Source organism: Chiloscyllium punctatum, chromosome 11 (genome assembly GCF_047496795.1).
Source record: "Chiloscyllium punctatum isolate Juve2018m chromosome 11, sChiPun1.3, whole genome shotgun sequence".
Lineage (NCBI taxonomy): Eukaryota > Metazoa > Chordata > Chondrichthyes > Orectolobiformes > Hemiscylliidae > Chiloscyllium > Chiloscyllium punctatum.
In genome coordinates, this window is record NC_092749.1 from 114,468,421 (window position 1) to 114,597,509 (window position 129,089).

General features: G+C 45.4%; 1 protein-coding gene across 5 annotated transcripts; it reads left to right on the forward strand.

Moving 5' to 3' along the window:
• The first annotated feature begins 56,224 nt into the window (after positions 1–56,224).
• Positions 56,225–120,415, forward strand: sertad2b (SERTA domain containing 2b). 5 transcript variants are annotated; one of them, XM_072581559.1, is made up of 2 exons: positions 56,225–56,891; positions 117,834–120,415. In XM_072581559.1, the coding sequence occupies exon 2, from the start codon at positions 117,838–117,840 to the stop codon at positions 118,732–118,734; it is 897 nt and encodes a 298-aa protein (XP_072437660.1). In that variant the 5' UTR covers positions 56,225–56,891; positions 117,834–117,837; the 3' UTR covers positions 118,735–120,415. The 5 variants fall into 5 exon arrangements, with proteins under 5 accessions (XP_072437660.1, XP_072437662.1, XP_072437663.1 ...); XM_072581561.1 differs by lacking the exon at positions 56,225–56,891 and adding an exon at positions 74,179–74,493; XM_072581562.1 differs by lacking the exon at positions 56,225–56,891 and adding an exon at positions 76,422–76,522.
• Positions 120,416–129,089: the final 8,674 nt, after the last annotated feature.

The window sequence follows — 129,089 nt, forward strand, 5'->3', positions numbered from 1 at the left end:
TGGGTGGGTGGGTGCCAGTTGAATGTTACATTAGGCCGGAATGAGTTTGGGGTGGAGGGTCTCATTGGGACAGCTTTCTCCACCTGACTATGAGTATGGTATACATTACAAAAGAGGAAATGCTAAAAAAAAGTTGAAAGATCTAAAAATTGATAAATCTCCTGGCCCTGATGGGTTACATCCTAGAGTTCTGAGGGAGGTGGCTGAGGAAATAGTGGAGGCGTTGATTGTGATCTTTCAAAAATCACTGGAGTCAGGGGAAGTCCCGGATGATTGGAAGATCACTGTTGTAACCCCCTTGGTTCAAGAAAGGATCAAGACAAAAGATGGAAAATTATAGGCCGATTAGCCTAACCTCGGTTGTAGGTAAAATTCTAGAATCCATTGTGAAGGATGAGGTTTCTAAATTCTTGGAAGTGCAGGGTCAGATTAGAACAAGTCAACATGGATTTAGTAAGGGGAGGTCATACCTGACAAACCTGTTAGAATTCTTTGAAGAGGTGACAAGTAGGTTAGACCAGGGAAACCCAGTGGATGTGGTCTGTTTAGACTTCCAAAGGCCTTTGATAAGGTGCCTCATGGGAGGCTACTGAGTCAGGTGAGATCCCATGGTGTTCGAGGTGAGTTACTGGGATGGATTGAGGATTGGCTGTCTGACAGAAGGCAGAGAGTTGGGATAAAAGGTTCTTTTTCGGAATGGCAGCCGGTGACAAGTGGGGTCCTGCAGGGTTCGGTGTTGGGGCTGCAGCTGTTCACGTTATATATTAATGATCTGGATGAAGGGACTAGGGGCATTCTGGTGAAGTTCGCCAATGATACGAAGTTAGGTGGGCAGGCAGGTAGTACTGAGGAGGTGGGGAGGATGCAGACAGATTTAGGAGAGTGGTCCAGGAAATGGCTGATGAAATTCAACGTGAGCAAATGTGAGGTCTTGCACTTTGGAAAAAAGAATACAGGCAAGGACTATTTTCTAAACGGTGAGAAAATTCATAAAGCCGAAGAGGGATCTGGGAGTGCTAGGTCCAGGATTCCCTAAAGGTTGATTTGCAGGTTGAGTCCGTGATTAAGAAAGCGAATGTAATGTTGTTGTTTATCTCGAGCGTTGGAATATAAAAGCAGTGATGTGCTACTGAGATTTTATAAAGCTCTAGTTAGGCCCCATTTAGAATACTGTATCCAGTTTAGGACTCCACACCTCAGGAAGGACATACTGGCACTGAAGCGGGTCCAGCGGAGATTCACATGGATGATCCCTGGAATGGTAGGCATAACATAGGATGATCGGCTGAGGATCCTGGAAATTTATTCATTAGAGATTAAAAGGTTATGGGGAGATCTAATAGAAACTTACAAGATAATGCATGGCTTAGAAAGGGTAGACGCTGGGAAGTTGTTTCTGTTAAGACGGGGAGATTAGGATCCGTGGGCACAGCCTTAAAATTAGAGGGGGTCAATTTAGAATGGAAATGAGGAGACATTTCTTCAGCCAGAGAGTGGTGGGCCTGTGGAATTCATTGCAACGGAGTGCATTGGAGGCCGGGATGTTAAATGTCTTCAAGGCAGAGATTGATAAATCCTTGATCTCGCAAGGAATTAAAGGACATGGGGAGAGTGTGAGTAAGTGGAGATGAAATGCCCATCAGCCATGATCAGATGGCAGAGTGGACTCGATGGGCCGAATGGCCTTCCACTCCTATGCCTTATGGTCTTATGATCAGCCGGCTGACCTATTATCCCAATTGGGATAAGGTCCATATCTCTGCGTTTTTCACCAAAGGCTTACCTGGGACCAGCACACAGCTACAAACAGTGGCCCTTTGAGTTGAACTCCATGTGCCTGCTCAGTCAGGTTCACTGGTATCAGCCAGTGTGTGGCTCCTTCACTTGAACAGGCTTGTTGGCTCAGGAGGGCTTCACCCCAAACACTGGAAACACTGAACAACAACAAGCCAGACCGAAAGTGGCTGAGACAACCCATGAGCTGATCAACATGGTGAGGCTTCACCCAGAACACTGGAAATGTTGAACAACGAACCACCATGTTTCTGAAGAAGTCAAGTAGCTGAAGCCGTTTGGAGGAAACAGCAGCTGCCCCCTCCAGCTACACGCCTGATTGGTCAGGTTGGGTTTGCGAATAGGGATGGCTCCCCTATTTGACCGTGAGGGTTATTCCAGGAAGGGCTGGGTTTAATTATGAGTCTTTTTTTTCCCTATCCAGAGTGCTCTTAGACACAGCTCTCACCATCACCAAATCACCCTGCCATTTCCTGTTCCTTTATCTATTAACTGCCCCCAACAAATCACCCGAGTAACCAATGGGATACTTACTGATGACCCCTAGCACACTGACCAGTGTAAACCAGGTGCTGAGCATGGAGTTAGGAAATGCAACACATCTGAAAAATGCCCAGGCGTTATTAATAGAACATTGGCACCACGATCAGGAAGCAGAATATTTGATACCCCTCCATACGCTCCGTAAAAAGGTTTGGGGGAAAACCCCAGGAAAATTCCAACCTGTTTCCCTCCACAGGTCCAGCCTGAGGTGGTGGCTCGTCCCTGGATTTCCTGGTTTTGCCTTTCTATTTAGAGTCATAGAGATGTACAGCATGGAAACAGACCCTTCGTTCCAACGTGTCCATGCCGACCAGATATCCCAACCCAATCTAGTCCCACCTGCCAGTACCCAACCCATATCCCTCCAAACCCTTCCTATTCATATACCCATCCAAATGCCTCTTAAATGTTGTAATTGTACCAGCCTCCACCACTTCCTCTGGCAGCTCATTCCATACACACACCACTCTCTGTGTGAAAAAGTTGCCCCTTAGGTCTCTTTTATATCTTTCCCCTCTCACCCTAAACCTATGCCCTCTAGTTCTGGACTCCCCGACCCCAGGGAAAAGACTTTGCCTATTTACCCTATCCATGCCCCTCATAATTTTGTAGACCTCTATAAGGTCACCCCTCAGCCTCCGATGCTCCAGGGAAAACAGCCCCAGCCTGTTCAGCCTCTCCCTATAGCTCAAGTCCTCCAACCCTGGCAACATCCTTGTAAATCTTTTCTGAACCCTTTCAAATTTCACAACATCTTTCCAATAGGAAGGAGACCAGAATTGCACGCAATATTCCAACAGTGGCCTAACCAATGTCCTGTACAGCCGCAACATGACCTCCCAATTTCTGTACTCAATATTCTGACCAAGAAAGGAAAGCATACCAAACGCCTTCTTCACTATCCTATCTACCTGTGATTCCACTTTCAAGGAGTTATGAACCTGTACTTCAAGGTCTCTTTGTTCAACAACACTCCCTAGGACCTTACCATTAAGTGTATAAGTCCTGCTAAGATTTGCTTTCCCAAAATGCATCACTTCACATTTATCTGAATTAAACTCCATCTGCCACTTCTCAGCCCATTGGCCCATCTGGACCAGATCCTGTTGTAATCTGAGGTAACCCTCTTAGTCTATTGTTTGGGTCTCCCTGAAAACAGAACATGGTTTCCTTGCCTGTCAAAGTCCTTGATAAATATAAAAAATGAAAGTACTGCGGATGCTGCAAATCAGAAACAAAAACAGCAATTACAGGACTGGAAAAGCTCAGCAGGACTGGCAGCGTCTATGGTGAGAAAGCAGAGTTAACATGTTGAGTCCAATTTCTGACAAAGGGTCACTGGATCCAAAACTTTAACTCTGCTTTCTCTCCATTGAAGCTGCCAGACCTGCTGAGCTTTTCCAGCAATTGCTGTTTGTGTCTTTGGTCAATATCCCCGTCAGAATCCCCACCCCCAATCTGTCAGGTTGTCCCTGATTGGTATAAACTCCTTGTTCTGACATCCTGCAACAATCTGCTCTAGCCTCTCTGAGCCTAGCCTGGATTCCAGGCACTGTGTTCCATGTCTAATCTCAATGTATTTGCTTTTTCATCCTGTCCCCTGAATTATACGTCCTAGCAGTTTGTCTATTTGCTTCCCCACGCTCAACAAATGAGGCATTGAGAAAGTAGATCGGAATCAAGAGCGTGGTGCTGGAAAAGCACAGCAGGTCAGGCAGCATCCGAGCAGCAGGAGATTGGACATTTCGGGTATAAGCCCCTTCCTCAGGACTCATTGATCTAGAATGCTGCTGCCTTATCCCCACACTGGAGCTGGGTGCATTCCCAATGAGCTGACCCCGAGCAGCAGCAGCTGGTTTGTATTGGAGCTGCTGTTCTCAGCCAGTGCTGCCCTCGGCTGGGTTTGCTGCTCATGTGACTCCAGGCTGACTCTGTGGTTTCGGTTGCCTGCTTGTGGTCATGAGTGCACCAACAGCAACAAAGACAAAAGTCTGCTACAGGCGCCACTTGTAATCGGGTCTGCAATTTCATTCTGACTCCCAGCCTGTCGGTACAAGCAAGACAGACAGATCTGACACTGGCAGCAGCTCAAGGCCAGAAATGTTTAGGCTAGAATGGATTTTGTTTTTAAGGAACATACATACAGATCCTGGTGTTCCAGCAGTCTCTCTCTCTCTAAGAGAAGTTTCATAACCGGAAAAAGCAATTGGACAAGTGGCTAGGGGCTGGGTTATGGAAGCTGTGGGTTTGCCTGTAGAGGGTAACCTGGCTCTGAGCCTATCAGAGTGACTGTATCAGCTCACAATGCCAGGTCCTCTCACTTCACCGAAACTCCAAGTTCAAACACAGCTTCACTTCACGTTCCTGTAACAACTTGCCCGGACAGTGACAGCACACACAAGCATCAGCTGTACTCTGGAGCAGGTGTACTCTTTACACGTTACAACTTACAGGGTCTGCAGCAACAGAGAGAGTTGGGGGTGCCTCTACACAAAAAGGTGCAGAACTAATTCAGGCAAAAACAGAAAGAGCTGTGGATACTGTAAATCAGAAACAAAAACAGAAAGAGCTGGAAAAACTCAGCAGGTCGGGCAGCATCTGTGAAGACAAATCAGAGTTAACTTTTCAGGTCGAGTGACCCTTCCTCAGAACTGATGGTACCTGGCTAGGAAGGGTCACTACCCCTTTTGGGCAGCATGGTGGCTCAGTGGTTAGCACTGCTTCCTCACAGCACCAGGGACCCAGGTTCAATTCACAGCCTCGGCTTCAGGCGACTCTCTGTGTGGAGTTTGCACATTCTCCCAGTGTCTGTGTGGGTTTGCTCTGAGATTCCTCCCACAGTCCAAAGATGTGCAGGTTGGGTGGAATGGCCATGCTAAATTACCCGTAGTGTGCAGGGACGTGCAGGTTAGGTGCATTAGTTAGCTGGGTGGGTTACTCTTCAGAGGGCCAGTGTGGACTTGTTGGGCCGAAGGGTCTGTTTCCACACTGTAGGGAATTCTCTGATTCTAATGTGCTGTAGGTAGACCCACAATGCCCTTAGGGAGGGAATTCCAGGATTTTGACCCAGCGACAGTGATATATTTCAAAGTGAGGATGTTGAGTGGCTTGGAGGGAAACTTACAGGGGGAGGTGTTCCCATGTATCTGCTGCCCTTGTCCTTCTGGATGGAAGGGTTCGTGGGTTTGGAAGGTGCTGTCTGAGGATCTTTGGTGAATTTCTGCAGTGCATCTTGTAGATGGTACACACTGCTGCTACTGGGCGTCGGTGGGGGAGGGAGTGGGTCCCAGGTACCCTGGCTGATATTTATCATCCACAGAATCATACAGCACGCAACCAAATCCTTTGGTCCAACCAGTCTGTGCTGAACATAATTCCAGACTAAATTGGTCCCAGCGTATGCTCCTGGCTCATCTCGCTCCAAACCTTTCCTATTATCTCCTTGTGGGGTAGCTGATTTGGGAGCTTGCTATGCACAACATTGCTGCTGGAGTTCCTGCACGATCACACTCCAAAAGGCTCTGGGCTGTCAGGAGGTAGCGATAGGCGCTGCAGAAATGCAAGCCCTTTATTTGAAGCTAATGCTGAAATGTGACAACAAATGTGTTCCAGTAATCAAACCACGTTCTGATCGAAGATTTGGTTTTATTTTGCTGTTGTTGTGTGCTTGACTAACCAGATGCCCTTTTCTGAATTCCGGGTTCCCCCGTTGGTCGGGTGTTAATGGAGGACACAGAGATACCGATATTTCAAGGGGGGGATTCCCCAGTAATTGTCAAACGGAGACTGCTGCACACTGCAGCTCATGAGAGACTTTGATGCTGCTGCTGCCGCCAGTGGAGAGTGTTAGTGTCTGTCTCTGAGGCTGGACCCAGACGAGAGCCGACTGAAGGCACAGTTTGGGTGGCGCAGGGCGAGGCATTCTGCTTTTAATTGTAACTGTCCCCACACCAAATAGAGATCAAAGAAGGAAAGGAAGACGATAAATGAATCTTACAATTACTCGAACAAGCACTGATGTCGGTGGAGTTCAAAGGCGCAGGGTAACTGGAACTCTCTCCCACTTGGACCACTGGCCAGAGACAGGCACAAGATGTACTCTCATCAGCAGCTAATACTGCCTTTGGACATCACATTGTTACAGTCCAGAAGGTGACCATTCGGCCCATTGTGTCTGCACTAGTCCTCCTAATGAACAGCTCACTGTGTGCCATTCTCCCACTTTCTCTGCATCAACCTGCACACCCTGCCTTTTCTGGGAACAGACTAATTCCCTCTGGATAGTGTCACTTGACCCTGTGCCTACCACAGTCTAAGGCAGTGCGTTACAGATGCCAAACATTCACTGCAGGAAAAAAAACCTTGCATTTCCAATTGCGTTAAACCTGCACTCTCTTGTTCTTGAATCCCTCAGCAGTGTTAAACTTGTGTTGAGAAAGTAAGATTGTAACCTGGAAGTAGAAATACAATGAATCAAAGCCTAAATATGAACTCTATCTCCTGCTGGTTCTTACCCTGGAGTCAGGTATGCCCCCAGCTCTCTGCCACTCATTGAACAAACATTGGCACTGCACGTTGGCACAATATTTCACTAAAGACTATGTCAATCTCTGCAGTGATGCCAATGTCCTGTACTCTGACACCACTCTACATTCTGTCCCTCATTATCCATGTCAGACTTGTTCAGAAACACTGAGAGAACCTGCAATTCAGGAGCTTCATTGCAATAGCTGACATATGCTGGGAATCCACAAACACAAGGAAAAACTTTGGCACAAGCGGAATACGTGGTTGGTTGTGCTGTGGTAGGGTAGAGGTGGGTAGATTGTTGGAGATGGCAGTGTGTTGGTGGGGGCTGTTGTTATTAGTCGTATTGTTGTTAGCAGTGTTGAGGGATTGGCAATGACAGTCACAGCTGGGCACCATTCCCGTAGTTTTGGGGGTTTTCAGGAGGTCATGGGATGAATTTGAGAGGAATAGGGCATAATCAGGGTTTGGCTGTGCACTAAACTGCCTGACACTGCAGCACTCCCTCAGCTGCTCAAGTCAGACTAGAATTTACCGTCTGCTTTAAAACCACAGCTGAGGGCAGCACGTGCAGTTATACAGTCAGGAACGGTCTGTTGCAGGAGGTCAGCAGGTCTCAGCTACATGTGCCCTGACACCACTGACAATCTGCATGACAGTTATCAATGAGATGTGAGCATCAATGGCTACCCATCCCTAATTACCTGAGTGGAGGCTAGGCCAGATAAGAACAACAGGTTTCCCTCCCGAAAGGATATTGGTGAGCCAGTTAGGTTTTACTGATAAAGAAACACAGTCACCATCAGACTAGCTTCTAACTTCTGACTGAATTAAACACAGATAATACCACCGGCCTGAGGAGGGGGTGATTTGGACCCATAACCCCGCACTAGTGCTCCTGGATTACCAGCCCTGTGACAGGGCCACTACACCACAGCCTCCCTCTGCTTGTGGCGTAAGCTACTGGCACAGAGATGGTGGATGGTGCAGACTGCTCACGGGTTCTGTGGGAAGTTAAGAGTTAATCTGCAAAGTTTCAAATCACTTTCCAAGAAATGCACCCAATCTGTGGGCAATTATAAATAAACCCAAACTGAGGGAATGATTATAACATGTGTTTGAATGTACAGGAATTTTAGCCTCACCCTCAAATACAAATTGAAAAGTGGAATTTGTATTTCCTCAAATGGTTTGATAGCATGGCCACTGACTCTGGAATTCACTCCCTAAAATTCTCCCCTTTTCTCTGTTTGAGTTTTCCTCTCTTTCCCCCTTTTGCCCCTCCCTCTCACCCCCCTGCTTCTCTCTCCTCTCATTCTGCCTCTGTACCACCCTCCTCCCTTCTCACCTTACCCTGTCTCTGCAATAACCCCTCCATCTCTGTCTCCCCCTCCTCTCCATCTCCATCTTTGAAGGTGCTCCTCAATAGGTGTCTCTTTGAGCAGGTTCTGGGTCATCTGTCCCTGGGGCATCACCTCGTCTGCCTCATGGTTCAATGTTGTTTGAAACATGTTTGGATGTTTACTGTGTTAAAGGTGCTATTTAAATGCACCTTGCTGGTGGAAATACCCCACATAGGAGACTGTTTGGTTCAGTCCTGGCCCTGAGTTACTTGCAGCCTGCAGTAGTTGAGATGCTGTGATTGATCTCACTGACCCCGGCTGGTACCTGGTAAACCTCACTTGCTGTGTGATGACTGAGGCCCATCAGGTTCAGAACTAAGGTTCTGCTGTTAAACTGCTCGCTGGTACAGGGAGGGGCAATCAATCCTGAAGCAGACGGCCAACACCCATGACCTGGGAATGAATTTTAAAAAGAAACCTCAGGCTAACTGCATTTGTGAAAGTAACAGGGAGGGCAGTCAATGCAAAAATAACTGATCATTGACACTCTGGGATTTCAAAGAGCTCCGTGTTGTTACAACTTGTAGGTGAAGGGTGGATGAATGTAAGAACAGCAGAGAGCTGCTGTGCAAATGAGGCACAGGAACAGTGGGAGGCCATTCGGCCCAATGAGACTGATCTGTTGATGGCTGATCTAAGCCCCCTGTACCTGCCTTGATTCCATCCCTGTTGATAATAAAAGCTGATATTTCAAAGTTGCCGTCTGTCAGCAGAGTGAAGAGAAGGTGCCCAGTGCTGGAGTGAGTCTGCTGAAGGACCCCTGCAATGTTGGGATCAGAATGATAAATATCTCCGACTGTTCGCACAATCTGTGTCACAGGCAAGAATCCTCAGTCTGGGGAGATTGAGGGAAAGAGATTAGGAAATCATTCCTGTATAATGTGATTTTTCATGTTCCTTTGCAGCTCTGCCAATGCTGTTGCACTAACAGCTGTGTTTCACCACCATATTGAGCTATAAGACGTGCAATATCTTCCAGATTCCTAGTCGATTACCCCATTAGGGTTAAGGTTAAGGTACAATATTGAATAACTGTCACCTTCCTCCACATCTGTCTAAATCCTACATGTTTAAAAATCACAAATCCATGCAGTTTTACTTGGAGTTAATTAATTACATTTCAAGCAAACATTTTTCCTTTTTTGAAAAAATAAATCCAGGATTGTAAATCTCATTGCTTTTCTTTTGTAGAATTTCTGAAAACTGGTTACAGGGTCAATGAACTGTAGTTTGTTAATGAAATGTTAAAGATAACAGCTTCAAAGATTTATGGTATTAACAGCTTTTAATGAAGTGTGTTCATTCACCTGATGGAGGTGACATGTTCACCACTTCAGGTAAAACATCAGTCAGAAGGAGGCAGCTGCCTGACCAGAGTGTCAGTGTGTACTGCACTTACAGTAATAACATCAACCATTGAGAAATCCTTCCCATTGGGCTCATTCCTTGCACAGTGAAAGAAGACGGGTCACTGACAGCAGACCTGAATGTGGAGGGCGTGTGCCTGAGTTCAGGGTACGTGTCATTTAAACACCAGTTCCTAATCGTTCTTAACAGATGTGACATAACAACAGTGCAGCGAAAGTTTAAAGATGAGCTCTCCCATCTCCCAGGGAGCACACTGCTCTTCCTGACATACAGGGTGGAATTATCAACAGCTTTGAGACTGCATATGGAAGAATTACATTTTTACAGCAGGCGATAGTTGGGGGGCAGACTAGAAACAAGACAGCTCTCGCTCACAATGTCCAAGTGCCACTCTATCCCCTGCCATAGGTGAACCTCTAATACCAACGCTAGGTCTCCTTCTGCTTCAAAGAACAAAGAAAATTTACAGCCCAGGAACAGGCCCTTCAGCCCTCCAAGCCTGTGCCAATCCAAATCCACTGTCTAAACCTGTTGGTCAATTCCTAATGATTTATATCCCTCTGTTCCCCACCTCCTCATGTATCTGTTCAGACGCATCTTAAATGAATCTACCATGCCTTCCTCTACCACCTCTGCTGGCAACGCGTTCCAGACACCCACCACCCTCTGTGTAAAGTACTCTCCACATGTATCCCCTTTAAACTTTTCACCTCTCACCTTGAACGCATGCCCTCTCTTTACTGAATCTCTAACTCTGCAAAAAAGCTGATCTCTATTCACCCATTCATGATTTTGTAGACCTCATTCAGGTCCCCCCTCAATCTCCTTTTTTCTAATGAAAACAAACCTATCCTACTCAACCTCTCTTCATAGCTAGCATCTTCCATACCAGGCAACATCCTCTTAAACCTTCTCTGCACCCTCTCCAAAATGTCCACATCCTTTTGGTAATGTGGCGACCAGAACTGTACACAGTATTCTAAATGTGGCCAAACCAATGTCTTGTAAATTTTAACATGACTTGCCAGCTCTTATACTCAATACCCCGTCCGATGAAGGCAAGCATACCATATGCCTTCTTGACCACTCTCCCCACCTTTGCAGCCACCTTCAGGGTACAATAGACTGAACTCCCAGATCTTTCTGCTCATCAACTTTTCCCAAGGCTCTACCGTTTACAGTATAGTTCCCTCTAGAATTAGACTTCCCAAAATGCATCACCTCCATCTACTACTTCTCCACCCAGCTCTCTAGTCTATCTATCTTCTCCTGTAATCTCGGACAGTCCCCTGTGCTTTCTGCTACTCCACCAATCTCCATGTCATCTGCAAACTTACTGATCAGAGACTGCACCCAGTTTTAAACAAGCATTACCAGGCCTGAGGTTCTGTTTCCCAGTCGGATATCCTCCACAGCTATTTTTGTACAGCATAGTGCAAACAGAAACAAAAATTGCTGGAGAAACTCAGCAGCTTTGGCAGCATATGTGGAGGGAGAAACAGAGTTAACGTTTTCAGTACAATGACTCTTCTTCGGAACTACACTGCAACTGATCTTGATTTTTATTGAGAGAGGGTTTCCTCTTTGAAAAGCCTGCACCAAGTGAACACCAACAGAATGCGCAGACAGCAACAGTTCAGAATGCACTGTAGGATTCCCCAGCATCAGGTGACATGGACAGATATAGCACAAAGGATGGCCATTCATGCAACCATTCCATGCCAGAGCAATTTATTTCTATTTATATATTTTTTAATTTATTTGCCCCCCCCCCCCAACTACTGCCAGATAGTGGTAGTGCTTATCTTTTCCCCCGCACCCATGGTGTGTGTGTGCAGGTGTGAGACACAGTGAAAGACACAAGGTGTACAAATCTTTATTAATTTCCCACCACCAGGAAGCAAGGAAACAGCCAAGTGGCGATGACAGGCCATGCCCTTCTCAAAGGGCAATGCTGCGTGATCAAAAACAAGTGAAGGGGAGGGCAGGGATTAAATCAAAATAGAGTTGGAGGGGGAAATTAAAACACTCCACTCCCTGCGGCACCCACCTCTCCCTGAACAACTCCAGGGTGTTGGTGGACACCGCGTGCTCCTTCTCCAGGGACACCCAGGTTGGGACGTCACCACAGAAGAGGGGCAGGCAGTCAGCCATAATGACCCCCTCCAGGGCCCACCAGAGCAGTTTATAATAACAGCATTCATTCCGATCAGAATGGAGATGATTGGTTGATTTCCCTTGTCAATCATGCCGAGAGCCCCTCAGGGATTGGTTTGACATTTGTATTGTGTGATGATCCTCCAACATTGGCACCATCCGGAAGAAATTGTCCTGTTTTCATTGGGCAGCAATGCTGCAGCTTTAGCCATGAGTTCTGTTTGCTGTTGCTCTAGGAGGGTCTTTTTAAACAGACACTGTGGACTGTTTGCTGTGCAGTTTGAACAGACTGTCAAGTTAGTGGGCCTTGTGTAGAGTGAGATAGATTTACTGTGAGTCCAGCCCCCACCTCCAAACCATTGGTTGAGAGATTGGTGATAATAGTCAGTGACTATTATCCGTGGACATTCAGATCAACTGATTCCAAAATGATCTAAGTTCCAATTTTCTAAGATGTGTAGCTTCTTCCAGGACTTACCACTGTCCTCTGGTTAACAGCCCGACTCAGTCACAAACACAGGGACGGTGTGAAACAGATTGACTAGAATTGTCCCAGATTGTTTTCACTATCAGGAAAAACTAAAGAGGTTTTGAACCTCGTCTTTAGAATGTAGAAGACAAGTACAGGATCTGGTCAAGGTTAATTAAATTATCAAAGGAATTTCATTGAACAGATTCAGGAACAATGTTTCCACTTGTGAGGAACCCAAATCTCAGGTCAATCCTTTAAAAGAATCAGAAATAAATCCAATCAGATATTCAGGAGAAGTGTCTCTGTCCGAACAGTGGGGAGAATGTGGAACCCACTCCCACAGGAAGCAGTTGGAATGATTAGTGTCAATGTGATTAAGGGGAGACAGGAGCAGTGGGACATGCTGTTGGAGTGAGATGACGAGGGGATTAGGAGGATGCTTGTGTGGAGCATTATTACCAGCATAAACCAGTTGGGCTGAATGGCCTGTTTCTGTGTTGTAAATAGTATTTAATTGATGGAAAATAAGTTCAGCTCCACTGGAGTTAACAAGGCACTTACCATGACCTTGTCCAACCATGGACATTCAGATCAACTGATTCCAAAATGATCTGAGCTCCAATTTTCCAAATTTTATAATCGCCAAAATTTCTCCGTTTGTGAGGAGCCCTGAGTCACTGACTGTAGGGCACAGGCTGCTGCTTATAACACAATCACACTCCTACTCTCCACAAGCTGCAAGTACAGCATTCAGGCAGTATTAACCATCTCCACTGGCCAGAGAACCATTTCTGATATTGATCTCAGTCAATCTGTGACGTCTTAGTGATTCCTGTTCCTCATCCCAAATAGCCCTGTCTTAGATACTGACAGAAATCCCCTCAGTGGGAGCTGTCCTCTTGTAGAAGGAAAACATTGCTTTTACCAACAAGAAATGAAGAAAGAGAAGCTGCTTGTTGTTGTTGGAGGGTCAGTTATCTCAGCTCCAGACCATCTCTGCAGGAGTCCCTCAGGGTAGTGTCCTCAGCCCAACCATCTTCAGCTGCTTCATCACTGCCCTTCCCTCCATCAGAAGGTCTGAAGTGAGGATGTTCACCGATGATTGCACAATGTTCAGCACCATTCACAAATCCTCAGATACTGAAGCAGTCCGTTTGGTGTTTTGAAGCATCCAAGAGAGCATTGGATGATTATTTAAATACAAACAGATGCAAAGAGATGGGAAAAGGCAGATGATTAGCCGAATGGCCACCTTATGTGCTGTGACATTGTGCTGACTGGGTATCCATGTGCAGTGACTCCTGGGCAGCATTCAGGCTTGGGCTGATTTATACAAATAACACTGCGTCATCTAAGTGCCACATCATGACCACATCTAACCAGACAGAATCCAACCATTGTCCGTTAACATTCACTGGTGTTACCGGCACTGAATCCCCCACTATCAGCATCCTGGGGATTGCCATTGACCAGAAACTCAGCTGGACTCACCACATAAACACAGTGGCTACAAGAACAGGTCAGAGGCTGGGCATACTGCAGTGAGTAACTCACCTCCTGACTCCCCAAGGCCTGTCCACTATCTACAAGACACAACTCAGGAGTGTGCAGGAATACTCCCCACTTGCCCTGGATGGGTGCTGCTCCAACAACACTCAAGAAGACATCCAGGATGAAGCAGCCCACTTGATTGGCACCGCCTCCACAAACATCCCCTCCCTCCCCCACCAACTCTCAGTAACAGCAGTGTGTACCATCTACAAGATGCACTGCAGAAATTCACCAAAGATCCTCAGTCAGCACCTTCCAAACCCACGACCCCTTCCATCTAGAAGGACAAGGGCAGTAGATACGTAGGAACCTGCAAGTTTCTCTCCGAGCCACTCCCCATCCAGACTTGGAAATATATCGCCGTTCCTTCACTGTCACTGGGTCAAAATCCTGGAACCCCCCCCCCCCCAACGGCATTGTGGGTCAACCCACAGCACACGGACTGCAGTAGTTCAAGAAAGCAGCTCACCCCCACCTTCTCAAGAGGCAACTAGGGACGGATAATAAACGCTGACCCTGTCAGTGACATTCATGTCCCATGGAAGAATAAATGAATATAAAATGAAGATTTCAGGGGAAAAATTTGGAAACAGAGGCACTGGAGCCACAGACTGGAGTTCAATGCACCCATTACGTTTATGATGAAATGGTATAAAAACAGAGTCCTGGAGGTATTCCATACCACTTGGCTTTAATGCAATGTCTGGAATTAGATTGCTACATTATTTCAGGGTTATAGTGCCAGTCTTGTGTTTCTGAGCATCCAAACCAGAAAGAATAAGTGCAGCCTTGTATTCATCTTCCAGGTCCACTGCCCACTCCCCTCACTCTTACTCATTGCTATTAAACCTGATTTGTTTCTGATGTGTTGATTTTGGCTCTGTATTCTCAGTGGTTCATTTTCTAACTTGTCTTTTCTTGTTCCTTTACATTGACATCAGGAGAGAAACTGGCAAAAAGAGAAACTGATTGTTGGGGAATGGGAGGGGCCTGAGTAGAGCAGGAATTGGTATATTACCCCAAGGCTGCAGAGTATCAGTATGGAACTCTGCAGAATGCACAAATGGGCTCTGTTACAAATCTTCACAACTCTCTGAAAGAGGTTGCTTGTCTAAACTCTGATGATGCTGTGGATTATACACTGTGAACAAGCCACACTGACCGTGCTCCATGTGTTTGACCACATGAGCTTCCTGGTCCTATCCTCTACTCCCCGATATCCCTCTTTCTGTAGCAATCATTTAATCTGATTCTTTAAGTTAGTCCCGTTATCTGCATTTCTAGACACTGTCATTAGTACCGGTGGTTGTAGGTGTCTATACACGTTCCTGATGCTGTCCTGCCCAGATTCTTTTATTACTCAGTCTTGGGACATGGATGTCGTTGATTGGGCCCAGTATTTATTGCCCATCCCTAATTGCCCCTTGAGAAGGTGGGGGTGAGCTGCCTTCTTAAACCGCTGCAGCCCATGTGCTGTGGGTTGACCCACAATGCCCTTAAGGGAGGCAATTCCAGGATTTTGATCCAGCAACAGTGAAAGAACGACAATATATTTCCAAGTTAGGATGGTGAGTGGCTTAGAGGGGAACTTGCAGGGGGTGGTGTTCCCATGGATCTGCTGCCCTTATCCCTCTGATGGAAATGGTCGTGGGTTTGGAAGGTGATGTCTGAGCATCTTCAGGGAATTTCTGCAGGGCATCTTGTAGGTAGTACACACTGATGCTACTGAGAGTCAGTGGTGAAGGGAGGGGATGTTTGTGCATGAGGTGCTGATCAAACTTTTCCACTCACGATGCACTGGAACACTCCATTATTGACACCTGTACATTACAGGTTATAAAATATAGCTCAGAAATTGCTGGAGAAACTCAGCAGATCTGACAGCATCTGTGGAAGAAAAATGTTAACATTTCGTGTCCAGTGGCTCTTCTTCATAATTAGAGTCATAGAGATGTACAGCATGGAAACAGACCCTTCGGTCCAACCCGTCCATGCTGACCAGATATCCCAACGCAATCTAAACCCACCTGCCATCACCCGGCCCATATCCCTCCAAACCCTTCCTATTCATATACCCATCCAAATGCCTTTTAAATGTTGCAATGGTACCAGCCTCCACCACATCCTCTGGCAGCTCATTCTATACACGTACCACCCTCTGAGTGAAAAACGTAGCTCCTTAAGTCTCTTTTATATCTTTCCCTTCAAACTCTAAACCTATGCCCTCAAGTTCTGGACTCCCCCATCCCAGGGAAAAGACTTTGCCTATTTACCCTATCCATGCCCCTCATGATTTTATAAACCTCTATTAGGTCATCTCTCAGCCTCCGACGCTCCAGGGAAAACAGCCCCAGCCTGTTCAGCCTCTCCCTGTAGCTCAAATCCTCCAACCCTGGCAACATCCTTGTAAATCTCTTCTGAACCCTTTCAGGTTTCACAACATCCTTCCGATAGGAAAGAGACCAGAATTGCACACAATATTCCAAAAGTGGCCTAACTAATGTCCTGTACTCAATACTCTGACCAATAAAGGAAAGCATACCAAACGCCTTCTTCACTATCCTATCTACCTGCTACTCCATTTTCAAGGAGCTATGAACCTGCACTCCAAGGTCTCTTTGTTCAGCAACACTCCCTAGGACCTTACCATTAAGTGTATAAGTCCTGCTAAGATTTGCTTTCCCAAAATGCAGCACCTCGCATTTATCTGAATTAAACCCCATCCGCCACTTCTCAGCCCATTGGCCCATCTGATCAAGATCCTGATGTAATCTGAGGTAACCCTCTTTGCTGTCCACTACACCTCCAACTTTGGTGTCATCTGCAAACTTACTAACTGTACCTCTTATGCTCCCATCCAAATCATTTATATGAATGACAAAAAGTAGAGGACCCAGCACCAATCCTTGTGGCACTCCACTGGTCACAGGCCTCCAGTCTGAAAAACAACCCTCCACCACCACCCTCTGTCTTCTACCTTTGAGGTGGACTGGAAGGGGAGCAGAGGCCAGTGAGTCACCTCCCTTGACAGGCCCCAGCTGCTGAACTGCTTCTGACTCGATACCAGCATCATGGACTTGTTCTGCTTCCCATTTATGCCTGTGACCCTCCAGGATGGCAGTCCCAAGTTAAGTATTTGGCTTACGTTTCATTGCTTATTCTTTTTAGGATTTCAATATTTGGATAATGAGCATCTATCAAAAATAAGTTTGTCTCTGCAAGCCTGTATCTGTAGGTTAGATCCATAAATCGCAGAATCAGCACCCTTCTCCTTTTCAAATCACTATTCTCATCATTGTGCCTGTAAAGGGCAAAATCTCTCCCAGTTCACCCCCTTGACCTGTGCCTTCAATTTACAAAGGTTATTTCTTCTGGCTCAGCGACCCTTCTCCAGAACTGTGTTTGGAATTAATTTCAGTTCCAAAGAAGGGTCACTGGACCCAAAACTTTAACTGTGCTTCTCTCTCTGCAGATGCTGCCAGACCTGCTGAGTTTTGCCAACAATTTCCACTTTTGTTTCTGATTTCCAGCATCTGCAGGTCTTTGGATTTTTGTTTATTTCTTCAGGTATTTGACTAACATTGAAAACGGATTCACTTTAACCTGATACAGTCAGCCCAAAAACAGGTATAATCCGAGCAATTCCAGTTTGTACTGGGAATGGTGATAATCTTGGCTAGTCTGGTAGGTGGTCACAGAGCAGAGTAGTTTCCTTTGGTGCTCTGGAATTTCAATGACTCCCGACCCTTTTTTCCCAAGTGTATTCATTCCCAGGATGGCTGGGCTCATCCTTAATTACCCTTGAGCTGAGTGACTTGTTGGGGGGGGGGGGGGGGGGGGGGGAGTGCAGGGGGGAATAAATAAGGTAGAAACAGGGAGATTGTTTCCACTGACAGGTGGAAACTGGGGAGCATTGCCTCAAAATAAGGAGAGGAACTGAGGAGGAACGTCTTCACCCAGAGGGTTGGGAATCTGTGGAATTCCCTGTCCTGGGAAGCAGTTGAGGTGACCTCGTTGAATGTTTTTAAGGCAAAGATAGATAGATTTTTGAACAGTAAAGGAATGAAGCGTTATGGTGAGAGGGCGGGTAAGTGGAGCTGAAACCATGAAAGGATCAGCCATGATCTTGGGAGCTTAGGCTGTCAGGGAAGGATGTGGTGGAAATGTGGAACTATTTCAAGGAACAGATACGACGTGTCCTTGATATGTATGTACCTATCAGGCAGGAAAGAGATGGTCGTGTGAGGGAACCTTGGGTGACGAGGGAGGTTGAATATCTAGTAAAGAGGAAGAAGGAGGCTTACATAAGGCTGAGGAAACAAGGTTCAGACAGAGCAGTGGAGGGATACAGGATAGCCAGGAGGGAGCTGAAGAAAGGGAATAGGAGAGCTAAGAGAGGGCATGAAAAATCTTTGTCGGGTAGGATCAAGGATAACCCCAAGGCATTTTATGCGTATGTGAGAAACATGAGAATGACGAGAACGAGGGTAGGTCCGATCAAGGAAAGTAGTGGGAGACTGTGTATTGAGTCGGAAGAGATAGGAGAGGTCTTGAACAAGTACTTCTCTTCAGTATTTACGAACGAGAGAGACCGTATTGTTGAAGAGGAGAGTGTGAACGGACTGGTAAGCTAGAGGAGATACTTGTTAGGAAGGAAGATGTGTTGGGCATTTTGAAAAACTTGAGGATAGACAAGTCCCCGGGCCTGACGGGATATATCCTAGGATTATGTGGGAAGCAAGAGAGGAAATTGCAGAGCCGTTGGCAGTGATCTTTTCGTCTTCACTGTCAACGGGGGTGGTACCAGGGGACTGGAGAGTGGCGAATGTTGTGCCCCTGTTCAAAAAAGGGAATAGGGATAACCCCGGGAATTACAGGCCAGTTAGTCTTACTTCGGTGGTAGGCAAAGTAATGGAAAGGGTCCTGAGGGATAGGATTTATGAGTATCTGGAAAGACACTGCTTGATGAGGGACAGCCAGCATGGATTTGTGAAGGGTAGGTCTTGCCTTACAAGTCTTATTGAATTCTTTGAGGAGGTGACCAAGCATGTGGATGAGGGTAGAGCAGTGGATGAAGTGTACATGGATTTTAGTAAGGCATTTGATAAGGTTCCCCATGGTAGGCTTATGCGGAAAGTCAGGAGGCATGGGATAGTGGGAAATTTGGCCAGTTGGATAGAGAACTGGCTAACCGGTCGAAGTCAGAGAGTGGTGGTAGATGGTAAATATTCAGCCTGGAGCCCAGTTTCAAGTGAAGTTCCGCAGGGATCCGTTCTGGGTCCTCTGCTGTTTGTAATTTTTATTAATGACTTGGAAGAGGGAGTCGAAGGGTGGGTCAGTAAATTTGCAGACGATACGAAGATTGGTGGAGTTGTGGATAGTGAGGAGGGCTGTTGTCAGCTGCAAAGGGACTTAGATATGATGCAGAGCTGGGCTGAGGAGTGGCAGATGGAGTTCAACCCTGTCGAGTGTGAGGTTGTCCATTTTGGAAGAACAAATAAGAATGCGGAATACAGGGTTAATGGTAGGGTTCTTAGTCAGGTGGAGGAACAGAGGGATCTTGGGGTCTATGTTCATAGATCTCTGAAAGTTGCCACTCAGGTAGATAGAGCTTGTAAGAAGGCATATAGTGTATTAGCGTTCATTAGCAGAGGGATTGAATTCAAGAGTCGTGATGTGATGTTGCAGTTGTACAGGACCTTGGTAAGGCCACATTTGGAGTATTTTGTGCAGTTCTGGTCACCTCACTTTAGGAAAGATGTGGAAGCTTTGGAGAGGGTGCAGAGGAGATTTACCAGGATGTTGCCTGGAATGGACAATAGGTCGTACAAGGATACGTTGAGAATGCTAGGCCTTTTCTCATTGGAACGGCGAAGGATGAGGGGTGACTTGATAGAGGTTTATAAGATGATCAGGGGAATAGATAGACAGTCAGAGACTTTATCCCCGGGTAGAACAGAGTGTTACAAGGGGACATAAATTTAAGGTGAAGGGTGGAAGGTATAGGGGGGATGTCAGGGGTAGGTTCTTTACCCAGAGAGTGGTGGGGGCATGGAATGCGCTGCCTGTGGGAGTGGGAGAGTCAGAATCATTGGTGACCTTTAAGCGGCATTTGGATAGGTATATGGATGGGTGCTTAAGCTAGGACAAATGTTCAGCACAACATTGTGGGCCGAAGGGCCTGTTCTGTGCTGTATTGTTCTATGTTCCAATTTATTTCATAGTGGAGCAGTCTCGATGGGACAGATGGCCTACTCCTGCTCCTAGTTCTTGTGTTCTTATTTCAGAGGAGAGTTTTGAGACAAGCCCATTGCTGTGGGTCTGGAGTCACATGTAGGCCAGACTGGGTAACAAAGGCTGATTTCCTTTCTGGGGTCCTCACAGCATTCAACTGTAATCACGTGGTCACCATCACAGAGATCAGCTTTAGATTCCAGATTTATTAAAGTGATTCCAATTGAATTTGAAACCATGTACCTAGAAGAATAGGGTCTCTGGATTACTAAACCAGCAACACTACAGTCACACCACCTTCATCCCTGAGATGACAGCAGAGGGTCTGTCTGTGAGATGGGAAGGTGGGGCGGTGGAAAATATGGAAAAGCAGCAAAGCAGAGGCAGAGGTGAATAAGACTGAAACAGGTGAGAGACCCATGCAATGCAAATTAACCAAGTGAGGAACCAGTCTACAATAAATAAAGTTAAAAATCACACAACACCAGGTTATAGTCCAACAGGTTTAATTGGAAGCACTAGCTTTCGGAGCGACGTTCCTTCATCAGGTGATTGTCAGGAGCGTCACTCCGAAAGCTAGTGTGCTTCCAATTAAACCTGTTGGACTATAAGCTGGTGTTGTGTGATTTTTAACTTTGTACACCCCAGTCCAATACCGGCATCTCCAAATCATAATTACAAAAAATAACATCAAGTTAGAGGGGAGACCTGGAGAGTTCCCTCATTGTAATGCACACAGATTGGTAAATTAGGAATCAGATCTGATCCCAGGCCCTAATGTAAAACTGAAACGTATAATGATGCAAGAGGAAAGAAAAAATAAACAGAGAGAAGTGATTTGCAAAGAAAATAAGTCCTCACCCTACCTGTGGCCCTGGAGAATTGTTTAAATTGCACTGAGCTCTGAAAGTGTTTCGTATTGCTGCACAGTCTGTGTCGCCTTGTTGACAATGGCACCATCTTAGAATGGAAACAACATGGTTCCCGCGCCCTCTCATTCACAAAATCTACCAGCTTTTCAAAATCATCACTTTGGACTTCTCTCTGGCAGCTGCAGTCTACTTTGATGGTCAGGGGTTGTTTGGTGACAGAACATGGAAGGATGGATGCAGGGAGGCAGGGGAGTACATGGGAAGCAGAGGAGGAAGATTTTTGATAAGGTAAAGAGATGTGGAAACTGTTTGGGGGTAGAGTGGGGTGGGATAGTGAAGGGGGAAGGTGTGCATGAGACTTATGTTGGAGAAGAAGGGGTGGGGGAAAGGGAGGGGCAATGGAAAGAAGAAATAGACCCATTGGCAAAGCTCAGCTCATTTTAACTGACTAAGATAGTCTCGGTTTGTACCTCTCCAACCGGTCTATTAATGATTGTAGCTTTGAACTGCTGCCTAATGCTGGAGGTTGGAAATGAAGATGTTTTCAAACTGAAGACGGTAATTAGAGTTACTTTCGAGATGAATGATCAAAGCTTTTCACTGTACTTAGGTACACATAATAATAAATCAAATCAAAGTGTCAGGATATCATTTCCCAATACTGCTCTGTGAAGTTTAATCTCCTGATCAAATGAAGTCAATATGTTGGAATGAGAGCTATGAGACTGAACAGGGCACTAAACTCTCTCCATGAAGAAAGAAATATGGGTTTTGGTTTGAACCTCAGCTGCTGGCTTGATGTCTGTTCAGAATCACAAGGAAGAGTAGCAGAGGTTTATTCACTCACATTGCATTTTCCTGCGGCTGTACATACTCCATCATGTTGCAGTAATACATTGCCAAAAATTCAGATCCAATCCCAGGTTCAGTCAGAATTTCAGCCAAAGCAACAGAAGGGCTGTGACCATTGGTTTCAACGTTGGAATGGGATGGACAAGGAATGGCTGGAATCTAGCTCCTGGTTACTGACAGGGGCAGGAACGGGTGTTTGGGGCATGGACAGGATACAACCAAGCTGTACTCCATAGCCAGCCCCTCCCCCAGCCACATCTCTTGAGACTGCTGACACATTACGAGTATACGGGCTCACTCATGACAAGCAGCCATTTAGACAGGGTGCTGGAGGGGAGCCAGCAAGCAGACTCCAGAGTGAGTCACTGTTTTCAGAAAAGAGAAAGTGAGAAAAAAAGCAATTCTCAAATCACCTACACATGGCATAAATCAAACAGGACATATCGTAATGCAGAACAGAGGGCCAGTGTAGGATTTAAACCTCAAGCCTTGTGAATGCCCATTTTCCCAGCAATGTCTTGCTCATGAATCTGTCATCCTGATCCAGTAGATAGTAGCTATCGAAGCCAAAAGGTGAGATTATGTTTCAGTTTAACAGCAAGCATTTTTCACCAAAAAAAAGTAACTCTCCAGTGGAAAAAGTAAAATGCTCCACTTCCTGTTATGTTACAGAGTTGTAGAGTTTCAGCCAATGATTCTGTGGAGCACCATATGGGCACATTGCCAAGAGCAATAGGATGCTATTCAGGTGTCGCTGTGCAACAAGCAACTCCAGACCACACTTTTCAAAGTTAGTAACTGCACTGCTACAGATAAATGCTAAAAAAAAGGAATTAATAGTGTATTTGATTTGAGTTTTAAAGAAGAAAATGTTTCCTGACTTTCTGAACCATGAAATCTAAATGTCTTCATCGTTGTTCCAAAGCTTGTCTTTGGGATTTGGCTGCGTTGGTCTATTTTTCTTCAGGAACATTTTTGCTCAAACAGTTTCCTTCCTTCTTGAGCTGATATGATTTATGTTGGGATGAAAGAATGTTGGAAGATACCAACAGACCTAGAGAAATGATGGGGTCAGAACACATGAGGTTTGTGCTCCGGGAAAGACTCGGGTTAATTCTCCCGTCATTGACAGCTCTTGACTGCCACTCTCCCTTCACTGATCAATATTCCATAAGGTGCAACAGTAGGCCATTCAGCCCATCGAGTCCATTCTGCTATTCAATGTGATCATGGCTGATCAGGTAATCCTCAACTCTACTTTCCTGCCTGTTTCCCATAACCAGTGATTCCCTTACTGATTAAAAATACCTCAGCCTTGAATATACTTCATGGCCTTGCCTTGACATCCCTCTGTAGTAAAGATTCACGCCCCTCATCTCAACTTGTGACCCCTTATTCTGAGATAGCCTCTGGTGCTGGAATCTCCCACAATGGGAAACAACTTCTCCAAGTTGTCAAGTCCAAAAAGAATCTTGACTGTTTCAATACAGTTGCCTCTCATTATCCTAAACTGAGAATAGGCCCAACCCACTCAACCTCTCCTCATAAGAAAATCCTCCATAACTGGTATCAGCCAAAGGAACCTTCTCTGGTCTGCTTCCAACACCAGATAAGGGACCCAAAATGTTCATAATATTCTAGGTATGGTCAACTAGTGCTTTGTATAACTTTAGCACTTTTATATCCATTCCCTTTAAAATAAAAATTTGTCAGGTAATTAGTAAATTTGTCAGGTATGACTTCTAGTTCATGAAGCTCTGCTGCCTTTGCTTGATCATATTATGTATTTTAAAAGCTCTGCCATTACATCCTTCATGATACACCCGAACATTTTATAGATATAACAGGTATTAAGCTAACTGGCCTATAGTTACCTGCTTCTGTCTCCCTCCCTTGTTAATTAAAGGAGATTTATTGGCAGCTTTTGAGTCTTCTGTGACTTCTCTGGAATCCAAAGAATCTTGGAAGATTACTGCCAATGGAGGAGAAAGTGAGGACTGCAGATGCTGGAGATCAGAGCTGAAAATGTGTTGCTGGAAAAGCGCATCAGGTCAGGCAGCATCCAAGGAGCCAGATTACTGCCAATGCCTCCCATAATCTTGGGAACATAGAAACATTGAAAATTGGAACAGGAGGAAGCTATTCGGCCCTTCGAGTCTGCCCCACCATTCAATACAATCATGGCTGATTGTCCAACACATCCCCTGTTCACACTTTCTCCCCATACCCTTTGATCCCCTTATTCCCCTAAACTACATTTAACTCCTTGTTGAAAACATTCAGTGCTTTGGCCTCAACCACTTCCTGTGGTAATGGATTCCACAGCCTCACCATTCTCTGGGTGAAAACATTTCTCCCCAGCTTAATCCTAAATGATCTACCCTTTATCCTTAGACTGTAACCTCTGCCCTGGACTCCCTGGTCACTGGGAATATCCTTCCTGCATTGACCCTGTCCAGTTCATTATGGGATTCTCTGGGTTTCTATGAGATCGCCTTCATTCTCCAAACTCCAGTGAATATAGTCCGAACCAATCCAGTCTCTCTTCATACATCAGTCCTGCCATCCCAGGAATCAGCCAGGTAAACCTCTACTGTACTCCCTCCATACACAGGATATCATTCCTCAGATAAGGAGACCAAATCTGTACTCAATACTCCAGGTGTGGTCTCACCAAAACGCCTGTACAATTGCAGCAAGGTATCCCTGCTCCTGTACTCTAATCCTCTCGCTATGAAGACCCACAAATCACTGACTTCCTTCACTATCTGCTGCAGCTCTATGCCTACTTTCAGCAACTGGTGTATGGGGACATCAGGTCTCGTTGCACCTCTCCCTTTCCCAATCTCATGTTATTCAGATAACAATCTGCCTTCCTGTTATGACCAAAGTGGATAACGCAGCAGGTCAGGCAGCTTCCAAGGAGCAGGAGAATCGACGTTTTGGGCATAAGCCCTGATTCCTGAAGAAGGGCTTATGCCCGAAACGTCGATTCTCCTGTTCCTTGGATGCTGCCTGACCTGCTGCGCTTTTCCAGCAACACATTTTTTAGCTCTGATCTCCAGCATCTGCAGTCCTCACTTTCTCTAAAGTGGATAACCTCATATTTATCCACATTACATAGCATTTGCCATGCATTGCTCACTCACTCAACTTGTCCAAATGACAGTCAAATATCTCTGCATCCTCCTCACAGCTCACCCTCTCACCCACATCTGCAAATGTGAGGATATTACATTTAGTTCCCTCATTAAAATCAGTAATATAGGATTTAAAACTTTAAGATCCTCAGATGCCTCCCATCAGGTCCAGGGCCTGTAGCTCTAATAGCTTCCCTAGAAATGTTTCTCCAGTGACCATTATCATTTTAATTTCCTCCCTATCATTGGTGTCTTCATTCAAGATTTTTGGAATGCTATTTACATCTCCTACCCTGAAGATGGATACAAAGCTTTATTCAACTCCTCTGCAATTTCCTGGCTCCTATTATTATATCTTCAACCTCATTCTCCAATTGGTCGACGCACACTTTTTATATATTCCTTTTTTATATATTCAAAGAAGCTCCATTTTTATATTACTTGCAAGTTTATTTCCTTTTTCTTTTCTTTTGGCATCTTTTGTTGGCTTTTAAAACTTCCTCAATCCTCTGATTTACCATGACACTTTGTAACATTGTTTGTTAGTTACCTAGCTAACCTGGTTAGCTCCTTCCTATCCTACGATCCTTCTGCCTCACTGGGGTATGTCTTTTGCTGTGAATTATTAACTATTTTCTTATTTGTCATTGTCCGGTCCAACCAGTCCATGCCAACCATAATCTAAATTAAAATAAACACACCTACCTGTACTTGGCCCTTACCCCTCCAAACCGTCATCTTGACTCAAAACACTAGTTTGCTGTCTCTCCATGGATGCTGTCTGACCCGCTGTGATCTCCAACACTTGTTGCTTCCAGGACAGATTCCAGCAGCTCCAATAATTTGTTCCTACTTTCCTATTCATGTACTTATCCAAATGTCTTTTACATGTTGTAACTGTACCTGCATCTACCACTTCCACAGAACGTTCATTCCAAACACAAACCACCCTCTGTGTAGAAAAGTCGCCCCTCATTCCTTTTTTAAAAATTCCTTCTCTCGTCTTAAAAATATACCCCTAGGCTTGAAATCTCTCACTCTAGGGAAAAGACAGCTGCCATTCACCCTATCCAGGCCCCTCATGATTTTATAAACCTCCAAAATGTCACCTCTTGACCTCCTACGCTCCAGTGATAAAAGGTCCCAGCCTATTCAGCCTCTCCCTAGAACTCAAACCTTTATTCCCAGCAACGTCCCGGTAAATTGTTTCTGAACCCCCTTCAGCTCGATAGTATCCTTCCTGTAACAGGGCAACCAAAAGGAGGGCACAGTATTGCAGAACAGGCCTCACCAATGTCCTGTACAACCTCAACATGACGTCCCAGCCCCTACACTCAAAGGTCTGAGCAATGAAGGCAAGTGACCTAAATGCCATCTTAACCACCCTGTCTCTATGTGAAGCAAACTTCAAAGAATTATGTCCCTGAATCCCTTGGTCTCTCTGTTCTACAAAACTCCCCAAGGTTCGACTTTTAATTGTATAAATCCTGCCTTTGTTTCTTTTACCAAAATACAATCCCTCACGTTTATCCAAATTAAACTCCATCTGCCATTCCTCAGCCCATTGACCCAATCAATCAAAAGAATCTTAAGATAAGATTCTTCAATAAAAAAGTTATTCTTCAAATGAATCAGATATTTCTATTAGAAGTGTTTATAAGTTCCAAGTACTCTATTTTTAAACTTCTACAAAACATTTTGTTGCACAGCTTGCTATAAGATCATTCACACACTGAAAGTCCAGCACTGAAACAGGCCATTCGGCCCATCTGCTTTGTTGCTGGGATTTCAGCTTCAAATGAGTCTCCTTCCAGCCTCCTCTTTATCTCACCCCTTTGCTCATCTCCTTCTTTCTCTTGTGTTTATCCAACTTCCACTCAATCATTGACTCTATGCAGTTCAGAGGAAATGAATGTTCCCAGATCTTTAAAGGTGCAGAATAATACAGCCATTTCAACAAAGGAAAGGATGTTTGGCTTTGTCAGTCAGGGTGTTAAACGGAAAAACAAGACAGTTCTTTTAAAACTCCATAAATCTCTGTTTGGCCTCAAATGGTCAACTGTGTCCAATGGGTCCCACATTTTTTGAAGGAGATCAATTTGCTGAAGGGACTGGGGAAGTGATTTTTCAGGGCTTTCCCAGAGGGACGTGGTGGGGGAGGATGAGGGAGGTGGTGGGGGAGGGAGGTGGGAAGTATGAGGGAGTTGGGGGAGGGAGGGAGGGGGAGGGAGGTGGTGAGGTTGAGGGAGGTGGCGGGGTGAGGGAGATAGTGGGTGAGGGAGTTGGTGGGGGTGAGGGAATTGGGGAGGGTGAGGGAGATAGTGGGTGCGAGAGATAGTGGGGCTGAGGGAGTTGGGGAGGGGGAGGGAGATAGTGGTTGAGGAAGGTGGTGGGGGTGAGGGAGTTGGGGAGGGTGAGGGAGATGGTGGGAGTGAGGGAGGTGGTGGGGTGAGAGAGGTGGTGGGGATGGATGAGGGAGGTGGACGTTTATGGCAGTGGGTGGATGTTTCTTGCTGTGGACTTTATTCTCAGAGCTCGGACTCAGAGCTGACCCCTGAGGCTGACCTTTCCCCCAGGGAGCTCCCCCCCCCCCCCCCCCCCCTTAGAATATACAATATGGGACCATGGGCAGGCCACTCTGCCTTTCAGCCTGCCCCACCATTCAATCAGATTGTAACGTAAACTTTACATACCCCTGGTAACCTGCCCACACACCTCCCCCCCCCACCCCCCCCAAGTGGGCAGTGCTGGTTAATAGTTTATTGGGTGTTTGGTTAATTTGTTGGTGGGTTTGTGAAATAAACAGTTGGCTCCTTTCCAAATGGTGATGTTGACTTCTGGACAGGGAGAGGGTCCGGGGAAAAGGTGGAAACTGGTGTTTGTGCGAAACTATAGATTTACAGTAAAGCTCCTGCGAACCTCTGAAAATCCTTTGCTGCTTTTGTCAACATCTGGACATTGGCTTGTGAAACAGGGGGAGCTGAGTGTTGGATAGCAACTCCATGCAGAAAGAGAATCAGGTAAAGAATTGTAAAGCTGTCAAAGTGTGGAGGTTTAATAGAAGGGCAATGGGAATTCTGCAGTGAACTGTTACCCACATTGATCTGTTCCTGAAAATGCAAAGCCACACAGCTGGATCCTTCCTTGCCACATCAGTAGTCACTTTTATTGTCTGAAGCTTCTAAAAGTGTTGGAACCACATGTGTGAAGCAGGGTTAATCTGGGCCATGGTAATAATATGTTGCTACCGGCAAGACATGTCTAGGAGCTAGTGTTAAAGCTGATTTTGATAGTTCAAACATAAAGATCATTTGATATGGAACACTTTAAAGGATGATTTATTTTCCTGTGTATTTCTCTTCACTTGTCAGGATGGGTGATATTGGAATCCCTACAGTGTGGAAGCAGACCATTCTACCCATCGAGTCTACAGTGACCCTCAGAAGAGCATCCCACCCAGAACCCCCCCACCCCCAACCCCATCCTATCTCTGAAACCCTACCTACCATAGTGAATCCGTCTAATCTGCACATCCCAGGACACTATGGAGAATTTCCCATGGCCAACCCCCCAAATCTATATATCTTTGGATTGTGGGAGGAAACTGGAGCACTCAGAGGAAACCTACACAGACACAGGGAGAATGTGCAAACCCCTCACAGACAGTCATAGACTCATAGACTCACAGAATCCTCCAGCACAGAGACAGGCCCTTTGGCCCAAACTGGTCCATGCTGACCAAAATGTCCATCCTCGCTAACCCCATTTCCCTGCACTTGGCCCATATCCTGCTAAACCTTTCCTATCTATGTATTTGTCCAAATGCCTTTTAAATGTTGCTAATGTACCCGCCTCAACCAATTCCCATGGCAGCTCATTCCATATGCATACCACCCTCTGTAAAAAAGTTGTCCCCCAGGTTCCCTTTTATTCTTTCCCCTCTAACCTTAAACTGATGCCCTTTAGTCCTCGATTCCCCAACCCTGGGAAAAAGACTGACTGCCTTCACCCTATCCATGCCTCTCATAGTCGTATACACTTCTATAAGGTCCCCATCAGTCTCCTACGCTCTAAAGGAAAAGGGTCCTTGCTTGTCCAACCTCTCCCTATAACTCAGACCATTGAGTTCAGGCAACATCCTTATAAATTTCTTTTGCACTCTTTCCAGTTTAATAACATCCTTCCTATAACGAGGTGATTGAAACTAAACACAATACCCCAAGTACGGCCTCATCAACGTCCTGCAGCATAACTTCCCAACTTCTATACTCAGTGCCCTGACTGAGGAAGGCCAGTGTGCCAAAAGCCTTCTTCACTGCCCAGTCTACCCGTGAGTCCACTTTCAAAGAACCGTGCACCTAAACTGTTCCACTACACTCCTTAAGGCTGTACCATTCACCACAGAACTCCTACCTTGATTTGACTTGCCAAAATACAAGCCCTCACACTTATCTATATTTAACTCCATTTGTCCATTTCTCAGCCCACTTCTCCAGCTGACCAAGGTCCTGCTGCAATTTCTGAGAACTTTTCTAACTGTCCACGATATCTCCTATTTTAGAGTCATCTACAAACTTACTAACCATACCTTGTACATTCTCATCCAAATCATTGATATAGATAACAAACAGTAATGGGCCCATTACCAACCCATGAGGCACTCCACTAATCAGACCTCCAGTCCGATAAGCATCCTTCCACTATTACCCAATTGTGTGTCCAATTTGCCAGCTCCCTCTGGATTCCATGCGATCTAACCTTCCAGAGCAGCCTACCATGTGGAACCTTATCAAAGGCCTTACTGTAACCCACATAGACCCTGTCTCCCACCCTGCCCTCATCAATCTTCCTGGTCACTTCATCAAAGAACTCTTAACATATTTGTGAGACATGATCTCCTACTCTCAAAGCCATGCTGAGTACTCCTAATTAACCCCTCTTTTTCCATATGCATGAATATCTTAACCCTCAGAATTTTCTCAAGTAATATACCCAACACAAATTTTAAGTTTCCTGGTCTATAGTTTCCAGGCTTTCTTCTGGAGCCCTTCTTGAATAATGGCACACCATTCACTACCCTCCAGTCTTCCAGGACCTCCCAGTGGCTAACAATGATGCGAAAATATCAGCCAGGGCCCCTACTGTTTTTGGCTATATCTGATCAGGACCAGGAGATTTAATCACCTTCATATATTCTAATACATCCAACTCCACCTCTACAGTGATATGAACTGTCCCCAAGACATTCCTGATGAAGGGCTTATGCCCGAAACATCGACTCTCCTGCTCCTCGGATGCTGCCTGACCTGCTGTGCTTTTCCAGTGCCATACTTTTCAACTTTGATCTCCAGCATCTGCAATCCTCACTTTCTCCTGTACCCAGTATATCACCACTAACTTCCCCAAGTTCCCAAGCTTTCATATTTTTCTCCACAGTAAACACAGAGGAGAAATATTCATTGAGAACCCTCGTCCATCCCCTGCAGTTCTACACATACATGTCCACTTTGGTCTTTGAGGGGACATATTCTCTCTCCAATTAATCTTTGTCCTTTAATACACTTAAAGAACTCCTTAGATTCACCCTAACCCTCTCAGCCAAGGCTATCTCATGCCCCCTTTCGGCCTCCTGATTTCCTTTTTCTGTAAACTCCTGTATTCCCTATACACCTCCAGGGATTCCCTTGATTCCAGCTGCCTGTACCTCAGCCACACCTCCTTCTTTTTTCTGGTCAAAGCCTCATTATCTGTTGTCATCCAGGGTTCCCTATTCCTGCCAATCTCACCCTTCACCCTCACAGGTACATACAGACCATGAACTTTAGCTATCTCACTTTTAAAGGCCTCTCACTTGCTGGAGGTCCCTTCATCTGCAAACAACCTACTCCAGTCTCCTGTCTAATTCCAGTGTGTGTGTATGTATGTGGAGGTGTGTGTGAGTGTGTGTGTGCATGTGTGTATGCATGTAGATGTGTGTGTGCATGTGTGTGACAGTGTGTGTGTATATGAGTGTGTAGGTGTGTGTGCGTATATGTGTGTGTGTAGGTGTGTGAGTGTGTGCATGTGTAGGTGTGTGTGCGTATGTGTGCATGTGTGTGTGAATGTGTGAGCGTGTGTAGGTGCGTGTGAGAGTGTGTGTGTGTAGATGTGTGTGTGTGAGAGGGTGCGTGTGTGTGAGTGTGCGTGTATGTGTGCATGTGCGTGTGTGTAGGTGTGTGAGTGTGTGTGCATGTGTGTGTGAATGTATGCACATGTGTAGGTGCGTGTGAGAGTGTGTGTGTGTAGACGTGTGTGTGAGAGGGTGTGTGTATGTGTGTGTGTGTGTAGGTGTGTGAGTGTGTGTGCATGTATAGGTGTGTGCGTATGTGTGCATGTGTGTGTGAATGTGTGCACATGTATAGGTGTGTGTGAGAATGTGTGTGTGTAGATGTGTGTGGGTGTGACAGTGTGTGTGTATGTGTGCTTGTGTGTGTAGGTGTGAATGTGTGTGAGAGTGTGTGTGTATGTGTGTGTGAGAGGGTGTGTGTGAGAGAGTTTGTGGTGTAGATGTGGGTGTGTGAGAGGGTGTGTGTGTGTGTGTGTGTGTGTGTGTGTGTGTGCACATGCGTAGGTGCATATGAGAGGGTGTGTATGTGTGCGTGTGTGAGTGTATGTATGTGTGCGTGTGTGAGAGTGTGTGTATGTGTGCGTGTGTGTATGTGTGTAGTTGTGTGCATGTGTGTGTGTGTAGGTGTGAGCGTGTGGAGGAGTTCAACACAGAGGAAGCAGCCCCCTCTCAAAACCTTTTTCAAACATCCATTAATGGACTGAATGTTTTCTTTTGGCCATTTGTTAATCTTGGGTTCCCCTGAGGGTTTCTCTCCGCAATGCCAAGCAAGTTCTCTCACCCCTTCTTACCAGAATCACTTTATTAAAGACCTAGTCTACCACCTAAGATGCCCCTCTCACCCAATTCCAGACACATGATGCACCTCTGCCAGGAGAAACCCAAACTCACCAGCATCCCGAGCAGTTGCATCATCTGTAATGAATCAGACACCCTCTGTCAGTTCAGAGCTGCCCTGAATGGTCCAGCCAGTGGTCAGGTACGGGAGGACGTGGCTGTGAGTGAGGGATCCAGGAGGTAGAGTTTCAGGACCCTCAGCCCCTGTTCCTGTCCAACTGGTTCATGAGTATTGCTCCCTGTACAGATGGGAATGGGGACTGCAGGGAGGATGAACCGACTGACCGCAGCACTGTGGGACAGGGACCCATTCAAGTGGGGGGAAGAGAAGAGAAATGTTGCCATAATTGGGAATAGTATAGTTCGAGGCATGGACACTGATCTCTGTGACCAGGATTGAGTCCCAAAGGTTGTGTTGCCTGCCTTGTGCTCGGGTTCAGGATATCTCATCTGGGCTGCAGAGGAACTTGGAATGGGAGAGTAAAGATCCAGTGGTCATGGTCCATGTGCGTATCAATGAAATTGATAAAACTAGGGCAGAGGCTCTGCTAAGGAAGCATGAACAGCTAGGAGCTAAATTTAAAAACAGAATCAAACAGGTAATAATCTCTGGAGTACTTTCTGAGCCATGAACTAATTGACACAGGGTCAATAAGATTAAGCAGGTAAATGCATGGCTCAAAGATTGGTGTGGGAGAAATGGGTTAGAATTCATGGGACATTGGCACTAGGACTGGGGAAGAAGGGACCTATTCTGATCGGACAGGATTCATCTGAACCGTGATTGGACCTAGTGAAGAGTCCTAGTGAATCGCATAACCAGGGCTGTAGACAGGGCTTTAAATTAATGGGGGATGTGGGTGGTGGGGGGGGGGAGCGGGGAGTGGAGTTCAATTATAGGGGAAATCACAAAATCCAAATTAAAGAAGGAGGTAAGAGTGCAGAACTAGGGTAAGGTTATTAAAATCTCCAGCACTGACACAAATAGGACATAGTGTATGGAAAGGGTTAGCAATCAAACTTCAAACACACTGGACAAACGAATGACAATGAGATGAGGGGCAGTTAATATAGGACTGAAGATGTTATATCTGAATGCATGCAGTATAAGGAATAAGGTAAATGAGCTTGTGAAATTGCCAGGTATGACATAGTGGGCATCATGGAGACATGGCTGCAGGGATCAGGATTGGGAGCTGAATATTTAAGGATATATTGAAAAGACAGGTATGTGAGCAGAGGAAGTGGGGCTGTCTTATTAGTAAGAAATGAAATTAAATCAATGATAAGAAATGAAGTAGGATCGGATTATGTAGAATCTGTGTGGGTAGAATTGAGGAACCACAAAGGTTAAAAAAAAGCCATGCGTGGAGTTATGTACAGGCCTCCAAACTGTAGTCAAGAGCTAGGGCACAAGATACACCATACATCCTATCGAAAAGATAGGCATGTGGGCAGAGGGGTGAGGTTGTTGGAATACAGGGAGAACTCACCATTTGGATACAGAACTGGCTCAAAGTTAGAAGATAGAGGGTAATGGTGGAGGGTTGTTTTTCAGACTGGAGGCCTGTGACCAGTGGAGTACCACAAGGATCGGTGCTGGGTCCTCTACTTTTCATCATTTATATAAATGATTTGGATGTGAGCATAAGAGGTATAGTTAGTAAGTTTGCAGATGACACCAAAATTGGAGGTGTAGTGGTCAGCGAAGAAGGTTACCTCAGATTACAACAGGATCTTGATCAGATGGGCCAATGGGCTGAGAAGTGACAAATGGAGTTTAATTCAGATAAACGTGAAGTGCTGCATTTTGGGAAAACAAATCTTAGCAGGACTTATACACTTAATGGTAAGGTCCTAGGGAACCTTGGTGAACAAAGAGACCTTGGAGTGCAGGTTCATAGCTCCTTAAACGTGGAGTCGCAGGTAGATAGGATAGTGAAGAAGGCGTTAGGTATGCTTTTGTTTATTGGTCAGAGTATTGAGTACAGGAGTTAGGAGTAATGTTGTGGCTGTACAGGACATTAGTTAGGCCACTTTTGGAATATTGTGTGCAATTCTGGTCTCTTTCCTATCGGAAGGATGTTGTGAAACCTGTAAGGGTTCAGAAGAGATTTACAAGGATGTTGCCAGGGTTGGAGGATTTGAGCTACAGGGAGAGGCTGAACAGGCTGGGGCTGTTTTCCCTGGAGCGTCGGAGGCTGAGGGGTGACCTTATAGAGGTTTACAAAATTATGAGGGGCATGGATAGGGTAAATAGACAAAGTCTTTTCCTTGGGATGGGGGAGTCCAGAATTAGAGGGCATAAGTTGAGGGTTAGAGAGGAAAGATATAAAAGAGACCTAAGGGGCAACATTTTCACACAGAGGATAGTACGTGTATGGAATGAGCTGCCAGAGGAAGTGGTGGAGGCTGGTACAATGACAACATTTAAAAGGCATCTGGATGGGTATATGAATAGGAAGGGTTTGGAGGGATATGGGCTGGGTGCTGGCAGGTGGGACTAGGTTGAGTTGGGATATCTGGTCGGCATGGACAGGTTAGACTGAAGGGTCTGTTTCCATGCTGTACTTCTCTATGACTCTATGTGTAGGAAAGGCAAAGTTACAGTGATCATGGGGGATTTCAATATGATGGTTGTCTGGGAAAATCAGGCTGGTAATGGATTACAAGAAAAGGAATTTGTGAAATGTCTATGAGATGACCTTTTAGAGCAGCTGTGGTGGAGCCCACTAGGGAACAGACAATACTGGATTTAGTGTTGTGCAATGAGGCAGACATACTCAGGGAGCTTAAAGTGAAGGAACCCTTAGGAGGCAGTGATCATAATATGATTGAATTTACATTCCAATTTGAGAGGGAGAAGATAGAATCAAAGGTAATGGTATTACAGGTGAATAAAGTCAACCACAAAGGTATGAGGGAGGAGCTGGGTAGAATTGACTAAGAGAGGATCCTAGAAGGAAAGACAGTGGAACAGCAATGGCAGGGGTTTCTGGGAGTAATTCAGGAGACACAGCAGAGATTCATCCCGAGGAAAAAGAAATTTGGTACAGGGAGGATGAGGAAACCATGGTTGACTAGGGAAGTCAGAGATAACATAAAAGCAAAAGAGAAAGCATATAATGTGGTGAAGGGCAGTGGGAAACCAGAGGATTGGGAAGCTCACAAAGACCTAATAGAGGGCAACAAAAAAGAAATAAGGAGGGAGAAGGTTAAATATGAAGGTGAGCTCGCCAGTAATATAAAGGAAGACTGTAAGAGTTTCTTTAGATATATAAATGGCAAAACAGAGGTACAAGTGGATATTGAGCTACTGAAAAATGATGCAGGAGAGATAGTAGAGAGGAACAAGGAAATGGCTGAGGAACTGAATAATATCAATCTTCACGGTGGAAGACATGAGTAGTGTCCCAAACATTTAAGAGTGAGGGGGCAGAGCTGGGTATGGTGGCCATCACCAAGGAGACGCTGCTCGAAAAACTGAATGGCCTGAAGGTGGATAAATCACCTGGACCAGATGGACTACACCTGAGTTATAAGGGAGATAGCTAAAGAGATAGTGGAGGCATTAGTCATGATCTTTCAGGAATTGCTAAAAGCAGAGAGGGTCCCAGAGGACTGGAAAATTACGAATGTGACACCCCTGTTAAAAAAGGAGTAAGGTACAAGATAGAAAATTATAGACCGATTAGCCTAACCTCAGTTGTGTACAAAACCCTGGAATCCATGGTGAAGGATGAGATTTCTGAATACGTGGGAGTGTATGGTAAAATAGGGCAAAGTCAGCATGGTTTCATCAAGGGGAGATCATGCCTGACAAATCTGTTAGAATTCTTTGAGGAAGTAACAAACAGTTAGACCAAGGAGACCCAATGGATGTTGTCTTCCTGGCCTTCAAGAAGGTCTTTGACATGGCGCCGCACAGGAGGTTGCTGAGTAAGATAAGGGCCCATGATATTAGAGACAAGGTGCGAGCATGGATAGAGGCTTGGCTGTCTGGCAGAAAGCAGAGAGTGGGCATAAAAGGGTCCTTTCTCAGGATGGCAGCTGGTGACAAGTGGTGTTCCACAAGGCTCAGTGTTGGGACCACAACATTCCACTTTACACATTAACGATCTGAATAAATGAACTGGGGACATTCTGGCTACGTTTGCAGACAAAACAAAGATAGTTAGAGAGACAGGTAACATTGAGGCAGCAGGGAGGCTGCAGAAGGATTTGGACAGGTTGGGAGAATGGGCAAACAGCATTACAGCGCAGTACAGGCCCTTTGGCCCTCAGTGGCAGATGGAGTACAAAGTGGGGAAGTGTGAGGTCATGCACTTTGGGAGGTGTGAATATGCTGTTCTTTTAACAAGGTTATGTTGTCCTTGTTTTCTTTTTAGGAGTTTGTGAAAACACAGGTTGTGAAAAGTCTGTGCTTGGACGAGTTTTAGGGCCAGTTTGTTTATAGTCTCAGGAAAAAGGCTTTCAAGTTAAAAAGGAACACTTGTGCAATGAAAGGGGAGTGGCCAGTTCTTCCAGGTCAGTTTTTCCCTGGTTTGGTTTGGTTTTTAGCAGGCAGGTAGTTTGGAGGCTGCTGGTCCAAGAAACAGCTCCATGAAAGAAACAGGTCCATTCTTATCCTCTCTCTGACATCTCTCTGGTCAGACCCTGTGTTTGATTTTACCTTTTACACCAAGGGGTGTTTTGGGGGATGGTTGCAAATATCTGGAACAGCGTCATTAAGTTGGGATAATCTATTGGGTTTTCAGATAGGATAGGTTATTCAGTATTCTGTTTTCTTTTGTTTGTGTTTCATTCATTAATCTTGTAAATAAATTCTGTTTCATTTAAAACTAAGTGGTTTGATCAGCTGCATCACTCCTGGAATATCCACTACACACCTGCTTCAAACAACGAGCAAAGTTAGGGTCTGGGCCACGTTCTTGAAATATTTCCTGAGGGTCTGGCATGGTCCATAACGGTAGGAAGTATAGAGGCATGGACTATTTTCTAAATGAGGAGGAAATTCAGAAATCTGAAGTGCAAAGAGATTTGAGAGTTCTAGTCCAGGATTCTCTCAAGGTAAACTTGAAGTTTGGGTCATTAGTTAGAAAGACAAATGCAATGATGGCATTTATTTTGAGAGGACTTGAATATAAAAGCAGGGATGTACTCCTAAGGCTCTATAACGCTCTGGTCAGACTACCTTTGGAGTATTGTGTGCCGATTTGGTGCCTATATCTCAGGAAAGATATACTGGTGCTGCAGTGGGTTCAGAGGAGGTTCATCAGAATGGTCTCAGGAATGAAAAGTTTATCATATGAGGAACATTTGAGGACCCTAGATTTATACTCAATTGAGTTTAGATAGATGAGGGGACCTAATTGAAACATAAAGAATACTGGACAGAGTAGAAGTTGGGAAAATGTTTCCATTGGTAGGAGAGACTAGGACCCGAGGGCACAGCCTCAGAGTAAAGGGACGACCTTTAAGAACAGAGATAAGGAGAAACTTCTTCATCCAGAGAGCGGGGAATCTGTGGAATTCATTGCCACAGAAGGCTGTGGGGGCCAGGCCACTGAGTATATTTAAGACTGAGATTAATAGGTTCTTGAGTATCAAGGATTAGGGACAGAAAGCAGGAGAATGGGGTTGAGAAATTTATCAGCCATGATTGAATGGAGGAGCAGACTCAATGGGCTGAATGGCCTAATTTCTGCTCCTATGTCTTATGGTCTCACGGTGTTATGGTTCCTATGATCCAATGTCCTGGACAGGACAGAGGAGGGAGAATTGTGTGTGAGCAGGAACCTGGAGTTCCTGGGGTTGGCTGGGGGGAAGGCATGCAGACATTGGACATGGGTCATCCTCCTCTCCCAGGCCAGACAGGGGAGGCCATGACACCAGGCCGTACCCAGGCAAGTTTCGAGCGGTGTCAGTGACCTGGATAAATGCACAGAGCCTCTCACTGAAGGCCAGCTCCTTTGACTTAACCGAAGCCTGCTCACAATCAGGACAAGGTTCCTGACTTTGTGTCAGTGCTAACCAACACAGTGAGACAGCAACACTGTGGGCCAGGTACCACTCACTGAGGGGACAAAAGGCACATGGAATACCAGGAGCATCCAGGTCGGCTCAGAATAAGTGGGCGGCCCAGAGGTCCAGCCTGGCACAGTCCCTGAGTGGGGGAGGGGGGGGGTGGTAGGGGGGGTGTGTCCTTGCTGCAGTGTTATAATGAGATTTACTGTGGCAGCCCAAGGGACAGCATTGAAGGGCAGGGTGTCCTGTGAGTGGATCAGAGATGTGCCAAGAGGGTTCCTAGAGTCCTGCACAGGTTGCCACCCTCAGTGGATATGGGGTGTGTTTGGCTGATGTCCATGGAGCACGAGATGCTGGTGCCCAGTGTCTAACAGAGAGATCCTCTGGAGCAAGCAGGGAGCTGAATTCACCAAACAGCCACTGTCACTTCCATGTTGAAAATTCTCAACGTGTAGTTTGTTTATGGCAGCTGGGAGGAACAGAAGGGAGACAAGCAGGAGGCTGGAGGAACACAGCAACCTGGGCTGCATCAGGAGGTGGAGAAATCAATGTTTCAGGTGTAACCCTTCTTCAGGGCAGAAAGCTGCATATTAATGAGATAAAATACATAAGTCATTAATGAGCAATAATTCCACTCAATAGATAACTCACTGCTGCCCAGTGAGAATCTCACCTTAATGACAGGAACTTGGTTAAAAGCCATGGGGGAGTGGGGTGGGGAGGTTTGATCCTGCTGTCAAAATAGTCTCATTGGACTGCCCATGTGATTCTGTCCCATTTCTCTCTGTAATCATCTCATTCAGGCCCCGATAAGATTCTGTCCAATGTCATTTTCTTGAATCTTTGCAGAGAGTCTTTGATCGATGTAACCCTAACCTAACCCCAGCAAACTCTTCCCACCTTGCCATACACATGAGCCCAGGTGAATGAGAATAAGTAGCAGCAGCTTGGAGTGGGAGACAGAAGGTTGAAATACCCTCAGGTCAAACAGATTCTTCCGTCCCAGCAGGGCAGTCATGTTGCTAATCAGTTTTCCCATTTCCGCAGATTAGCAAACACCTGCTCATGCTGGTGCACCCATAGATTTTGATACTTCACTCACATATCGTATAACCCGACTCCCACAACAAGGTGACCATGCTCAACAAGTGTCTGCAAGATTAACCGCTATTTAACACTTCAAAGAGGAAGTTTCTGATTAACTTGATCAACAGGGTTTACCAGTGGAATTCCAGCCGGGCATAGATAGTTCTTTTTGGAAATGTTGATGTGCCGGTGTTGGATTGGGGTGGACAAAGTCAAAAATCACATGACACTGGGTTATAGTCCAACAGGTTTATTTGAAACTGTAAGCTTTCAGAACCCCTGCTCCTTCCTCAGGTACCTACTGAGAGAGATTACATCAGACACAGAATTTATAGTAAAAGATCAAATGGTCATATAACTGATGTGAATATGTTGAACCAACCTAGATGGCTATTAAGTCTTTAATCAGTTAGAATGAAGGTGCAGGTTTCGATTGATTAATATGGAACTCCCTGCTCCAAGATAACTTCAGGTTTTACCAGAATAAAGGTGACACCTCAGGTCAGACAGTGCATTTTAGGGATAAGGCCATGTTTCAGTCTGATTGTGTCTCATCCTGGAACCAGACTGGTTTTATTTCCAAAGTGGGAGTTTATTAAATGCCACATTGACTGACTGTCTACAAACTGTGCGCTTTTTGACCAAAATAGAATGTATCTGCAAATGCAATTTCACCCCATAGATTTATATATGTGTGTGTGTGACAGAGAGGGAGAGTGCGTGTGTGACAGAGAGGGAGAGAGAGTGTGTGTGTGTGAGACAGAGAGGGAGAGAGAGAGTGCGTGTGTGTGAGACAGAGAGAGAGAGTGCATGTGTGTGTGAGACAGAGAGGGAGAGAGAGTGTGTGTTTGTGTGAGACAGAGAGGGAGAGAGAGAGTACATTTTGGTGAGACAGAGAGGAAGAGAGAGAGATTGCGTGTGTGTGAGACAGAGAGGAGAGAGAGAGTGCGTGTGTATGAGACAGAGAGGGAGAGAGAGCGCGTGTGTGTGTGTGACAGAGAGGGAGAGAGAGTGCATGTGTGTGAAACAGAGAGGGAGAGAGAGTGCGTGTGTGTGTGAGAGAGAGAGGGAGAGAGAGAGTGCGTGTGTGTGTGACAGAGAGGGAGAGAGAGAGTGTGTGTGTGTGTGTGTGTGTGTGTGACAGAGAGGGAGAGAGAGAGTGTGTGTGTCTATGTGTGTGTGAGACAGAGAGGAAGAGAGTGTTTGTGTGTGTGACAGAGAGGGAGAGAGAGTATGTGTGTGAGAAGAGAGGGAGAGAGAGTGCGTGTGTGTCAGACAGAGAGGGAGAGAGAGTGCGTGTGTGTGTGAGAGAGAGAGGGAGAGAGAGAGTGCGTGTGTGTGAGACAGAGAGGGAGAGAGAGTGTGTGTGTGAGACAGAGTGTGTGTGTGTATGACAGAGAGGGAGAGAGAGAGTGTGTGTGTAAGACAGAGAGGGAGAGAGAGTGTGTGTGTGTGTGAGAGAGAGAGGGAGAGAGAGAGTGCGTGTGTGTGAGACAGAGAGGGAGAGAGAGTGTGTGTGTGTGACAGAGAGGGAGAGAGTGTGTGTGTATGTGTGTGACAGAGAGGGAGAGTGTGTGTGTGTGTGTGTGACAGAGAGGGAGAGAGAGAGTGTGTGTGTCTATGTGTGTGTGAGACAGAGAGGAAGAGAGTGTTTGTGTGTGTGACAGAGAGGGAGAGAGAGTATGTGTGTGAGAAGAGAGGGAGAGAGAGTGCGTGTGTGTCAGACAGAGAGGGAGAGAGTGTGTGTGTGAGACAGAGTGTGTGTGTGTATGACAGAGAGGGAGAGAGAGAGTGTGTGGGTAAGACAGAGAGGGAGAGAGAGTGCGTATGTGTGTGACAGAGAGGGAGAGAGTGTGTGTGACAGAGAGGGAGAGAGAGAGTGTGTGTGTGAGACAGAGAGAGAGAGTGCTTGTGTGTGACAGAGAGGGAGAGAGAGAGTGCGTGTGTGAGAGACACAGAGGGAGAGAGTGTGTGTGTGTGTGAGACAGAAAGAGAGAGAGTGCGTGTGTGTGAGACAAAGGGAGAGAGAGTGTGTGTGTGTGACAGAGAGGGAGAGAAAGTGCATGTGCGTGAGAGAGAGGGAGAGAGAGTGTGTGTGTGTGACAGAGAGGGAGAGAGAATGCGTGTGTGTGAGACAGAGGGAGAGAGAGTGTGTGTGTGTGAGGGAGAGAGGGAGAGAGAGTGTGTGTGTGAGACAGAGAGAGAGAGTGCGTGTGTGTGAGACAGAGAGGGAGAGAGAGAATGTGTGTGACAGAGAGGGAGAGAGAGTGCATGTGTGTAAGGAAGAGGGATAGAGTGCGAGTGTGTGAGAGAGTGTGTGGATGTAGGTGTGGATGTGTGTGTTCTTGCAGAGAGAGAGTGTGTGTATGTGTGCTTGAGAGAGAGTGCATGAGAATATATGCATATGAGAGAGTGTGAGTGTGTGTGTAAGAAAGAAAAAGCATGTGTGTATATGAGAGAGAGTCTGTGTGAGTGTGTTTGTGTAAGAGATGTGTATAGATGTGTCTGTGTGTGTGAATGTGTGTGTGTGAGAGTGTATAGTGTGGTGGGGTCACCTGTAGTGTGAGATGAACCCAAGAACCTGGTTAATATGTTTCGGGTGGAAGCTTGAGAAGTGTAGCATCATGTGGTCCTCCATGGATTTGCGATAGAGTGAGGTACTGAGGTGTCTGTCCTTGATGGAGTCATGTGTGTCCAAGAATGAGACTGATTCTTGGACACACAAGGAGGATATAAAGGTATAATATAAAGGAGGATAGTAAAAGTTTTTTTAGGTATGTGAAAGGCTAAAAAATGGTTAACACTAAACTTGGGCCCTTGAAGACAGAAACAGGGGAATATATTACGGGGAACAAAGAAATGGCAGAAGAATTGAATTGGTACTTCAGATCTGTGTTCACTGGGGAAGACGCAAGTAATCTCCCAGAGGTAATAGTGGCTGAAGGACCTGAGCTGAAGGGAATTTATATTTGCCAGGAATTGGTGTTGGAGAGACTGTTAGGTCTGAAGGTTGATAAGTCCCCGGGGCCTGATGGTCTACATCCCAGGGTACTGAAGGAGGTGGCTCGAGGAATCGTGGATGTATTGGTGATTATTTTCCAGAGTTCAATAGATTTGGGATCAGTTCCTGCAGATTGGAGGGTGGCTAATGTTGTACCACTTTTTAAGAAAGGTGGGAGAAAGAAAGCAGGAAATTATAGACCAGTTAGTCTGACCTCAGTGGTGGGAAAGATGCTGGAGTCTATTATAAAGGATGAGATTACAACACATCTGGATAGTAGTAACAGGATAGGTCAGAGTCAGCATGGATTTATGAAGGGGAAATCATGCTTGACTAATCTTCTGGAATGTTTTGAGGATGTAACTCTGAAGATGAACGAGGGAGATCCAGTAGATGTAGTGTACCTGGACTTTCAGAAAGCTTTTGATAAAGTCCCACATAGGAGGTTAGTGAGCAAAATTAGGGCGCATGGTATTGGGGGCAAAGTACTAACTTGGATTGAAAGTTGGTTGGCTGATAGGAAACAAAGAGTAGTGATAAACGGCTCCATTTCGGAATGGCAGGCAGTGACCAGTGGGGTACCGCAGGGATCAGTGCTGGGACCGCAGCTTTTTACAATATATATTAATGATATAGAAGATGGTATTAGTAATAACATTAGCAAATTTGCTGATGATACTAAGCTGGGTGTCAGGGTGAAATGTGAGGAGGATATTAGGAGATTACAGGGTGACCTGGACAAGTTAGGTGAGTGGTCAGATGCATGGCAGATGCAGTTTAATGTGGATAAATGAATGGTTATCCACTTTGGTGGCAAGAACAGGAAGGCAGATTACTACCTAAATGGAATCAATTTTGGTTAAGGGGCAGTGCAAAGAGATCTGGGTGTTCTTGTACACCAGTCAATGAAGGTAAGCATGCAGGTACAGCAGGTAGTGAAGAAGGCTAATAGCATGCTGGCCTTCATAACAAGAGGGATTGAGTATAGAAGCAAAGAGGTTCTTCTGCAGCTGTACAGGGCCCTGGTGAGACCACACCTGGAGTACTGTGTGCAGTTCTGGTCTCCAAATTTGAGGAAAGACATTCTGGCTATTGAGGGAGTGCAGCGTAGGTTCACGAGGTCAATTCCTGGAATGACGGGATTACCTTACACTGAAAGACTGAAGCGACTGGGCTTGTATACCCTTGAGTTTAGAAGGCTGAGAGGGGATCTGATTGAGACATGTAAGATTATTAAAGGATTGGACACTCCAGAGGCAGGAAACATGTTTCCGCTGATGGGTGAGTGCCGAACCAGAGGACACAGCTTAAAAATACGGGATAGACCATTTAGGACAGAGATGAGGAGAAATTTCTTCACCCAGAGAGTGGTAGCTGTGTGGAATGCTCTGCCCCAGAAGGCACTGGAGGCCCAGTCTCTGGATTCATTTAAGAAAGAGTTGGATAGAGCTCTCAAGGATTGTGGAATCAAGGGTTATGGAGATAAGGCAGGAACAGGATACTGATTAGGAATGATCAGCCATGATCATATTGAATGGTGGTGCAGGCTCAAAGGGCAGAATGGCCTACTCCTGCACCTATTGTCTATTGTCTATTGTCTATTGTCTATTGTCTATTGTCTATTGATTCTAAACAGTAGTCCAATGGTAAGTCTGATAGAACTGAAAATGTGTTGCTGGAAAAGCGCAGCAGGTCAGGCAGCATCCAAGGAGCAGGAGAATCGACGTTTCGGGCATGAGCCCTTCTTCAGGAATTCCTGAAGAAGGGCTCATGCCCGAAACGTCGATTCTCCTGCTCCTTGGATGCTGCCTGACCTGCTGCGCTTTTCCAGCAACACATTTTCAGCTCAGATCTCCAGCATCTGCAGTCCTCACTTTCTCCTAAGTCTGATGGAGGGATGGATCTTGTTGATATCACTATGTAGTTGTTTCAGTGATTCCTCACCATGAGTCCAAAAGGGGAAACTGTTGCCAGTGTATCTGGTGTAAAGTGTTGGTTAGAGGTCTGTGCAGCAAAGAAGTCTTGTTTGAATCCTCAGCTTCTGTCGCAACACCACAGATTTCTTACAGAAACTCAGCACCCACGGACCAGTCGAACCAGGAACATTCCTCGTCACAATGGACATTTCAACACTCTACACCAGCATCCCCCATGACAACAGCATCACTGCAACAACCTCAGTACTCAACACCAACAAACACACAGGCACTCTCTCTCCCTCTCTGTCTCTCACACACGCACTCTCTCTCTCCCTCTCTGCCTCTCACACACGCACTCTCTCTCTCCCTCTCTGTCTCATACACACGCACTCTCTCTCCCTCTCTCTCTCACACACACGCACTCTCTCTCTCCCTCTCGGTCACACACACACGCACTCTCTCTCCCTCTCGGTCACACACACACGCACTCTCTCTCTCCCTCTCTCACTCACACACACGCACTCTCTCTCCCTCTCGGTCACACACACACGCACTCTCTCTCTCTCTCTCTCACTCACACACACGCACTCTCTCTCCCTCTCTGTCTCACACACATGCACTCTCTCTCTCCCTCTCTGTCTCACACACATGCACTCCCTCTCCTTCTCTCCCTCACACACACACTCTCTCTTTCCTTCTCTGTCTCACACACACGCACTCTCTCTCTCCCTCTCTGTCTCACACACACGCACTCCCTCTCTATCACACACACATACTCTCTCTCTCCCTCTCTCTCACACACACGCACTCTCTCTCCCTCTCTGTCTCTCACACACACACACTCTCTCTCCCTCTCTGTCTCATACACACGCATTCTCTCCCTCTCTCCCTCACACATACACACTCTCTCTCTCCCTCTCTGTCTCACACACACGCACTCTCCCTCCCTCTCTCCCTCACACACACACACACTCTCTCTCTCCCTCTCTGTCTCACACACACATACTCTCTCTCCCCCCCTCTGTCTACACACACGCACTCTCTCTCTCCCTCTCTGTCTCATACACACGCACTCTCTCTCCCTCTCAGTCTCACACACGCAGTCCCTCCCCCTCTCCGTCTCACACACACACACTCTCTCTCCCTCTCTGTCTCACACACACGCACTCTCTCCCCCTCTCTGTCTCACACACACACACTCTCTCTCCCCCTCTGTCTACACACACGCACTCTCTCTCTCCCTCTCTGTCTCATACACACGCACTCTCTCCCCCTCTCTGTCTCACACACACACACTCTCTCTCCCCCTCTGTTTACAAACACGCACTCTCTCTCTCCCTCTCTGTCTTACACACACACACTCTCTCTCCATCACACACACACATACTCTCTCTCTCCCTCTCTCTCACACAGACGCACTCTCTCTCCCTCTCTGTCACACACACACACACTCTCTCTCTCCCTCTCTCACTCACACACACGCATTCTCTCTCCCTCTCTCCCTCACACATGCACTCTCTCTCTCCCTCTCTGTCTCACACACATGCACTCTCTCTCCCTCACTGTCTCTCACACACGTACTCTCTCTCTCCCTCTATGTCTCACATACACGCACTCTCTCTCCCTCTCTGTCTCACACACACGCACTCTCGCTCTCCCTCTCTGTCTCACACACACGCACTCTCGCTCTCCCTCTCCCTCACACACATGCACTCACTCTCCCTCTCTGTCTCACACACATGCTCTCTCTCACTCTCTGTCTCACACACACGCATTCTCTCTCTCACTCTCCCTCACACACATGCACTCTCTCTCTCCCTCTCTGTCTCACACACACACAATCTCTCTCTCCCTCTCTGTCTCATACACACGCACTCTCTCTCCCCCTCTGTCTACACACACTCACTCTCTCTCTCACTCTCTGTCTCACACACACGCACTCTCTCTCTCCCTCTCTGTCTCACACACATGCACTCTCCCTCCCTCTCTCCCTCACACACACACAATCTCTCTCTCCCTCTCTGTCTCACACACACGCACTCTCTCTCTCCCTCTCTGTCTCATACACACGCACTCTCTCTCCCTCTCTGTCTCACACACATGCACTCTCCCTCCCTCTCTCCCTCACACACACACTCTCTCTCTGTCTCTGTCTCACACACACGCACCCACTCCCCCTCTCTGTCTCACACACACACACTCTCTCTCCCCCTCTGTCTACACACACTCACTCTCTCTCTCACTCTCTGTCTCACACACACGCACTCTCTCTCTCCCTCTCTGTCTCACACACATGCACTCTCCCTCCCTCTCTCCCTCACACACACACAATCTCTCTCTCCCTCTCTGTCTCACACACACGCACTCTCTCTCTCCCTCTCTGTCTCATACACACGCACTCTCTCTCCCTCTCTGTCTCACACACATGCACTCTCCCTCCCTCTCTCACTCACACACTCTCTCTCCCCCTCTTTGTCTCACACACACACACACACTCTCTCTCCCTCTCTGTCTCACACACACTCACTCTCTCTCTCACTCTCTGTCTCACACACACGCACTCTCTCTCTCCCTCTCTGTCTCACACACATGCACTCTCCCTCCCTCTCTCCCTCACACACACACAATCTCTCTCTCCCTCTCTGTCTCACACACACGCACTCTCTCTCTCCCTCTCTGTCTCACACACACGCACTCTTTCCCCCTCTTTGTCTCACACACACACACGCACTCTCTCTCCCCCTCTGTCTACACACACGCACTCTCTCTCCCTCTCTGTCTCACACACACGCACTCTCTCTCTCCCTCTCTCACTCACACACACACTCTCTCTCCATTTCTGTGTCACACACACGCACTCTCTCTCCCTCTCTGTCTCACACACACGCACTCTCTCTCTCCCTCTCTCACTCTCTGTCTCTCACACACGCACTCTCTCTCTCCCTCTCTGTCTCATACACACGCACTCTCTCTCCCTCTCTGTCTCACACACATGCACTCTCCCTCCCTCTCTCCCTCACACACACATATTCTCTCTCCCCCTCTGTTTACACACATGCTCTCTCTCTCCATCACACACACACACATACTCTCTCTCTCCCTCTCTCTCACACACACGGACTATCTCTCCCTCTATGTCTCACATACACACACTCTCTCTCCCTCTCTGTCTCACACACACGCACTCTCTCTATCACACACACACATACCCTCTCTCTCCCTCTCTCTCACACACACGCACTCTTTCTCCCTCTCTGTCTCTCACACACACACTCTCCCTCCCTCTCTGTCTCACACACGCACTCTCGCTCTCCCTCTCTGTCTCACACACACGCATTCTCTCCTGCTCTCCCTCACACATACACACTCTCTCTCTCCCTCTCTGTCTCACACACACGCATTCTCTCTCTCCCTCTCTCTCACACACATGCACTCACTCTCCCTCTCTGTCTCACACACATGCTCTCTCTCACTCTCTGTCTCACACACACGCACTCTCCCCCCCTCTCTCCCTCACACACACACAATCGCTCTCTCCCCCTCTGTCTACACACACGCACTCTCTCTCTCCCTCTCTGTCTCACACACATGCACTCTCCCTCCCTCTCTCCCTCACACACACAATCTCTCTCTGTCTCTGTCTCACACACACGCACTCTCTCTCTCCCTCTCTGTCTCACACACATGCACTCTCTCTCCCTCTCTGTCTCTCACACACACACTCTCTCTCTTCCTCTCTGTCTCATACACACGCACTCTCTCTCCCTCTCTGTCTCACACTCACGCACTCTCTCTCCCTCTCTCCCTCACACACACACTCACACTCTCTCTCTTCCTCTCTGTATCACACACACGCATTCTCTCTCCCTCTCAGTCTCACACACGCACTCTCTCTCCCTCTCTGTCTCACACACACGCACTCTCTCTCCCTCTCAGTCTCACACACGCACTCTCTCTCCCTCTCTGTCTCACACGCACGCACTCTCCCTCCCTCTCTCCCTCACACACGCACTCTCTCTCCCTCTCTGTCTCATACACACGCACTCTCTCTCCCTCTCTGTCTCACACACACGCACTCACTCTCTCCCTCTCAGTCTCACACACATGCACTTTCTCTCTCTGTCTCACATACACGCACTCTCTCTCCCTCTCTGTCTCACACACACACACTCTCTCTCTCCCTCTCTGTCTCACACACACATATTCTCTCTCTCCCTCTCTGTCTCACACACACATATTCTCTCTCCCTCTCTGTCTCACACACACGCACTCTCTCTGTCTCTGTCTCACACACACGCACTCTCTCTCCCTCTCTGTCTCACACACATGCACCCTCTCTCTCTCTGTCTCACACACACGCACTCTCTCTCCCTCTCTGTCTCACACACACTCTCTCTCTCCCTCTCTGTCTCACACACACATATTCTCTCTCTCCCTCTCTGTCTCACACACACATATTCTCTCTCCCTCTCTGTCTCACACACACGCACTCTCTCTGTCTCTGTCTCACACACACGCACTCTCTCTCCCTCTCTGTCTCACACACATGCACCCTCTCTCTCTCTGTCTCACACACACGCACTCTCTCTCCCTCTCTGTCTCACACACACTCTCTCTCTCCCTCTCTGTCTCATACGCATGCACTCTCTCTCCCTCTCTGTCTCACACACACTCTCTCTCTCCCTCTCTGTCTCACACGCACGCACTCTCTCTCCCTCTCTGTCTCACACACACACACTCTCTCTCCCTCTCCCTCTCTCTCTCACACACGCACTCTCTCTCTCCCTCTCTGTCTCACACCCACACACTCTCTCTCCCTCTCCCTCTCTCTCTCACACACGCACTCTCTCTCTCCTGCTCTGCCTCACACACATGCACTCTCTCTTCCTCTCTGTTTCACACACACGCGCTCTCTCTCTCTCCCTCTCCCTCACACACACACGCACTCTCTCTCCCTCTGTCTCACACACGCACACACTCTCTCCCTCTCTGTCTGATTAGATTAGATTACTTACAGTGTGGAAACAGGCCCTTCGGCCCAACAAGTCCACAGCGACCCGCTGAAGCACAACCCACCCATTCCCCTACATTTACCCCTTTACCTAACACTGCAGGCAATTTAGCGTGGCCAATTCACCTGACCTGCACATTTTTGGACTGTGGGAGGAAACTGGAGCACCCGGAGGAAACCCACGCAGACACGGGGAGTATGTGCAAACTCCATACAGGCAGTCGCCTGAGTCGGGAATTGAACTCGGGTCCCTGGCGCTGTGAGTCAGCAGTACTAACCCACCGTCTCACACACACCCACTCTCTCTCCCTCTCTGTCTCACACACATGCATCTCTCTCCCTCTCTGTCACACACACACACACACACACACTCTCTCTCTCTCCCTCTCTGTCTCACACACACGCACTCTCTCTCTCCCTCTCTGTCTCACACACATGCATCTCTCTCCCTCTCTGTCACACACACACACACTCTCTCTCTCCCTCTCTGTCTCACACACATGCACTCTATCCCTCTCTGTCTCACACACACACACTCTCTCTCTCCCTCTCTGACACACACACACATATATAAATCTATGGGGTGAAATTGCATTTGCAGATACGTTCTATTTTGGTCAAAAAGTGCACAGTTTGTAGACAGTCAGTCAATGTGGAATTTAATAATCTCCCACTTTGGAAAGAAAACCAGTCTGGTTCCAGGATTTGGAGATGCCGGTGTTGGATGGGGTGTACAAAGTTAAAAATCACACAACACCAGGTTATAGTCCAACAGGTTTAATTGGAAGCACTAGCTTTCGGAGCACTGCTCCTTCATCAGGTGGTTGTGGAGGACACAGTTGTAAAGCACAGAATTTATAGCAAAAGTTTACAGTGTGATGTAACTGAAATTATACATTGAAAAATACCTTGATTGTCTGTTTAGTCTTTCATCTGTTCGAATACCATGATAGTTTCACTTCTTTCATGTGTAAATCATAAAACGTTTTTTTTAAAGTTACATTCTCAGTTTAACTGTAACAATTGGTGTTAACCAGATAATGTTGAAGGTGTTGGCCCCCTGTGTTCTCTGTCTGAGCCATAATGTTTAGACTGATTCTAATCTAAGAAGTGAATTAACAGAGTCTTACATGGAATCATGCAGTTTTTGAGCAAAGTACAATGTAACTCTGCAAGTACAAATTCACCCCACAAATGTATGTGTGTATGTGTGCAGGTGGGTTTGTGTGTGTGTGTCTGTCTGTCCGGGGTGGGGGTTGTGAGTGTGAGAGAGAGTGTATATGTGTGTGTATGTGAGTGTAGAGTGTCTTAAGTCTGTGAGGGGCTGCATGTGTGAGTGTGGGAGGGTGTGTGTGTCTGGGGTGGGGGGTTGTGAGTGTCTGTGAGAGAGAGTGTATATGTGTGTGTGTGTGTGTCAGTGTAGAGTGGTTTAAGTCTCTAGAGGATGCATTGTGAGAGTGTGGGAGTGTGTGTCTTGAAGGGGTGCGTGTGAGTATCTGTGTACGTGTCTGTGTATCTGAGTGTCTGTGTGTATGTGTATAGGAGTGTCTTTGTGTATAGTGCAATGGTGGTCACCTGTAGTGTGACATGAACCCAAGGTCCCGGTTGAGGCCCTCCCTATGGGTATGGGACTTAGTTATCAGCGTCTGCTCGGCCACGTTTTGCTGCTGCCTGTGCCGAAGTCCGCCTTGGAGGATGGTCGCCCGAAGGTCTGAGGCTGAATGTCCTGGACCACTGAAGTGTTCCCTAACTGGGAGGGAACAGTCCTGTCTGTTGATTGTTGTGCGGTGCCCATTCATCTGTTGTCGTAGCCTTTGCTCGGTTTCCCCAATGTACCATGCCTCAGGGCATCCTTGCCTGCAACGTATAAGATAGACAATGTTGGCTGAGTCACATGAGTACCTGCCATGTACAAGGTGGGAGGTGTCCCCACATGTAATGGTGGTATCCATGTCCACACTCTGACACGTCTTGCACGCCTACCTTGACAGGGTTGTATGGAGTTGTCCTGAAAGCCGGGCAGTTTGCTACGAACAATGATATGTTTGAGGTTTGGTGGTTGTTTAAAGGCGAGCAGTGGAGGTGTGGGGAAGGTCTTGGCGAGGTGCTCATCCTCATTGATAATGTGTTGCAGGTCACGAAGAATATGGCGTAATTTTTCAGCCCCTGGGAAGTACTGAACAACGAAGGGTCCCCTGTCAGTTGCAGCCCATGTCTGTCTCCTGAGGAGATCATTACGGTTCCTTGCTGTGGCACCTCGGAACTGGCGGTCGATGAGTTGAGCATCGTACCCCGTTCTTGTGAGGGCATCCCTGAGTACGTCCAGGTGTCTGTCACGTTCCTCCTCATCTGAGCAGATTCAGTGTATGTGTAGGGCTTGTCCATAGGGAATGGCTGTTTTAATATGTTTTGGGTGGAAGCTGGAGAAGTGTAGCATTGTGAGGTTGTCTGTGGGTTTGCGGTAGAGTGTGGTGCTGAGGTGTCCATCCTTGATGGAGATGCATGTGTCCAAGAATGAGACAGATAGTCGCGAGTAGTCCATGGTGAGTTTGATGGTGGGATGAAACTTGTTGATGTCACTGTGTAGTTTTATCAGTGAGTCCTCGCCATGGGTCCAGAGGAAGAAAATGTCATCAATGTACCTGGTGTACAATGTTGGTTGGAGATCCTGTGTAGAGAAGAAGTCTTGTTCAAATCTGTGAATGAAGATGTTGGCATATTGGGGTGCAAATTTGGTCCCCATGGCTGTTCCATGTGTCTGGATGAAGAATTGGTTGTCAAAGGTGAAGACGTTGTGATCGAGGATAAAGCAGATGAGTTGTAGGATGGTGTTTGGAGATTGGCAGTTGTTGGTGTTGAGGACTGAGGCTGTTGCCGTGATGCCATCCTTGTGGGAGATGCTGGTGTAGAGTGCGGAAACGTCTATTGTGACGAGGAATGTTCCCAGTTCGACTGGTCCGTGGGTGCTGAGTTTCTGTAAGAAATCCGTAGTGTCGCGACAGAAGCTGGGGATCCCCTGTACAATAGGTTTCAAGATGCCTTCCACATAGCCGGAGAGATTCTCACACAGGGTCCCATTGCCTGATATTATGGGATGTCCTGGTGTATTGGCTTTGTGTGCCTTTGGAAGGCAGTAGGAGTCACCTACACAAGAAGTCTGGTTCCAGGATGAGATACAATCAGACTGAAACATGGCCTTATCCCCAAAATGCACTGTCTGACCTGAGATGTCACCTTTATTCTGGTAAAACCTGAAGTTATCTTGGAGCAGGGAGTTCCATATTAATAATTTGAAACCTGCACCTCCATTCTAACTGATTAAAGACTTAATAGCCATCTAGGTTTGTTCAACATATTCACATCAGTTATATGACCATTTGATCTTTTACTATAAATTCTGTATCTAATGTAATCTCTCTCAGTAGGTACCTGAGGAAGGAGCAGGGGTTCTGAAAGCTTAGTTTCAAATAAACCTGTTGGACTATAACCCAGCGTCATGTGATTTTTCACTTTCTGGAAAATTCTTCTAGAAAGTTCTCTTTGTTCACCTTCACCAACCCCCCCCCAAGAAACTTAAAATCTTTCAACACCAACTAATTATTTTACTCTCGTTTTGGGAGTAGTAATTCAATCAGCTTCCATGTTAAGTTCAGGCAAATCCTGGTAAATGGCGTTTTCTTTAGCAACTACTTTGGTTTAGAAAGTCCTGGTGAGTTTCTAAATCTGCCGAAATGCAGCCTGCAGCCACCAGGTTGGCTTCCCACTGAGCCCATTCCCAGATGCTGTGAATGAAGATTGTGTCATGTGTGATATCGCCCTGGTGTCACAGGGAGTGGCAGGCCAGTGAGCTGCAGTGACATTGTGGCACTAGATCAGGGCAGAAGGCACAGGGTTCAGGTCAAAGACAAGTGTTTGTGTCCTGAACTTGGAAACACAGATGTTTCCACACCTGCTGAGCATCTCCAGCATTACCTGTTTTTATTATTGAAGTCACTGTCGTGTAAATGAATATTATGAAAGTCAGGGAAAAGTCCCATGAACAGATATTAAACAAAATGCTAACTTTTAATAATGCTAAAAATCACAAAACACCAGGTAAGAGTCCAACAGGTTTATTTGGAAGTACTAGCTTTTGGTTTTAAAAACGTATCTTGGGATATGAGCATCATCATCTGGGTGAGACTATATGGGCCATTCCTAATAATCCTGGAGACGGTGACGATGAAGGGATAGTTAGACCTAACATGACGTTAGGGAGGAAGTTCCAAGATGTTGTTGACCCAGTGCCAGTGAAGGAATGGTGATACACTTCCAAGTCAGGATGGGGGTTGGCTTGGATGGGAGCTTGTAGATGGTGGTGGCTCCATGTATCTGCTCCCTCTGTTCTTCCAGGTGATAGAGGTTACAGGTTTGGACAGTGCCATTGACGGAAACTAGCTGAGTTACTGCATCTTGTGGAAGGTAGATACATTCCTTTGTTGTTTGATTGAGGAATATGGGACAGTTCACCCAGAGAACTCTAGGGCCAGTACCATGGCATCATTAAAACATCCTGAATTCAGTGAGAGCAAGTTGTTTTCCACATGGGGCGGAGTGAGACCACAACTGGTGACATCGTTTAAAAAGAATGACGCTCCCACTGAAGTTGGAGAGGAGTCTTTTTGTTCTCGGAGGATGATGTGTCTGTGGAACTCACTTTCCCAGACAGAGTTGGGGGGTGAGGGGGGTTATCACCGAATACTTTTAACGGAGAAATTCTTAAATTGACTTACAAGAGGGTCAGATGTTATTGGGACGCAGAAAGGTGCTGTTGAGGCCACAGTTCTAGTGAGTGAATTGTGAAGCCAGGGCTGAGTAACCGAATGACCGACCCTACTGTTAATTTCCGCGTGTTACCCATTCAGATTTCTGCCTCAGTCCTCATCCGTGTCCACCCCCAATTTTAATCGCTCCACCATTGGCGGCCGTCCCTTCGATTAGCTCAGCCTCAAGCGGTAAAGTCCCTCTTTTAAGCTGTCTCCCCTTCCTCTTGTGAGACCCACCTTTGGTCACCTGTCCTCAGTACTTCACGTGTCGTTTTGAGGATTCCTGTGAAATGCCTGGGGATGTGCCAGACAGGCGCTGTTTAAAGGAACCTTGTTGTTGCCCCTGGAAAGGGTGACGGGTTAGGGTGGGGTGATTGTCTGGAGCAATGCTGTGCTCTCAGCTCCCCCCCCCCTCCCTCCCTCCCTCCTGTCTCAGGCTGGTCTGATTTCCCGGCTCCATGAGGAAATCCGCCTCTCCCAGACTCCAAGCCATGACATGACGCACCTCACTGGCATCTCCCTGTTGCTATTTATAAACAAAACTCTCCGAGTGACACAAACTGGGCAAGACCAGTTCTGGGTGTCCTGTTGGAAGCTACTGCAGACAATTCACTTCCATCACAACTAATCCCCAACTTGTAAGCACCCACCCTCCATCTTTGGACAGAATGTGGGGCAGCGTGACCCTTAAACCAAGGCTTTTTGTTTGGAATCCGAGCCCCATGGTGTTTAAGAGAATTCAGACTTTCCCCATTACACATCCCTGTGAATGGGTGTTGGGATAAAACCATAGATGTGTGTGAATTGTGGAACGAGGTGGGAACAGTGATTGAACAGGCAGGAGTCCGGCTCTCGGCGCCGATAACACTGGCTGCCTGCTCCACTTCCAGCCCGTTAGAACTTTGTTTCCGCTAATTGGAGAGACAGACCCTTCAGATTTCCCCCGTACAATAAAACAGTCTGGGTCAGACACAAACATTACCGACCCAAACTCCAGCAGTCCCTGACAGACACCCCAGCCAAAACCCCACTGGGACAGACAGAGACACCAGCTCAACTTCCCAGCACAGCCCCACCCAGCCCTCCCCCTCACTGCGACCGTAACAGACAGGCGGAAACAACTGAACACCCCCACCTCCCGGGACAGGGACCGAGTGAGGGCTGCAGATCCGAGTTGAGAGTGTGGTGCTGGAAAAGCACAGGGGGGTCAGGCAGTGTCCGAGGGGCAGGAGAGTCGATGTGTCAGGAATAATTTCCTGATGAAGGGCTATCGCATGAAACTTCTACTCTCCTGCTCCTCGGATGCTGCCTGACCCCCTGCGCTTTTCCAGCAACACCCTCCCCGCCCCCATCCCCCCCAGGACGGACAGACAGGCACCCCCCCCCTCCCCCAGGGACAGACAGGCACACACTCCCCTCCCACCCACCCCCACCAAAACAGACAGGCACACACTCCCCAGGGCAGACAGACACACTCTCTCCTCCCCTCCCCCCAACCCCGGGACAGACAGGCACACACTCCACTCCCACCCACCCCCCCCCCCACCAGAACAGACAGGCACACACACCCCCCTCACCCCCCCAGGACAGACAGACACACACACCCCCCTCACCCCCCCGGGACAGACACACACTCTTCCCACCCCCCACCACCCCCCCGGGACAGACAGACACACTCTCTCCCCCCACCCCCCGGGACAGACAGACACACTCTCTCCCCCCACCCCCCGGGACAGACAGACAGACACACTCTTTCCCCCCCCCACCCCCCGGGACAGACAGACAGACACACTCTTTCCCCCCCCCACCCCCCGGGACAGACAGACAGACACACTCTTTCCCCCCCCCACCCCCCGGGACGGACAGACACACTCTTCCCACCGGGACAGACAGACACACTCTCTCCCCCCCCCCCCGGGACAGACAGACAGACAGACAGACAGACACACTCTCCCCCCCCAACCCCCGGGACAGACAGACACACTCTTCTCCCCCACCCCCCAGGACGGACACACAGACACACTCTTCTCCCCCCCCACCCCAGGACGGACAGACAGACACACTCTCCCCCCCCCCCCCCCCCGGGACGGACAGACAGACACACTCTCCCCCCCCCCCCCCCCCCCGGGACGGACAGACAGACACACTCTCCCCCCCCCCCCCGGGACGGACAGACAGACACACTCTTTGCCCCCTCCCCCCGGGACGGACAGATACACTCTTCGCCCCACCCCCCGGGACAGACAGACACACTCTTCCCCCCACCCCCCGGGACAGACAGGCGCGCGCACACTCCCCCCACCCACAGGTTAAACCCCTGCAGTCGTTTCCGGGCGGATTCTGTGAGAAATCCCCGCACCCGGGGATACGGTCAGCGGCAGAGGGCGGGAGGTATTTGCAAAGTCCCCCTCTCATTGGCTCTCAGTGCCACATGTCGCTGGGCTCCTGGATGCTGATTGGTCTTTATGCCAGGAAGGAGGCGGGGCCAGGAGCAGGGCGGAGCCAATGGGCTGTTGCGCAGTCTCTGGCTGGCTCCGGGCGGCCGCTGCGCCGCTTTTCCGCCAGTTACCATCGGAGTGAAGGGAGGTGCGGATACAGTGTTTCTGAGGGGAGACTGTGCGGATACAGTGTTTCTGAGGGGAGACTGTGCGGATACAGCGTCTTCTGAGGGGAGACTGTGCGGATACAGCGTCTTCTGAGGGGAGACTGTGCGGATACAGTGTTTCTGAGGGGAGACTGTGCGGATACAGCGTCTTCTGAGGGGAGACTGTGCGGATACAGCGTCTTCTGAGGGGAGACTGTGCGGATACAGCGTCTTCTGAGGGGAGACTGTGCGGATACAGCGTCTTCTGAGGGGAGACTGTGCGGATACAGCGTCTTCTGAGGGGAGACTGTGCGGATACAGCGTCTTCTGAGGGGAGACTGTGCGGATACAGCGTCTTCTGAGGGGAGACTGTGCGGATACAGCGTCTTCTGAGGGGAGACTGTGCGGTTACAGCGTCTTCTGAGGGGAGACTGTGCGGATACAGTGTTTCTGAGGGAGACTGTGCGGATACAGTGTTTCTGAGTATTGTAGCTTTGGAAAGCGGAACGATATTTTGTTGGAGACACTGGTGAAGATTGAAGCAGTGGGCGCACCGGCCTTCCATCCCTGCTCGGGGCTGGACAGCGCATTTCCAGCGGGCGGTAAGTTGGGGCTTGTCACCGGGACCAAGGGCTTGGGGAGTGGGAACAAGTGATGCAGAGGCTGTGGGATCACCCATAATCACCAATCCCCGCACCCCAACCCAACCCCAAACCTTGCCCCACTTCTGCCACCACCAAAACCTCCCTGCTACACAAACTTTGCCCCTAATACACCCCCACCCTCCATCTACATTTCCACCCACAGCCTGCACATGCTATCCCCATACCCACCCTTCACACCCCACCCTCTCACCCACTCTCCACTCACCCTCTACACACACACCCTCAACACGTTCTACACCCCCACTCTTTCTACACACACCCTCCACACCTACACAGTTCAGACTCGCTATAAACATTCCCCCCCCCACTACACACACATGCCTTTTCCACAGTCTCTTCCACCCCCAACCCCATCCTCCCTCTGCACATAGCCGTGTAAGCTCCCTCCCTGGCAAATGATCATGTCGAGCTTGGTTGAGTCACTAATCTGAAAGAGTGAGTTGGTGTTGGCTGATGCTGAGTGGGTAACTCGGTGATAATACAGCTGGACTTTGGTTCAGCTACAGTTCAGAGGGACCGGCTGAGAGCTCAGCAAGTACTGAGGAGGGGTCCTAGTGAAACGTCCATTCCTGAATTCATTGTCAGTTATTAAACAGAGTCTGTCCTCAACAGGTTTCTTTGTAAACCCATCCCGAAGCTTCAAACAGTCAGCCTGAGTATACATCCCTTTAAATTGCTGATTTGGGTATGGGGTTCAATTACCTTTTGTAAGAGTTGGTGATTTAGTTACTTTAAAACATGACTTTCACATTTATGTAAAAAATAAGTTTGTTTGTAAGTCTTTGGTGAAAGTTCAACTGCACTTTTGACTGTTTTGAAAAGGGAGCCACTTGTGTAATGATGAATAGTTGGATGTGAATATTTCATATTTGTGTTTAGTCAGAGACCGTGCCAGTGGCACAGTGACTGGGGGATGATCAATCAGAGAAAGTGTAGATGCTTCAGAGATATAATGTTTCCAAACTGCAACCTCAAAGAGTGATCATAAGAGTTTCAGGTAACTTAATTAGTTATTCAGAGTGGCTGGGACAGTGCAAACTAATATAGTAATATTATAATCAAGTGATTCACTCACTGAATGTCTGTAAGAGTTTCCTGTATGCCAGTTATTAGTATCTTGTACTTGGGATGGCACGGTGGATCAGTGGTTAGCACTGCTGCATCACAGCACCAGAGACCCGGGTTCAATTCCCGCTCAGGCGACTGTCTGTGTGAAGTTTGCACATTCTCCCAGTGTCTGTGTGGGTTTCCTCCCACAGTCCAAAGATGTGCAGGTTAGGTGAATTGGTCATGCTAAAATGTCCATAGTGTGCAGGGATGTGTGGGTTAGGCAAGCGAGTCACAGGTAAATGTAAGCGAATGGGTTTGGATGGGATACTCTTCGGAGAGTCAGTGTGGACTTGTTGGGCCGAAGGGCCTGTTTCCACGCTATAGGGATTCTAGTTCAAAAAAGTTGCCAAATTGTAAAAGTAAAATTGTTGTAACTTGTAGTAAAGCCAATGATTCTCTTTATAAAGAAGTTTCTGAATAGTGGTGAACAATTCTGTTTTTAAATATTGAGAGATGTCTTGACAATATTAATCTTTTTTTTAATCAATTAATCTCAGTGATAGTACAGCCACTGTACCCTTAAATGAATGGAGTTGTTTTGAGATCAATCTACTGCTGGTTGTAGATAGTTTTATGTTAAGTGCCCATTGAAGATCTGGGGAGTGTAGAGATTGGGGCTTACAGTTTCACAGATGCCACCCACAAAGCCAGAGGTGGTAAGGATATTAATCCATTCAAAATGCAAACCTCCTGATCCTGGAATTCTCTCTTTGACCTTCAGTCGATTGTCTGATCAACTGAGCTGTAGATATAACATTTACTCAACTGCTTGCAATAGATCACTTGGCTCAAGTTAATAGTTGTTAATGGAATCAAATCCAGAATCCCTACTGTGTGGAAATAGGCCATTCAGCCCATTGAGTCCATACTGACCCTCTGAACAACATCCCTCCCTCAACCTATCTCTGTCACCTTGCATTTCCCATGGCCAATCCACCCTACACATCTTTGTGACTGTGGAAAGAAACTGGAGCACCCAGAGAAATCTGCACAGACACTGGGAGAGCATGCAAACTCCACACAGGCAGTCACCTGGGGCTGGAATTGAACCCATGTCCCTGCCGCTGTAAGGCAGCAGTGCAAACCACTGAGCCACTGTGTTACCCCTTGGAAGGTAGGATTTTTAAAAAATTCACTCCAGTGATCGATATCCAACAACTCAGTGATCTAATTGCTTCAGTATTATTTCTGATTTAGATGCTAGCCCTCTGTTTTCAGATGATATTACTTGGTGTCAGTTTTTACACATGCTGATGACACCCAGATCTACCTTGTCATCCATGCTCTCAACTCATCCCATCCTGCCTGTTTTATAGGCAGTGCCAGCTCCCTGCACTGTATCTAATTAGAAAAGTGCTAGAGTGAACAAGATATATTTTATTGCATGTTTGCAGCTGGTTACAGGTTACAATGATGCAATAAACATTGTTCCAGAGACTTTGAGGAGGATCTCCTTCCTTCATGATCCATATGACACCATCATAGTGAGTGGTGCTTATGACACTCTTTAGTGTTAACCTTTTCACAATACTGTCACGGAGCTGCCAAATATCTGTCTAAAATCTTTACTGCTTCAGCAGAGTATTTCTCTGACTTGGATATTGGGAAGACAGGAACCGTTGTCTGTGCTCCCTGCTGTAATTTTAACTCATTAGGTCCCCACTGTCTCCTAACAAACTGTTTATAACCATGGTGTTGTGTTTAATCTCCATATGAAATTCTGACCACGTGTTAGCATCATCAGTAGAATCTTTAATTTTCACCTTTGTAATTTCATTCAACTCTGCCCCAGCTCCTGTCTCCAATCACCTGCTGATGAAATTGTCATCTCTACTTTGTTAACTCCAGACTTGATCATTCCAGTGCACGTCACTTGGATTTTCTACCTTCCACTCTCTGTCAACTTGAGGTCATCCAAACTCTGCTAAACAACCACCCAATTTTAGAATTCTCATCATTGTTTTAAAATCTTTCACATCTCAGTCATGTCAACCCAGCCCTTAACCCCCAGCCACCAGTCTTCAGTCACCCAGTTCCTGACATTGAAACAGTAACAACAGCAGCTTATGGATCTCGTCATCCTTGTATCAGACATAAACATGGAGCTCTTGAGAATCCCATTTTAATTACTTCATTTGCCTGAGCTCAGATTTCTGGAATTCCCACCTTGACCTCTCTGTAACACCTTGACCTCTCTGTAACACCTTGCCCATCCCTAATTGCCCCTTGAACTGAGTGACTTGCTTGGCAGTTCAGAGTTAACTGCATTGATGTGGGTATGGAGTCACATATAGGCCAGACCAGGTATGGATGGCAGATTTCCCTCCCAAAAGGGCATTAGTGAACCATATGACTGTTCCAACTATCAGTTATCACACTAAGATACATCAGTGAAGTGCCGTTTCAGGTATCCCGATGTCTAAATGTGCTACATGAATACAGCTTGGTGAATTCTTGATGGATTGACTGTTGTGTGCGTGACTCTCAATTAACAAGCTATTACATCTGAATTCAGCCAACCAGCTTCAGTCCTATCGTATGTGAATTGATGTGAGCTCTTGCTATCTGTAATGCTCACCTCTCTCAGTAAAGAAATGCAAATGTTTTGAAGCAGTGATTTCAACTCTGCATATTGGTGCGATAATAGGTGCAGAGAAGTAGATGGAAAACAGCAATCACTTCAGGTAGTTTTCAAAGATGATTTTCCATTCTCATCCTGCTTAATAGTTTTGGTTTTTGATCTGGGCTGATATCCTCAATGGGTTTGCTAGCTATTTAGTCATTGCTGGATGCCATTACACACACTGTCTCCCAATTGCACTGTGCTTGTACTTTTCCTGCTTAAAAGGAGATTGGAAAATGCTTTTCTGTAAATATTATGCTTTTTTAAAATCTATGATAAACTTCAGGTAAGCAGACAGGGTAGTGAAGAAGGTGTTTGATATGTTTGCCTTTTTTTGGTCACTGGATTGAGTACAGGAGTTGGGAGTCATGTTGTGGCTGTACAGGATATTAGTTAGGCCTCTTTTGGAATACTGCATTTAGTTCTGGTCTCCCTGCTGTATAAAGAGGTTGTGAAACTTGAAAGGATTCAGAAAAGATTTACACTGGTGTTGCCAGGGTTGGAGAGTTTGAGTTAAGGGAGAGACTGAAATGGCTGAGGCTGTTTTCCCTGAAGCATTGGAGGCTAAGGGGTGACCTTATAGAGGTTTATAAAATCATAAAGGGCATGGATAGGGTAAATAGACAAGGTCATTTCCCCAGAGTAAGGGAGTCCAGAACAAGACAGCATAGGTTTAGGGTGAGAGGGGAAATATATAAAAGGGATCTAAGAGCTAACATTTTCATGCAGAGGCTAATGGTGTATGGACCAAGCTGCCAGAGGAAGTGGTGGAGGCTGGTACAATTGCAACATTTAAAATGCATCTGGATGGGTATATGAATAGGAAGGGTTTAGAAGGATATGGACCAAATGTTGGCAAATGGAACTAGATTTAACTAGGATATCTGGTTGGTATGGGCGAGTTGGACCGAAGGGTCTGTTTCCAAACTGTGCAGCTCTGTGAGTCTAAGTTTAAAGCCCAGAGCTCTCTGTTGAAACTTGCAGCTGTTTGAGCCCATTGTTTCAAAATAATTAGAATTAAACTTTTTTTGAGTGTTGACGATTGTTTATATATCATTGGTTCTTACTGTATTTATATAGCTGCCCAGGCAGGTCAATATAGCAGCTCCTGATTCTTTGCAGCCAATGGTGGTGGGGTATTTGTACTTTGATATGTAGCTGACTCTGAGTTCTGCCACTGAACACAGTTTTTCAATGTTTGTGTCTGATATAAGGGCTAACAGCTTCATAAACTACCATTGTTGTCTTTTGATGAATGGAATTAACTTGTTTGTTATAAATTAAACTTCAAAATTGGACTTTACACCATCTGATGTTTTTGTTTTTGAAATCCCATAAAGAGTCGGTGAGTTTGTCCATTAACAGATGAAGACCTGATCTATAGTCACATTTATTCCCACGCAATCTGGAAGTTTGTGCTTTGTTCACCCTTACTGATCCAAAGTAATTTAAGAATTGGTGTATGTCAATAAAATCCATTATTTTTGTGTTGCTTGACTTATCATTGTTCCTTTTGTTCAGTATCCTGGTTTTTCACCCTCTCTACACTTGCCTCGTGCGCGCGTGCTCTCTCTCTCTTCTCTCTCTGTCTCTCCTCTCTCTCCCCCCAACTCCACTCCTCAGCCTGAGAGAAAGAGGCTGACAGGTATTTATTGCTGATGAAGAAGCAATGTATTGAACTTCAGTTCTACTCCTCTGCATTGGCATGGCGTGCCTGAATTCCAAATGCTCTAGACGTCTCTGTCTGTTCAAATCATGCCACGTGCATAATTTTTGTCTTTTTTGGCAAACATGAGATTAAACATTTATTTAGCCATTTCCATTTTGGAATACTTTTACAGAATGGGATTTCACAGTAAATCCATCAGTTTGTAAACTAACCATCTGTGGAACAGTTGATTTAGCTCCTGCCACCGCTAATGGCAGACTCGGGAAGTACTGACTTTGAGTTGGGAATTGCCAGATTTCATTGTAATATTTTGAGTGTCTTTGGTGCATATTGAACAAAATGAATTGTGTTAGTGGGAGGGAGGGTGAGGGGCACACAAATTTAAGTCGATGTTTTAAAAATGTGTGGCACCTTTATTGTAATAAACCACCCAAATAGGGCTTTACAAGAACATTATAAAACAGTGTAGCATCAAGTTTTCTTTCTGAAACTACTGATGTGAATAATCCTAGTTAAGTCTAGAAAATCTTTCTAAAGAGCTGCTTGATCACAATTTTGGCTGTCTCTCATTTTGTCCAGTGTTGGACATTGGTGTAATAATGAGATTGTGACTGGTTAGCAAGGTTGAATCTCATGGAAAACAAGGACAACTAACCATTTGGATACAGAACTGGCTCAAAGGTAGAAGACAGAGGGTGGTGGTGGAGGGTTGTTTTTCAGACTGGAGGCCTGTGACCAGTGGCGTGCCATAAGGATCGGTGCTGGGTCCTCTACTTTTTGTCATTTACATAAATGATTTGGATGTGAGCATAAGAGGTACAGTTAGTAAGTTTGCAGATGACACCAAAATTGGAGGTGTAGTGGTCAGCGAAGAAGGTTACCTCAGATTACAACAGGGTCTGGACCAGATGGGCCAATGGGCTGAGAAGTGGCAGATGGAGTTTAATTCAGATAAATGTGAAGTGCTGCATTTTGGGAAAGCAAATCTTAGCAGGACTTATACACTTAATGGTAAGATCCTAGGGAGTGTTGCTGAACAAAGAGACCTTGGAGTGCAGGTTCATAGCTCCCTGAAAGTGGAATCGCAGGTAGATAGGATAGTGAAGAAGGTGTTTGGTATGCTTTCCTTTATTGGTCAGAGTATTGAGTACAGGAGTTGTGAGGTCATGTTGCGGCTGTACAGGACATTGGTTAGGCCACTGTTGGAATATTGCGTGCAATTCTGGTCTCCTTCCTATCGGAAAGGTGTTGTGAAACTTGCAAGGGTTCAGATAAGATTTACAAGGATGTTGCCAGGGTTGGAGGATTTGAGCTACGGGGAGAGGCTGAACAGGCTGGTGCTGTTTTCCCTGGAATGTTGGAGGCTAAGGGGTGACCTTATAGAGGTTTATAAAATCACGAGGGGCATGGATAGGATAAGTAGACAAAGTCTTTTCCCTGGGGTGGGGGAGTCCAGAACTAGAGGGCATAGGTTTAGGGTGAGAGGGGAAAGATATAAAAGAGACCTAAAGGGCAACTTTTTCACACAGAGGGTGGTATGTGTATGGAATAAGCTGCCAGAGGAAGTGGTGGAGGCTGGTACAATTGCAACATTTAAGAGGCATTTGGATGGGCATATGAATAGGAAGGGTTTGGAGGGATATGGGCCGGGTGCTGGTAGGTGGGACTAGATTGGGTTGGGATATCTGGTCGGCATGGACGGGTTGGACTGAAGGGTCTGTTTCCGTGCTGTACATCTCTGTGACTCTATTAGGATAAAGGTCGTCCTTGCAATGGTTTTTTTTAAACTTTTAAAAACTATGATCATTAACAGTGTTGCTATTATGTACCTGCTAAACTATTCACCATCTCTGGAATAGAATGGTGCTGGAAAAGCACAGCAGTTCAGGCTGCACTCAAGGAGCAGGAAAACCGACATTTCGGGCAAAAGCCGAACTGCTGTGCTTTTCCAGCACCACTCTACTCCAGAATCTGGTTTCCAGCATCTGCAGTCATTGTTTTTACCTATTCACAATCTCTGCCCTGAGTTGTCTAGTGTAGTGAAGACAACTGGTTATTGGGAACTTGAGATATAAGGCTAGTAGCATTTTGAAAATAAAATAACTGCAGTTTTTTGAACAATGCGTGTCACCTGGTTATGGATATCTGATCATTTCAACTTGTCTTGTGTCATTAAGTGCCTCTGAGATAGTGATTGTAACATAATAAATAACAAAATAGTTGCTTGAGTAAATGAATACAAAGTCTTGTCCCTAGCATTTATTCATTTAAATACATGTCGAGCAGTCTAGTGTTTAGAACTTGAGGCTAGAAATGCAAGAGCAAAGATGGTGCATGAAGACATTTGTATTTTTAAACAAACTTTTTAATCAATTGGCTAGTAATATATAAGGCTGAATGGAATTACAGTCATACCTAAATCAAAATTAAGAAATTGTCGAGGTTGTAGATTAATAAAATTGTCAAAAATTATAAAATACCAAAGTAGATTGACTGACTTTTTAAAATCTGTAGCTATTGGCAATGGAGGAAAGTAAGGCTGAGGCCACAATCGGATCAACCATGATCTTACTGAAAGGCAGAACAGGCTCGATGGGCTGAATGGCCTACTCCTGTCCCTAATTCATATGCTCATTTGTGAAAAAGAAAAACAATTTATACGTGTAGTTCTGTCCTTAAGATATTGGCAGGAGGTTACCTTGACTCAGCTCTGTACTTCCAAACAGTAATTTTGGAAATGGCCAGGAGCAGACTGCAGAAGGTCACTCCTGGGTGTCACCAGCTATTGTGCCATTTCATCAACCTGGGGTTTGAAAGACTGAAAAAGAGGAGTCTGGGTACTAAGGATGTTGATTCTGAGAAAGGGGATAAGAATCCTGTCGACCATGCAGCTTATTTTCTCTCTCTGGAAGATCGCAGATTAGAGAACAATTTTGTTTTAGGGGCCTATACCCATTCAGAACTGAACAATCAAGGCCACATGGGTTATTACCCTTGCAGCCGTGAGATTGAGATGTGACTGTCACAGGATCAGTCTCAGTATGACAGGAACCTAGATTTTAGAAGTGAAAGGGTGTTGACTAATCCGTCCAAGACTAATGAGATCCTAAAGTTCTATAAAATGTAAAGGCAAAGCTGCTCTGTGCTCAAGCACACATTTAGGGGTGAATGTGTGGGAGCCGTTGCTTTACTAAGTGACTTGAGTGATTCCTGGGACTTTTAATTTTGGAAAGTAAATTTACTTAAATGTTTCTATAACAACTGAAAGTAACCAGAATTTGCAGAGCTTGTGTTTTACTGGGAGGCACATCTCTGAAATGTATTGTAAGGATAACTAGCTGGTAATTGAAGGGAAGTTCCTATAAGGTCAGCTCTCGGAAATATTGCTCAATCAGAATCCTAGCTACAAAGTAGTTTAATAGGGAGCTATATTATTGTTGTTGTGTAATTCTGGATCACAACATCTCATCCTGTTTACCACAGTGATACTACTGCAGTGGAGCCTGTCAGTGGGAGTGGGAGATGACTGGACTGGGAGAGGTTTTAATATGCAACTATATATTGATACTTAAACAAATCAGTTAAACTTTACCACCAGGAAATGTTTAAACTTAAAGAAACAAGAATGAACTGCAGCAAGTGCTGCAAGTGTGCAATTGTGCGCTCCTGTGAAAACTTGGAGAAACTATTTTCAAAAGAGCGTGGCCTTACTGAAAGAATTATGTTGGCCATGATAGGGGAGACTGTGTCTCTTGGGCTAGAAATAAGCAGGAAGAATACAGAACCTTTCAGAGTCAGAATAAAACCTGTGTGTTTAGAGAGAAAAGAATCTTTTATGCATTTAATAAACCAGCTCAGGATATCTTAAAGACCCTATTCACTTTGGGGCTGATGGCCAGCTGAATTGTCCAGCTGAATATTTTTGTCACATGTTAATCAGCGTTAACCATCCAGAATGAATGAAAGAGGTGCCTTTATATCGAACTGTTACCATCTTCAGTTTGTCCCACAGTGAATGAAGTTTGAAATGCAGTCACAGTTATGATGTAGGTATCTTGTAGTATCTGAATATTAAATATACTTCTGGGTGGCAGCCCCTTGTTTGAGCCAGTGACCAGTGCTTGCTTTTTGGATGTAACTTTGCTGAGCCATGGTTTAGAGAGGATCGGGAAAATATAGCCTCTGATACTTGACAAAACCACCACCATTGTTGATGTTAATTACTTCAGAGTGGAATGTGGATCAACATGTACCCAATGTTGCTCTGTTAAAGTGATTTTCAGACTGGGTTCTGGGTGATTTCCTTATGTGAATAGACCATAGATCCGAATAAGTAGGTTTTTATTCATTTAGAGCTTTTGGTTGGTCAAATGTAATACCCCAGATTATCCTGTCTGATATTTTATGATGATTCTACTTTTCTCAAACTCTCCTCCAAAAAGTTTCACCAATTTACTAAAAAAACTTTAAAAAAAAATAAGCCCAAAGCGACCATTTACTGTTATTAGTTGTTGTGAGAACCTGAAAATGTGTTGTTGGAAAAGCGCAGCAGGTCAGGCAGCATCCAAGGAGCAGGAGCTGCGCTTTTCCAGCAACACATTTTCAGCTCTGATCTCCAGCATCTGCAGTCCTCACTTTCTCCCTGTTGTAAGAACCTATCTGGTTCACTGATGTCTTTAAAATGGTAATCTGCTGGCCTTACTTGTTCAGGCCTAGATGTGACTCCAGTCCACAGCAGTATGGTTGGCTGTTGGTTACCCTCTGAAATGGCCTGGAGAGAGACTTGGGTTAAGGGCAATTTGGGGTGGACAGCAAATACTGGCCTTGTCAGCAACACTTAGCTCCCATGAAAGAAGAAAAGACCCAGCTACCGTTAATTAAGGAATTCTCAGGCTTTCCTCACCAGGTCGTTTAATATAATTATTGTCTTGTCACAGAGGGTGTGCAGCAGAGATTCACCAGCCAGATTTCAGGGATAGTGGGATTGGCTTGGGTGAGATTGGGGGCGCTGGATCTGCGTTCTCTGGAATGTTGAAGAACGAGTGATGACCTCAATGAAACTTGTTACAAACCTTTGAAAGGCATGACAGTGTGGCTGTAGGTCAGTTCCCACCCCCCTCCCCTGGGCTGGTGAGTCTTGAACCGGGGGCAAAATCTCCGAATAAGTGGCAGAAAATGAGGGCCAGCTTTGTACTTCATGTGGTGAATCTTTAGAATCTTCTCTCGCAGAGGGCTTTGGAGGCATCCATCATTCAACAGGTTCAAAACAGAGATTGCTAGATTCCTGAAGAATGACATCAGAAGCACTGAGAATAGTGGGGGAGGGGTGGGGGAATGGTGTAGAACAGCCATGATCAATTGGAATAGTTAAACAGGCTCAAGGGACTGCAGAGCCCTGTCCTGTTATAAAAGCAAAATACTGCAGATGGTGGAAATCTGAAATGGGACAAGTGTTGGAAATACACAGTTACAAATCCCCCAACACCAGGTTAGAGTCCAACAGGTTTATTTGGAAGCACTAGCTTTCAAAGCGCTGCTCCTTCATCAGCTGGTTGTAACAAGAGTGTTATAACCTAGTGTTGTGTGGTCTTTAACTTTGTACACTCCAGTCCAACACTGGCACCTCCAAATCATGGAAATACTCAGCAAGCCCTGAATTTATTGTCATGTGTACCAGAGCAAAGCTTTTCACTGTGCCTCAGCACACGTGGCAATAAATTCAGTTCAATTATCTGTTTCAATGTTTCAGATCCAGTATGACTTCTTTAGAACTTTGACCTCCTACATCACTGCACCAGTCACCATTGCCTTTATCAATGTTACCCTGAATCTAAAATATTGTCAGATGTATGTTTTCAAAGAGCATTACTTTAAGACTACAGGAGGCTATTTTGTGTGAGTTAGTGCACAATGAACATGAACAGTGGGTGCTGTCCTCTAGGGAGCACCTCATCAAACAAATGACGACATCTTTCATGGAGAAGTATCTGAGTAATGCTTTTGGTATTGTTAAGTGGAAAATTTTAATTTCTTCAGCTGTTTCTGGTTTCAATCTGCCATCTTCCTCTTGTAGTTATCAACTTGGGATGGAGTTTTATATTTAGGGATTGGTTCTAAAGCAATGACAAAAACAAATATTTGATTTGACTTCAGAAATTAACTGGTTGGAGATGTTTTTACCTTGATGGGTTGTTAATTTATGCTGCGTTTTTTAAAGTAAACTACCTTTGAAAGCATACATCTTGTGATGGATGCTGTGTCTTTCTTAAGCAATAAACAACGAAAAGTAGTTCTTCAAGTATATCATCTTGTAACGGCCCTCATCAAATATTTTCTTGATTGCTGTTTGCAACAATGTAAAAGAACACTTGTAGATTTATTGTAGGTTGAATCTAAGCCGGCTTTGTCCTTTTGAAAACATGTAACAGATCTGTGACCTTTTAAATATGTCCCTGTTAATTGTGGAAAGCATCAATTGTTGGATTGACAGCTTTCTGAGCTTAACATTCTTGATGTTTGGAAGTGTGTTTAGGATGGTGATAGGGGAGGGAGCAATTTAAGGTGACAACTTTCAGCTAATGTATTGGCAGGACATTAAAAGAGTTTTTTCCTACAGTGCATTATTAATATGGTAAATGAGCTGAGAGACACATACAAAGTCTGCCAACACTCCCTGTCTATTGAGCCTCATGAAAAATGGATATTTGGGAGTTGGGCCAGGGGTGAGGTGAGGGGTGGGTGCTGTAGGATTATATTGCATATTGGTCCTGGAGGATCGACCATCAACAGCCTGTTGTACAGTTTATATTGAAGCTGGCAGAAATGGAATTGGTTGGGAGTAAAGTTTGGGGGGTGGGGTGCTGTTTGGGTTCAGCTCATCACCTCCAGAGACCCAACCCTCCCTCTACACTGAGTCATCAGATTCGATTTTTGGCTGGCCTTTTGGGTGTTACAGATTGGGTGTCCTTTACCGAAACCGTATGATTTTAATTTCCACTAAAGACACAGATATGTTTTAAAGTATACATTCTTTGAAGCTGCCCTTGTTCCTGGGAATTAGGCTTCATACCATGGCTAGTTTGATTTACAATTATTTGTTATCCACTGCAGTGTCTGAAAATTGTTTCTATAGTAACATGTTATTTACAATTGCATGTCTTTTGGTTTGATTTTCTTGTGTAATATTTCACTATTTCCCCTCCCTTTCTCACAGTCAGATTCCATCCATCATGAACATTGTGGTTGGCTTTTGGTTCAACTCCTTCCACACTTCACTTTTGATGCTTTGCTATAAAACATAATCTAATGGTAGTAATTTGCTTGTTTCTGTGACAATTTTTTTTAAAAGATCTTAAGAATTCTCATATAAGTTGACATTTTAAATTTTACTTCATTGATTGATTGGTTCTGTTGATCCCTAATTGCCCTTAAGGTGGTCATTAGTTGCTTTCTTGGGCTTCTCGAGGTCATTCAGTATAGGTTTCCCCACAATACTATTAGAGACAGAGTTCTGGGATTTTAACTTTGCAGCATTAAAGAAACAAACAATATCTTTCCAAATCAGGATGGTGAACGGCTTGGAGGGATCTTGCAGGGGGTGGTGTTTCCAAGTATCTGCTTTCCTTGGCTTTCTAGGTGGAAGTGGTCATGGGTTTGGAAGGTGCTGTCTAAGGAATCTTGGTAAGGTATTGCATTGTGTTTTGTAGCTGGTACACATTCTGTTACTGAGTGTCAGCATTGGAGAGAGAGGATGTGGTGCCAATCAAATAAACTGCTTTGACTTAGATGGTGTCAAGTTGTTGGAGCTGCACTCATCCAGGGCAAGTGGGGAGTATTCCATCTCACTCCTGACTTGTGCCTGGTAGATGGAGGACTGACTTTGGGGAGTCAAGAAGTGACCTACATGCGGGAGTATTCCTAGTCTCTAACCTGCTTTTATAGCCACTATGTTTATGTGGCTAATAAGAAATAGAAATTGCTGGAGAAACTCAGCAGGTCTGGCAGCATCGGTGGGGAGAAAGCAGAGTTAATGTTTTAATTCCAGTGACTCTTCATCCAGCTCTGAAGAGTCACTGGATATTAGATATTAACTCTACTTTCTCTCCACAGCTGCTGTCTGACCTGCTGAGTTTCACCAGTAATTTCTGTTTTCAGATCTACAGCATTTGGAGTTCTTGGCATTATTTAAATGGCCAATCCAGTTTAGTTTCTGGTCATTAGTAACCCACAGGATTTTGATAGTGGGGATTTAGTGATCATGCAATTGAATGTCAAAAGGACGTAGTTAGATTCTCTCTCATTTCCTGGAATATGGCTCTTGCTGTAGTTGGATATAGACTCTCCAGTCTCTGAAGATTTGTGAATGATGCTGAACCTGGTGCAATCATCAGTGAACATCCCCACTTCTGACCTTCTGATGGAGGGAAGGTCATTGATGAAGCAGCTGAAGATGGTTGGGCCGAGGACACGACCCTGAGGAACTCCTGCAGAGATGTCCTGGAGCTGAGATGACTGACCCTCCAACAACAACAACAATTATCTTCCTATGTGCTGGGTATGACTCCAATCTGTAGAGAGTTTTCATTGGTACCATTTTCATTGCCTTTAAATTTGTTGTTTGTCACCCAAATGAGTCCTCCTTATTGTGAAGATATGATGGATGTGATTCTGGTGGAATCTTCTCTGCAGGTTTTAAATGGCCCTGTTGCTAATGTAGAAATGAGGGTGATGGTGTTGGTTGGCCTTCTGTTTCCTTTGTTCCTCTCTATATTGTCCAGCAGCTGTTGGGATGACTGGAGCTGGAATGCTCCAAGCACGTGACAGGCCCTCTTTTTTTGGAGCTATTTTCAATAGTACACAACGTTGTTTGGGTAGATTTGTTGGGTTTAGAATTTGCAGTCTGCGGGGTCTGCCACACTCAGCTTGTCCGAGCAAATGGTGTTTGATCTCAGTTTCCTAACAATTTCTTAAAGGTTCAACTTGATTTACTGACCAAGAGGTTGCCAGTTAAGCTACCAAGAATGGTGGACAATTCAGTCAGTATCTCTTTGCCAAATTGTCTGATTTATTTGCGCACTTTGTCTTCACATTGTCTTTAGTTTTGTGGAGATTTCAGACTGATCCAGCCTGAAATAGTGATCTGCTTTGCCACTGCTGGGTGTGTGAATGACACCCTGAGGGATGTCAGTCCTTCCCCAGCTCTGGCCCCTTGTACTCAATCTTCATCCTGAGTGACTGTTGTACCAGACGGTTGGCCTGAAAGGGTTAACTTAGAAACTTTGGAATAGCTCTGCCTGCTGAAAGATAAATGTCTGTCTCTGGGAAAGACTAGTTATTGGGAGGAGTGAGTTAGTTCTAAGAAGTTGTTCTAAGTTAGTCAGCTCTAGAATGTACAGCTATCTAAATTAGATTAGATTCCCTACAGTGTGGAAACAGGCCCTTCGGCCCAACAAGTCCACACTGACCCTCCAAAGAGTAACCCACTCAGACCCATTTCCCTCTGACACCTAACACTATGGGCAATTTAGCATGGCCAATTCACCTGCCCTGCACATCTTTAGACTGTGGGAGGAAATCAGAGCACCTGGAGGAAACCCACACAGACACGGGGAGAATGTACAAACTGCACACAGGCAGTCGCCTGAGGCTGGAATCGAACCTGGGACCATGGTGGTATGGGGCAGCGGTGCTAACAACTGAGCCACTGTGCTGCCCCGTAGCGTAGGCATAGCTACTGTCACTCAGGAGATAAGTGTCTTTTGCCTAATGTTATTGTGGTTGTGGGAAGCCAGCATTCCAGAAACTCCAGTTAAGCTTTTAGGAATATGAGTTTGAATCCCCACATAGCAGATGGTGAAATTTGAATATAATAGTCTGGAATATGGAGTAATGTAACATTCATGTAACCAAAATCGATTATAGTAAAAACTAACCTGGTTCTTTAATGCCCTTTTTAGGAAGGAAGTCTGCCATCCTTGCCCAGTCTGGCCTACATGTAACTCCAGACACACAGCAATTTGGTTAAGTCTTAACTGCCTTCTGGGCAATTAGGGATGGACAATAATTGCTGACCTAACCAGTGATGCCCAAATCCCATAAACGAGTTATAAAGAAATCCCAAGTGAATTTACTTTGTTCAACGCACAATAGTAAATTAGTGCTGTTTCTGCCAAAGAGTTGTTGACCTTAAACGGTGAAGGATTAACCATTAATAAGCCCCATGGACTAACATTATAAGAGTGGTTGGGTGGCAGAAAAATCTATCCAAAGATGATCAGATCCTAGCTGCGGGAAACTATTGCAACAAGGAGCCTTACTTTTAGCTGCCCAGGTCGTAATTTCCTAATATTGTCTCCCTAAACCTTGCCTCATTTTTCATGATACTCTATTAAACTTCTCCAAGCTTTTGGTCATCTGTATTAACATGTCCTGCTGTGGGGAGATGTCAGTCACATAAAATTTCGTGACATTTCTGGAGTTGTATAAATGCAATGAAATATAGCGCATTGTCTGTTTTTGAACATGGCACAGTATTTCTCCACAGGGTGGAGAAGAGAGAGAGAGCAAGCAGCTCATTCCATACACGCACCACTCTCTGTGTGAAAAGGTTGCCCGTTAGGTCTCTTTTATATCTTTCCCCTCTCACCCTATACCTATGCCCTCTAGTTCAGGACTCCCCGACCCCAGGGAAAAGACTTTGTCTATTTATCCTATCCATGCCCTCTTGATTTTATAAATCTCTATAAGGTCACCCCTCAGCTTCCAACACTCCAGGGAATACAGCCCCGGCCTGTTCAACCTCTCCCCATAGCTCAAATCCTCCAAAAGATTGCAAATCTTTTCTGAACCCTTTCAGGTTTCACAATGTCTGATAGGAGGGACACCAGAATTGCACGCAATATTCTAACAGTGGCCTAACCAATGTTCTGTACAACTGCAACATGACCTCCCAACTCCTGCACTCAATACTCTGACCAATAAAGGAAAGCATACCCAACACCGCCTTCACTATCCTATCTAGTTCCGACTCTACTTTCAAAGAGTTATGAACCTGCACTCCAAGGTCTCTTTGTTCAGCAGCACTCCCTTGGATCTTACCATTAAGTGTATAAGTCCAGCTAAGATTTGCTTTCTCAAAATGCAGCACCTCGCATTTATCCGAATTAAACTCCATCAACCACTTCTCAGCCCATTGGCCCATCTGGTCCAGATCCTGTTGTAATCTGAGGTAACTCTCTTTGCTGTCCACTGCACCTCCAATTTTGGTTAAGAGTGTGGTGCTGGAAAAGCACAGCAGGTCAGGCAGCATCTGAGGAGCAGGAGAATCGACGTTTCGGGCATAAGCCCTTCATCAGGAACTTCCTGAAATGTCAATTCTCCTGCTCCTCGGATGCTGCCTGACCTGCTGTGCTTTCCCAGCAACACATTCCCGATTCTGACCTCTAGCATCTGCAGCCCTCACTTTCTCCTACATCCAAATTTGGTGTCATCTGCAAACTTACTAACTATACCTCTTATGCTCACATCCAAATCATTGATATAAATGACTCAGGCCTGCCTATGGGCTGGTTAATCAATAAAGCTGTCTTGATAGTATCTCCAATTGCTTCCATTCTCCCTCTAGTGCTGTTTACTGGTGTGTGTGAGAGAGAGTGAGGGGGGTGGTGTTGGGGGCAGAGGGCAGTGTTAGGGAATGAGTCTAATGTCAGAAGGTAGCATACAAGAGTGTCTTTTTAAAAAAAAAGTTTTACTTATTTTTAAAGGAAATGGCACCAGCCCTGGGAATGAATAGAATGCAGCTTTTTTTCCTCTGTCGGTAACTAACGGGTGTGTGACGAAATGGCACAGACTGAGCTGTTGGAGTTGTTCGGTGGGGGAGGGGTGAAAAGGAAGCTGTTTCTAGAGAATGCATTACTCTAGCAGTCAGCACAGGAACTGTGCTCGAGTCACGTAACTGAGGCTAATGGGTGAGTGGCACCTTCCAGCTCCATTCTGATCAGTCCTGTGGACCTGCTGTTAATTACGCCAAGGTGACGGGCTGCTTTGAAGATCCCTTTGGCATCAGAGTGGGAAAGGCCGCTCTGTAAGGATCTTCTACTGATCGATTACTGCTGCATTAATGAATGCTGTAAATACAGGTAATTTATGGGATGTGCCGTCCATGTTTCTAAGTGTTTGTAAATCCAGTGGGTCAGTTTTCCTGTGTACTTCAGCTGATTATAAACTAGTGATCTCACTTTATGCTCACAATTACATTCTGAATGCAACATTCTACATGCAGAGCAGGGCAGGTTGCTTTTTTTAAAAATTCTGAATTAGTGGTGCTGGAAGAGCACAACATCCAAGGAGCAGTAAAATCAATGTTTCGGGCAAAAGCCCTTCTTCAGGATTCCTGAAGTCTGCTCCTTGGATGCTGCCTGAACTGCTGTGCTCTTCCAGCACCACTAATCCAGAATCTGGTTTTCAGCATCTGCAGTCATTGTTTTTACCTGCTTTTTTTAAAAAAAAAACATAGATTTCAAATCTCTTTAATTATCAGAATTGATCTCATCACCATGTCAGGATAAAGAGAATTATTAGTCACGAAGAACACAAGAGTACTCCATTTCTGATTTGGGTTTTTATAACAGTGTTATTTGCTAACAGTGTCACTTGCCTGTTAAACCAGGATGAGTGTTATACCCGAGGACAAGTGGAGATCAGTCTCACTGGATCTCAGCAGCATTCCAAATGCTCCTGGGTGTAAGGAGTTCGGCCGTGTAACAGCTTGGGCAAGGTGTGAGCAGTGCCCTCAGAGTGTGGGGGACCTGAATCAGAGGAACCCATCCACGTGAACTCTTACATTTACTTCTGCAAGAAACCTACTGGTCTTGGGCGCTGCTGATGTGTTTAAAATCTGAAGCTTCTGTGTGACACCTGCACACAGTCATGTATGAAATAAGAGTCTCGACCAGTTTAATTATCCTTCAGTAAGATATTGTAAAACTGTTAAATTGCAAATGAGCAGTTTGAGCTGGCTGGGTCAGTAACCTAATCCACATATTCCAAATGACAAGGGTTCCTGTGACACAGAGCTAGAAAATTGGAGCAAAGGTTGGAGGGAGATATCGAATGGAAACAGTCCTTTTCACAGCTGTGTGACTTGTCAGGATACTCCATGTTCTGTGCAATGTTTTGGTTATACTTGGAGTAATATTCTCTATTGAACCATGAGTTGTACAACATTCAAGTTATTCGCAGATACTTTGCTTACTTTAAAACAGAGAGGGTGTTAATGGAGAGATGGTGAGTTGCCACATTAATCTTCTGAAGAACAGAAAAGATTCGTGACACGGTACAGTGTTAGCAGTTTGACACTTGCTCAGCAATGTAAATACAGTTGAGTTAGCCTTTCAGAAGAAGCAGCTCTTTGCTTTTTGTTTAAGCTGTTTGTGGTGCTGCTCACTTTGTACTCTCTGGCTCTCAGTCGCAGCTGACCTGAGACTTTCACTTCCCTTTTTTAGCTGATCGGGCCCCTCCAAAGCAGTAGAAACAGCAGCCTCCCCCTGGGGAATAGAAACCAACCTCTCTGTGTTGCTGCTTGTTGTGTAAGACTTTGAGCACCAGCGTCCATGTTGTGTAGGGCCTGGGGTGGGGACATGGTGCACGGTGGCCATGGGGGGGTTATAGGAAGTTGGTATATGTCGGGTCGTAATGGAGCAGGGGACAAGCGATGGGTTCAGAAGTAATTGAGTTTAAGGTTTTTGGAACATCAAACATCATTAATGACTAAATAAATACAAGCTAATTCTCCTCTTCCTCTATTTCACTTACTTTCCCTACTGTAACTCAAGCTCCCTCCCTCTCTCTGTCCATCTGTCTCACTTTTTTCCCACCGTCTGTCTCGTTTCCTCCCTCCCCTCTGTCTGTCCGTCTCCCTCCCTCCGTCCATCTCGCTTCTTCCCTGCGTCCGTCCTGTTCCCACCCGCTCTCGCATGCGCGCTCTCTTCCCCCCCCTCTCTCCCCTCCCCTCTCTCCCCGCTCCCCTGTGCAGAGGTCACTGAGTAGTTGTTAGATCTGGGTCAGTGTTGCTTTATAACAGGTCAGCCGTCACGATGTACTCAGACTCTCAGTTATTCCTGGTCCTGTCTTCATACCTCTCCTCAGCTGCCTGGTTGAGATCGCAAGGTAACAGAGACTTGTTTTTGTTTGAAGAGGCACAGCAATGTTGGGGTGTAACATCAGGAGAACTGTCCAACGTGGTTCAAAAATGAACAATAAAGAAAATTGAATTTAGGATTTTGTTGAAAATGGCTGGAGGGTACCAGGGAGTGTCGGTATTGAAGTATTCGCCATGAATCTCTGTGAGAGAGTTTAGTCTGTGAGTGGTGATGGTCCCAGTTACTGGCACAGTGCCCCTACGATAGACTGACAGTAGAGTGACTGGATAATAACTACATTTTTCTTTGATTATTCAACTCAAATTTATTTTTAGGCAGACTGAACCCATTTATTTGAAACGCATCAAAGTTTTTAATGCATGTTCAAAGCATTCCAGGAAAATGAACCATGTGCAAAGTATTTGAAGGAAGGGAGGGGGGAGGCCAAATGTAGAGAATTGAACAGGACAAGGTATAACTTTACACGATAGAACTGCTTATGCAAACAACAAGTAGACAAATATTCAAAATAACTTGATTCTTTGGACATTGCTGGCTGGGCCCGATTTATTTCCCATTCCAAACTATCCTGGGGAAAGGGGGAGTGAGCCACTGTCTTGAATTGCTGCATTATTGGGGTGTCCGTACAGTGCTGTTAGACAGAGAATTCCATGATTTTGACCCAGTGACACTGAAAGAACAGTGATATATTTCCAAGCCAGGCTGGTGAGTGGCTCGGAGCGGAACTTGGCAGGGAGTGGTGTTCCCAGGTATCTGCTGCCATTGTCCTTCTAGGAACATTGAAACATCAGAAGTAGGAGGAGGCCATTTGGCCTATCTGAGCCTACTCCATCATGGTTAATCATCCAACTCAATAACTTGTCCTTGCTTTCTCCCAGATCCTTTTATCCCTTTATTCCCAAGCACTATATCTAATTCCTTCTTGAAACCATACCATGGTTTGGCCACAGGCTTACTACACAGTGAAGGAGTGTGTCCTTAGCTCAGTTCCAAATGGTTCACTCTACATCCCTTGACCACTGGTTCTGGATTCTGCACCAACACTAGGAACATCCTGTATCTACCCTGCCTGGTCCTGTTAGAATTTCATAGGTTTCTGTAGCTCCCTCCTCTTGTTCTATTCTCCATTGAATATAATCCTAACCAATCCAACCTGGGTTCTTATGTCAGTCCTGCCATCCCAGGAATCAGTCTGGTAGACCTTTGTTGCACTCTGTCTATAGCAAGAACATCCTTCCTTGGATAAAGAGACCAAAACTGCCCACGATATTCCAGGCACCATCTCATTATATTTTAGTCAGTAGAGGTTGCTTTAATAATGTGCCTGGGTGAACTCCTGCAGTGCATCTGGTAGCTGGTACACGCTGCTATTCCTGAATGTTGGTGCAGGGAGTGAATGGGTTACCACTGAAGTAGGCAGCTTTGTCCTGGATGGAGTGGAGCTGCTTGATGTTGTTGGAGCTGCATCCATCCAGGCAAGTGAGGAGTATTCCATCACACTCCTGAGTTGTGCCTTGTAGATGGTGCACAGGCTTTGGGGAGTCATCAATGAACATTGCTTCTGAATGGTTTGTTACTTGGTGAAAGGTGTGAACTAGGGCTGAAATTCTAGAATGTGGTTGAAGAAGGGGCAAAAGATTGAAGGAATTCAATCTCCTCTCAATCTCCTATTCACCCTCCTCTCAGTATGAGTTTCATTTAGTGTTTGAGAAGCCAGTGCAGATCAGGAAAGGGCCGCATGAATGTGTTTAAATCAGGTTCTGTTTGCAGGCAGGAAAGTGAAGGTACTTTCACAGCCAATGGTGAAGTTGTTTTACCGAAAACTAATCTGCTGTCTGTATCCTTCCATTTACATGGAACCCCAAGAAAATTCGTTTGGGTCACTGCTGCTCACGGTAGTGCTGGTGAAGAGCAGAGATACATTGAAGGGGCAAGTTGGATAAACACGATTGAGAAAGAAATGGATAGGGCTGAGAGGAGGACGGTGTGGTGCCGAAATGCTAACCTGTGGCCTGTTTATTGCAGTCGATAGTTTGTAAGACAATTCTCAACATTAGCGAGTCATCTTGTCACTTTGTTCTCTATACCATTGCATTGCGATTGTAAAAATAAGAAAGGGGAAGCATCATATAATGTTGAACTGGGAAGGTGATGTTAGTTGCCAGTTATAAATCCTTAACTAGCACTGAAATAATACTGGAAAAACTCAGCAGGTTTGCAGCATCTGTGGAGAGAGTGAGGAAAACAGAGTTAACATTTTGAGTCCAGCATGGCTCATGTTGTTCAAAATTAAAGATTTCCAGCCTCTGTAGTATTTTGCTTTTATTTGAGAAGTTAGAATTCCATATTCCTTCAAAGAAAGTTTGTGGCCTTGATTAACTAAAGGTCACTTTCACAAGCTGACTGATATTTAGGGATCTGAATGTTTTCATTGGCCAGTATCTCTTCTCTGTATCGTTTGATTGAGTTACGCTGACCTGTTTGGGGTTGTTAATTAAAGCCATGATGCAATTGCCTTTGTGACAGATAAGGGTCAACTTTCAGATTTCAGTGTTCTCGACCAGCTCCATTCAATGGAGTCACTGTTTAGAAATGCTGTTTCACACAAGCATGATCAACATCATTGTCCTATTTCAAATATATTCTTTAAATTACTTTATCGCCACTTAATGGGTGATCATCTGGCAGGGTTTCAGGTGATTGATGAAACTGTTTTGACAGTTTCTCTCTGGAGTCCAGAGCAAAGCAGAAGAACTTGCAATCTGAGTGGGGCCACTGGGGGGGATGTCACAAAGCACATCCCCACACAAAGTGGGTTGGAAATTAGCAACACTGTACCCCAAATGGTACCCCAAACAAGGCTGGAACAGTTCAGTTGAATATTTCAACTAATATAGATGGGTTATTATTTAATAAAGGGGGAATAAGGGTTATGGAATCAAGGAGGGTAGGTGAAGGGAAACTAGAGATCAGCCATGATCACATAGAAAGCTGGGTCAATGGGCTGAATGGCCTCTTCCAGTTCCTGTATTTAAACTGAAAACAAAATAATATTTGAAAACTTTACAAGTGTAACATATATGTATATATGATCTATGATCTTTCACTGTATACTCATCTTGCAGGACATTTTTTTTTGTTTCTTAAACATATAGTTTTTCCAATTGCCCATGCTTTTGTTAGCTGCTTTATCAGTTGCACTGATATAGTTTGCAAGTGCCATTGTTTGTGAGGTGTAATATGTCATGTGCAGTATTGCATAACCTGGCAAGTGAATTCCCAGACACTGTCCAGCTCCCTGTCTGACAGGGTGTATTAGAGCACTGGCCCTCGTGGCTAATTCCTCAGCAATGGGAGCAGATGGAGACTCCTGCTAAAGAATGACCCCCTTCTGGATGTGAGAAAGCCCAGTAAAATACAGAGACAAGATGATGATGTTAGCAGTTGTCTTCTGTATTAATATAAAATAGATCCAGTATTACTTTACCACTTCCCCAGCACTTTTCCCCCCAGCTATTACAAGAACTCTGTGTATCTAATGCCGAATCCTGGAGATGTTTTAACTGATTACCTGACATTGATTTTGAGGAAAAGGGGCAGGGTGTAGGAGAGCTTTTCTTTTTCACACTTTCCCTCTTCTCTCCCATAATGCTACAGCTGTATGACATTGGGCAAATTGTAAAATAAATTGTTCCAGATCTCTCTGCAGGCTTGATTAGACAAAGGCTGGTGTGTTTCAGTGGTTGATGGGAGCTTTGTGCCTGCTTTAGTATGTTTTGAGGTAAATGTAGATGGCTGAAACATAGATGAGGGCCAGATGCAGTTTGGCACATGGTCAAACAGCTGCTGTTGTTGCTGGGTTTCATTAGCTCGGAGTTAACTGTTGACCAGCAGTGAAATCTGCCATGGAGCTTCCAACTGTGTTGTATGAAAGCATGAACTCTAACAATGTACAATTGAATCTTTCTGCAAAGAGACATTTTACATTCTTAAAGAGCTGTGTCTGAGTAAATCTCTCATTTTCTTTTGTTTTGTTTTCTCTCATTTATCCTCCCCTCCATCTCCGAGGATGGTTCATTGCTGTAAAGCAATTGAGACCTGGATTGCGCTCTGACACAATCCAAATTCTAGTCTTGATGGGCTGGAGTATATTTTTCAGGTTTATATTTGCTATCTCTTAGAAGTGAGAGGGAAATAGGCCAGGACAGAGTGAGGGCTAGAATAACCTGATGAGTGCAAAATTATTTTGAGTAATTCACTGGACATGAATCGGTGCCTGGGCCAGTACTTAGTATCCACACCCTAATTACCCTTCAGGTGTTGGTCGTGAGCTGTCTTCATGAACTAATGTAATCTGTGAGGAATAGCCCACAATGCTTTTAGGGAGAGAATTCTACGATTTCCACCCAGCGGCAGTGAAGGAACAGAAATATATTTCCAAGTCAGGATGGTGAGTGGCTTAGAGGGAACTTGCAGGGGGTGTTGTTCCCATGTATCTTCTCCATGCCCCCCTCCTTCTCGATTGGAAGTGGTTATGGATGAGGAAGATGCAGTCAGAGGATCTTTGGTGAATTTCTGCAGTGCAGCTTGTAGATAGCAGCAGCAGCAGTGCGTACTGAGTGTCGGTGGTGGAGGGAGTGGATGTGGATGGGGTATTAAAGTGGGCTGCTTTGACCTTGTTTTGACAATGATGAAATCTCTTGCATCTTTCTGTGCAGTGGTCTTTTGTGTGTCTCCAAAATTAATTGATCCACCATTGCTGATGGGATGGAGCCTGGGCTTTGGAATTATCTCTCTGAACCTTAAATTTCCTTTAACAATACCGCTGTGAAACGACCTGGGAACCCATTACAATGTCAAAGTAACAAAGTAACTCCAACACGTTACAGATACATCTCTGCTGTCACCTGTACGGTTCAGACATGCTGTGCCAGTTCGGACTGCCATTGTCTGTTTCTGTCCCCACCTCCTCCGATAAATGACTGAATTTGGATTTGAAATGCTTGTGAAGGATCTGGATTTTTTTTTTGCAGTTCAATGTTTTGGTTGAGATTCTGTTTGCATTATCTGTCCAGATACTTTCAGTACATTTTCATCTGGGATTTACTTTTATCTTGATGGCAATCTATTGAAATACAAAATAAAAAAATACAAAATAACTGATGGTGCAGTGAGTGAGGATATGGGTTGGTGAGGTCTTCAGCCATGAAGAATTAAATGATCTCGGGTCTCATCAACCAAGGGAATTGTATTTGTTTCCATGAACTAAGATTTCCTAGTGTTCACCTCTGAATCTATACCGTTGACCTAGACTTCAGTTTACACAAAGGAAATTAGAAGAGCAATTGTAATAAGGATTATGCAGTAGGTGTTCTATCTACATATATACTGGGTAAACCGTGGTGGTAAAATACTGTGGAGGATACATTCCAGATACAAAACTGTATTCCAGAGCAGTAGGTTAGAGAATCAACCAGAGAATAGACTATTTTAGATCAGTATTATGTAAGGAAAAAGAACCAATCAGTAACCCTTTTGTGAAGGCACATCTGGAGAAGAGTAATCATATGATATAATTTTACATTAACTTTGAATGTCATGTAATACAAAACTTGGGTCTTAAATATGAATCAAGAAAATTATAAAGACCCAAAGGGAAAATTGCCTGTGCCGTATTAGGAAGCCGAATTGAAAGGTATGATGGGAGTTGGGTAATGGGCAGCTTTTAAGACTGAATACATAATGTACAACAAACATCCATTCCTTCAAGACCTAATACCACAAGAGGATAAGTGAGTCGACTCCTAGAAAAGGAACATAAAGATTGTGCTCTATCCCAAGAGGAGGTTTATAAAGTTAGCAAAAACCAAGGAAACCTGAGCATTGGGTGCATTTTAACATTTATAAATTCATGCAGTGTGCACAAGGCCCTTCAGCCCATCAGATCTATACCAACATAACTCCCACATAAAATGCACTAATCCCAATTTCCTGCACTTGTCATAACGTTCAAGGATATAGGACATTTGAAGTACTCATCCAAATATTTTTTAAAGATTGTAAGGTTTCCAGTCTCTGAAAATGTGTTGCTGGAAAAGCGCAGCAGGTCAGGCAGCATCCAAGGAACAGGAGAATCGACGTTTCGGGCATCAGCCCTTCTTCAGGTTTCCAGTCTCCACTACCTTCTGGAAAGAGGCCCAAGAAACTGATGAAGAGAGAATAGAATATGAAAGCAAATTAACAAGAAACCTAAAAACTTCTATAAGTCTGGGGGGAATAAGGAACTGAAAGAAAGTAGGATGAGTAAAAACAAAGTGTTGGAGAAATTAATGGGACTGAAGTTGACAGGTCGGGGAGGAAGTGAGCACTGCAGATGCTAGAGATCAGAGCCAAAGGGTGTGGTGCTGGAAAAGCACAGCAGGTCAGGCAGCATCCAAGGAGCAGGAGAGCTGATGTTTTGAGCAAAAGACCCTCAGGAATGGTGATGGTGGGGGTGGGGGGAACAAGAGGGCTGGAAGATAAATGGGAAGGGGGTGGGGCTGCGGGGGAAGGCGGCTAGAAATGCCACAGGTAGATGAAGGTGGGAGGTTATGGTGATAGGTCAGAGAGGAAGGTGGAGGGATAGGTGGGAGGGAAGATGGACAGGTAGGTCAGTTCAAGAAGGCGGTGCTGAGTTAGAGGGTTGGATCTTGGATGAGGTTGCGGGGAAGGGAAAATGAGGAAACTGGTGAAATCCACATTAATGCCGTGTGGTTAGAGGGTCCCAAGGTGGAAGATGAGGCATCAGGTGAAGGAGGCCCAGGACTTGCATGTCCTTGGCAAAGTGGGAAGGTGAGTTGAAGTGTTCGGCCACTAGGCGGTGGAGTTGTTTAGTGCGTATCCCAGAGATGTTCTCTGAAACGTTCCACAAATGTGTACCCCCCAGAGATGGCCTGGTCCCCAGCCCCAACACTGGACAGTCCAGGCTGTTGAAGGAGGTGGCTGCAGAGAGTGTGCATGTGCTCATATACATCTTCTAAAATTCAAAAGACTTTGGAATATTTTCTGCAGATTGGAATGTAGTAAATGAGGCCCCACTGTTTAAGAAAGAAAGGAGAGAGAAAGCTAGGAACGACAGACCTGTTAGCATGACATCAGCACCAGAGAATCTATTACAAAGACATTTAGTAAATAGTAATTGGGCAGCTTTGCCATGGATTTGTGGAAAGGTTTGACAAACCGGTTTGAGATTTTTTGAGGTTGTAACTAGCAGAATATATGAGGGGAACAAGCAGAAGTTATATCTGGGTCTTCTGAAGGCTTTCATTAAGATGTCCACACATCAGGTAAGTAAACCAAATCAGAGTCGGTGAGATTGTGAGTTATATTCTCACCTGGGAGGTTGGTTAACAGCAAGAAGTTCAGTCATTCAGGGTTGGCAGGTTGTGACTCTTGGGGGCATCTCAAGAATCTGTGCTTCAGCCCCAGCTCTTCCAGTTGATAGTACTGATTTGAACGTGGAGGCCAAATGTGATATTTCCATGTTTGCAGATGATGCCAAACTGGGAATGGGAATTATGAGCAGGATGGGAAGAGATGGTGACATTATTGGGCTAGTAATGCCGAATGTTAGGTTAATGATCTAGGGACATGGGTTCACATTCCACCATAGGATTGATAAAGAGAAACTGTTTGTTTCTGTGCTGGGGATGGAGCGTCCAGAACATGGGGACCTTGAACTTTGAAATGGTCAGTTTGGGGATAGTATCAGGAAGCTCCCGATGCACAGGGAGAGTGGAATTCTGGAACTTTGAGTGGATGTTAAAATCAGTTCAGCTATGGCCTTAGCAAATGGCACAGCACACTCGATGGACTGGATGGCCTAGTCTTGTTCCTCACTCATATTTTCATATGATGCCCTTTTCTAAATTTGAAGTCAAAAACCACATGACACCAAGTGTGATTTTTGACCTTCTCTACCCCAGTCCAACACTGGAGCCTCCACATCATTTTTAAGTTTGAACAATGTTTCCTAGTTAATCATTTGGATTTTTGAAAGTCGTTTCCTTTCTTTCCAGTTCATATTTTTTGAGAGTTTCTGTATGTACACTTTGCTCTGCAGGTCAGGTTAGCTTAGTTGATTGGACAGCTAGATTGTGAAGTAGTGTGATGCCAACAGCATGGGTTCAATTCCCACACCATATGGGACCACCCCCTTCTCAACCTCTCCCCTCGCATGAGGTGTGGTGCCCCTCAGATTAACCCACCAGCCATTGTCTCTCTCTCTGTAATGAGAGAGTAGCCCCATGCTCTGATAAGGCCATGGTGACTTAACTCGACACTCATCACAACCAAGGGTTTATTTTTATCCTGATGTCTGTCCAATACCTAAATCAGTGACTGGATGGCTTACAGAATCAAGAAGTGGTTTTAACAGGAGGCTGTGCAGCCCTTCACTGCTTCCACAGTCCTTCCACATTTTGTGTCATCTGCAAATTTTGAAGTTGTTCCCTGTGCCCCAAAAAATTAAAATGTTTCTGAAACGCCTCTGTTCCTTTGAACCCTTCCTTCTAACTTTCTTTCATGTCTCTCTTATAACTTTAATGATATCTTCCATTAGCTTTTTAAATAATTCCTAAAAGAAAAACAAATTGTCTCTATCACTGTAGCTGAGACTCTAATATTCTTGTATCCAATGCTGAAGCTGCAGTATTTTAGGAATGTTCAGAAGGACTGTGCTGACCACTTAAACTCTTCAAGATTCACACTATATCGGAATATGTTTAAAATTCTAGTTCAGTCACGTGATGGGACCCATAAGTGACCGTAATTATAGTTTACCAAATAGTCAGACTCCTACGAAAATGGCAGTATGCCATTTTTGTCTGGCATGTATAATGCACTGTCAATGTATAAGGTCTTTAACCCCTTGAAAAATTTACAGGCTGTCTGAAAAATATTGTCAGCTTTAATTTCAACTTGCTTATTATAGTACAGTGCAGCAACTCTTCGAAGTGGCTTTGTTGAGACGTGTTTGAAATGCCTCCATATTGTGCCAGTGGTTAGGATCTGATTGGTAAATAATCAATAGTAGCTCAACTGGGAAGAGAAATCAAATCCCAGTGCAGAGACTTGAGCTCACCCAGAGGCTGACTCTCTAGTGTAGTGCTAAGGGAGTGCTGCACTGTCAGAGGTGCTGTCATTTTGATGTGACATTGAACTGCAGCCCAATCTGTCCTCGTGGGCACAATCTCAAGAAGAGTGGGGGAGTTCTCCCAGTATTCTGATCAACCTTTATCCCTTCAACATTGCAGTAAAACTGATCATCTGGTCATTTATTACATTGCTGTTTGTGAGAGCTTGCTAGCTGCCAGGCTACTGACATAACAGCAGCAACAATATTTAGGAGAAACTATGTCTACAGTATAAAAGGAGGCCATTTGGCCATTATTTCAGTGGTATAAAGGACTTAACTCCATATAAAGCAACTTGGAATGTCATGAGTTCATGAAAGATGCTGTTGAAAAGCAAATCTGTCTTCCATTGCTCTCACATCACCAGCTAATTGAGCTCAAGACAAATTTATTTATAGGGAAGTGTATCTGAGGATCTACTCAAAGTAACAACAAAACAAACTTTCCAAAGCTGGAGCTGCATCATGGTTGGGTCCATTCTCCTCTGTTGGTCATGTCCTTCTGGATGAAGATACTGGAGTAGTTCTTACAATTTGGTGTAAAATACACTATTTGCATTGAATGCAATCATGAAATTGGGAAACCAATGCAAAGGGGGTGGGTAACTTGCTATCTGAACCCCTGCTTCATGATTTGCACAACATACAAAGTAAAAAAAATCTACCCATTCAGAGCAAAGCACTACTCGCCTACGTACATACTGAAACTTCGACCAATTTTTTTGTGCAGTGATCTAGCTTGCATTTTTCCAAGTTCTGAGGAAGGGTCACTTGGCCAGAAATGTTAACTGTGATTTCTCTCCACAGATGCAGCCAGACTTGCTGAGTTTTTTCAGCACTTTCTGTTTTTGTTGATTGCTTATTTAGGAAATAGTGTATTTGATTGAAGCTTGAATACATGAAAACAGTATATCGAACTGAGAGTGACACCTTCTCTCTCAGTTGTGTAAATATGTTGTTTCAATTTAAAACTAAGCAGCAAGTTTCGTTTTGACCTGAGGAAGGGTTTTTGTTGGAATTAGTTCAGGTTTTGTTAGTTTGCAAGTTGTACTTTTTCTAAGCAGCTTTAAATATGTTTTCAAAAGAGGAACCTGTAGGATAGCCAGTGAACCGGATATCAGCCTGGAGCTGGATTGTTTGTCAGATTGGTGAGTTTGCGTGTAGGTTTTTTTATTGGTGTGGGAGTAATTTCCTGTTGTTGAGTAGAATTTTTATATTTAGAGCTACCTAGCAATTGGGGTCTGTAAGGTTTTGGTTGGTTTTGGAATCTCCCTGCTCCTGTCTTCTCCACCTAAACCCCCCCCACCCCTCACAAATTTGCTTTCCCAAAGGAAAGCTCGAGAGTAGAACAAGACTCCTCTTCCTCCAAATCTTCCCCCCGGCCCTAACCCTCTTTTCTGCACCCCCCCACCAAACTTCCTTTCTGCTTTTCACTCCCCTCCACCTTCTCTATCCCCTCACCAACCCCACTCTTCCAAATCCCAATGGGTGTACCTCTTGGTCAAAACTCTCGTTCACAAAGTTTCCCAGCTAACAACAATCTGCATTTATATTGCAGCTTCAACAGAATTAAATGATGAAAAGTGCTCCAGGGGAGTGATTATGAAGAAAAAATTGTTACCAAGCCACAGAAGGAGATATTGAGGCAGGTGACTAAGATCAAAGAGAAGTGGAGGGGTTTAGCAAAGAAACACCAAAGTTTAACACTGAGGTGTTGAAGGTATGGCTACCCATGGTGGTGATATTTTTTCCCTTTTTAGTTCTTTTTTGGGAGATGGGTGTCACTGACTGGGTCAGCATTTATTGTCCACTCCAAGTTCCTTTTGAGAAACTGGTGGTGAGCTGCCATCTTGAGCCACTGCTGTAGGTAGAACTTCAATGTCGTCATGGAGGGAATTCCAGGATTTTGACCCAGCAACAGTGAGTGCTCAGAAAGCTAGCGCTTCCAAATAAACCTGTTGGACTATAACCTGGTGTTGTGTGATTTTTAACTTTGTACATCCCAGTCCAACTTTCGGAGCACTGTTCCTTCATCTGATGCAGGAGCGTCGCTCCGAAAGCTAGTGCTTCCAAATAAACCTGTAGGACTATAACCTGGTGTTGCGTGATTTTTAACTTTGAGGAAGCAGGAAACTTGGAAAGTTTTGGGGCTGGAGAAGATTACAAAGAATGGGAGGGCAATTACTGCGGAGCATTTTGAAAGCAATGGTTTTAAAGTTTTGAGGTGTTGCTTAACTGGGAGAGAGTGGTCTTGGGGGAACAGGACTTGGTACAAGTTAGAATGTGAGTATTAGAATCTGGAGGATAGAGTGCGGTGGGGAGGGGGTGGAACCAATGGGGAGAGTTGGAGTGGCTGAATCTGAAATTAAGAGCACGAATTAGAAACTTTCTACTGTGGTGGTATAAAACTTACTGCAGAATACTCAAAATTTTAGGAATGTATGGAGTTATAAATTTGCAATAAAGATCAATACCATAACCATGTGCTAAGCTGGCAAAAATAAAACAGGGCAGGTGAGACCTTCCTTGATGAGTTGGGGATAAGGCAGTTCTCAGAGAAAAGGTTAAAACTAGACTTTGAGGGTGGGGGAACAATCCAGTTCAGACAAGAGAAAGCTACTGAACGTGAGCCTTCCCACGGGTCAATTAAGAGGTGGTGGGACTAAGACCACATCAGTCTTTGGCTAAAGAGACCAACATCGCTCTGTTCAGGAAAAAAAACCCAAAGAACTGCAGGACAGATTCAGAAAATGTTGGAGAAACTCAGCAGGTCTGGCAGCATCCGGGGAGAGAGAATCAAGTTAAGGCTTTGGGTTCGGTAACCCTTCATCAGATCCTGCACATCCCTGTTGATCCTCCAGCATCACTGTCACCTGTCAGGGGTCAGGTAGCTCATCCTATTTAAAATCCACTATGCTCCAACTCAATATTCCGGTGATCCTAGCTGAGACCTGTCTCTGCAGCCAGTGGATCAGCTCAGTGGATGATCATGGCCTTAGGAAAACGAAGGAGGTATTTGGATTGTCTCCCTCGTGCGCCAGTCTGCCTGAATAGGTGCACAGGCTCCAGACTTTGCTCCAGTGAAATCCGGGAGTGAGATTGGGTCTGTCAGTTTGTACCAACTAATACTGCAGTGTCTTCTCATAAAGGCTTCATTTCCGAAGGCTTATAAGGGAAAAAGTGTCTCCGGGATTCAGCACTCGCTCATAAAGCTGAGAAAATTACAGAAAGGGAATAAGTGACGGTTTATTGAAATTAAACTCCTCTCTCAACAACAGACAGTAACTTGCATTTGTTTAGCTTCTTTCAACACAGTGAGACAGTTGTTAGTTTTTCACCAGTGAAAGCTGCTGGTTGATCTTTCTTTGCAGTGTTTCACACTGGGGCAATATTGTTAACCCACGGCCTTTTCTCTGTCCAGTTTGAAGAATGCCAAGGAAAGATGCGAGGGTAGAAGCTGAAGTGTTTGAAGATGTTCTGAAATATCTGCAATTCATTGTAGGATTGCTGCAGTGTGGGAGTGAGTCACTTTATTGCTGCTCTGGTTCCCCCCCCCCCCGGGCCCTTTAAGCGGAGGGCAGGGTGCTGTGGCTGATTGACAGCGAGTGTAGAAATGGTATGTCCCTCCCCCGAGCCAGAGACGGGAGGTTCCAGCCCAATATCGTGGGCTGTGTGTGATTGCAGGCGCCTCTGTTAGGGGGAGAGCAGGAGGGAAGCTGCTGTGGGATCGATACTGGGGATCTACTGAGATCCTAGAGATCCTGTGTGAAGCTGAGGGGAATCGATCATGGAACTGAGGTGGTGTTGCACATGACAGAGACTTTAACCAGACTTGGTAAGAGCAATGTTGCATATCCCAGCGGGTCTGACCGGGAAGACTTCGGGCGCATACTTTACAGCAAGTTTTCAAACTGCGGAGGCTGTAGTGTAAAGGATTACGCTGAACTGAAACTGGAATTACATACAATAACACAAACTGACAAAGTACACACAGTCTTACTGCTGCTAGTGCTTGTCAGCGAATATACTTTAACATGGAAAACTTTCCGTTCCTTCAGCGCCAAAGGCCACTGCTCAGCCTCTTTTAAAATACAGTTCCCAGCAGCGGTTTGTAAAAGTTGACAAACTGTGGTGTGTGAAGCCCCGGCTGGGAGCTGGGGGAATCTCCAGTTTATCCACAGAATTATCATGCTGTGGAGAGGCCGGTGTTGGACTGGGGTGTACAAAGTTAAAAAATCACACAACACCAGGTTACAGTCCAACAGGTTTATCTGGAAGCACTAGCTTTCGGAGCGCTGCCCCTTCATCAGGTGGTTGTGAAGTACAGTAGGAGGCTTATACTCCTCAACCATCTGATGAAGGGGCAGTGCTCTGAAAGCTAGTGCTTCCAAATAAACCTGTTGGACTGTAACCTGATGTTGTGTGATTTTTTAACTTTGTCCAGAATTATCAGCACACTTTAAAATTACAAAGTCATTAGCTGAGCTAATCAGATTGTGAAGACTTTAGGTTGGTGTTTTGGTTGCTGTAAATAGAGGGAATTGTTTGGGTGTTTTGTACAGTGCTGTAGCTCTACAGGAGCACATCTCCCATAGTGGATCTGAATGAGTCTGGTTTTAGACACTGTGCTGGTTAACACCAATTACTGTTCCCAAATGCAGCACAGGCAACAAGCAATGTGTTATTCTCTGTTCAGGAGTGTTTTTAGGGGGAATAAGTGTGGCTCTTCTTTGACTTATTCTGTGTGAATGGTAATTCCACTTAGTGATAGGCCCTTTTATACCATTTAGCTAAATGTATAGAATATTAGTATATCAGAAGATGCAGAAATTGGCCATCCACTGTCGATCTGATAATTCGCAACTCCACTTTCCTGCCTTTTCCCTGTAACCCTTGATTCCTTTCCTGATTAAACATCTCTCTACCTCGGTACTGATTATACTTAAATGACCCAACGTCAACAGCCATCTACGCTTTGAGAGGAGAAATTTCTGATCACCCGTGTCTTAAATTTGTGATCCTTTGTTCTGAGATTATGCCCTCTGATCACAGGGGAAGCTATCTTTTCTGTATCTATCCTCCCAAACTCCCCCTAAGAATCTTAAGTTGATTATTGAAATGATTCGGTGCCTGTTTTGCTGAAAACCAGCTTTATTTTGCACACACTTTTACATGGGGGTGGTGAACCTTTGTGTCGTTCCCATTGGAATTGTTTGGGTGTTTTGTACAGTGCTGTAGCTCTACAGGAGCACATCTCCCATAGTGGATCTGAATGAGTCTGGTATTAGACTGAGAGAGTTCACCATGAGAGGTGAACACGGTTGAAAGTTCTGTTCACAGAATAAAATATAATTTCACTGAATGTCGGCTGTCACTGAAAATCCATTTGTTCACATCTACAAATGGGCATTGTTACTCTGTCTTGAGACTATTTTGTGTTTGGTTCCTGTACACACCTACTGCAAAAATGCCAGTGTGGACCTGAAAGAATTTGTTCTGTAATTTGTGAGGTAGCTCCATCAGTGCTAATGTCTCTGTATTCTGATTTTTTTAAAGTTTGATTTATTATTGTCATATGTACCTAGGTACAATAAAAAGTTTTGTTTTGTGAGCACCACAGGTAGATCCATACGGGTAATATAACAGGAAGGAATGCAACAGTAAGGCTGCAAAGTGCACTGAGTGCAAGATCAACACTTAAATTTGAAGTTTGAGAGGTCCATTCAAAGTCTAATAATAGTGGGAAAGAGGCTGTTCTTGAATCTGTTGGTTCACGTGTTTAAGTTTTTCTATCTTTTGCTTGCTGGAAGAGGATGGAAGAGACTACAACTGTGGTGGGAAAGGTCTTTGAAGGCTGCCTTTTTAGTATCTATCACAATTTTAAATGAACAGCATTAGTTTATTTCAGATGAATTATTTTGGCGTTGTAATTGGACCTCTTAGATAATGTGTCATGAAATTCTGGAAAAGATGATGGCCAAATAGAGACCAGCTTCTAGTTAAAGCTAAGGAAGAATAAATGTAACAACTGTGTGATATGAATAAAAAATAGTCAGACATTTGGTGTAAATAACTTTTACATGGTACTAAACTTTGCTGTCTTGGTTTTGATGAAGTCTGACACCTTTTTTAAAGGTCTGTATCTCCCTGTATTTTTGTTCTTCACAAAAGTTATTTTCCTGCAGGAATCTAATTTCTTTTTTTTGTGAACAGGATATCTAACTCTCCTGTTTTTTTATTCCTGTTTTTTTTTAAATTTTTAAAATCTTTTATTCCCCCACACGACCGCCTAACTGCGCCAATCTTTATTCAATATTCTAACTTTGTAAAGTTTTCAGTGAAGTGGTTTTGAAGTAATACGTGTTTGTGTTTAAGGCTGATGTTTAGCACTATTTCACTGAATGTTGGTAAGAGGGAGAATGGTGTTAGCAAAGTGACAATTCAAATCCTGTTTTCCAAAACTCTTCAATTGTTTCTGGGGTTTTTTATCTCTGTCTTTCGCTCTGTCTGTCAAGCTGTCTCTTTTTTTTGTGTGTCTCTCTCTCGCTCGCTCTCTCCCTCTCTCTTGCTCTCTCCCTCTCCGTCTCTCTCTTGCAGTCTTGTCCTCTCCCTCTCCCTCTCCCTCTCCCTCTCCCTCTCCCTCTCCCTCTCCCTCTCCCTCTCCCTCTCCCTCTCCCTCTCCCTCTCCCTCTCCCTCTCCCTCTCCTGTTTGTCTCAGTATGAAGCAGTGGGTGACAGTTACACCATCAGTTTTTGAAAGAAGCATGAATCTGGAAGTGCAACTGTGTCTTGAGTCTAAAGAACGAGTTGTTTAGAGGGTGGGGAAGGGGTCAGTTGACACACAGGGCCAAGGTCCACTTTAAACGCTGAGTAAGTGCTGTTAGCTCAACAGTACGCAGAAAATTGTGCCAACATTGGGAAAGTAGAAAGTATAGGGTGGGGTTGTTGGGATTGGTGTAAATTCTGTTTTTGGACTATGTACAATATAGGAAACCAGTTGGATCAGTTTTGAATTGTTCTTGATTGCCTGTCCAAGAGAAATTATCATCATGTTTGCGAATGAGCAGAGAACAAAGTAATCTTGTAGAGTGTCTATGAGACTGTACTTACACTTAGTTGTGGAACAGTCAGTATTAAACTTGCATATAGACGTACCTCTTCCTTTTCAGCAGAGGCTGATTAAACCCCAAGGTGAAGTGCAAGTAGTTTACAGTACATTCCTGCTCCCTCCCTCAATAAAGCAAGCCATCGAATTCTTTAATCAAAACTTAACCCCATTCTCCACACTCTACCCTCCATTTTCTAATGTATTAATATACCTTGCAACAACACCGATGGGCTTTATATATGGGAGAGTTTTTCTTTTTTCTGTCTTGTGAATTTATGCTGATGAAGGGCTTATGCTCGAAACGTCGACTCTCCTGCTCCTCCGATGCTACCTGACCTGCTGTGCTTTTCTAGCAACACCCTCTTCGACTCTTAACCTTCCAGCATCTGCAGTCCTCAGTTTCTTCTTTTGTGAATGTATGCGTCTGCCTGTCTGTTTTGTTCTGGGTTTTTCCATAAATCCATTAGGCTCCGGGGAAAATTTGTGAGGGAGCCCCTGAGGGGACCTGGTCACCCTTGTTTATGCAGTGTGGGCAGGCAGGAGGCTTACACATTCCTACCTCGGATGCCTATCTGTGTGAATGTTTGGAATACAGACTCTGAATTAACTGGCCTCCTGAGAGGTTCAGGATTCCATTTTCTTGATCACTTTATTAAGTAGACTTTTCTCAAACTGTTATTTTCTCTTCACTACATCCTGATTTTAGCCCCTTGAGCATTTCAGATTCTGATTGCTACCGCACTGCTGGCTCTCTGGGCTATAAACTCTGGAATTCCCTCACTAAACCACTCTTACTTCTGTCTATGTCTCTGTCTCCCCCTCCTGTAAAGAGGCTTCTTAAAATTTGCCCTTTAGAACATTTTGATTATCAATTCTAACATCTCATGCAGCTAAGTGTCATGTAAAGCCTGTTGAGATGTTTTGTCATTTCCAAGGTGCTGTGTAAATGCATGTTACTATTGGCAGCTGCCTGGGTGAAACATTTAGTCCGACTGAGATTTGTGGTTACAGGGACATGTATAATCTCTCTGAACAGTATGTTGATTGTCCTGCTGAAGTGCAGATGAATGATCATCAGAAACCACAACAAATAAGAATGCAGACCAGAACTGACACATTGAAGATTCAGTTCTTTGTCTATGATTGCTGGAGACTTTGTTTTAGAAGTTTTGTTTTTACTTGGTTTGATCTGTGTGGGTAGATTCCAAAGTATTAAAAATGTTGCTTTGTGAATAAGACCATAAGGTGTTGGCGTAGAGGTGGGCTATTTGGCTTTTCAAGTGTGCTCTGCCAATCGATGAGATCAGGGCTGATCTGATAATCCTCAACTCCACTTGCCTGCCTTCTCCTCACCCCTTGATTCTCTCCCTTATCAAAAATCTGTGTCTCAGCCCTGAATATACTTAATGACCCAGCTCTCTGCATAAAGAATTACACAGACTCACTCTGCTCCAAGTGAAGAAATTCCTCTTCGTCTCTGACAAGAATCAGTTGACTGCCCTCAATCCATACTTTATGTCGCTCACTTTGAAATGCTTCTTATTTAGAACAGGATTGTAACTTGGTGAAAATTTCCATAGTGGAAAAAATTGAACTTTTTAATCTTATGTAAATTAGATCCAATCAATACAATTTGCACCTTTTTTGCCTTTGAAGTAAGGTCTAACTTGTTCTTCGAACTATTTCAGTTTCTTTTGCAAAACTGAATCAATTTGTAACATATTTAAAATGACATTCCAAAACATTTCAAATTGGATGTTGTAGAAAATGTAATGAAATACAACTTTTCTACATTGAGCACATGAAGCCCTGCCTCCACCCAATTGTAATTCTTCTGAAGGTTACTGTATACAATCCATGACAAGCCTTATAGCCCTTGGAGTTCCTCCGTCCCATAGCACTTCAGCAGCAGCTATCCCAAGTTTCAGTGTGTCCTTCCGCACATTTTCCTGGAACTTGGAATGTGCCAGTCTGCACCATTTGGTCAAGACCAACTTCATGAACTGGAAGACCAACACATTTCATAGACCAATGATCCCCACTGAGTTGGTGGTCTTCCCTGTGCAGTCAATGTTTACTTCAGTGTGCATCCTGGGAAACAGACCAGAAACAGAGCCTTGTACCAGGGAGTTCCTTGGGATGACCCCATGGCCCAACATTTCAACTCCCCCTCCCACTCTGCCGAGGACATGGAGGTCCTGGGCCTCCTTCACCGCCGCTCCCTCACCACAAGACGCCTGGAGGAAGAACGCCGCATCTTCTGCCTCGGAACACTTCAACCCCCAGGGCATCAATGTGGACTTCACTAGTTTCCTCATTTCCCCTTCCTCCACCTCACCCCAGTTCCAACCTTCCAGCTCAACACTGTCCCCATGACTTGTCCAGACTTGTCCTACCTGCCTATCTCCTTTTCCACGTATCCACTCCACTCTCTCCTCCCTGACCTATCACCTTCATCCCCTCCCCCACTCACCCATTGTACTCTATGCTACTTTCTCCCCACACACCACCCTCGTCTAGCTTATCTCTCCACGCTTCAGGCTCACTGCCTTTATTCCTGATGAAGGGCTTTTGCCCGAAACATCGATTTTGCTGCTCCTTGGATGCTGCCTGAACTGCTGTGCTCTTCCAGCACCACTAATCAAGAACCTTGACAAAAACTGCTGCATCTCTGTCCCCTCTCACTGCAAAGGCACGTTCCATAAGGAGATGGACAACATTCTCTTCCCAACCATAGACCCCTCCAGTACAGCAATGTGGAATGGGTGGTTTCACTTCTTTGTGCATTTTATAATCACTGACAAAGTTTATTGGTGTCTATTCAATACCCAAAAGTTTTGAGGAGGCATTCTGACCTATGCTGTAAAATACCCCAACTCGTTATTTCCATATTAGGAAACATCCTCCTGATTTAAAAATTGGACAGAGAAGCATTGTTCGTCAAGTCAGGCTGGCAAAAATGTCCGTCAATAAACTGCATCCACCCTCCACAATCAAAAAGTGTGGGTCCATTCCCACTTTCAACCTGAAAATGTAAATCCAAGATTTCACTTGCTGCAGGACTGGGCAGTGCTGCAATACGGAGGTAGATGTAAAAGGTCCTGCGTCCCGCAATGCGGTGAGATCTCCTGATGTCCAGAATTATCAACAGGTTATCTGGTTATTAAATTGTTTCCTTTTGTGTAAATTGGCTCCCACCTTTTGTCTCATTAGCCCGTAGTGACTACCTCTGAACAGTAATTCAATCTTTGCAGAGAGCTCCCAGATCTCTCAAGGGCACGTTAGCATAATATGTAAACACAATCTCTCTCTCTCTCGTTCGTTCTTTATTTCATTACAGCAATACAGAAGTGTACGCAATCAGACTGAGTAGGTAAAGGATGCCAGTCTGCTCTCTGGAATACAGCATTTGGTAGGTTGCAATTTGGGAATTATCAGAGGGTTATTACTTTTTGCAATCCTCTTCTCGATCCCATTATATAGTGCTGGGGGAGAGGGGAACGAGTCAGTCTCCACCTCCCTCATTTCTGTCAGTGGCAGTGGGAGAGTGGGGGAAATGAAAGAGAATGATCAAACCTTTTGTAATTAAATAATGTGAGAAGATGAGAGATCAGGAGGAACTCCTTTATGCAGAGGATTAGTGGGAACGATTCTGTAAGGGGCTACTCAAGAAAATTTAATAAATATTTCAAATTAAGGCAGATGTAAGGTTTAAGGAGAGAGTGCATGTCACTGGGCTCATTTTTACATCTAGAACAATAGTTGAGACAGACGATGGTTGATGGCTGCTTTATGAACCTATTTCATACTTGGGTGACACTCGGTAAATATGTATTTACAGCCTTTAAGGGCTTGGTGGCTTAATGGGAGTATCAGTACTTTCGAATCAGGAGGACTTGGTTCAAGTCCCACCTGTATTAAAGGTGTGGTAACTCTGAAGCGTTTGATGAGAAAATATCTCTCTTTCTAGCTTATGGATTGCCTACTTTCCAGCAGTACAGTACATTTTATAGGAACTCCGAGCCAATTTGTACACAGCAAGCTCTCACAGGTAGTATTGTGATAATGACCAGATCATCTGTTTTAGCCGAGGTATAGATCTCCAGTCAGAATACCGGGAAGATCTTCCTCAAATAGAGATCTTCCCAAGAATATGAGTGTGCAGATGGGGTCCCAGTTTAAGTCTCATCTGAAAGACAGCAGCATTGACAGTGCTACACTGGAGAGACAGCCTGGATCAGTCTGCTCAAACCCTGGTGCAGGGCTTGACCCCAGAACCTTGTGGTTCAAAGGTGAGCACGCTACTGGGTGAGCCAAACTGACTCTTCTCCTCATATTGTGGGCGGCACGGTGGCACAGTGGTTAGCACTGCTGCCTCACAGCGCCGGAGACCCGGGTTCAATTCCCGCCTCAGGCGACTGACTGTGTGGAGTTTGCACGTTCTCCCCGTGTCTGCGTGGGTTTCCTCCGGGTGCTCCGGTTTCCTCCCACAGTCCAAAGATGTGCAGGTCAGGTGAATTGGCCGTGCTAAATTGTCCGTAGTGTTAGGTAAGGGGTAGATGTAGATGTAGGGGTATGGGTGGGTTACGCTTCGGCGGGGCGGTGTGGACTTGTTGGGCTGAAGGGCCAGTTTCCACACTGTAAGTAATCTAATCTAATCTAATATTAGTCCTGAAGTGATCCTAGAAGGGTGGTCACTCAGATATCAGTGTGTCTGAGCTCTATGAGCAACTAAGTATTCAACGTGGTGTTAGTGACAGGGTCATATTAGAGTAAAACTGTGCAAACAGGGCATGGAATTTACATTCATGAAAATATGATGAAACTGTCTTCATAGAAGTCTGAGGACTGACCCCAGTTGAACAAAACATACAAGTGGACTGAGTGGTAGAACAGTTTGATTTGCTGTATTCATTCTTTGATGAATTATCTTGGGACTGTTTTTCATCTGTTGTTGCTCTGCCTCTTATTGTAAGGGGTAGCAGGTGCAGAACTCAAAAAATGTAAACAGCTGAAGCAGTTAATGGAGACTCAAACCTGTAAAGAGCAAGTATCTTTCCAGGCAGTATGGGAACTGAACCCATGCTCTCAGCATCACACTGCATTACAAGCCAGCTGCCCAGTCAACTGAGCTAACCGATGCCCCACTGTAAAGTTTATTGACATCTGCTTCTACATCCATCTCACTTTTGAAAATGAAACCAAACCGAGAAACCTCGCACATAGCCAGCTTCTGAATAGACTTTTTCTGATGTCAGTGTTGGTTCAGGTAAATGTCCGCCAACTGTTATTTGTTGTGATGTTTGCCTGCCCTCAGCTTCTTGCTTTGTAATTTTGGATATTTATTACCACTTCCCTCAAATGAGTTAATTATCGCTATTTGAAATGAAGGTCAAAGCGAGGAGGGCGTTTGGGAAGAAACTGACCAGTTGTCCGAGATGATTCCTTTCATTCTCAAACCCACAGACACACACGCACACAGACTGGATACAAACCATGTCTCCCAACTTAAAGTTTTCTTTGACAGTTGAGCTCACTCTTTGGTCATGTTCCCTGAAGACAAAGTATCAATCACACGAGATGTGAGGGTGTGCCTAAAGACCTCAGTTTGTCATTTTAATTGCTATTTAATGACAGCCTCTGATGTTATTGAGGGCTGTGGAGTAAATCCTTTTCTTTGCATATTGTTATTAACCCCTGTCATTTATGGTCATAGAATAGTTGATTGAACTTGTTAAAGTATTGTGTTCCCATTGATCACTGAGATGACAGTGGTGCATCCCAAGCCAGCTGGTTGCTAAACAACACACTGTCACTGAGGTAAATGTCTTTATTGTACAGCTGAGCTCCATTGACCAGTATCATTGTTTGACTCTGGTGGAGGATTTGTAGCATCTGTGGAGAGCACGAAGGTGTCTGCTTCACTTCTGTAGACTGGCGTTCATTCAGGTGGATCAGGAATGGTGTTCACCACAAGGCAAAACAAATTCTGATTTTAGATTCACTCTCTGTCTGTATTTTTGTCCATCTGGGTTTGAATATTTCTGAATGTGTGGAAGGAAAAACATAGGAGAAAGTGAGGACTGCAGATGCTGGAGATCAGAGCTGAAAATGTGTTGCTGGAAAAGCGCAGCAGGTCAGGCAGCATCCAAGGAGCAGGAGAATCGACGTTTCGGGCATGAGCCCTTCTTCAGGAATGAGGAAAGTGTGCCAAGCAGGCTAAGATAAAAGGTAGGGAGGAGGGACTTGGGGGAGGGGTGTTGGGAATGCGATAGGTGGAAGGAGGTTAAGGTGAGGGTGATAAGGTGAGGGTGATAGACCAGAGTGGAGGTGGGGGCGGAGAGGTCAGGAAGAAGATTGCAGGTTAGGAAGGCGGTGCTGAGTTCGAGGGTTGGGACTGAGACAAGGTGGGGAGAGGGGAAATGAGGAAACTGGAGAAGTCTGAGTTCATCCCTTGTGGTTGGAGGGTTCCTAGGCGGAAGATGAGGCACTCTTCCTCCAGCCGTTGTATTGCTATGGTCTGGTGATGGAGGAGTCCAAGGACCTGCATGTCCTTGGTGGAGTGGGAGGGGGAGTTGAAGTGTTGAAGGAAAAATATAGCAAAGATAACTGTTATATCCTTTACAGATGGGGGTGGGGTAGGGATCAAGAGAATGGTAGCAGAACCACAGAGACACTTTGCATCTGTCTTCACAGAAGAAGATTCAGAAAATCTCCCAGATGTTCAAGGCAACCAAGGGATTTGTGAAATTGAACTAATGAAAATAAGGTTTTATAAAGAAATGATACATGAATAATTAAAACTTGGAGATGCCAGTGTTGGACTGGGGTGTACAAAGTTAAAAATCACACAATACCAGGTTATAGTCCAACAGGTTTAATTGGAAGCACTAGCTTTCAGAGCGCCGCTCTTTCATCTGAAGGGGCAGCGCTCCGAAAGCTACTGCTTCCAAATAAACCTATTGGACTATAACCTGGTGGTGTGTGATTTTTAACTGAGTAATTAACTGTATTGAGGGTTGGAACATTTCCTGGACCAGATAACTCTCCATGATGGAGCGTTAAAGGAGGTAGGTGTGGAGACAGTGGATGTATTGACGATTATCCTTCGTCAATCTATAGATTCAATAAAGGTGGTTGCTGCCTGGGAGGCACCGAATGTAAGCCCTTTTTTTTTGAAGAAGTGTGGAAACTAACTTTGTAGTTTGTCAGTAATTGGGAAGGTGTTTTGAATCCCTTATAAAGGACGTTTAGAAAACAGTAGCAAAGTTGGGCAGTGACCATGGCAAATTTAGAGTCATGGTGTTCCCAACCCCTTCAAAACTTAAATAAAATTAGAATGCACGGGCCTGAAAGATTATACTAATATGGATTAAAAGAATTCTTTAATAGAAAGCAGAGAGTAAGGATAAATGGACCGTTCTCTAGTATCGAAAGGCTCAGTGCTTGGGTTCTAGCTGTTCACAATCTGTATGAACGCTTTGGATGTGTAATATTTCCACATGTACTGATGATACTAGTGAGTGGGAACACATGTTGAGAAGGGTTCAAGGAAGTTTCAAGAAGATTTAGGCTCAGTGAATGGGTTATAATATGGTCAATGGAATGTAATATGAATAAATATGAAGTTATTCACTTTGGTAGGAGAACAGGTAGAATGTTTCTTAGATGGTAAGAGGTTGAGATGCATGGGAGCCCAAAGGGACCACCATGTTCTTGTCCATGAGTCACTAAAGGTGAGCATGCAGGTGCAGCAAGCAATTAGAAAGACAAACAGTAATTTGGCATTGATTTCAGGGGGAATTAAGTACAGAAATTAAGATAGATAATGTGGTGCTGGAAAAGCACAGCAGGTCAGGCAGCATCTGTGGAGCAAGAGAATCCATGTTTCAAGCATAAGCCCTTCATCAGGATTCAGGAGTCGTCGATTCTCCTGCTCCTCGGATGCTACCTGACATGTTGTGCTTTTCCAGCAACACACACTCGACTCTGATCTCCAGCATCTGCAGTCCTTATTTTCTACACAGAAATAAAGATGTCTTGTTGCAATAACACAGAGTTTTGGTGAGGCTGGACCTGGAATATTGTGTGCAGTTTTCATCTCCATATCTAAAGGATATACTTACCATATAGGAAGTGTAACCAGTCCTCACTAGTTAAGTCCCTGAGATGGTGGGGTTTTGTCTTTGAAGAGAGATTGAGGAATGAAATCCTCAGCTGTTATACGTTTCCTGTTTAAAAGAAAGATCAGTTCTTTAGTTCATCTTCTGCCCATAATGTTTGCTGTCGACCCCATTAATGTTAATGTGATCTGTCTAAATTTGACTTGATCTTGAGATTCTCATCTTTACATCTGGGTGTACTTTTTGTTAACAATTTACATGGCTTTGACTTGCCATGCTTTAAGGCTTTGGTTTAAGGTCCTACATAGTTTTCCATGGTGTATTAAAACAAGTCCAGAGGGAAAAATCATAATTTGAATACAAGCAGTTTCCACAGAAACTGTGAACAGGGCACACTATGTTTCACTGGAAATAGTTTTGAGTCTGTGTCTCAGGGGAGTGTTGGAAGAGCTGCCTCCCATTTCACAGAAACAGATTGTATTTGAAGTGGGAGTTGCTTCAGTTTTCAGAATATGATCTAAACAGGGCCAGTCTATCTTTGGTATTAAATTTGGTGCTGGGATAGGGGGTTAGGGCAGCGCCTGGGATACGGGGTTAGGGGCAGGGCCTGGGATAAGGGGTTAGGGGCAGGGCCTGGGATACGGGCAGGGCCTGTGATGGGGGATTGGGGTGGGGGCCTGCGATGGGGGTTTAGGGGCGGGGCCTGTGATGGGGTTTGGGTTGGGGAAGGTCATGTCCAAGTTGATGCACTTTTTTCAAATAATTAAGGATTTTGATTAGAACAATTACCTCAATTTGCAAAATAAAAACCTCTTTAAACAATTTGCAGTGAGATTTCAGAGCAAGAAGGTGTTTTATTCAAAGTGAAACTGCTGTGGGGAACAGTGTTTCTGCCAATCAAGGACTGATATCCTGACACATGGACCCTGCTTCTGCCAAGCTGTAGGGAGGACTTGAGCCCCTTGGTCAAGGGAGGGGCAAACAGCTGGTTTGTGCTAATGGAGAGTAATCCCAGTGTGAACAATGGGAGGGTAAACTGCAGCGTAAGGCCTGACACTGGCATCATGGAAACAGAGAATAGGATAAGATTGTTGAGAAAGTAGAAAGGAAGCACTTTGTGAAATGTAGCCAGTCTTCAGCTCCCGGCATGTCAGTCACCTGCTGTAGTTTAACGTTACTCCCCATTCACAAACATTGTGGATTGCATATCCAAATATTGCAGAGTCTCGTCACACCTGAACCTGATGTACAAGGACATCTCAATAAGAGTCTTCAATCGTGAATTGAAAGGGATATTTTGATGCTGATTTCAAATGCAGCAAAATCCAATTATTCAGGCCACCTCAGCTGGTGTGTCAGGGTCCGGCTGGTGCTGAAAGAGCCCATTTGCTCCTCTAAACTGCGCCACAGTTAGCTGTGGATAATCTGTGTCTGGATCCTGTGTAACTGGATCTCTGCACCGAAAAGCTTCACCAAGGTTCACACTGGGAATTCCAGCCTCTGTATCATCTTCATTTCAGACTTCCATTCTGAAGCTTCAGGTGACATCAGCCTGAATGGTTTCACAGTAGTGTTACAAAAATTATATAATAGTATGACAACATGTCAGTTAAGGAGATTATGGGGTCAGATGACCCAAGGTTTGTTGAAAGCAGTTTAAGGATCATCTCAAAGGAGGAAGGTATGATGAAGAGATTGTGGGACGGAACAATTGCCCCATTGGGAATGCACATGAGGCCTGAATCAGGAGCTTGGAGATCTTGGAGGGTTTGGAGGCTGGAGGTAATTAGAGATGGGAAAGGGTGAGCCCATGAAGAAATCTCAGCACAAGGATGAGAATTTTCAAGGGCAGTCGTTGCTTGACCAGGACCCAGTCAGTGAATACAAGGGGTGAGAGGGGAAATGGGACTTGGCAAGACACAGTCAGCAGAGCTTTTGATTAACGGAATAGTTGAGACACAGGTAAGGATTTCAGTAAGGTGCGCCACGTTAGGCTACTGGATAAGCTCGGGAACGTGTGATAGTATATTCACACGCATAGAGCATTGACTAACTCAAGAGACCAAGAATTGAGCTAAGGGAGTTTTTCCAGGATGGCTGTCAGAGTGCCACTGGGATCAGTGCTAAGGCCACAATTATTTACACTGCTTAATGACTTGGATAAGGAAAGGGAATGTCATCAAGTTTGGGAAAGTTTATGTTGAGGATGACACCAGATCTGTGTAGGGATATAGACCGGATAAAGTATGCAAAACCTGGCAGCTGGGAAATTGTGAGATTCTCCATTTTGGCAGGAAGAATAAAGGAGTAGAATAGTATTGAAATGGGGAAAGCCCTGCAGAAAGCTGCAGGACTGATCGATCTGGGGGTCTTTGTGCATGGATCTCAAAAAGCTAGCATCCAGTTTCAGTGGATAATAGGGAAGATAATAGAATGTTGGCCTTTATTTCAAATGGAATGGAATATAAAAATGGAGAAGTCTTGCTAAAATGATACGCAACAGTAGTTAGAACAGTTTTTGTCCCTTTTATCTGAGAAAGATTTGCCATTGGACACAGTCCAGAGAAGGTTCACTTGAACCTGGCTACCGAGGGACTGTCTTAGGAGAGATTGAGTAGATTGAGCCTGCACTTGGCGTTAGGAGAATGAGGGGAGACCTGATTGAAACGTACAAGAGTTTTCAGGGATTTAATACGATAGATGCAGTGAGGTTATTTTCCCTTGTGGGAGAGTCTAGGACCAGAGGGCTCCATCTCAGTTTAGAGTTGTCCATCTATAAGATGAGGAGGATTCTCTTCTGAGAGTAGTAAATCTGTGGAAATCTTTACTACACAGGTTGTCCAGGCTGGGTCACCAAATAGATTCAAGGCTGAGCTAGACACATGTTTAATCAGGAAGGGAATCAAGGATTATGGGGAGAAGGCAGGCAAATGGAGTTGAGGATGATCAGATCAGCCATGATCTCATTGATTAGCGGAGTGGACTCGATGGGCTGAATGGCCTACTTGTGCTCCTATAGTAAGGTCTTCTAAATTGAGACAGAGTGTGAAGGTGAACAATGTTGCTTGGGTGAACATTTGAAGAAATGTTACACCTTTTACACATTAGTGGGCGGCACGGTGACACAGTGGTTAGCACTGCTGCCTCACAGCGCCAGAGACCCGGGTTCAATTCCCGCCTCAGGCGACTGACTGTGTGGAGTTTGCACATTCTCCCCATGTCTGCGTGGGTTTTCTCCGGGTGCTCCGGTTTCCTCCCACAGTCCAAAGATGTGCAGGTCAGGTGAATTGGCCATGCTAAATTGCCTGTAGTGTTAGGTAAGGGGTAGATGTAGATGTAGGGGTATGGGTGGGTTGCGCTTCGGCGGGGCGGTGTGGACTTGTTGGGCCGAAGGGCCTGTTTCCACACTGTAAGTAATCTAATCTAATCTAATTAGCCAATAAAATCTGACACAGTTCATCTCAAAAACCAGTTTGTCTGAGTTCAGATCCTCACAACAAGGTTAAATGAATTGATGATCCAGTGACTATAGTGTAAACTGTCCAGTGTAGATTAGCATTTAACTACAATGTTTGAGTACCTGGGTACAGAGGGACTGGTTATATGCTAAAGGAAACTGCAAATGGAAATTGAGCTTTGTTAAAACAAAACTTTGAACAAAAGACTTGAACGGAGTTGCTGAAGATAAGTTTTCAGTTTCTGATTTTTATTATCCTCTGTGTAACCTGACCAAGGTAAAGTTTGTCATATTGCAGATCAATGACCTTTCAATGCATTAACCTCTGTGACTCTCAGATAAATCCACTTGCTGTTTTCTTTTTGGAAAGGCTTCCAGTCATTTTCAGTCATTTCCTTGAAGCTGCTTCTAACGTGGAGCAGGGCAGCTGCAGCTATACTGAGGGGGCAGCTGAGTTGATAGTTCAGGCTATCACCAACTGGGGGTGTTACCCCCGGTGGGAAGGAGATGGGCAGAAAGTGGGGGGGGGTCAGTCTTTGACTATCCTGGTTGATGGTTTTGATGGGCTACCAGCAGTAGACTGGGGCAGTTCCAGCATACCATAAGGTGATTGGAGGAAAGTTTAGGGGAGATGTCAGAGGCTGGTTCTTTACACAGAGAGTGGTGGGTGTATGGATTGCACTGCCAGCTGTGGTAGTAGAGTCAGAGACATTGGGGACATTTAAGGGACAATTAGGGACAATTCACTCAAGTCCTTTAGTGATGGAAATCTGTCATCCCTACCCGGTCTGACCTATGTGTGACTCCAGGCCCACAGAAACGTGGTTGACTCTCAGCTATTCTTGAAATGGCCAAGCTAGCCTCTCAGTTCGGAGGGCAGTTAGCAATGACCTTGCTAGAGATGCCAAAAATCTCATGAAAGAACAAAATAAAGTTCTCCCTGAATTCGCAGTGGGTTGTTTGGGGACTGCCTTGTGTTGATGGCTGTTTGTGTCCAAATGGAAACACTTTCCTTACAACTTCCCTCCCAGTCTCGATGGGGTCTGGAGGATGAGTAATTCCTCCTGGGATCTGCACAGAGGAGTGGTTTGCTCACATCAGGACCAGGCTGGATTGGGTTTAATTTATACACTCGAGAGGCATGGGGTTGGGGGGGGTAGCATTGTGCTGCATCTCCCAGGGGGCATACATGACCGAGGAGCAAGTGTGGCTGGGCTTTTTAATGTCATGAACACAGGCTGCAACTGACTCCTTCTCCCCAGAGCAGTGTGGTTCAACACCCAGTCATTCCGCTGTGGGAGGGGTGTGGGGTGTGTGTGTGAGTGTGAATAAGCATAAAAATATGCAGGGTGGGGTGGCTCTGAGCTCTCACTCTCATCCTGAGTCAGTCAGTCACTGAAGGACTAGGTCAAAGAGGGAGGGAGTCAGACTGAGGAAGGGACTGGGTCAGGGAGGGAGGGACTGGGTCAGGGAGGGAGAGAGGGAGGGACTGGGTTAGGGAGGGAGGGAGGGAGGGACTGGGTCAGGGAGGGAGGGAGGGAGGGACTGGGTCAGGGAGGGAGGGAGGGAGGGACTGGGTCAGGGAGGGAGGGAGGGAGGGAGGGACTGGGTCAGGGAGGGAGGGACTGGGTCAGGGAGGGAGGGAGGGAGTGGGTGACTGTATCCAGGGAGGGAGGGAGGGATTGGGTCAGGGAGGGAGGGAGGGAGTGGGTGACTGTATCCAGGGAGGGAGGGAGGGAGTGGGTCAGGGAGGGAGGGAGGGACTGGGTCATGGAGGGAGGGACTGGGTCATGGAGGGAGGGAGGGACTGGGTCAGGGAGGGAGGGACTGGGTCAGGGAGGGAGTGGATCAGGGAGGGAGGGAGGGATTGGGTCAGGGAGGGAGGGAGGGAGGGAGGGAGGGACTGGGTCAGGGAGGGAGGGAGGGAGTGGGTGACTGTATCCAGGGAGGGAGGGAGGGAGTGGGTCAGGGAGGGAGGGAGGGACTGGGTCATGGAGGGAGGGAGGGAGTGGGTGACTGTATCCAGGGAGGGAGGGAGTGGATCAGGGAGGGAGGGAGGGACTGGGTCAGGGAGGGAGGGAGGGACTGGGTCAGGGAGGGAGGGAGGGAGTGGGTGACTGTATCCAGGGAGGGAGGGAGGGAGTGGGTCAGGGAGGGAGGGAGGGACTGGGTCAGGGAGGGAGGGAGGGACTGGGTCATGGAGGGAGGGAGGGACTGGGTCATGGAGGGAGGGAGGGAGTGGATCAGGGAGGGAGGGAGGGACTGGGTCAGGGAGGGAGGGAGGGACTGGGTCAGGGAGGGAGGGAGGGACTGGGTCAGGGAGGGAGGGAGGGAGTGGGTGACTGTGTCCAGGGAGGGAGGGAGATTGCAGCATGCTCTGGGGGACACTGTACAATAAGGTCAGTGTGATCACCTGGGTTGGTGCGACTGGAAGCAGCAGTGGGGGTAGATCCAGGAGCTGCCGAATTTCCACCCAGCCCAGTCTGCTCAATCCGTTCCGTTCCCTTCCCTCCCATTGCTGCAGCTCCAGCCGGTTGGATGGTGCCGGGGAATTCTGGCGGAAATGCGGGCGGCTGTGTTGACAGATTTTAAAAGAACAGTTGGAGCTCTCCGTTTATAACAGCTCCAGGAAGCAGTCTGCAAACTTTACAACCAAACCTGGTCAGCCGGTCAGGTAGCTGGTTAATTGATTTGATTGCTTTGTATACAGGAACCCAATTTTCACTACCATTACAAGCTGCAGTTTTGGAAGGTCTTGTGAAGTGGTAGTGTCCTTACCTATGGGCCGGGAGACCCAGCTACTCCAGACCTTCACTGACTGGGTCACCTCCCCACTGTGTAAGGATGAACAGGTTGATTAGAATATATCTACAAGCAATAAGTTTTCTTTTTAAAAAACCTCCAGGACACTGATACATAATGTTTATGTTGCTGCCAGAAGTGTTCAGAAAGTTTCTGCTTTCAGTATTTTCTGTACAGTTACCACCTAACTGTTCCACGGATTTCTTCAGATGAAGTTAAAAATAGTTTGCAATAACAGAAATTGTGATAGGAACAAATTACTGCAGATGTTGGAATCTGTACTGAAAACAACAAACGCTGGGGATCACAGCAGGTCAGACAGTGTCCACGGGGGGAGAGCAAGGTAACGTGATTCAAAGCTGGGCTATTTTGAATTGGTGAAACCTCCGATTTTCCTGTATATTTGAAACAAACATTGATTGAACAATGATGTCAGTTTTATTAGGCACTGGTGATAAAATTGCTGCATTCACAATTATTAGATTATTATTATAATATAGAAGATTTGAATATCATCTGGTGTTGTCACATTCCTACTAATGCCTATTGCAGGAAATGTAGCACCTTCTATTGTGCACAGCAAGCTCCCACACTAACCATGTGATAGTGGCCCAGCCAATCTGTGTGTTTCTGATTTGAGGAATAAATATTAATGAGGACACTGGGGAAAATTCTGCTGCTCTTCCTTAAAATAGTATCCAGGTATCTTTAACCTCACTTAAACATTTCATCTCAAGAAATCAGTGAAATGGCTGGGAGTGATTGTTTGAAATTTTAGAAGAATTTTAAATGTTCTGAATGCAGTTAATTTAAACTTCAGGGTGTGCCATAGCCATCAGAAGGTATCAGTTTCCTGGGCCTTTTTAAACAATTGATATTTTCTAATATTCCCCTCCCACTGTGCCTTTATAATCTAACTGGAACAACAGCACCTCAGATGATGCAGCACTGCCAGTGGACTGCACTTGAGTGTCTGCCTTGATTCTCTCACTCCAATCAGGAGTGGGATTTGAGGCATTGACCAGGACCTGGAGGTGAGACTGATTCCCTTTGAGCCAGACTGGTACACTTTAATGGAGATTGTGTTTATAATGACTGATAAGCTGGCCCTTTTCTGTTTGCAGAATGTCACACTTCTCCAATATAATAAACTTTTGCATGTATTTTTTTCAGTGGTTCTTTGGTTCATGATGTTTTCTGTTCAACCCTTATCCCATGTGGACATCACTATAAATTGATTTGCGCCCTGTGTAGAACACAGAAGGTGAAGGGATTTGGTCCGTTTTATTTTCTGTTTTTCTGTCTGTGAGAATAATGCAATGTCATTGGCTGTCTAACCTGCATGATGAAATGACTGTTGAGGCACTCCTGGAGATCCCCTTGACTTTCCCTCTGATTCAAACTCAACAGTAAAGGGGGAATTCACAGCACAGCGATCACTAGCTGCTTTGTATTGTAAGCTGCTTTACCAATAACTCATTCTGCAATCCATTATATGTTGGCCTCAGATTGACGTGGGGAAACACCCTGTTATTGTCCAGGACAGCTCCTTCCTCTGAGGTGAGGTGTCCACTTTGAACACCAGAACACTTTTCTCAAAATGCCTGGAAAATGTTGCCGGTTGGGTCATTTTTCAGCTGAATTTAATTTGCTTAATCACAAGTGAGTTTTGTCATGAACAAACTGGATCATAAGTGAAAGGAACTGAAGTGGGCCATTCAGCCCATCGAGTCTGCCATCTAATGTAATCACAGCTGATTTGATAATCCTCAATTTAAAAAAAACACATTGCTGGAGAAACTCAGCTGATCTGACAGTGTTTGTGGAGAGAGTTAATATATCAAGTCTGATTTGACTCTTCAGAACTGAAGGGGACTGGAAAAGTGTTTTTATTTTATGCTGTTAATCGAGTGGAGGGTGGAGTGAATGGAACAGATAGTGAGTGCATCCAGAGCAAAAGACAAGGGAATGATATTGATGGTAAAGGAGCGATGAGGATCTAGAACAGGTGTAAATGTTAGTTGGATTGTGGAAATCAATAATAGACCGGCCAGTATGTGTGGCAGTTACAATTAAAATGGAGGACTGTAGTCCTGCTTGAAGTTGTTGACCCCATTGTTGAGGGGTAGAAGCTGTGAAGCGCTTGGGCAGAAATTGAGCTGGTTGTTCCTCCAGCACGTGCTGAACTTCACTGGAGCAAGTCCAGGATGGAAATGTGAGCAAGGGAGCTTGGGGTGGGTGGGTTTGAAATAGCAAGCAACTGAGGGAGGTCTGGCTCATTCCTGTGTGTGTTAGGTCTCACTAATATAAAGGAAACCTCATTACTCACAATGTTCCCCGTAGCCTGCTGGGCAGTTGCTCCAAGGTTCTGCTCATGCTGAGTATGCACAGAACATTGTAAACCAGATTGGAAGAAGTGCAGATAAACTGCTGCTTCACCTGGAGGGTTCCTTTGGGCTCTGGGAGAGGGAGGAGGTGAATGGGCAAGTGTTACACCATCTATGGGAAGGTGCTGTGGCTGTGTGAGGAAGTGTTAGGCATGATAGAAGAGTAGACCTCTATCCTTAATTCCACTTTCCTGCTGTTGTCCCATAATCCTCAACACTCTTCCTGAATAAAAAAATTTATCTCTTTCAACCTTCAACGACCCAGCCCCGACAACTCTCTGCAGTAAAGAATTCCACAGAGTCACTTCACTCTAAGAAAGTCCTCCTCTTTCCTCTGAAATTAATGGCCCCTTACTCTGAGATGATACCCTCTGGTCCTAGACTCTCCCACAAGGAGAAACAACCTTTCTGTATCTATGACTCCACAACCACCTGATGAAGGAGCAGCGCTCCAAAAAAGTGCTTCCAAATAAACCTGTTGGACTGTAACCTGGTGCTGTGTGATTTTTAACTGTGTCCACCCCAGTCCAACACCAGCATCTCCCCATCATTTCAACCTCGATCCTATCAGTCAAGCACCTTGAGTAACGTCTATTTCAATAATGTCTCCTTTCATTTCTCTAATGTCAATTGTTCCTACTTTGATTCTTTTTTCCATGAACAACTATTTGATGGATTTGAATGTAACCTGAATAAAGCTGAAAAAGAGTTTAATCAGCAAAAAAAATCCTCCCAGTAGGATTGGTGTGCTTAGTCTCTCCAGCTCTGAGCCAGTGTAAAATGCAGTATTCTGAACCGTTGACTATTCCATTCATGTTCAGCAGTCCTTTCTGCTAAAATTAGATCACACACTCACTCATGGAGAAATAGTTAGAAAGGTGCTGCTTTGTCCCTCTGTATCTAACATTACAGGCACAGGGTGTGAAAGGGCAGGTTTGAAACAGGGCAAACAGCAATGTTAGCCTGGGGTACTGGTCAAATGTACAACAAGGAAACCTACCAAATAAAACAGGCATGTAGACAGACAGTTCGCGTCATTGTCACATCCTTGTAATATAACTGATCCAGTGTAACCACCTCTCTCTAAGAAACATGTGCCGTGTGGAAGTGCTCCATTTTAATCTGGGATGGATGAGGTCTAAAGATCTCACTCATTCTGTTTCCAATTCCGTTTCATTTCTTTCCTTTATTGAATCCCAGAAATCTTTTTACCGGTTGTTATTATTCTTTAGATTAGGTTACTTACAGTGTGGAAACAGGCCCTTTGGCCCAACAAGTCCACACTGACCCCCCAAAGCGCAACCCACCCAGACCCATTCCCCTACATTTACCCCTTCACACTATGGGACAATTTAGCATGACCAATTCACCTGACCTGCACATTTTTGGACAGTGGGAGGAAACCAGAGCAAACCCACACAGACACGGGGAGAATGTGCAAACTCTACACAGATAGTCACCCCAGGCTGGAATCGAACCCGGGTCCCTGGTGCTGTGAGTCAGCAGTGCTAACCACTGTGCCACCATGCTGCCCACTCTTGGTCTTGGTCTTGCCGCCGAACTGGTCCTCACCCTTAACAAGTTCTCCTTCGAATCCTCCCACTTCCTCCAGACCAAAGGCGTAGCCATGGGCACATGTATGGGCCCCAGCTATGCCTGTCTCTTTGTCGGCTATGTAGAACAGTTGATCTTCCGTAATTACACCGGCACCACTCCCCACCTCTTCCTCCGCTACATTGATGACTGCATTGGCGCCACCTCATGCTCCCACAAGGAGGTTGAGCAATTCATCACCTTCACCAACACATTCCACCCTGACCTTAAATTCACCTGGATTATCTCTGACACCTCGCTCCCCTTCCTGGACCTCTCCATCTCCATTAGTGACGACCGACTTGACACTGACATTGTTTACAAACCCGTCGACTCCCACAGCTCCCTGGATTACACCTCTTCCCACCCTACCTCCTGCAAAAATGCCGTCCCGTATTCCCAATTTCTCCGCCTCCGCCGTATCTGCTCCCAGGAGGACCAGTTCCACCACAGAACGCACCAGATGGCCTCCTCCTTTAGAGACCGCAATTTCCCTTCCCATGTGGTTAAAGATGCCCTCCAACGCATCTCATCCACATCCCGCACCTCTGCCCTCAAACCCCACCCCTCCAACCGTAACAAGGACAGAACGCCCCTGGTGCTCACCTTCCACCCTACCAACCTTCGCATAAACCAAATCATCCGCCGACATTTCTGCCACCTCCAAAGAGACCCCACCACCAGGAATATATTTCCCTCCCCACCCCTTTCCGCCTTCCGCAAAGACCGTTCCCTCCGTGACTACCTGGTCAGGTCCACACCCCCCTACGACCCACCCTCCCATTCTGGCACTTTCCCCTGCCACCGCAGGAACTGTAAAACCTGTGCCCACACCTCCTCCCTCACCTCTATCCAAGGCCCTAAAGGAGCCTTCCACATCCATCAAAGTTTTACCTGCACATCCACTAATATCATTTATTGTATCCGTTGCTCCCGATGTGCTCTCCTCTACATTGGGGAGACTGGGCGCCTCCTAGCAGAGCGCTTCAGGGAACATCTCCGGGACACCCGCACCAATCAACCAAACCGCCCCGTGGCCCAACATTTCAACTCCCCCTCCCACTCTGCCGAGAACATGGAGGTCCTGGGCCTCCTTCACCGCCGCTCCCTCACCACCAGACGCCTGGAGGAAGAACGCCTCATCTTCTGCCTCGGAACACTTCAACCCCAGGGCATCAATGTGGACTTCAACATTTTCCTCATTTCCCCTTCCCCCACCTCACCCCAGTTCCAAACTTCCAGCTCAGCACCGTCCCCATGACTTGTCCTACCTTCCTATCTTCTTTTCCACCTATCCACTCCACCCTCCCCCTGCCCTTGACCTATCACCTTCATCCCCTCCCCCCACTCACCTACTGTACTCTATGCTACTCTCTCCCCACCCCCACCCTCCTCTAGCTTATCTCTCCACGCTTCTGTCTCTCTGCCTTTATTCTTGATGAAGGGCTTTTGCCCGAAACGTTGATTTCGCTGCTCGTTGGATGCTGCCTGAACTGCTGTGCTCTCCCAGCACCACTAATCCAGAATCCAGTTTCTCAATGCTAACTGATCCAAACTGAGCTTTGCTATCTCCCTGACCTCTCTGAAATCTTACCCTCCCACCCCACCCCCCCCACACCCCCCACCCCTTCCATTGGCTGAAGTTGAATAGTTCTCAAAGATGGCCTTTCACTGTAAATGGTCACATATTGTCTGAAAGTGTCCCTTCACCCAGGAACGTATGTGTATGATGTATATTTAACAAAAGACCAGCAAGAGAAGGCCCCCTGGAGTTGGGGGCACAACAATTCATCAGCTATTGAAAAGACCCATGATGTGGAGGTGCTTTCCAAATAAAGCTGACGGACTAAAACCTGGTGTTGTCTGATTTTTAACTTTATTGAAAATAGAACACGGAAGGATAAGAGTTTTCTCCGAAACAAGAAATCGCAAGTAAACTAAACAGTGATTCTGAAAATGTTATTTTGAAAGGCACACTCTGTGGGTTAATGGAACCGAGTGGGTGAGTTGGAATCTCCCCACGTTCACTGTCTCTGTAACCTAATCGTTCCTGATGAACAGAGTTAATCCTGTCTCTCTCAAAGCACTGACCAGAGTCGTCTGTTTCAGTAAGACCTGTGGTCAGTTACGAGAACCTGTACATTCTGATCTCGAAGGAGAGAGATTGCTCACGTATTCACCAGCTGTGAAAGTGAAGGCTGTTGACTTTCATGTGACTGTGGCACAGTGGGTAGTGTCCCTGCCTCTCAATCAGAAGGTCTAGGTTCAAGATACACTCCAGGATTTAATGACCCATGAAGGTACTTCCATAACCAGGCCAAACAGGTTGATTATATTGGATGGAAAGTCCTTCTCTTTAAACTACAGTAGGCCCAGTGTCTTGGGGAGAATGTGTTTCCTGGTAATGAAGACCATGGGGTAGCCCCAGTGGAACAGCCCATGTTTAAAAACCTCGACGTGCACATTCCTGTCATAGGCTGTACTCCCATCCTCATTGATTTAAGTGATCTCTAATAGAACTGCTGTTCTTACATTACACACAGGACTGTGTCTGCTTCCCCTCTCCCTGATTCCACATCTGCAACAAACACATCATCCCTTTAACAATCAGCACAAAGTCTCTTTAACCCCTTCTTCAGTGGGGAAACAATTGGTATTTGAATGATTTCTGTAATCTTTCCATAACCTGGGATGTGGTGTCACTGACAGGGCAGCATTTATTCCCTGTCCCTAGTTATCCCTTGAGAAGGTGAGGGTGAGCTGTCTTCCTGAACCATGTGCTGGTTTTAAAACAGTTTCTACCCGACTGTTGTTAGAATACTGAATGGACTCTCAAACTCTTTACATGTCCCTATGTTTTTGTTTTTGCCACTGTTTACCTATTCTATACTATCTATGCTATTTAACTCTATGATTTGCCTGTATTGCTCACAAGACAAAGCTTTTCACTGTGCCTCGGTACACGGGACAATCAATTCAATTCAATTCTAATGAGCTGTAGGTAGACCCACAAAGTCCTTGAGAAGGGATTTCCAGAAATTTGACCCAGTGAAAGTGAAGGAACGGTGATATATTTCCAAGTCAGGATGGGAAGTGGCTCAGAGATGGTGATGTTCTCATGTAGCTGCTGTCCTTGTCCTTCTGGTTGGAGGGGGTTGTGGGTTTGGAAGGTGCTGACTGAGGATCTTTGAATTTCTGTAGTGCATCTTGTAGATGGTACACACTGCTGTTACTGAGAGTTGGTGGTGGAGGGAGGGGATGTTGAAGGTGGTGGATTGGATACTGAGTCCTGAAAGTGAAGTGCACATATAATCTCTTTTCCCATTGTGGATCTGTGCATTTGCCTCTAACTAGAGTATCCCCTGTGAGAATCTTACTTTGCAAATGTTGGTGTCAGTTTTGATGCTGCCTGTGACCAGGATAGGCCACGACAATAACAGTAAAACCCTTTCAGCATTTCCAGGGTTGAACATGTGTGCCGCTCAAACTCCAGACAATTTCCCGTTGTACTCGCATTGTCCTGCAGCAGCTGATGGAGTCAGTATTTTTGGGAACATCACCTTCCACTTCTTTCCTGCTGCCCCTATCTCACGGCTGTGGGAATCCTGTAATTCTCTGCTGGTGTGTACACTTCCCAAATCCTGACCGTTTTCTCTGACTCGCGCCTGTGCAGTTTCTCTGAGATCACCTTGAGCCAGCCATGCTTGCTGTTCTCTCCCTTTTATAGATTGGTCACCAATAGCCCTTGCATTGAGGCTGTGTGCTTCACTGAGCTGCACTCTCGCACACAGCCAGCTGGAGGCGCAATGATTTCTCTCCAGGTGTATGTTTACTCGGGGAGAAGGGGCAGTTCAAGGGGTAACAGTTACCTCGTGGTAATGTTACTGCCCCAGTAATCCCAAGGCCCAGCGTGAAGGTCTGGGGGGACAGGTTCAAATCCCGCCAAGGCAGCTGCTGGCATTTAAAATCAATTCATAAGATTCAGGATTGAAAGGAGCTCTCAGTAATGGTGAGCCTGAAATGATCATTGATTGGTGTTTTAAATTTAAAAAATCCGGTTCACTGATGGGAATCTGCCATCATCACCTGCTTGGCCTCCATGGATATCTCTGTGGTAGTGTTCAGTTTTACTCTCCATATTTAAGAATGCGAGCTATGAATTCCGAGAGGATGAACTTGATTGGCACCTCTGCTGAAGCCCCCTCCAATGAGGGAACAGCTTGGGCCTGTATCAGTTATAGTTGAGAACAAGGGGGAGGTAGGAGACAGTGAGACCTACAGATGCCGGAGATCAGAGTCAAGAGTGTGTTGCTGGAAAAGCACAGCTGGTCAGGCAGCATCCGAGAAGCAGGAGAGACGACGTTTCAGGCAGACCTTCCTGATGAAGGGCTTATGCCAGAAACATCGGTTCTCCTGCTCCTTGGATGCTGCCCGACTGGCTGTGCTTCTCCAAAAAGGGGAGGTAATCTTACTGAAACATAAGATCCTGAGGGGACTGGGCAAGGTGGATACTGGGAGAGAGGAGAACTAGGCGATAAACTATTTAAAATAAGGGCTCTCACATTTATATTTTTTGAGGGGAATGAGTCTCGGGAGCTCTTGCTCAGGCAGCAGTGGAGGTGGAGGGTGAGTGAATATATTTTAAGTCTGAGGTAGGGAGTTTCTGAGGGAGGGTGTTTCTGAGGTAGGTAGGTAGTTTCTGAGGGAGGGAGGTAGCTTCTTGATTAAGAAGGCAGTCCCAGGTTACTGGGAGTAGGCAGGAAAACCGAGCTAAGGCCACAGTCAGATCAGTGATGATTGAGCAGGTCCAAGGAGCCAGTAGTTTTAGTTAGTTGGTTTGCAGGATATGGCCAAGCCAGCCTTTATCAGCCATTGCAGATTCTGCTCCGAATTTGTGTGTTGTATGTGATTCCAGACCCAGAATCAATGCCCTCAAACATTTGAGCAACTCACTCCATTCAAGGGCAGTTAGGGATGGGTATCAACTGCTAGGCCAGCCAGGGTCACCCACAGTACACAAGAGAATAAAGTGTTGCCTGGAACTGGCTTGACTTGCTGGTGTCTGAAGTGAAACCCTGGGATGAAGTATTTGTTAAGGGCATTCGGCCTGTTCTAGTCAGACAGTGAATATTACTATTGAATTGATATGTCCTTTTGTTTTTAACCAATTCTGACCTGTTTTTTTAGATTGACCTGTTCAGAAATGTCGTTACACACCTCTGGAGCAGGTGGGACTTGAACCTGGCCCCCTCAGATGAGGGTTAGGGACACTTGCACTGCTCCACAAGTGGACCTTGATGTCTACTTCGATCAGCTAATGGCACATATTTAAAAGGCCATTCTCCTGTCATTTCACCAGCAGCTTCAAAGTCCAAGAAAAACTGGAAGCGGCTTTCTGGAAAACTGAAATAGATTTTAATAACATTTATGATTCGTGTTCCTTTTCAAACATCTGATGAAGTTTATCAATGCAGAGTGATTCCAACAGTGTGTGAAGGACTCTCCTTCTCAACCTCTCCCCTCACAAGAGGCACGGTGACTCTTTGGTTAAACCCCCACCAGCCCTCTCTCTAATGAACGAGCAGCACTGAGATCCTCTGGGATTATGGTGAGGTTACCTTTAATCGATAGTATTTAAAAGTCCTTTAATATTGAAGTTGAGTAAGTCCAGTTGGTGACTGTCAGAATGCCGATATTACAGCAGAATCTGTTCAGGATTTTCCCAAACTATATCTGGATATTTTTGTATAATTAGTGTTCAACAAAAGAAATGATTGTGTTTTTTACCATTTCTAATGCTGCTTCTGATTGAACAATTATTTATTGGTACGTGACATGCACAGATTGATAACAATGTGATCATCTGCTTCAGTACGTACCTCATTAATTGTATTTCAGACACTTTGGGGCAATATGACGTCTTCTGTAAAACAGTTCAGTTTCCTTTGTGTCTGGCAATAATAGTACATGTACTCCAGGATAGTTTCAGTGATGAGGGTAAGTATCCAGTCTGAGAGGTGGGAAATATTTCCTAGATTGTTCCTTCAATTAATAAGTTTGATCCACACAAACTGACAGATTTTCATTAAAACCTTGTTGATAGTGGCCTCTACCTTTTCAGTTTATTTCTTTATAATTACATAAATTGATATTAATTCTGTGCCATTGACAGTAAATCTACTGGGGTTACAATTAGCAACATCTCACCGTGAGTATAATTGGGAATTAGCAAATTCAAAGAGAGTTGTGTTCTGTACACATCACCAGCTAAAGCAAATGCTCCAGAGTCTGTGTTTTTGAAATGACTTTCAGGTAATTGCCTGGCACTCTGTGTCAGACCGGTCTGCAGGCTCTGATGCTCTCCCTGTTTAACTTGTATTCTGGTCCTCGTTAATTTGTGGCACTGTGGTTAATTGTTGCTGTGATTGCGCGGGCCTTTATGCTCAAGAACTTCTGGTCTGTGTTCACTTTCTCCCATTGAGGAATCTGAGATTTATTCGCTTACAGTTGGATCCAGATAGAAACTGTTGACCTTTTTAGTAAACTGAAGCATTTAGTTACAGGCTTCCAACCTTTTGTGTGTTCCCAGCATTATTTCAATTCAGAGTTTAATGTTCTTAAGAATTTATTTTGTAGTGAATCTAATTGAACACCTGGTTTCTTTCTTAATTTTCAGATATATGTTGGCAAAAGGAACCAAACGGAAGTTTAGTGAACATGAAGATAGGCTGGAAGGCAAAGTGTCCTGTGGGCATGGTCCTTCCAAGGTGTCGTACACCTTACAGCGCCAGTCTATCTTCAACATTTCCCTCATGAAACTTTATCAGCAGCAACCATTAATGGAGCCCAGCCTGCAGAAGACGGTATTAATTAACAATATGCTGAAACGCATTCAGGAAGAACTGAAACGGGAAGGGAACTTGCGACCTGTGTTCATTGCCCCCTCTCAGTCCAGTGACACACTCAATGATAATTACAGAGAGGTCCAACCTGCCTTCAATCATTTTCCTTCCCCTCCAGTCCAGGTGACCAGCAGCACCCCTCCAGACCTGTGCCTGACCCCAGCCTCTGTCCTGGAGGAAGATCCCTTCAGCAGCTGTCAGAGTGTTACACTCGGCCCCAGCAAGCCACAGAACCATTCACGCAAAGACAGTTTCTCTTCAGCCTTGGATGAAATTGAAGAGCTATGCCCATCCTCGACTACCACTGACTCGAAGGTCAGCAGAGGGCATTTAAGTGAAGGTGGCAGTGAGAAACCTGCAGAGATACAAGAGAACAGAGCATCAGAGTCCAGGCTCACAGACCCTTTACCAGGCAACTTTGAGATTACCACCACGAGCTTCCTAACTGACCTGACACTCGATGACATTCTGTTTGCAGACATTGACACCTCGATGTATGACTTTGATCCCTGTGCGAGTGCCACAGGGCCAACATCCAAAATGACTGCGGTCACAGCAGATGACATTCTGAAAACATTATCTCCTTACAGTAGCCAATCAGTGACTCCAAGTCAACCTTTCAAAATGGACCTTGCGGAGTTGGACCACATCATGGAGGTTCTAGTCGGGTCTTGATGCGACAGAAACCCCAAGGACTAGGGTTTTACAGGCTGTTTGCAGATAACATTCAATTAATTATTGTTTTAAAATGTGATGGAATCACTGCAAATTCTGTGCATGCCTCTATAAAATAACAATTACACTAGATATTGTTTCTGTAGAGTTGAATGTTTTCATCTGTGTGTCCTCTAGTATGGTTTTAAATGTTTTATTAATCATTGCTTTGTTACTTTGATTACCTGTTGTCGATGAGCATTGGGTTCAGAGAGCAGGTCTGATGTGTTGTGCATCGTACACACAAAGCCTAAGGGTCACATTATAAACATGACGGCATGTCAGTAAGTCAGACTGTGACGGTCTCAATATTTTTCCAGTTGTCTTTTAGTTCAGACATTCATCTTGTTATTAGCTGACTGTGGCTCTTTTCAACTGTATTCTGTGTTTGTTTTTTCTTTAGTTTTTGTACAGGATTGGCAGCTGATTGTATCTTTTTCTGAAATACCTTTTGATACACCGGACGTAGCTATTTTGCTGGGAAGTGCTCTCACCAAACCCCGCGAAGTTGAGGTGAACAAGGGTCACTTCTACTTTTTATATACAATGTTCATGTAGCAGGTGCAAGGGGAATATTAAGACCGTCTAAGATGATAAGCATGCTATTAATGAAAAGATTTGGGGTCAGGAAAATGTATTTTAACTGTATTTTAAAGAACAGAACTTGTCAGGAATAATTGTCCCTTTCCCAGCATGTTTGACTGAACCCTAAATGCATCACTTTACAGCATTACCTATACATTCCTCTGAGATGGTTCATTATCATCATCTGGTTCAAAGTTGGATGAGCTGCACCTATAGACTCTGATTTTGCTGGATCCTGTCCTGTCAGGTTTGTTAACACAGTGTCGGGTTTTTATGTTTCTTGTCCTTGAAGTTTCTGGAAGCAGTGGGAGGAGCTTGGTGATTGGCTGGACCAACGGTCTGTTTCCTTAACTGATGAGGTGAAAGAATTGGGAGAAATGAACAGGGAGGGATGAAGAAGGGGGTGAATGAAAGGAAGTGATTTACTATCAAACTAGATACACAAAGGGAAGTTAAGGAAGGGAATGAACGATTAATATGACTGGGAGAAAAGAGAAACCAGAAAATATTCACTTTTTAGACATTTTTAAAATCATTTCCAAACTTGTACACTTTCCGGGGTAGATAGGTTGATTTGAAGTCTTTGCGCAATCATTGGTGTTGGTCAATAGGTAATTACACTGATAATTACTAGACTCCAGTTCCTGCATATTAAAGGAACCATTAGTGCTTAAATATAATCACTTCATGAAAATCACACCGGTTGAAAGCAAAATGTTGTTTCCATGAAAGAAATGGAATGGTACAAAGCTTCTGGCCACTTTGGTTTTATGTGAAATCTTTCCTTGCTGTGAGCTGATGACATTCACACACACTCTGTTATTTAGTCAGTAAAATCTGAGTGCCTCTTGCATTTTTCTCCAGCTATTCCCAATCACTTCCTTAATCTATTGATTCTGGAGCAGGAGCTCCTCAGACTGCAGCACCCTGTTTGTACCTTAGAGACATTCAACAACAAGAAACCTATGCAATTGGGTGAAATGAACAATACAGATGTCTTGCATTTTCTGAAAATCTAAGGGCAATAACCTGGTGCTATGTTGACCATTTTGGGGGGGGGGGGGGGGGGGAAATGTGAGATTCAAGTTAAAATCAGACCAAATGGATTTCCAGTTAAATAGCAGGAACTGGGCTAAGCCAATCTGGTTGTGCTTTTTACTTCCTAGCTGTCCCTGCTCACTGAAATCCCACAGTGTAGGAGGGTGTATGCCTTTATAAAAATAATCTTCCTCCAAAAAGGGTTTTCAAAGCATCTCAAATCCAGCTGGGTTTGCTCTGATTGTAAAGTGCATCAGCATGTTGCAACTCTATACAGGGCAGTGCTGGGAGTGGGGCTTTTTAATTTAAAAACTGTTCCAAAAACCAGCAATAAAGTTTTTTTTGTGTTTGTTGAAAGGTTTTATTGCAGCCTGAGGAAAGTACCTGATTTTTCTATTTTACCGATACTTTTCACATTTTAGAAAACAAGCTTGTGTAAAGTACTCAGTCGACACTGACCAGAGTGCTGCTTGCACTCCATTGTTAGCTGTGATTCTGTCGATTCCTTTTTTTTGTTGCAACTCAGTAAAGCTTTTCTGAGCCTCTGTACTGAATTCAACTACAGAGCATCACGTTGTGTTTCCAGTCGGAGTGGTGCTTCCTTTTGTATTATTCTTTAGCCCGGTTTCTGAATAAGAATCTCCCTCCTCTTTTTTTCCCCCCTCACAACCTTCTCCCCCACCTCCCACTTTAGTTTTAAAGAATCAAATTTCAGGCAAAATCTGAGCTCTATGCATGACTTTTACACTGAGTGTAATGACGCTTTCTACAGCTGATATTTATGCACAGACAAGCATATTTGGTATTTGTCTTGTAGATCGCTTTAAAGATGGTTGGAATGTATTCTGCATAATGCCAAATTATATCATTGCATTCTAGCTTTTGTTATTTTTTAATGATACCATGGCAGTTGTGTGAAATCTCCAAGGTTGTATTGTTGCAATGCATATGCCTAATTCAGGAGTCACTCTTTTTAAATTAATTTATTTAAGAATGTTTAAATTATGTTTGGTATCCCATGTTATATTATCTGTTTAAATTCTACTCTTTGTCCTTGCAATGAAAATGGTTTGTTGCTGTAACTGTGACTATCTTTGGGTTTTTATGTTGAAAATTTGAAACTTTTTATAAACAAGATGAAGGACAGCCAGTGATTGGCTTTACTTGGCCCAGTTTCAGACTGTGTGTGTTTTTCCCCTCAAAAGCCAAGGCTTGGAATGTGTGGGTTACCACCAGAAATGGCTGATTTGTAACGATCTACGGTGTCACCTTACAGGAGTTAAAGTATTGGGCAAATTCTCTTGTCCAATTGGATGAATCAGATAAATTATTGAGCTTTGAATTGATTGGGAACTAACCAAAAAATGACTCCTTCCTTCAGGTAAATTCACTATGCAGTTTGTATACTCTCTCTGACTTTAGGAATATTAGGACTTTCAAATTAACTGTTTAAGTTTAATACAGATGTTTTAATGGGGATATTTTTAAGCACACTGAGAAGTGGCCATTTCAAAATGGTGCCAGTGTACAAAAACTGTTTAATGTAAAATGTACAGTGTTTGGACAGTATGATAAATACTATAAACTCAAGGACCATGCAGCAATGTCTCATTGGTTCCTGGAAGGTAACACCAACAACAAGAACAGAGTAGAACAAGAACTTTTAATTGATATCTCTCCTCATACCTTATTTATTCTCTTTGTAAATATATTTATTTTTATTGTGTAGCCAGCAAAATCTGGATTAGATGTGTACAGAATGTATGTCTCATAGGAATGTATGTAGGATCAGGAATGTACATTTCTATGCTGATCAGCAGAAGCCATAATCCGAGAGATTGTTGTGTCCAAGTTGTCTTGAGGTTCCCTCAAGTGCATCTCACTTCTATCAAGGCAGTAACACCACAATGTCCTGCCAATCTCGGATCTGTGCCTTTTTCTATGCAATATTTCAATATAGACATCTGGAAAGCAAGGTTACTGTATTCACAGCAAGCCAAGCTGTAATTGACTCGATGCAATTGGACAAATGTCAGTAGAGTTGAGCAGTCTTACTTTTGTAGTTTTTTATTCAACAATAAACTTTAAAATCAAAGCTATTTTCTCAAGCACTGTCATTTCAAATAGACTGTTTCCGAAATAGATCAAAGACGCAGAATGATCAAGTTGAAACTTGTATTTGAGAAGCTCGGAGCAAATTAATTATCATCTTTTCATTTGGGCATGTGGGTGTTTGGGGAAAAGCCAATGGGGAAATTATAGCCGATGAAAGGAGCCGGGTTTGAACCCTACCACAGCAGGTGCTGGAACTTTGAATTCAATTTCAAAAGGAAAATCTGGAGCAGGAAGTCTAATGATGACTATCAATCTGTTACCAATTGTCAGGAAAATCCATCTGATTCACTAATGTCCTTCAGCGATGGAAGCTACCATCCTTACCTGATCTGGCCTGCGTGTGACTCTAGACTCACTGCAGTTGACTCTTTGACTGTTAGGGATAGACAATAAACACTGACGTAGCCAGTGACACCCTCCATGCCATGAAAGCGAATAATATTGCCCACTCCCTAAGTGCCCTGGAGAAAGTGGGTGGGGCAAGTGGTTGTGACCTGTCACAGTCTGTCTGGGTTCTGGTGGTTTGCTACAACTAGTGGTTTCCTCAACCATTACAGGGGGCATTGAAGAGTCAGTCACATTGCTGTGGGCCTGGAGTCACGTGTAGGCCAGATCGGGCAAGGATGGCAGATTCTCTTCCCTGAATGGGTCTGTGGCAATGATTGGGTGGTTTGACAGTTCCCTGATTCTAATGTTTCTGTTTACTCCAAAGTTGTCTCATTGAATCAATCTCTTTCAAATTGAAAAGAATTGAACATTTTAAAATGAATGAGGGGTTTTCACCTGTTGCTGAATCATTACCTCTGGTAATTCTCTCAAAGAATACCAGGAGGTTTAGATTAAATTCCATTTATATTAAACAAAGTGTTGACAGATATGGAGTGCTGAGTCATACATTGGTGGAAGAGGGATCAGTTGGAGCTACAAAATAATAAGACAAAGTGGGCTAATCTTCCTCAGCTGTAGCAATGGGGCTGCAGTGGTTTTATCAGAGAGAGGCCGGGGGGCGTCAGCAAATGGCTGGAGGGGTTAATAATCTGGAAATGATTTCTTGTTCCTCTCTGCTACCTGGTACCTGTTTAAAGGTGGACAATTCTCCTCACAACTACTTCTGTCATTCCAGCTCATGGCTGATCATTCACCACAGGACCATGTTCTCATGCTGTCCCCATACCCCTGACATCACTAATATCTGGCAATTAATCAATCTCTATCTTGAACATATGTTGGCTGATCATCCACAGATCTGAGACAGAACATTCTCTGGCTCCTCCACATCCTGATAAATAAGGAGACCCAGGTCCCTTTGTATATTGACGCTGCTTAAATCTCTCAGCATTTAAGTGACACTCACACATGCATCAAACTGATCGGTCACCTATCCCACCCCTGGGTGCCTGGTTTGTGATGTAGAGTGACATTATCAGTGTGGGTTTAACCCCTATACCAGCTGAGGTTACCATGAAACCTCTCCCCTTGCCTGAGGTGTGGTGACCCTCAGATTAAACCAACACCAGTTGGCCTCTCTCCTCTGGGACTATACCCTCACCACCCACTGAACCCGACACTGTGTCCCACTCCCACCCCTCCTTCCACCAGCTGACTCGTGAGAAAGGGGACATGGTTTCTCTAACTTTGACTTCCTCACCATGAGGGACCTGTCTGATTGAAAGCATAGCTCTCATTCCATAAAACCGGAGCAGGAAGCCTTCTGGGATTGCCTCTCCCTGGAAAATCTGGCCCAGTGTCTCTGGTGGGAAGGAGCAAGCTGCTGTGACCTTTTCCCTGAGTGACCGAGTGGCTGTGTTGAAGAATTCTACCTCTTCATCAAATCAACACTTTATTCATCGGAACTTAACATTCTGATCTTTGGAATGAAAGCAATTTTGTTATTTGTATTGGATCCTGCCTCTGTTGGAATGGGGCCTTGGTGCATAAATGTTTATAAAAACAGCATGTCTCTTAGTGTCTGACTTGGGGTACAAACCAGTGCTGTTCTCCAGCCTCCTGTGATAAAGGTGGAGAGTGTTGATCAACTGATAGATGATCCAGCCATCCCTCCTTTCATCAAACAGGATGGACTGGGGTTTGTGGGGGTGGCGTCTTGCTGACTGTGGGTAAGTATTCTCCAGAAATATCAGCCATAAACCAGCACATCAATTAGTAGTGCCAACCACTGCAACGGGGCATATTCTCAATGTGAAGGCTGGACTTTGCCTCCCCAAGGTCTGTGCGGTGGTTACACTTACCAATACTATCAAGGGCAGATTCAGCTACAGCCAGCAGATTATGAAGAATGGTGTTAAATCTATTTTTCCCTCTCATTGGGTTCCCAATGTTATGTGGCCAAACGGATTCCAAAGTTAGGGATTATATGTTGACGATACTTCAACTGTGAAGTGTCTACAGATTTCTTGAGCTAAAGGGTACAATATGCCCTTTCCTTTCCAGCAATCAAACAACACTATACAGCAGACACCCACACACACACTGGCTTTCCCCTAGCAACCAGAGTGGGGGGTGGAGGGAGGAGAGTGCTAGTATAAGGCAGCTCAGTGGTTAGCACTGCTGCCTCACAGCACCAGGGACCTGGGTTCGATTCCAGCCTCAGGCAACTGTCTGTGTGGAGTTTGTACATTCTCCCAGTGTCTGCATGAGTTTCCTCCCACAATCCAAAGATGTGCAGGTGAGGGTGGATTGGCCTTACTAAATTATCCCGTGTTCAGTGATATGCAGGCTAGGGTGAATTAGCTATGGAAAATACAGGGTTACAGGGATAGGGTAGGGGACTGGGTCTGGGTGGAATGTTCTTCTAGGGTAGGTAGGACCTTGACAAACAGGATGGTCTATACCTGAACCACAGGGGTACCAATATCTTGGGGGGAGGGGGGATTTGCTAATGCTCTTCAGGAGGGTTTGAACTAATTCAGCCAGGGGTTGGGAACACAAATTGTAGTTCCAGTGTACAGGAGATTGAGAGTAGTGAGGGCAGAAGATCGCAAGAGTGCACCAGCAAGCAGGAAGTTGGTTTGAAGTGTGTCTACTTCAATGGCAGGAGCATCTAGAATAAGATAGGTGAACTTGCAGCATGGGTTGGTACCTGGGATTTCGATGTTGTTGCCATTTCAGAGACATGGATAGAGCAGGGACAGGAATGGTTGTTGCAGGTTCCAGGATTTAGATGTTTCAGTGAGAACAGAAAAGATGATAAAAGAGGGGGAGGGTGGCATTGTTAGTCAAGGACAGTATTACAGTTGCAGGAAGGATGTTTGAGGACTCATCTACTGAGTTAGTATGGGCTGAGTTTAGAAATAGGAAAGGAGAGGTTACCCTGTTGGGAGTTTTCTATAGGCCTCCAAATAGTTCCAGAGATGTAGAGGAAAGGATAGCAAAGATGATTCTGAATCGGAATGAGAGAGACAGGGTAGTTATTATGGGAGACTTTGACTTTCTAAATATTGACTGGAAATGCTATAGTTCCTGTACCTTAGCTGGGTCAGTTCTTGTCCAATGTGTGCAGGATGGTTTCCTGACACAGTATGTAGACAGGCCAACAAGGGGCGAGGCCACATTGGATTTGGTACTGGGTAATGAACCTGGCTAGGTGTTAGATTTGGAGGTAGGTGAGCACTTTGGTGATATTGACCACAATTCGGTTAGGTTTACTTTAGTGATGGAAAGGGATTGGTGTATACCGCACAGCAAGAGTTATAGCTGTGGGAAAGGCAACTATGATGCGATTAGGCAAGATTTAGGATGCATTGGATCGGGAAGGAAACTGCAGGGGATGGGCACAATTGAAATGTGGAGCTTATTCAAGGACCAGCAAGCAACAGGAGGGAGGTGAACACAGCAAGGCAGGCAGCATCAGGAGGGAGAGGGACACAGCAAGGCAGGCAGCATCAGGAGGGAGAGGGACACAGCAAGGCAGGCTGTATCAGGAGAGGGGGGGCACAGCAAGGCAGGCAGCATCAGGAGGGAGGGGGAACACAGCAAGGCAGGCAGCATCAGGAGGGAGAGGGACACAGCAAGGCAGGCAGCATCAGGAGGGAGAGGGACACAGCAAGGCAGGCAGCATCAGGAGGGAGGGGGACACAGCAAGGCAGGCAGTATCAGGAGGGAGAGGAACACAGCAAGGCAGGCAGCATCAGGAGGGAGAGGGAACACAGCAAGGCAGGCAGCATCAGGAGGGAGAGGGAACACAGCAAGGCAGGCAGCATCAGGAGGGAGAGGGAACACAGCAAGGCAGGCAGCATCAGGAGGGAGAGGGAACACAGCAAGGCAGGCAGTATCAGGAGGGAGAGGGACACAGCAAGGCAGGCAGCATCAGGAGGGAGAGGGAACACAGCAAGGCAGGCAGCATCAGGAGGGAGAGGGACACAGCAAGGCAGGCAGCATCAGGAGGGAGAGGGACACAGCAAGGCAGGCAGCATCAGGAGGGAGAGGGACACAGCAAGGCAGGCAGTATCAGGAGGGAGGTGAACACAGCAAGGCAGGCAGCATCAGGAGGGAGAGGGACACAGCAAGGCAGGCAGTATCAGGAGGGTGGGGGAACACAGCAAGGCAGGCAGTATCAGGAGGGTGGGGGAACACAGCAAGGCAGGCAGTATCAGGAGGGAGAGGGACACAGCAAGGCAGGCAGCATCAGGAGGGAGAGGGAACACAGCAAGGCAGGCAGCATCAGGAGGGAGGGGAACACAGCAAGGCAGGCAGCGTCAGGAGGGGGAGGGACACAGCAAGGCAGGCAGCGTCAGGAGGGAGAGGGACACAGCAAGGCAGGCAGCGTCAGGAGGGAGAGGGAACACAGCAAGGCAGGCAGTATCAGGAGGGAGAGGGAACACAGCAAGGCAGGCAGTATCAGGAGGTGGGGAAGTCAAGGTTTTGGATGTAACCCTTCTTCGGGACTAAGATTAGGGCCTGTAAAGGACAGTAGAGGGAAGTTTGCATAGAGTCCGAATAGGTAGGAGAGGCACTAAGTGAATGTTTTTCATCAGTATTCACACAGGAAAAAGAATGTTGTCAAGGAGAATACTGAGATACTGGCTACTAGACTAGATGAGATTGAGGTTCACAAGGAGGAGACTTTAGCAATTCTGGAAGCTGTGAAAATAGCTAAGTCCCCTGGACCAGATGGGATTTATCCTGGGATTCTCTGGGAAGCCAGAGAGGACATTGAAGAGCCTTAGATTTTGATCTCTATGCCGTCATTGTCTTCAGGAATAGTGCCAGAAGACTGGAGGATAGCAAATGTTGTTTCTTTGTTCAAGAAGGGGAGTAGAGACAACCCTGGTAATTATAGACCAGTGAGACTTACTTCAGTTGTGTGTGAAGTGTTGGAAAGGATTATAAATCCTATCATCTAAAAAGGAGCAAGTTGATTAGGGATAGTCAATATGGTTTTGTGAAGGGTAGGTCATGCCTCACAAACGTTAAGAGTTCTTTGAGAAGGTAACCAAACAAGTAGATGAGGGCAAAGGGGTTGATGTGGTGTATATGGATTTCATTAAGGTGTTTGATAAGGTTCCCCACTGTAGGCTATTGCACAAAATACTGTGGCATGGGATTGAGGTTGATTTAGTGGTTTGGATCAGAAATTGGCTGGCTGAAAAAAGACCGTTGGTTGATGGGAAATGTTCATCCCAGAGTTCAGTTACTAGTGGTGGTGTACTGCAAGGACCTGTTTTGGGTCCACTGCTGTTTGTCATTTCTATAAATGACCTGGATGAGGGCGTAGAAGGATGGTTTAGTAAATTTGCAGATGACACTAAAGTCAGTGGAGCTGTGGACATTGCTGAAGGATGTTGCAGGTTACAGAGGGACATAGATAAGGTGGGCTGAGAGGTGGCAAATGGAGTTTAATGTGGAAAAGTGAGAGGTCATTCACTTTGGAAGGAGTAACAAGAATGCAGAGTACTGGGCTAATGGTAAGATTCTTGGTCGTGTGGATGAGCAGAGAGATCTCGGTGTCCATATATATAGATCCCTGATGGTTGCCACCCAGGTTGATAGGGTTGTTAAAGTGGTGTACGGTGTGTCAGCTTTTATTGGTAGAGGGATTGAGTTTCGGAACCATGAGGTCCCGCTGCAGCTGCACTTGGAGTTCTGGTCGCCACGTTACAAGAAGGATGTGGAGGCATTGGAAAGGGTGCATAGGAGATTTTCCAGGATCTTGCCTGGTATGAAGGGAAGGTCTTATGGGGAAAGGCTAAGGGACTTGAGGCTGTTTTTGTTAGAGTCGAAGGTTAAGAGGTGACTTAATGGGGACATACAAGATGATCAGAGGATTAGATTGGGTGGACAGTGGAGGCCTTTTTCCTTGGATGGTGATGGCTAACACGAGAGGACAAGGCTTTAAATTGAGGGGTGATAGATACAGGACAGATGTTAGAGGTAGGCTCTTTACTCAGTAGTAAGACTGTGGACTACCCTGCCTGCGACAGTAGTAGACTTGCCAACAATAAGGGCATTTAAATGGACATTGGATAAATATATGGATGTTAATAGAATAGTGTAGATTAGATGGGCTTCAGATTGGTTTCACAGGTCGGTGCACCATTGTTCTATGTTCTTCTAAAAAG

Coding starts and splice junctions, on each gene's coding strand:
- sertad2b (XM_072581559.1), top strand. CDS start 117,838: ATGTTGGCAAAAGGAACCAAACGGAAGTTTAGTGAACATGAAGATAGG.